The sequence below is a fragment of the Globicephala melas genome, chromosome 7 (assembly GCF_963455315.2).
Source record: "Globicephala melas chromosome 7, mGloMel1.2, whole genome shotgun sequence".
Lineage (NCBI taxonomy): Eukaryota > Metazoa > Chordata > Mammalia > Artiodactyla > Delphinidae > Globicephala > Globicephala melas.
Window position 1 is genome coordinate 101,817,727 of NC_083320.1, and position 144,179 is coordinate 101,961,905.

Here is a 144,179-nt window from a genome sequence, read left to right on the forward strand (position 1 = left end):
TCAGGGTATATGCCCAGTAGTGGGATTGCTGGGTCATATGGTAGTTCTATTTGTAGTTTTTAAAGGAACCTCCATACTGTTCTCCATAGCGGCTGTACCAATTCACATTCCCACCAGCAGTGCAAGAGTGTTTCTGTTTCTCCACACCCTCTCCAGCATTTATTGTTTCTAGACTTTTTGATGATGGCCATTCTGACTGGTGTGAGATGATATCTCATTGTAGTTTTGATTTGCATTTCTCTAATGATTAATGATGTTGAGCATTCTTTCATGTGTTTGTTGGCAGTCTGTATATCTTCTTTGGAGAAATGTCTATTTAGGTCTTCTGCTCATTTTTGGATCGGGTTGTTTGTTTTTTTGATATTGAGCTGCATGAGTTGCTTATAAATTTTGGAGATTAATCTTTTGTCAGTTACTTCATTTGCAAATATTTTCTCCCATTCTGAGGGTTGTCTTTTGGTCTTGTTTATGGTTTCCTTTGCTGTGCAAAAGCTTTGAAGTTTCATTAGGTCCCATTTGTTTATTTTTGTTTTTATTTCCATTTCTCTAGGAGGTGGGTCAAAAAGGATCTTGCTGTGATTTATGTCATAGAGTGTTCTGCCTGTATTTTCCTCTAAGAGTTTGATAGTTTCTGGCCATACATTTAGGTCTTTAATCCATTTTGAGTTTATTTTTGTGTATGGTGTTAGGGAGTGATCTAATCTCATACTTTTACATGTACCTGTCCAGGTTTCCCAGCACCACTTATTGAAGAGGCTGTCCTTTCTCCACTGTATATTTCTGCCTCCTTTATCAAAGATAAGGTGACCACATGTGCGTGGGTTTATCTCTGGGCTTTCTATCCTGTTCCATTGATCTATATTTCTGTTTTTGTGTCAGTACAATACTCTCTTGATTACTGTAGCTTTGTAGTATAGTCTGAAGTCAGGGAGCCTGATTCCTCCAGCTACATTTTTTGTTCTCAAGATTGCTTTGGCTATTCGTGGTCTTTTGTGTTTCCATAAAAATTGTGAAATATTTTGTTCTAGTTCTTTGAAAAATGCCAGTGGTAATTTGATAGGAATTGCATTGAATCTGTAGATTGCTTTGGGTAGTAGAGTCATTTTCACAGTGTTGATTCTTCCAATCCAAGAACATGGTATATCTCTCCATCTACTTGTATCATCTTTAATTTCTTTCATCAGTGTCTTATAATTTTCTGCATACAGGTCTTTTGTCTCCTTAGGTAGGTTTATTCCCAGATATTTTATTCTTTTTGTTGCAATCGTAAATGGGAGTGTTTTCTTGATTTCACTTTCAGATTTTTCATCATTAGTGTATAGGTATGCCAGAGATTTCTGTGCATTAATTTTGTATCCTTCTACTTTACCAAATTCATTGATTAGCTCTAGTAGTTTTCTGGTAGCATCTTTAGGATTCTCTGTGTATAGTATCATGTCATCTGCAAACTGTGATGGCTTTACTTCTTCTTTTCCAGTTTGGATTCCTTTTATTTCCTTTTCTTTGATTGCTGTGGCTAAAACTTCCAAAACTATGTTGAATAAGAGCAGTGAGAGTGGGCAACCTTGTCTTGTTCCTGATCTTAGTAGAAATGCTTTCAGTTTTTCACCATTGAGGACGATGTTGCCTGTGGGTTTGTCATATATGGCCTTTATTATGTTGAGGAAAGTTCCCTCTATGCCTATCTTCTAGAGGATTTTTATCATAAATGGGTGTTGAATTTTGTCAAAAGCTTTCTCTGCATCTATTGAGATGACCATATAGTTCTTCTTCAATTTGTTAATATGGTGTATCACATTGATTGATTTGTGTATATTGAAGAATCCTTGCATTCTTGGAATAAACCCCACTTGATCATGGTGTATGATCCTTTTAATATGCTGTTGGATTCTGTTAGCTAGTATTTTGTTGAGGATTTTTGCATCTATGTTCATCAGTGATATTGGCCTGTAGTTTTCTTTGTGACATCCTTGTCTGGTGTTGGTATCAGGGCGATGGTGGCCTCATAGAATGAGTTTGGGAGTGTTCCTCCCTCTGCTATATTTTGGAAGCGTGAGGAGGATATGTGTTAGCTCTTCTCTAAATGTTTGATAGAATTCGCCTGTGAAGCCATCTGGTCCTGGGCTTTTATTTCTTGGAAGGTTTTTAATCACAGTTTCAATTTCAGTGCTTGTGATTGGTCTGTTCATAATTTCTATTCCTTCCTGATTCAGTCTTGGCAGGTTGTGCATTTCTAAGAATTTGTCCATTTTTCCAGGTTGTCCATTTTATTGGCATAGAGTTGCTTGTAGTAATCTCTCATGATCTTTTTTATTTCTGCTGTGTCAGTTGTTACTTTTCCTTTTTCATTTCTAATTCTATTGATTTGAGTCTTCTCCCTTTTTTTCTTGATGAGTCTGGTTTATCAATTTGGTTTATCTACTCAGAGAACCAGCTTTTAGTTTTATTGATCTTTGCTATCATTTCCTTCATTTCTTTTTCATTTATTTCTGATCTGATTTTTATGATTTCTTTCCTTCTGCTACCTTTGGGGTTTGTCTGTTCTTCTTTCTCTAATTGCTTTAGGTGCAAGGTTAGGTTGTTTATTTGAGATATTTCCTGTTTCAAAACATCGGATTGTATTGCTATAAACTTCCCTCTTAGAACTGCTTTTACTACATCCCATAGGTTTTGGGTCATCGTGTCTCCATTGTCATTTGTTTCTAGGTAATTTTTTTATTTCCTCTTTGGTTTCTTCAGTGATCACTTCGTTATTAAGCAGTGTATTGTTTAGCCTCCATGTGTTTGTATTTTTTACAGATCTTTTCCTGTAATTGATATCTAGTCTCATGGCGTTGTGGTCAGAAAAGATACTTGATACAATTTCAATTTTCTTAAATTTACCAATGCTTGATTTGTGATCCAAGATATGATCTATCCAGAAGAATGTTCCATGAGCACTTGAGAAAAATGTGTATTCTGTTGTTTTTGGATGGAATGTCCTATAAATATCAATTAAGTCCACCTTGTTTAATGTATCATTTAAAGCTTGTGTTTCCTTATTTATCTTCATTTTGGATGATCTGTCCATTGGTGAAAGTGGGGTGTTAAAGTCCCTACTATGAATGTGTTACTGTCGATTTCCCCTTTTATGGTTGTTAGTATTTGCCTTATGTATTGAGGTGCTCCTATGTTGGGTGCATAAATATTTACAATTGTTATATCTTCTTCTTTGATCGATCCCTTGATCATTATGTAGTGTCCTTCTTTGTCTCTTTTAATAGTCTTTAAAGTCGATTTTGTCTGATGTGAGAATTGCTACTCCAGCTTTCTTTTGGTTTCCATTTGCATGGAATATCTTTTTCCATCCCCTTACTTTCAGTCTGTATGTGTCTCTAGGTCTGAAGTGGATCTCTTGTAGACAGCATATATATGGGTCTTGTTTTTTTATCCATTCAGCCAATCTGTATCTTTTGGTGGGAGCATTTAGTCCATTTACATTTAAGTTAATTATCGATATGTATGCTTCTACTTCCATTTTCTTAATTGTTTTGGGTTCGTTATTGTAGGTCTTTTCATTCTCTTGTGTTTCTTGCCTAGAGAAGTTCCTTTAGCATTTGTTGGAAAGCTGTTTTGGTGGTGCTACACTCTCTCAACTTTTGCTTGTCTGTAAAGGTTTTAATTTCTCCATCAAATCTGAATGAGATCCTTGCTGAGTAGAGTAGTCTTGGTTGCAGCATTTTCTCCTTCATCACTTTAAATATGTCCTGCCAGTCCCTTCTGGCTTGCAGAGTTTCTGCTGAGAGATCAGCTGTTAACCTTATGGGGATTCCCTTGTGTGTTATTTGCTGTTTTTCCCTTGCTTTTAATATGTTTTCTTTGTATATAATTTTTGACAGTTTGATTAATATGTGTCTTGGCATATTTATTCTTGGATTTATCCTGTATGGGACTCTCTGTGCTTCCTGGACTTGATTAACTATTTCCTTTCCCATATTAGGGAAGTTTTCAACTATAATCTCTTCAAATATTTTCTCAGTCCCTTTCTTTTTCTCTTCTTCTTCTGGAACCCCTGTAATTCGAATGTTGTCCCAGATGTCTCTGAGATTGTCCTCAGTTCTTTTCATTCTTTTTTGTTTATTCTGCTCTGCAGTAGTTATTTCCACTATTTTGTCTTCCAGGTCACTTATCCATTCTTCTGCCTCAGTTATTCTGCTATTGATCCCATCTAGAGTATTTTTAATTTCATTTATTGTGTTGTTCATCGTTGCTTGTTTCCTCTTTAGTTCTTCTAGGTCCTTGTTAAATGTTTCTTGCATTTTCTCTATTGTATTTCCAAGATTTTGGATCATCTTTACTATCATTTTTCTGAATTCTTTTTCAGGTAGACTGCCTATTTCCTCTTCATTTGTTAGGTCTGGTGGATTTTTATCTTGCTCCCTCATGTGCTGTGTGTTTTTCTGTCTTCTCATTTTGCTTATCTTACTGTGTTTGGGGTCTCCTTCTTGTAGGCTGCAGGTTCGTAGTTCCTATTGTTTTTGGTGTCTGTCCCCAGTGGCTAAAGTTGGTTCAGTGGGTTGTGTAGGCTTCCTTGTGGAGGGGACCAGTGCCTGTGTTCTTGTAGATTAGGCTGGATCTTGTCTTTCTGGTGGGCAGGTCCACGTCTGGTGGTGTGTTTTGGGGTGTCTGTAGCCTTATTATGATTTTAGGCAGCCTCTCTGCTAATGGGTGAGGTTGTGTTCCTGTCTTTCTAGTTGTTTGGCATAGGGTGTCCAGCACTGTAGCTTGCTGGTTGTTGAGTGAAGCTGGGTGCTGGTGTTGAGATGGAGATTTCTGGGAGATTTTCACCGTTCGATATTATGTGGAGCTGGGAGGTCTCTTGTGGACCACTGTCCTGAAGTTGGCTCTCCCACCTCAGAGGCACAGCACTGAGTCCTGGCTGCAGCACCAAGAGCCTTTCATCCACATGGCTTATAATAAAAGGGAGAAAAAGAAGAAAGAAAGAAAGAAAGAAAGAAAGAAAGAAAGAAAGAAAGAAAGAAAGAAAGAAAGAAAGAAAGAAAGAAAGAAAGAAAGAAAGAAAGAAAGAAAGAAAGGAAGAAAGAAAGAAAGGAAGAAAGAAAGAAAAAATAAAGAAAGAAAGGAAGGAGGGAGGGAGGGAGGAAAGAAAGAAAGAAGATAAAATAAAGATAAAATAAAGTTATTAAAATAAAAAATATTAAGGAAAAAAATTTTTTAAAGAAAAACAAAAAAAACGGATGGATAGAACCCTAGGACAAATGGTGGAAGCAAATGTATACAGACAAAATCTCACACAGAAGCATATACATACACGCTCACAAAAAGAGGAAAAGGGGAAAAAATCATAAATCTTGCTCTCAAAGTCCACCTCCTCAATTTGGGGTCATTCATTGTCTATTCATGTATTCCACAGATGCAGGGTATATCAAGTTGATTGTGGAGCTTTAATCTGCTGCTTCTGAGGCTGCTGGGAGAGATTTCCCTTTCTCTTCTTTGTTCTCACAGCTCCTGGAATTCAGCTTTGGGTTTGGCCCCGTCTCTGCGTGTAGGTTGCCGGAGTTCGTCTGTTCTTCGCTCAGACAGGACGGGGTTAAAGGAGCAGATGACTCAGGGACTCTGGCTCACTCAGGCCGGGGGGAGGGAGGGGTATGGAGTGCAGAGTGAGCCTGCGGTGGCAGAGGCCAGTGTGACGTTGCACCAGGCGGAGGTGCGCCATGCGTTCTCCCGGGGATGTTGTCCCTGGATCCCGGGACCCTGGCAGTGGTGGGCTGCACAGGCTCCCCGGAAGTGGGGTGTGGATAGTGACCTGTGCTCTTACATAGGCTTCTTGTTGGCGGCAGCAGCAGACTTAGCATCTCATGCCCGTCTCTGGGGTCCGTGCTTTTAGCCGTGGCTCGCGCCCGTCTCTGGAGCTCCTTTAAGCAGCGCTCTTAATCTCCTCTCCTCGTGCACCAGGAAGCAGAGGGAAGAAAATGTCTCTTGCCTCTTTGGCAGGTCCAGACTTTTCCCCGGACTCCCTCTCGGCTAGCCGTCATGCACTAACCCCTTCAGGCTGTGTTCACGCCGCCAACCCCAGTCCTCTCCCTGCGCTCCAACCGAAGCCCGAGCCTCAGCTCCCAGCCCCGCCCGCCCCGGCGGGTGAGCAGACAAGTCTCTCGGGCTGGTGAGTGCTGGGCGGCACCGATCCTCTGTGCGGGAATCTCTCCGCTTTGCCCTCTGCACCCCTGTTGCTGAGCTCTCCTCGGTGGCTCCAAAGCTTCCCCGCTCTGCCACCCGCAGTCTCTGGGGCTTCCTAGTGTGTGGAAACCTTTCCTTCTTCACAGCTCCCTCCCAGGGGTGCAGGTCCCGTCCCTATTCTTTTGTGTCTGTTTATTCTTTTTTATTTTGCCCTACCCAGGTACGTGGGGAGTTTCTTGCCTTTTGGGAAGTCTGAGGTCTTCTGCCAGCGTTCAGTAGGTGTTCTGTATCAGTTGTTCCCCGTGTAGATGTATTTCTGGTGTATCTGTGGGGAGGAAGGTGATCTCCGCGTCTTACGCTTCCTCCATCTTCCCCTCATCCCTGTTCTGTGAGTTCTTTAAAGGTAAGAATCATTCATGATTCATTTTTGTTTGTTTGTTTGTTTGTTTTTTGCGATACGCGGGCCTCTCACTGTTGTGGCCTCTCCCGTTGCGGAGCACAGGCTCCGGATGCGCAGGCTTGGCGGCCATGGCTCACAGGCCCAACCGCTCCGTGGCATGTGGGGTCTTCCCGGACCGGGGCACGAACCCGTGTCCCCTGCATCTGCAGGCGGACTCTCAACCACTGCGCCACCAGGGAAGCCCCATGATTCATTTTGATATTTTTCATGCATAGCATGTGGCTGGCAGGTGAAGGTGCTGGGACGAAAACTAACTGAGGATTGGCTCCTTCAGCATGCTATGTGCTCAGAGGGTGGCAGACGGTGTGGATTGCAGGCAGAGGGGCACTGTGTGTGTGGGGGTCCTGGCCAGGACTTTTGCCTCTTGCCCAATCCCACCACTGAAATTCCTGGGCTTTGTACCTCCACTCTTCCCATCATTTCTCAACCCTTCCCTGTGGTGGGCACGATAGCACCTCTGCTGAAGAGCTAGACACAGTCCCACCTTCCTGATCTCCGTAGAATGATCCTCAAGATCTGAGGTAGTTTCACTGTACAGATTCAAGAGTGGCTACCAATGCAAGTACTCAACCCCCCAGCTTTCTAAAAGAAAAAGCAAGGAAAGGAAAATCTGTTTTGCCCTTTGTAAGGGCTGTAAACCTGTGTATATTCTCAAACTCTATGGTATTTATTGATATAAGGTAAGAACAGTGCCTTGTATTCAGAATATTGCTTACTTTTTCTTCTCAAAGTCTAGTTTTCCATACAATAGCAGTCTCAATGACCTAAGCCAGGAGTTGTTCACTCTGTACAAACATGAAGACAATGTGTGGCAGGAATTTGGATCACTAATGAGGCACTGGTACTTTACTGAAATGGTTAGAGCACTTTAGCAATTGATACGGGTGTTAAGAGTTCAGATTCCAGGGTTATATAATGTAAAATGACAGATATTAATTGTTTGAGCCTTGATATCCTCATCTATAAAATCAAGATCTTGTTAATGTTTTGCAAAGTAATTGTAAACATAAAATGATGATAAATGCATATAGTTATTGTCCTCAAGGAACCTCTTTCCACCTAAACTGGGAGGTAAGTCTTTGGCAGACTAGGTGTGATTGGGGCCTAAGGTAGACTGTGTTAATTGTCCCCATTTGTTCCTCTGACCATATTCACACCTATTGCCATGCATCTCTGCAGTACTTTCCCACTCTGACTCTGGGCTCAACTTTGTGACTTGTTTTGTCCAATAGAATAAAAGAGAAGAAATAGTGTGCTAGTTCTGAGACCAGACCTCAAGAGCCTTTGCCGTTTGTTTTTTTTTTTTTTTTTTAATCTCTGGTATTCTTTCTATCATTATCAGGACATGCCTGAGCTAACCCCCTGATTCCAGAGGAGGATGAGAGACATATGGTGCATAGCTGAGTCACCTCAGCCAAGGCCAGCCTAGATCAGCCAACCCCTAACCAAGCTGAGATCATAGCTGAGATTTAGCAAAACTGTCCAATGAAGCCCAGTTTGGATCATCACTGAGCCTTGCAGACATGTGAGAAATAAATGTTTGTTGTTTTATCTTCTGAAGTTTTGTGAGATTTTGTTACACAACAATAGCTACCTGATACCTGATGCCATGTGCCTTATCACTTTGGAGAATAATGGGAGTGGGAACCCACAGGCTGGTTGGGGCATGTGTGGTCCAGAAGACCCATAGGGTCTTATAAACAGTTCACCATAAATGTTTTTCTAGGTTTAGCTCCTCTTGATATGAGATCTTGCTTGTATATAGACAGATTTTCAGATAAGTTTTGTGATTGCAGAAGTTTTCCTATATGATAAATAGTGGTAGAAAGGAAGTGCATGCAAAAGATTCCCTCTTTTTAATAAATTACCTCCTAATCAGGGATTTTCTTGTCTCTGTCCTCTCCTCTACTGTCCCTCCATTGATATTTGTATCTGGAGGATTATAACGTAATCAGTTTTTTTTAAATGTCAATGTTAACTAAGAAGATAAGGGATCAAATACTTCTCTTATGTAGTATGCACACATCATGTAACTCACTTTTCATTCAGGAGAAATTATTACAAATTATTTGGTTATTAGTTTTCAGCAAATGAAACTTCATATTCAATTAGTTACTGTCTTCCTTTGAAGTTTTGTGGAAATATTGCTGTGAGTGGAATCATACCATATCCCAATCTTTGGTTACATAATTCTCCGTTGGTTTACACATTTTTCTGGAATGCTCTTTAAGGCACCTAAAAGTTTATAAACCATGTTCACATTGAAGTTTTATCCTATTTCACCAGTGATTTCAATTCTACCTGTGTAACAACATAAATTTGGTCATCAGTCAGCCTAGATGTTAGACTGGCCTGGCTAAATGCTGAGTGAACTTCATCACATTAAACTCTCTAAACCTCTGTTGTCTAATTTCTAATGGGAGCAAAAAGTACTTAACCCATAGAATTGTTGTGACCATCAACTATGATGACAGATGTAGAGCACTCAGCACTGTATCTGGCACATAGTCACACTGAAGAAATATTAATTTCCTCCTTCTCAATGGAAAATTACCAATGGAAATTATTGAGTCTGAGGAGCAGAAAGAAAAAAGGTTGAACAGAGCCCAAGGGACATGTGGGACATCAACAAGCAGACCAATCAATATATGCATTGTGGGAATCCCAGAGGAGAAGAGAGAGGAGAAAGGGGCAGAGAGATAATTTTAGCTCCCCCCAATTTTTGATAGTTATACTAATATTTTTAACTTCCTCTACTAGTTATCATGTAGCTTTAAATAATATACATGTAAAGTTCTATTTCTTGTCCATTGCTTTCAACTGTGTCTCTTAACCTTTCATTTTGCAAAATGAATGTATTACCTTCCTAATCCTTCCCTCCCTTTTACTCCTCCCTTTTCATCTCCTTATTTCTGTCCAGCTAAGTCTTTATCTTTTATGTTATCAGTGTGGATAACATTTACATTCTGTTTTGTAACCACTCAGTTTTCTATGCTTTGTTTATGAATTTCTCTAAATATTGAAAGCCAGTAATCAATGTTTACATTATGGTGATATTCTTTAGTGCAGAACTAAGTAATGAGTATTTTCTTTTTCCCAGGTCCAATATTATAGGCCCTTTGGTTAGTCAAAAGAGAACATTCTTAACATCAGAGTCAAATGTTCTTTTTCCCTACACTCAAAATTGCTTAGATTTATGCCATATTTTGGTTTATTTTCTATTTTGGCCATAACTATTTTGTACACATTTTATTTCCTTGGGTTTTGATTTTTTTCATGTAGGGAGAAGAAAACTACATATATTCTTATTATATTACAAATAGCATTTAATTCTGCAGTCATTAATTTCTTGGAATTCTTTTTATTTTTCTTAAGATAATGTTCTTGAAACTCAACAACTTTTAATATTTTCTTTCAAGGCTTGTGGCTGACTAACTACTAGGGGCTTCTTTTCATTGGAATTCTCATGAGCTTTACAATTTTCTACATTCCATAGTTCTCCTTTTCTTGGTTTTTCCCACTGTCCCCTGCCCTACTCCCTCTTTTAGGAGTGTATCCCCAGTAAATTCTTTAGAAAATGCATAAGAGAAACAATATATTATGAACACTTGCATGTCTGAAAATGAAATTATCTTGTTCTTGTTCTTGTTCTTAAGCTAGATATAGAACTCCAGGTCCAAAATAATTTTACCTCCATATTTTGAACCCTTGAAACTTGTGTTTTCTAGCATCCTTCATTGCTGATGAGAAGTCTGATTCATTTTGATTCAAATTCCCTTATATCTACCTGTTTACACTTTTCCCCCCTGCACTCTCAAGAATGCTATCTTGGCTGATTTGATATTTTAGCATGATACATCAAGGTTTTAATCATCTTTTAATTAATTCTAATCAATATTTGTGTTTCTCTTCAGTCCTTAGAATTATTTTTATTGTTTCTTTCATAACTTCCTTCCCTAATTTCTCTCTTACCCTTTCTGAGCTTTTCTTAATTGGCTATTGAACCTCCTGGATTTATCCTTCACGCCTCTTTTGCAATATTTTATTATCCTTCCTTTGTTGTTTTGTTCAATGTTATAGGAAGTTTCCTTGATTATATTCTCTAATTTTTCTATTAAATTAAAAATTTTGAAATTTTTGACAATTTAATTTCCAAGGAATAATTACTATTCTCTTTTGTCATTAAAAAAAATCTGGGTTTTCTGATTTCACCTTATGGATATAAAGTCTTTTCAAGTCTCTGATTCTTTGAATTCTCTCTGTCTCTTATGGTGTGTTTTTCTATTTTTTTCCTCAAATATCTGTTCATCTTAGTTGTCCATTAATTTTTAAAGATGAATAAATAGAAATGACACTTTATAAGGTGTTTGTCTATCTGTTTTTCCTCAAATGTTGGTTCATGTTTAGCTGTCAGCTCATTTTTAAGAATGTGGAACAGAAATGCTATCAGTTTCTGTGTATGGGACAGGTCTACCAACTGGCAAGCTTCTCTCCAGGGTATCCCTAAACAAAAAGGCCTGACTCTGGGATGTACACATATACCTGCTCTCCTGTTCTTCCCAAAATACAATAATTAATTTCTTTAGAGGGAAAACTTGCTTTTGGGGGGTGGAGAGGGGCCGCAGTTAAGCCTGGAGTCCTGCCTGGAAGACGCATGCCTTATTCCATCATTACCCACACTGTGTACTTTGGGCTGTGGACACCTCTGCTTGGGTCCACCTATTTATGTACTGACATTTGCCATAAACGTTTTGTTTTCCTGAAATTTGTCAAAATTTCTTCTTCAAAGACAGCATCCCTATTATTCTCTTCATTATTATTTATTTTATGATTTAAAAAAATCTTCTCTTATTTTGAAAGGATCATAGGAAGGAAGGAAGTCCTATTCTTGAACTCAGTTCACTATCTTGAAATGGAAGCCTCTGAAATGTCAGTCTGGCAGTCTACAGTCCATACTCTGAGAGTGTCACCTTAAGGCTTTGCCTGTGATGCCTCTAAAACTTCTCCAGAGTCATTCATGAAAAAAAAAAAAAAAAAAAAAACAAAAAAGAGAAAACTCAGGTAATTTTTTTTTTTTTTTTTTGCAATACGTGGGCCTCTCACTGTTGTGGCCTCTCCTGTTGAGGAGCACAGACTCCGGATGCGCAGGCTCAGCGGCCATGGCTCATGGGCCCAGCCACTCCGAGGCATGTGGGATCTTCCTGGACCGGGGCATGAACCCATGTCCCCTGCATCGGCAGGCGGACCCTCAACCTCAACCACTAGAGATGGGGGAAGCCCGTCTCTAGGTATTTTTTTATTTCCTCTTTGATATCTTCAGTGATCTCTTAGTTATTTAGTAACATATTGTTTAGCTTCCATGTGTTTGTATTTTTAATGTTTTTTTCTCTGTAATTCATTTATAATCTCATAGTGTTGTGGTCAGAAAAGATGTTTGATATAATTTCAATTTTCTTAAATTTACTGAGGCTTGATTTGTGACCCAAGATTCGATCTATCCTGGAGAATGTTCTGTGCACACTTGAGAAGAAAGTGTACTCTGCTGTTTTTGGATGGAATGTCCTATAAATATCAGTTAAATCTATCTGGTCTATTGTGTCATTTAAAGCTTGTGTTTTCCTATTAATTTTCTGTTTGGATGATCTGTCCATTTTTGTAAGTGAGGTGTTAAAGTGCCCCACTATTATTGTGTTACTGTTGATTTCCTCTTTTAGAGCTGTTAGCAGTTGCCTTATGTATTGAAGTGCTCCTATGTTGGGTGCATATATATTTATAATTGATATATCTTCTTCTTGGATTGATCCCTTGATCATTAACATAGTGTCCTTCTGTGTCTCTTATAGCATTCTTTATTTTAAAGTCTGTTTTATCTGATATGAGTATTGCTACTCTAGCTTTCTTTTGATTTCCATTTGCATGGAATATCTTCTTCCATCCCCCCACTTTCAGTCTGTATGTGTCCCTAGGTCTGAAGTGGGTTTCTTTAGACAGCATATATATGGGTCTTGTTTTTGTATCCATTCCGCAAGCCTGTGTCTTTTGGTTGGAGCATTTAATCCATTCACGTTTAAGGTAATTATCGATGTGTATGTCCTATGACTATTTTCTTAACTGTTTTGAGTTTGTTTTTGTAGGTCCTTTTCTTCTCTTATGTTTCCCACTTAGAGAAGATTCTTTAGCATTTGTTGTAGAGCTGGTTTGGTGGTGCTGAATTCTCTTAGCTTTTGCTTGTCTGTAAAGCTTTTAATTTCTCCATGGAATCTGAATGAGATCCTTGCTGGGTAGAGTAATCTTGGTTGCAGATTCTTCCCTTTCATCACTTTAAGTATATCATGCCACTCCCTTCTGGCTTGTAGAGTTTCTGCTGAGAAATCAGCTGTTAACCTTATTGAGTTCCCTTGCATATTATTTGTCATTTTTTCCCTTGTTGTTTTCAATAATTTTTCTTTGTCTTTAATTTTTGCCAATTTGATTACTATTTGTCTTGGTGTGTTTCTCCTTGGGTTTATCCTGTAGGGGACTCTCTGTGCTTCCTGGACTTGCGTGGCTATCTCCTTTCCCATGTTAGGGAAGATTTCAACTATAATCTCTTCAAATATTTTCTTGGGTCCTTTCTCGCTCTCTTCTCCTTCTGGGACACCTGTAATGAGAATGTTGTTCCATTTAATGTTGTCCCAGAGGTCTCTTAGGCTGTCTTCATTTCTTTTCATTCTTTTTTCTTTATTCTCTTCCACAGCAGTGAATTTCACCATTCTGTCTTCCAGGTCACTTATCCGTTCTTCTGCCCAGTTATTCTGCTATTGATTCCTTCTAGTGCATTTTTCATTTCAGTTATTGTATTGTTCATCTCTGTTTGTTTGTTCTTTAATTCTTCCTGGTCTTTGTTAAACATTTCTTGCATCTTCTCGATCTTTACCTCCATTCTTTTTATGAGGTCCTGGATCATTTGCATTATCATTATTCTGAAATCTTTTTCTGGAAGGTTGCTTATCTCCGCTTCATTTAGTTGTTTTTCTGGGGTTTTATCTTGTTCCTTCATCTGGTACATAAGCCCTCTGCCTTTTCATCTTGTCTATCTTTCTGTTAATGTGGTTTTTGTTCCACAGGCTGCAGGTTGTTGTTATTCTTGTTTCTGCTATCTGCCCTCTGGTGGATGAGGCTATCTAAGAGAATTATGCAAGTTTCCTGATGGGTGGTACTGGTGGTGAGTAGAGCTGGCTGTTGCTCTGGTGGGCAGAGCTCAGTAAAACTTTAATCCACTTGACTGCTGATGGGTGGGACTGGGTTATTTCCCTTTGGCTCTTTTGCCTGAGGCAGCCCAACACTAGAGCCTACCTGGGCTCTTTGGTAGGGCTAATGGCAGACTCTGGGATGTCTCATGCAAGGAGTACTTCCAGAACTTCTGCTGCCTATGTGCTTGTCCTCACATTGAGACAGAGCCATTCCCCACTTCTGTAGGAGACCTTGCAACTCTAGGAGGTAGGTCTGGTTCAGTCTCCCCTGGGATCACTGCTCCTTCCCCTGGGTCCCAATGTGCACACTACTTTGTGTGTGCCCTCCAAGAAGGGAGTCTCTGTTTCCCCCAGTCCTGTCAAAATCCTGCAATCAAATCCCACTAGCCTTCAAAGTCTGATTCTCTAGGAAATTCTCCTCCTGTTGCCAGACCCCCAGCTTGGGAATCCTGACGTGGGGCTCAGAACCTTCACTCCAGTGGGTGGACTTCTGTGGTATAAGTGTTCTCTAGTTTGTGAGTCATCCACCCAGCAGTTATGGGATTTGATTTTATTGTGATTGCACCCCTCCTACTGCCTCATTGTGTATTCTCCTTTGTCTTTGGATGTGGGGTATCTTTTCTGGTGAGTTCCAGTGTCTTCCTGTCGATGATTGTTCAGCAGTTAGCTGTGATTCTGGTGTTCTCGCAAGTGGGAGTCTAATGTTAACTTTTGAAACAGTTGTCTTGAAATTTACAGTTATTCTGAGGATATTCACTAATGGATATTTTTGGTAGTTCTCTTTTGAATTTTCCTTTGGACACTGTGCACATTTTTTTTACTTTCCTCAGTGTGAACAAATCTTTAGTCGTTGAAGTCATATTTTATTTCTTAAAATACCTCAATATTAGTCTGAATATATTCTCTGAGGCAGAATGAATGATACATTATTTTTGTGGTCAAAACCATGTGATAAGGCAGATCTTAAATGGGGTTGTAAACTGATTATGAATAAAATCCCAAAAGAGGAAGACTTTTTTTTTCTGTGAGCAATAGCAGCAGCTTTTGAAGAAGTGTACACTTCTCCAAGGTGTCCACTATAAGAGGGTCACAAGTTGATGTCAAAATGGGACTACAGCTTTATAACCACCGCCATGCATGATCTTCCTTGCTGTTTATGGTAATTACTGTGAAGTCAATAATAGTGGTAGCTGTCATTAATAAGCCCCTACAGTTTAAAGCCAGAAACTTCATACATATGATTTATTGTGTTCGGTTATCACCCCCATTTTTGCAGATGAGGAAACTACAACTCAGAATTAAATGTCCAAGATATTCAGTTAGGAAATGGCAGAGCTCACTTGAAATATCAGGTCTGTCAAGCCCCAGTGCTGAGTCCTTCCATCTCACAAGCCTACCTGGACAAGTGTTGCTTCTCTTTTATATACGAGAAAATGAAGCCACTTGACCAGGGTGATTGACTAGGTGATTTCTTTCCTGGATCCTAGCCTACTAGCTTCTCCATAGCTCTCTCCTTCTCACCCTTGGTTGACAAATTCCTTCTAGGCCAAGTGGGGTGTCCCCAGCCAATGTCTGTATGGCAGGGTGCAGCTCTCATGCATGTCCTTAAAGTGGGGGGTGCAAAGTGAGTCTTCTTGTGTCTATGCCCTGCTGACACACCAGCCACTTGTAGGTAGGTGAGAAGTAGGGAACACCAAGGTCGTGTTTTCTTAGGAGGTTGATGGTTTCTAATGTCCTGACCTTTCTCATGTGGCTAGAATCCTTGGTCCTGTTCTACCTAGAGCTATCCATTAAGCCTTGACTCTAGCTTTTATTACTTTGGCTGCTGAATTAGACCTTCCCCCTTCCTACTGAGGCCCAACCAGTACAAAGTCTCTTGAGCTTTTTGTCTTTCTGGAGGTTTGGGTAACCCTTCAGGGTTGTCAAAACTTTGGGCAAGTGGGATGTGGAGGCAGAACTGTCTCCTGCCAGCTATGCACTGACAATCAAAGACCTTGGTTAAAGCAGTCTTGTTCCTGAAATGTGACGTATAATATCATACATAAGGGGATATATGATCAGTAAGGGGGATAACAGGCCAACAAAATGATTCCAGGCATTTCTGAACAGTGTGTCTGTGTGTGTGTGTAGGTGTTGGGAAAAATGTGTGTGTTTGTGGTTGCAATAGTTAGGAGCCTGAGGATTGAGACTAGCAAATAAATGCTAATCAAAGAGCCAAATTGTGTAATAGTCATTTCTATATCCTGGGCTAACCAGTACCTTCACAGCATGTCTGTGAGACTCAAGAAATTGGAAGGTGGAGGGCCTGGTTACTACCCGACATTACCAGGGAGGTCTGGTGCCTCGGGCCTTGGGCACAGGACAACCAAAATATATTTCAAAACCCTCCTGGTTTGTGCACTCAAAGCTCTTTATAGATTGACCCATTGCTTTCCATTGGTTCCAGAAGAGAGCTGAGGCAATCTTCAGATGTTTGGTGCTTATTCTGAACACTAGGGATAGTGCTGGCCCAGAAAGGGGTTGAAGCCAATTATCACTATCAAATTCCTGAGAAAGTCCAAACTACCCTATTCAGTGGTCAGCTAAGTGTTCAGCTAAAGTAGGTTATGCATAACTCTTTTTTAGATGGGAGAATGTAAATCTCTATAAATACTGAATATATTTTTCTGTGTGATCAGACGAGGAACTAAAGGAACTACAAATCAGTTGTAGACTTATAGATTTCTCTAATGGACTATGGATCCACTCTCTTTTCCAGAGAATCACATTCCTGCTCCCAGACTCAGCAAAAGTTCTCATTTAGGCTGCATTCTTCTATAAAAGGTCTATGTACTTGAGCTGTGTGTTTCTTGACTGTGGTTTTCATCTGGACTCTGGGCCGGTTGGTTTTCTTTCACTATACCCAAAAGGCTTCTTTTCTGAGGACCTCATAAAGTCAAAAGGTATTGAGTTGAGAAGAACCAAACTCACAGTGCAGAAGGAACCCTGGACAGGTTACCAACAATGAGCTTGAGACAGGTATGCACGTGCAGTAACTAGATGCAAATGTAACCAGAGCAGGCTCCTAGCATTCCATGATGGCTTACTAGATCCCGTGTAACTCTTCAGGAGTGTTCCTCTCCTGAATTTTCTTCTACATCCCACATGGATCCAGGTCAGTTCACAGTGGGCTGGTCACATCCTTCTGTAAAGGTTGATATGCTAACTGTGCAGGCTTCTCACTCTGGTTGCAATTGCTTGAGATTGGTATTGAGAGTGAATCTCAGTCAGCCATATTCTAGAGCTGTAGTTGTGATCACTCCAATTAGTCATGCACTTAGCTGAGCAAATTCTGTAACTGTAGTTGCCTGCTGCAACTGTCTAGAGGAGTCTTCTTGTGCATGGGTCTCCTGTAGAAAGACTTTGTGTAGACTTTTTTTAAAAAATATATATATATTTATTTATTTGGCTGTGTTGAGTCTTAGTTGTGGCACGCAGGATCTTTATGGTGGCACACGGGACCTTTGTTGCGGCATGCGAGATCTTTTGTTGTGGCATGCAGGCTTCTCTCTATTTGTGGTGTGTGGGCTCTAGACTGCGTGGGCTCAGTAGTTGCGGCACGCGGGCTTAGTTGACCCATGGCATGTGGGATCTCAGTTCCCCCGACCAGGGATCGACTCCATGTCCCCTGCATTGGAAGGCGGATTCTTAACCACTGGACCACCAGGGAAGTCCCTAGACTTTCTTAACTTTTGGTAGGAACAACTCCTATGTTAAGTGCCACCTTGAAAAAAAGATGACTTCCTGTATTTCATTGCTAAATATTACCTATGACTAAAGCCTTTCTGTGATGCCAAGTTCTTTTGTGACATTGACTATTTGGCCATATTGTGCCCAGCTGTGAATGAACTCCTTGGAGGAAATTACTGCCATGTAATTGTTCAAAAGTTGGCATTATTGCATTGTGCAATACATGCTTTGCCTCTTTCTAACTTCTGTGGTTGTTGGAAACCCTTGAAGTTTCTTGGCTTGCAGCTGAATCACTCTAACTTTTGTCTCTGTCTTCACTTGTCTAAAGTCTATCTCCCCACTGTGCTGTGGCTCTATGTCTGTGTCTTCACATGGCCTTCTTATAGGGGAACCAGTCACTGGATGAATCCACTCTAATCCAGATGAGTCCACTCATCTCAACTGCAGTTACATCTGCAAAGACCCTATTTCCAAATAAGTTCACATGATAAGGTTCTGAGGGGGACATAAATTTTAGGGGGACACTAGTCAACCCAGTATAATTACAGATCTCTGGACAATGGATCCATCCCTTTTTACAGGCACTCATATCTCTGCTCTCTAACTCATGCTTTTGTAAGAATAAAGCACCAGGGAAATACATGCAATTCCCCCAGTCTGAAATTTGGAGTTCAGAATTTGAGTGCAGTAACTGGGTTCTGTCCTGATACTGCTATAATTAGGTTACCTTTATTCCTTTATGTATAATTAACTTTGGAAACTGCTGGTTCAATCTGTGACAACCAGTGATACATTATCTTTAACCAGTCTGCACCATCATAAAAAAAATGCTGCTCAAGTACTAATTTATTGCTCTGTGACACAAATGGTGCATCTCAAACTCAGCCAATTTTGAGGATGGTTTCTGGGCTGTTTAAAAAGGCTTCTTCTGCCAGCTTTTGGAAAACGTTGCTTTAGAAATTATTATTTTCTGTTTCAGGACAAATCCATGAATTTGGTCCATTCATGTTAGCTATAGTGAGATGATGCATCTCTTGTCCATAAAACTTGAATAGTAGGGTGTCAGAAGTGATTTTTCTGAAGTTAACTTTTCCCATACTTGGAGTTATCAGTTTCTGTCGTGCTGGTGTGCATTTCAGTTGAGGTTTTATTACATTGTGTTGGCAGCACATTATGTTTTTTACACATGGATTTGATTGAGAAATGAAACTGGAATAAGAATGAGGTAGCAGCAGCATCTGCTGCAAGACTCAGCTATTGCTGTTGTCAATCAGCCTGATTGATTAAATATGGTGGTACACATTTTTATTAAAATGAAATACTTCTCTTGAAAAAGGACCATTACGCCAATAGACTATATGACTCTCCTGAAGAGTGTGCCTGAGGAAAAGTCCTCTTGGCAGAGTACAATAACTGTAGATTGCTGGAACCAATAGGGTAGTTCAGATTAGATCTGGCTGGTTTTATAAAGTGAATTTTTTTTGGCGTTTGGAAGATGTGAACCAGCATTTTGGGGGACGAAGCCCTGCAGAAGGGTTTGAATTTGGCTTGATTCCCAAACACTGTCCCTTCTTTTGCTGATGTCCCGTGGTCCACTTGGTTTTCAGGCATCTGGTATGACCCAGACCTTTTCAAAAATAAGAGCAAGCATCCTGCTCCACTGAAGTTCCATTTCTCTAATCTTCTATTCAAACCCCTTTTCAGCTTGCTGTTATTTTATAAATCTGAAAAGCAGACATCCAAACAGAGATGAGAACAGAGATTCTTAATAATGAGAGTAGACAGGTTATCCCATGGACTTGGATCAGAATCCAGCAAACAACACCCCTGTCTGCAAAACTCTGAAATTTGGAGGAACTTCAAAGAGGAAGTGGTGAGGGTTTGGGTATTAGATCCTTACAAAACCAAAGACGTGAAATAGGAAATCAGGACTGCTCCCTGGAGGACAAAGCAATGATTTGATTGGTCCTGTTCAATTTTCATGTGGCTGACTTTTTGTCTTGCTGTGGTCACTCAGGTCTCCTTTGCTGGGGCTGAGTATGCCTGGAGTGTTGATGCTTCATGCTGGCTCAGGTTAGCCTAAATTCCAGGGAGCCTGTTTAATCATGGCCTCCAGGAAAATGTTTCCTGTTGGAATCCATGTTGGACAATAACCCAAAGAGGCTTTGCATTAGTGTAAAACACAGAGTTTCAGAAGACGGCTTTTCAGAAAAATAAGTGGGAAATAAGAAAAGAAAAACCTTTGGAGTAATTCCTTTAACACACAGAATGCTTCTGCTGCAGGGCGTGTGTCAAGACTAATCTTGCAGGATTGAGATATTTTCAGCTGTATCCAATTTAGGTTTCAGCTTTTCATTTCAGAGGGATTGCTCCTGAAACAATCTTTCTCACTCCTCTCCCCACCCCCATCTTCTAAAGCCTGTTTGTAGATTTGCGGATTGCTAACAGATTTTAAGAACAAGAAATCTCTGAAATACCACATAGCTAAAAGCCAAAAAACAGGAATACTTGAGAACTTCCTTTAAAAAAAATATTTTATCAAGGGGTGGTCTCCGGCTTTCAGTCAGCTTTCTTCTCTGGACTCAGCTATGAAGGATGAAAATCCCACAGAGATTTGCAGACTTAAACTGGGAGCTTCCTATAGGCTCCAATCCTTGTTTTAAGGTATGGCCTCTTTCTATCTGGTTTCTTTCTTGGAATCTTGGATCTCATCAATGCCAGATCCATGAACAGAGGCCACCAGCTGGATGTCAGAAGCAGAATATACAGTACATTGTCTGAAAGCACTCAGGTGTCCTGGCTGTGCAGCCAGGAGCCTGGAATGCTGCCACTGCTGGAGGTCAGGAACAGGTAGGGTGTCAGTAACTAGCTAGGAAGCACACATGTTGAGGGACAGGCCAAAAAGCAAACCTAAGTCCAGAGATTCTGGAAGGCATGTAACAGCAACCCAAACACTGTGTTGTGCCCTCATTCAGAGACAAAAGATCAAATGATTAAGAGTATGGGTGTCAATCCTACCTCGAATCCAGGTACTAATCCATTATCTATACTTTTGGGCAAATGGCTTAATCTTTCTAAATATCACTTTCCTCATCTGTAAAGTAGGGATTAAGCACCTTTCTTATAGAATTTTTGGTAGATACAATAAAATAATGTTAACTTAATCTCTTGTCTAACACATGGTCAATGCTTAATATGTTGTAGTGACTATGTTTTCCAGTTTCTTAATTTGTTGTAGTGACTATGCTTTCCAACAATTCTAAATGTATGGCTCCTCACATGTATGGGTAAGGGGAATTTTTTGTCATTAAAAATTTCAGAGGCAGAGCAGACACGAGTCTGAGAGGGCCTGAGACCACAGAGCAGGTACAAAAGTGACCAGACTGGTAGTGGAACATGGTAAAAGAAAGATGGTCCATTGGGACCTAGCTCTAGGTGGGACAATGCTCTTATATAAAAAAATTGAGTGACTTGCACTAGCTATTTGTTTTGTCTCCTCAATTTCTGGTAGTTTTGAAGAAGTTTTGGCTGCCTTAGTTTTGTTGCTCTTGTTATTATTATGGTATATTTTATTTAACTTTTTGTTAAAGTATAACATATTAAAAAGTGCATCATCTTAAGTGGAGAATGCAGTACATTTTCACAACTTGAGCACACTCATGTAACCAGTAGCCAGTTCAAGACCAGAACACTTCCAGGACCCCCAGAGTCTTGCCCCCTTCTAGTCACCATTCCTACATCACAGGGAACCACTATTCTGATTTCTACCACCAGAAACCAGTTTCATCCAGTTTGGGACTGTATGTAAATAAAATCATATACTCTGTGCCTCTTTTATACCTGGCTTATTTTGATCGGCATTTGTTTGTCAGATCCATCCACACTGTGGCTTGCATTTGGAGTTCATTCATTCCAAATACATACTGTAATATTCCATAGTGTGAATGTATCACTCTATTCAATGTAGGTGAGTAATTGGGATGTTTCCAATTTAGGGACATTGTGGATAGTGTTTCTCTGAACATTCTTGGATGTGTCTTTTGGTGAACTTGTGCACTCATTTCTCTTGAGTGTATCACTAAGAATGCAATTACTGTGTCAGCTATAGTAGGTGCTGTCAAACAGTTTTCCAAAGTGACTGCACCAATTTACTCTCCCCAGTAATGTATGTCAATTCTGTGGTTCCGCATCTTCCCCATCACTTGGTATTGTCTCTTTGTCATTATAAACCTTCTGGTGGGTCTAGTATACTGCACTATGGCTTTAAACTTTCATTTTCCCAGTGACAAATGAATTTGGGCACATTTTTTGGACTGGAAATCTGTGACTTGGAGAAGCTAGAAGCTCCCTTCAAAGACGTATAACTAATAGGTGATTATAAATGACACTCTATGTCAACACTGCTTCTCCAAACCGAAGTGTGGATTTAGGCCATAGTGATAAGAAGAGGGGATGTCATGCTTCCTCACAGTCTGCATTGGCTCTTTGCATCTTGAGTGGTATATTCTGTTCCCGGTCCTCCACTTTAACAAGGATGTAGATGAATGAGGGTATGTTTAGAAGAGAGTGATTAGGTCAGCAGTCAGACCAGCAAGGGGAATAGTAAGAATAACTAGGATGGTTAAACCTATAGGGAGACATCGAAGGGGGAACAGAAAAATTGCCATTTAATTTATGGAAAGTATCTTCTGAAAGAGGGGGCGGGTTTGTTCCGTGGGACCCATGAGGCCAAACTATAAAAACTACAAGAATGAAGATTGCAGGATGGAAAAGTTCAGCCCCTTGTTATCTTGCTCTTTCTTCTGGTTTTGGCCTACACAGCAAGGTCAGGACAGTCTTCCTTGTGGGCCACAAAATATTCTCAGCTAATTTGTGTAGCTGAAATAGATTCTGTAAATAGGGAACACCTGAGATTACAAGTGCCCCTCCCACCCCTGCTGCACTTCATAATTTTATTTTTCCTGACAAATATTTATGGACTCCTCCAAGCTGTAGAGCCCATTCCTGAGTTCTTCACAAAGGACAGACATGATTACAACTGGAGGTCTCATATATTCACTGAGGAATTCTCAAAAAATACAAAACAGCCAATTAGGGCTGTAACAGACAAACAATCAAGCAAGGAAGACAGTGTGTGGAGACATTTGATGATGTTTAGTTGACTCAAGGTGAGTGAGAGATGCTGATGGCCAGGGGCCAAGTTTGCATGAGGCTAATAAGGTCTCCAAAAAGATGCAAGAAATAATTTGATTTCAAAGGAAGGAATGGCTAAACTAGGGCTTTTGGAAAGGAGCAGACAAGGCAAGCCAGGCAAAGGAAGGAGAAGGAATCAAGTTCAGAAGTAAGGAAGATGAGATCCTTGAGGGAAGAGTGCTGTGGAATGAAGGACGTGTGAGCGGAGGGGATGGAGGGAGAAAGGTCAGGGATCAAAGGGCAGGAGTTATTTCAATAGGTCTATAAATCCACATAAGTGTCAAATAGTGTCTGTATGCATAATGTATAATATCACACACACAGACATTTATGTTGACTTTGAAATATGCACAGATGTTGTATTGATTCAAATATACTTAAAAAACATACTGAACCCATAGTTGATTTTGTCATGTATTTTCTCAATCAACAATTCTAAATGTATGGCTTCTCATGTGTATGGGTAAGGGGAATGTTTTGTCATTAAAAAGGTGTCTTATACTTGCAATCATTGGTAACTATTAGTCTGGAATATGGCTGTTGGTATCAATCTACAGAAAACTGTAGAAATGCAGATTATTAAGTAGGAAAAAAACACGTGAAGTCTGAAAGGGAGTTTGGGTTACTCACTTATCACTCTCAGGGCTGAAAGGAATCCAGATAGCTCATATTATACATTCCTCTACTTCTGGCCACAGTCAGACCTCATCCACCTTAGACAGATGACAATCTATCTTATTTTCTGTCATTATTTGGATTTGTTTCCCAACATTTTTGAGTGGAAATCACTGCAGTGGGTACCGTGAGAAATGCAAAGGTAAGTAAATTGTGTTCCTTGCTTTCTGGAAAGAGAAATACAACTACTTGCTTGAATCTTTTATTTTGAAATTATATAGCTCTCTCTACCAGGATTTCTTTACTGAATCTAAGTTTGACCTTTGGGAGATTATCACGGAGTGATAGTTTTGATCCACATTTTCTTGCCACAAAAGGATGCTGGTGCTTAAAAGACAGGAAGAACAAGAGGCTAGATGCTCTCTACAACCTATTTCATTGATGTCCACAGCACTATTCCAACACCATTGGAGAAAATATAGTAAGGGCACTGAAGGAGCCTGGCTGGAGTTGCAATTATGAGAAAGACAATCTCCCTCCCATTTCTCTTGCTCCCTCCAGCACACCCACAACCACACCCACACACACCTTGTAAATGATGCATTCATAAAACAGCTAATCAGTGTTGGAACAGGCAAGCAACCAAACAAAAAAAGACATTTTAAGAAAGGCTCCTATTTTCTCACTGATAGGACACACGTTAACTAAACTTAGCAACAGCTACTCTGGTGGGAAGACATTTTTCTTTGGGCTGTCAGCAAGTTTTGATTCCCACCCCCCGCCCGTTCTCCCAACACATATCTAGAAAAATTCCAGTATGATAACACCATTTTAGCAGTTAGCTAAATAGCTAGTGTAGTGCAGGAAGTACTTTCCATCCCTTTCAAAGTGGAAGGATGGGGTCATTTCGCTTTTCCAACCAAGCTGTGAACTCTGGATAGTGGAGCACTACCATCCCCCAAAATAACAGATCTAGAAAGACCTTTGAGCTGAGCTTTGAATGACGAAATCTGACATACCTTCCATCACAGCTGTGCATATATTAGTAGCTCTGTACATGATTATTGACTGATTGAATTAATACACCCAAAAAAGCACATACACATGTATATTTAGCAGAAAGAGAACGTCATACATATGTGAAAACAGAAGGGGAAGCGTGAAGGCTATTCAAAGTTGGTAGCAGGATTAGAAATGCCTCATACTAATTAAGCTAAGGAAGGTGAGGTGTTAAATTGGCCTCAGAGGATCAAAAGGACAGATATGTTGGGATGGATCCAAAAGCTATTCCATGGGACTGGAAAGGGAGAAAGAGGACTATTGCTTAGAACAGTGAGAACTGCAGAGCAGTATGATATTCAAAATCATTTATTCAAGTACTTACAAGATGCAACAAAAAAGTGACAGGGTCCCTATCCATAAGAAAGCCACAGTCCAATGGAGGAGATAAGTGCAAAAGCACACAGATTAGAATATAATGGATTAAGTGATAAAGTTGGATAGACATGATGTTTATAGACTTATGTAGAAGGGTCACTGACTGCATATGTTCCATAGGTAAAGAAAGGCTTCCTCTAGTGATTAGCCAGGCAGAGTATGTGCAATGGAGTTCCTGGTACAGCAAACTACATGTGCATGAGAGAGTATGATAAGTTAGGACAGTGGTTCTTAACTATGACCACATATTAGAGCCACTGGGGGGATCTGAAAAACAACCAATCAACTTCCACTTCTGGCTATGATTGCATAAGAATATGCTTGTATGAGAATATATTTCCCAGTGAAGATAATAAAAGCTCTATAAAAGAAAAAAACAAACAATTCCTTGAAGACATTGGAGAATAACCAAATCAGCCAGGCATTGTGGGGCCAGGATCCTAGAAAAAAGTGATGCTCAATATTTTCTGATGCTTTTATTCTGGAAGTATTTACTGATTTATAAGCATAATGGGGCTGAGAGACTAAGCAGAAAACAGTGAATCAGAGCTTTTGGCAATCTCATGGGGCTATCAAGACAAAATCTGGAGTTCAGAGTTACCAAGGTGATGGGGACATGGCAGACATGGCAGACCAAGATTCCAGGGAAAAGAGAACCTCGGAGAAGTGAGCCCTATATTCTCTCTTGCTTTCATCTTGAGGCATTTGCCAATTTCTAAATTGCATGTGCCAGCATAGAGACTATAAAGCAATGCAGAACTTTCTGCAGTCTCAGAGGGCCTGGGTGGGGGAGGGGCAATTAATGGGGTGCAAAACACAATACAGAAGAGGGGCTTATAAACATTGAGGCTTTCAGTTGAAACCTATTGAGGCTATACACTGAGATTAAGGGAAGACCTAAAAAAGGTCAACTCTTATGAAAACCAAAATCAAGTCTTAAATTATCCCAGTTATTACTCAGACAAGGTGATCTTTTCTACTTTAATTGCCAGCCAGAAGGAAATTAAAATCCCTGTGGAGAAAGATAACGTTACCCAAATTCTCTACAATTTATTATACATAATGCCCAGCATTCATTTTAAAATTACTCATCATTCTAGAAGGAAAAACAAGAGAAGGAAACAGAAAATGGAAGCAGACCCATAGGTAATTCAGGTATCATAATTTGACACAGTCTTTAACTGTGATACATATGTGCAAAAAATAGATGACAAGATAGAGGAGTTCACCAGAGAGCTGAAATCTATAAATAAGAATTAAAAGGAATTTCTAAAACTGAAAACTACAATAATTGAAATAAGTAATTCAATAGATTAACTTCACAGAACAATAGCTAAATCAAAAGAAATGATCAGAAAACTTAAGTGTAGGCTAGCTGAAAATATCAGAATGAAGCACAAAGAAAAAGAAGGTTGGAAAACACCGGAAAGGGGTGTAAGAGACACTTGGAACATGGTGAAAAATTCTAACAACCTGTAAGCATAAACTCAGAAATAGAAGAGAAAGAGAATATGTTGGAAGCAATATTTGAAGAGATATTCTCTGAGAATTTTCCAGAACGGATGGAAATCATCCAGTTACAAATTCAGTATGCACTGTGAACACCAAATAGAGTAAATACAAATAAAACCTTACCTAGGAACATAATAGTCAAACTGCTTAAAATCAAAGATAAAGAGAAAATCTTAAAAGAGGCCGTATTAAAAAGACACATTAACCTTAAGGGAGCAGCAATGAGACTGACATTTGATGTCTCAACAGAAATGCTGGAAGCAAAAAAGACAATGGAAAGATATATTTATCAAGCTGAAAGAAAATCTCTCCCATTCTAGAGTTCTATACCCAGCAAAAATATCCCTCAAAAATGAAGATAAAATGAAGACATTTTAGACAAGCAAAAGTTGAGAGAATTTGCTAGCAATTGATACAATAAGATGAATACTAAAAAGAGTTCTTTAGACAAATGAAAAATAATCTCAGATAGAAATACAGAAATGCAAGAAGAAATGAACAGTACAAGAGGTATATGTACAAATTAATGAACATGTATAAATTAAATGAATGTTTATTATGTATAACTACCACAAAATCATATCTTGTGATTTTAAAAGAACATAGAATTAAAATGCATAATAGAGATAAGGGTAAATGTAGTTCAAGAATTCTGAGATTGTTGCATTATCTGGGAAATAATAAAAGTATCAATTTATAATAGATCCTAATAAAGAAAAGACATGTAATGTAATCTCTAGGGCAGTGTTTTTTGAAGTGTGATTCCTGGACCAACTGGATCAGCAGCACCTGAAAACTTGGTAGAAATGCAAATTCTTGGGTTTCCCCTAGACCTTCTGGAGAAGAAAAATCTGAGGTAAAGCCCAGAAACCTGTTTTTTCAAATGCTTTCCAGCTGTTTCTGATGCATGCTAAAGTTTGAGAATCACTACTTTAGAATAACCACTGAAAGAATAATAAAAGAATTTACAACTAACAAGCTAATATTGATATAAGGGGAGGATGGAATAATAGAAATTCTTGATTAGTCCAAAAAGAAGAAAGAAAGGGAAAATAACAGATGAGAGAAGAAATGGGACAATTAGAAAACAAAGTGGCGGATTTTAAAACCACATGCATCTGTAATTATTTTAAATATAAATGCATTAAACATTCAGTTAAAAAATATTGTCCAAATGGATAAAAATGCAAAATTCAACTAAATGATACTTAAATAAAATACACATTTTAAATGTAAGGGCACAGAGAAATTGGAAGCAAAATGATAGAACAAGCTATACAAGAAAACATTAGCCAAAATAACTGGTATAGCTATACTAAAATCAAACAAAGCAGACTTTAGGAAAAGAAGCAATTCAAAATGTTAGAACATTTCAAAACTTTAGAAGAGTCAACCTCTGAGGAAGATATAGTAATTATATATTTAAAATAGCCTCCAAATAAATAAAGCAAAAAATGACAGATTACAGAAAAAATAGAAAATTTTACTAACAAAGTGTGAGATTTTAACATAGCTCTTTCAGTAACTGATAAAGTAAATACATAAAATATCAGAATTACAGAAAATGTGAACAATACAATTAACAAACCACCTAATTGACATCCATAGAACTCTGCAACTTATAATTGCAGAATATATTTTCTTTTCACGTGCTCATAAAATAATTACCAGAATAAACTGTTAACTGAACAATAAAACAAATTTTAAGAAACTTCAGAGGATGGATATCATATTCCAGAATAGATTCTCTGATTATAATGAAGTTTAACTATATGTAAATTAAACCCATGACTCAGAAAAGAAATCAAAATAGACCCCAAAGATCTAAACAAATTCGAACCTAGTCATATACAACTAAAAGAATGCATCATGACCAAATGGAACTTATGCCAAGAATGGAAGGTTAACTTACATTTAGAGAATCAATCATTATAATTCACCACATTAACAGAATAAAGGAGGGAATATATAATCATCTCAAGAGATACAGAAAAAGTGCTTCATAAAATTAAAACTCTGTTCATTATTAAAACTCTCAACCATGTAAGATTAAAGGAATCTTAATTTGTAAAGGATATCTATTTAATTCTGAAATATTGAAAGCTTTCCCTTTGATATTGGAAGTGGGACAAGTATGCTCACTATTACCGTTTAGACACATCACGATTATGTATTTACAGTATCCAAAAACAATATATAGATAAATGATTAGAATTAAGAACTTAATTCAGCAAAGACACTGGCTACAAGAACAATATAAAATTACTCACAAATAATGCAAAAATAAAGTTTTAAAAATGGATTAAAATCCAAAATTTATAATGGATTAAAATTACCAAATACTTTGGACTATGTCTACAGAAATAGCTAGACCCCCACACTTTCAATTACACAACATTTTTGAGAGAAATTAAAGAAAACCTAAATAAATGGAAGGATACACAGTGTTTGTGGATCATAAGGTTTAATTTTGTAAAGATGTCCACTTTTTCAAAATTGATTTATGGGGTCAATACAATTCAATTCAAAATCGCATAATTTTTTTAAAAAGTGACAAGCTGATTCTAAAATACGTATAACATGGGTCAAAAGGAGTGAAGACAATATGGAAGAAGAACAAAGCTGGAGGACTTACACTATATAAAGACTTAATATAAAGCTATGTTGTTTAAGCAGGCGGAATGGGTGAAAAGATAGACAAACAGATGAATGGAACAGAATAAAGAATTCAGAAGCATACCTACACATATATGGTTGTTTGTCTTGTGAATAAGTTGCCGCTTCAGTGCAGTAAAAAGCATAGTCTTGTCAATAACTGGTTTGAGGTTAATTTGATATCCATTCAGAGGGGGAAAAATTAACTCCTATCTTACATCATACACAGAAATTCTTTTAATGTGGATTATAAATCCAAATATGGAAGGTAAACAATAAATATTCAAAATATTGCATAGGAGAATATCTTTATCAACTTGCGTGCTCAATATTTTTAAAATCATACATAAAATCATGACAAACAATTGATAAATTGGACTTTATTAGAATCATTAAGATTAAGAATGAAAAGACACCAGAGAGAGGGAGCAGACAAGCCACAGCATGAGAGAAGGTATCTGCAATACAATCATCCAACAAATAATTTATGTACAGAACATATATATATATATAAAGATCTCCAGCAAATCAATATATAAAAACAGACCATCACTTCTCAAAGGAAGGAATGGACCAAATGGCCATAAGTATTTGGAAAGATTTTCAAGTTCGTTTGTTATCAAGGAAGTTATAAACAAGATGCGATACAACTATACAGCCACCAGAATGGTTAAAATGTAAAACAAAACTCAAATACCAATTTTTGGAGAATGTGGAGCAAATGGTACTTTCACATACTGTTAGTGAGAGTATTAATTAGTACAACACTTTGGAAAACTATTTGACATTATTTACTAAAAGTGAACAAATCTGTATCTTATGATTCAACAATTTTACTCCTAGGTATAGATATGCAAACTCGTGGGCACCAAAAGAGATGTCAAGAAAGTTTGAAGCAGCATTATTCATACATAATATTCCTAAATGGAACAAGCCAAATGCCAATGAACAATAGAATGGGGAAATAAGCAATAACACATTCACAGAGTAGAATCCTCTATAGTAATGGGAATCAACAAGTTACAATAACAAACACAAAAATATGGATGAATCTCACAAATAAATTATTGAGTGAAAGAAGTGAGATATCAAAGAATACATGCTACATGATTCCATTTATATGTAGTTCAAAAACAGGCAAAATTTAATCTATGGTGATAGGAGCAAGAACAAAGTTTACCTGGAAATGTACCTATGACTTGGAGGAAGCACCAAGGAGATTCCTGGCATGTGAGAAATGTTCTCTGGCTTGATATGGTGGTAAAATGAAATGTTCGCTTTGTGGTTGGCAGACCTGAGCTTGAATCCTGGCTTATTAGGGGTATAACCCCAACGAATATCTTAACCTCTCCAAAATCTCAGGTTCTTCATTTGTAAAGTTCAGATACTAAGACCTAGTAAGGATTAGTGAGATGACATAGGTAAAATTCCTAGGTCAGAGCCTCCTCACCTGAGCTGAATGCCCCATAGATGTTAATTCCTTTCACCCCACTTTGTATGCACCTCCAACCCCTCATTTCCCCTACGCCCCATGTACATCAGTGAGGTATTCTTTATGAAAAGACTTATCATGTAATGGGACCAGCAGCCATCTCTGCAATAGGGATGCAGCCAATGGCTATTCAGCAGAGTAAAGATATCTGACTGGACTGGGGACCAAACCTATAACATTGACTTAATTGGGCTGGGGTGCAGGCTGTGGGTACAGCACCTATGCCTCAAGTGTAAGGGAGCATTTGTAGTTCCAAATCTTTGTGGGAAGAGCATGGCCTCTCTGATGCTGATAGATGCCTGTCATTCTCCTTCATTCAGTCTCTTGGCATAAGCAGTGACGTGGAGGGTACTTCGTGTATTTGGCCGAATCCCAATTGGCAGGATTGGATTTTACCTCCCTGGATTCTCCCCGCAATTCCTCTTGGATCGAGTGTCCTCGGCTTCCTGTCCTAAACTGCTGGAGGGCGAGCGGCAGGCAGCTGGGAAACATCTGCCACTGCATTCCACCTTCATTAGAGAGGTGGACAAAGTGATATATGTGTGAATTCTTCCAATCGTGTGTGTTTGTGTGCACTTGTATAAAATTTCACTTTTAAGGCCCTTCTTGGAGTCTTGGGGATGAAAGGCAGCATGGAGTTGAGCTGTCGTTATTACAGTGAGTCCCTCGTATTGCTTTGGCAGATATAATGTTTCCCAGGCATATAACATTTTTTTTTTTATTTAAAGAGGCAGCCTAGAGCACATTCCAGCTTGAAAGGTTTTCCTTTCTGGATGGTGGTTTCCTTCTCCGAGTCCTTGGGAAAATGTTGCCACATGTTTTACTGGAATGATTGACTTCCTAGAAAAGAGCGTGTAGAGACCTTGTAAAGATTTAATTTTTATGGGTTCTCTAATTCTTTCCGGAAAAACAGATCACTACTCAAAGTGACTCTGTGGGGTGTAGACCCTGATGGGAAGGCTGAGGCCGGGACCAAGGGTGCTGAGAGTTCCCATTTAGTGGTGATGCTGGTGGTACATTGCAGGCTGTGGAGCTCAGGGCCAGAGGAAAGAAGGTCTCCCATAAACTTGATTTGAGTTTTGACTCCATTTCTTCTTAGTTGTGTGTCCTTGGGCACTTAATCTCATCCCTGAAATCAGGACCACAATATCTGCACTGTGTGATTAAATGAGATAGTGTATAGCAGTGGTTCTCAAGTCAGACCACTTTGCCCCCCAGGGGACATTCAGTAATGTTTGAAGATGTTTTTGGTTGTCACAGATGAAGGGCGTGTGTGTGTGCTGCTGGCATCTAGTGAGTAGAAGCCAGGGTGCTGCTAACCATCCTACAGTGCACAGAACAACCCCCCACAAAGAACTAATAGGCCCAGAGTGCCAATAGTGCCGAGGTTGGGAGACCCTGGTGTACGTGACCACGTGGGGCAGAGCTTCCCTCCCTCTCCTCTTTCCTTTGGTCTATAATCTCCTCCCCAAGCTTTCTCCCTGCTGAGGATGCCCTTGGAATTTTAGATGTTTCCTTGACTGGTTTGCTCTCCCATTCTTCAGTGGTTATTTTGGAGATCTTCATTCCTGTAAGGCCTCATAACCTACCAAATCTTTCCTCTCACTCTTAGCAGGTGACAAACTGACAGAGAAAATAGACATTTGATGAGAGTTCATTCAACTTTCTGCTTCCAAACTCACTGACCAACCTTATCTACTTCTTCTTCTTTGCCTTTGGAGTCCTGATTTTCTTTGGGTGTTGGGTGGAGATGCCTTCATCTCAGAGAAGAGAGTCTAGCCTTGTTCCAGGGACGAAGCTTCAGTCCCAACTTTAGGTAATATGATGTATCAAGGAGTCTTCTAGAGGCCTCCTGGAAAATATTTTTCTCTCATTTAAGACGGAGATATATGTGGAGAAACTCTCTGCCCTGTGCCAACTCATGCTTCCTGACTATGAATTTGTCATCTAAGGTTTGATCCTCAGTGCTATTATAGCCATCTTGCAACCACGAGGCAAAAGTGAAGCAAATCACAGAGCTGTTAATTCTGAGACCAGCTAACACTAAGCTGCTTAACTAATGGTAGCAAAAAGCTACTCCCTGACTTCTAAGATCTGAGTTCATGTCACAGTCCTACAGGATTTGGGCCTGAAAGGATATCTAACAAATATACATCTTGTTTTATTCTTGCTCCAGGGAAATACCTTCTGGATCGTATCTCCATCCATCTCCCTCAGGATTCTCCTGTATCATTGTTTCCTTCCTCTCTTCTATACATTTTTAACCTTTCTTTCCTATTGGCTTCTTCTTATGACATGCTCAAATCTATGCCACCTTGAAAAACAACATCATTCCCCAAACTATTCCCAATCTCATCCCCTTCCAGGTACTTCCCTATCTTTCATCTTAACCGTCATAGTGAGTTCTTGGTGAGTTTTTTCTACACTTGCTGTCTCTTCCTCCCCAAATCCCACCTGCCTCTCAACACTGGCAATCTGGATTCCCCTGGAACTTGCCCAAGTCACCAAGACTCCCACTGCCTTATCCAATAAATACTTCTCAAATCTTATCTCATCCTGACAACACCCTCTCCTTCCTCGGCTTCTGTAACACTGTGTTCTCTGTGGGGTTTCCTCCCACCACTCCAGCTGACTTTCAGTCTCTTGTATTGAGTCCCTTTCTTCTGCCCACATCTTAGAGGGTTCTCTGCCAGCTCTCCTGTCTTCCCCTTTGCTCCTAGTCTCTGGAAAATCTCATCGAAAGCCCAGCAGTTGTTTATCATCCATATACTCCCAAACTTCTGTCTCTAGTCCAGAACGTTCCTGATTTGAAATCCACGTATTAATTTGCTCTTGCCCAACTCCACTTCGATATCTCCCAAGAACCTCAACCTTGACATACTCCAAGTTAATTTCGATGTCTTTCCTCAAAACCTCAGATCAGTCAATGGTGGAACATTTTTTCCTAGATGCGTAAGCCTGGGAACCACTGTTGACTTCTTCCTTTCCTCATCTTTACTCCAATGTTTCATGAATGCTGAGTCGTATTCTCTAAACATCTTTCTGTTTTCTCTGGTCCCCTATAATGTCTCCATTAACTAAGTTCTTACAGCTCTTTCCTAGCTTTTCTCCCTGTATCTATCTTGCCCTGCCACAGCTCATTTTGCTTTCTAAAATGCAAATCTGATGATGTGTGTCACTCTCTTGCTTAAAATTCTGCATTGGCTCATATGGTATGATCCAAGCTCATTACTGTGATTTATGAAGCTCTGTTGTCTGGTCACTTCTTCCCTTGCACTCTCTGAGACAGTGTAAGCATGAGCCTCAACCTTCTCCTAGACTCTTCCACTACCACTCCCTCTGCCCCGCCCCACCCCAGCCTGGACGACCACTTGTCTCTGGAAGCTGAGATGTCACCTGCTTTTCACAAGTCCTCCTCACTCACCTGCCTGGATTAGAAGCCACTCCCATGTCTCATGTCTCCTTCCCACCTTGGAGCAAATAACTCACTGAATTCAAGTCCTTTCTTTGTGTATCTGTATCCGTGGTAAACTGTAAGCTACATGAGGGCAGGCCTTGTGTCTAACTTATTCAGCATTCGTAGATGCTCACTGAATATTTGTGGAGTGACAAGAAAGACACGATAAATGAGCAGTTATGGAAGTGTCAAGTGTCCTCCGTCATACCACACAGATGACATATCCCTCTGCCAGTGGCCAAGTCCCTTCCTCCTTTTCCACGTCTCTCTTCTGTGTCCCACTTTCAACCCATCACCTTCTAAAGTCCACATGCATTTTCTGCCCACCTTCACTTATGCAATCTTTTCAAGTTTCATTTAATGCTTAGGACAATTGTGAGGCAGCATTATTACTTTTGTTGTAGAGATAAAGTTCAGAGAGGTAAGTAAACTTCCAGAGGTCACACAGCTGAGGAGAAGCAAAGCCAGGATTCAAATGTTTGTCTTTTAAGCCCTGTGTTTCTCCAGCCACAATAATGAATGTTTTATTAGAGGTGTTTTGTTTACAGTATTGTTTAGCTGTTTGTGTGAATTCATTGTATATCGCTATCTAGAGAGTTGAGACAATGGAACTGGTCTTTTCTTAACTAGTATGGTCTCAGGAAATGCTTGTTGGTAGGTTAACTGACAATTTCAACTTAAAGGTGTCTGCAAATTCTGGGCAGAGGGTTAGGAAAAAAGGGTGTTCTTTAGGGTTGATTTCAAGACTCCACCTGGTTTCCTGAAGTTTGCATGGCCTAGAAAGTTAGCATCCAGGTTTATGTTTCTGCAGCTTGGTCATGATTGGGTGCTTTGTTAACAGAGCTCCAGGGCTGCTAAACACAGCAAGTGGTAGCCCTGTCAGCACCCAGGGGCTCCTGGGGGAGTCCGTTTCTAGCATTTGGATTCTACAAGATCCCTTTGAAAAATTTAATACTAACCAATCTGTCATCACTGTTTCTCAAGAAAAAGCCACAGTTGGTCTCCCTCTTAGTATTATTCATTTGTCCTTTTATTTATTCACCAAATATATATATTCAAAAAACAACCGCAGGTTTTGCATTATCCACTGGGAACACAGATCACAAACAATTACAATGACTAAAAAAATTCGGGGGGTGGAGTGTTGGAGGAAGTAATGACGTAGGGATGAGGAAGATATATGAAAACATTATCCAGGTGTAGTCTGGAAAGCACTGTGGCAGGCACAGGAAGGGGATGCAAGAGAAGCCCAAGTCTTGGTCCCTGCCATTTGGAAACTCAAAATGAAGTTAAATGGGCAAGGCAGCCTCGTATGAAATGGTTAAGAAACTCAGACGAGCAGTAGCTATTAAGTATCCAAATGGATGGGATAGATTTTAAATTCTAAACAATACCTATAAGGTGAGATCACTGGTTTAAGGGATCTGGGAAACTGGAGATACTTCAGTTTGATGAAGAGTGGAAGGCTCAGGATGAGAGCCTCACCGCCTAAGGCTACCTCCTGGGGAAGTGAGTTCCCCGTCATTGGGGGTATTCAAGCAGGTCCAGAAGGCCACTTATGGATAAGGTTGGGTGGTCAGGGGAGGTGGCAGAATTCATATACATAGGAGAACAGTGTGTTCTGAGATTCAGTTGTTCAAATACCTCTCATGATTTTTGTTATACCTCAACCCCAACCGTGTTATGATTTAGTCACTGTTTTAAAGAGATATATTTTAAACGAAGGCCAGTGCAGATCAACATTTACAGTGTAAATTATCTCTAACATTTTAACATTTATTAAGCAAAAGAAAGTAATAAGGTGTAAAAGAGTGTGATGGATCCCATCACTTGTGTAAAAAGATATATATGCGTATATATACATATATATATGAATAGGTTTATATATATATTTTTTATTTATCACCTATTGCTAGAAATTTTCAAATTATAAAATAGCTGGTAATGCTGATTGCCTCTGGAATGGGATACTGACAGTTCAGTGCACATATTACCGACTCAAAACAATTGAAAGAATGAGAAATATTTTAAAAACTCAGTATCAGTCATGTGCCCTTTTGTATATTAGAATGTATGCTATATGTCTGCAGAAGGAAGACTTGAGAGGCTAACACCAAGAGGCTGCCTTTCTTTTTTTTTTTTTGGCGGTACGCGGGCCTCTCACTGTTGTGGCCTCTCCCACTGCGGAGCACAGGCTCCGGACGCGCAGGCTCAGCGGCCATGGCTCACAGGCCCAGCCGCTCCGCGGCATGTGGGATCTTCCCGGACCAGGCACGAACCCGCATCCCCTGCATCGGCAGGCGGACTCTCAACCACTGTGCCACCAGGGAAGCCCCTTGGCTGCCTTTCTTTATTTTTCTATATTTTCCAAAATTAGTCCAGGGGACATATACATGGTTTTTGATTTTAAAATTGTGTTCAGTGACATTATTGGATAATGGAGAATAAAGCAAACAGGTATAAGCGGTAGGAGGAAGTAGTGAGAGCTCCACACAGGCTGAGAGTAGAGATGGGAAGAACCATGGCCTCGAGGGACCTTTGTGATCCAAGAGGGAGTTTCAGCCTGGTTGGAAAAGGTTGGACCAGGGATTGGGGTGGCGGTTTCACACGTGGGATCAGAGACTGACCTCCATGTTCTACAGTGAAGGGTTGAGGGGTAGGGAATGGCTTTGGCTCGAGAAGGAGCCCTGGAGGCTGAGAGCAGAGCAGCGCCTGTGGAAAAAGAATGAGGAAGCTGGAGAGCAGGGGGCACGGGGAGGAGTTAAGCCTGAGGCAAGAGGGTGGTGATGGGACCCCACGCGGACGCCAGGGCCACTGAATTGCACGGTCCCGGGGGCAGCTTTCAGTTTGCAGTTATAGGCACAACCTCAGTAGCTGGACATGGCAGCCCTGTCTGGGTGGCAGGAGGGCTGCTAGGCAGGGTGAGGGCAGGCTTAAGGGGACCCAGAAGTGACAGTTGAGGATGGGCAGTGGGGAGGCAGGGCCTTAGGAAGGGTCCTGCACTGGGGTGAGCTGGGGCCCGATGACGAGGGGACAGGTGGCCAGTCTGGGAAAATCTGGCATGGGGGAGCTTGTGTCCCAACTGCAGAGGTGGCACAAGCTGTCCTCCTGAGGTGGAGTGTGACCTTGGTGCGTCTGCTGGTCAGCAATGGGCAGACGAAGTCGCTGTGTTATCCGCACGTGGTTCAATCATGCCCGTTCCAGGGGGTGTGGGCATGCCACACTTTAGGAAGTGCTGGCTGGATTGGAGGGGGGCACTGGATGACCTCAGAGGCCGTAGAACAACAGGAGGTGTACGATTCTAGGAAACTAAGAAAAGTCCTAGCTGACTTGAGTTGTTGAGGTGGCAGGGGGGCCTGTGGTTTCTGAAGACGGAGAAGACAAGCGGGAAGGAGATCTGTGAAAAGTAGGGCATCTCCTCAGACTTGATTTGTTGGATAAATGCACGATGCCCTGAGAGGAAGGGCCTCGGGCGGCAGAGAGGAAGAGAACATCACCCTTCCCTTTTTCTCGTGGTTGATGGAAGGGGTCCCGCCTCAGCGGGATTTAGTAAAAATCAACTTGGCCTTCCACCCTGATCCAAGCTATTGAAAATTCCGGTTCATGTAAGCCATCTCTCTCAGATGGCCTTACCAGTCTCCTTGGAAATAAACTTAAGGCCTCTCAGAAACCTTAAATTTGAGGCTCGAAGAACATTCTTTCCCACAGTTCTGAAACCTAACACTGTATTCCTTTCTCTGTTTGGGATTCCAGCAGAGATGGCTGCTTCCCTCTCTTTTCAGACGAGGCAACAAGATGACATACTTTCCTTTCTCCTAATTTCCCTTAGAAGAGAATGACATTTGCTTATACAGTTCTATTTTTTTCCTTTTGGTTTTTAATTATAAAAAGCTTCTAGCCGCTGATTTATTATATAGGGAACGAATTGTGTCTTTGAGACCCACTGCACTGTAATTACTTGAGTTAGCACTGCAGATATCTATGCAGGGGCCAGCAGTCAATTTTGACTCAGAATAGATAATACACGGACTGCTATTAAGTTTAATGTAGATTAATGTGAGTTGCTTCCCTTTGCATGTATGTACGCAGGTACCAATAATTAAGATTAATTTCCACTAGATAGAATGGCCTTCACTGTGCACAGTGCCAGAAAATGCTTCTTTAATAGCTGTTAATTGGATATATTTGCTTTGATGGTGAAATCCTGATTAGTCTTGTTACCCTGAAAACTCCCCTCCTTGCTACTCCCACCCCTGCCCACTCTTTAGGAGAAAAAGAGATTGATGATAGCAGAGTCAGAGCTTTGGAGGTGATGAGCTCTTCTGCACCCTTTCACTCAAACCCACCCCATTCACTCCAGTTCTGAGTGAATCAGCCCTCGCTGCTTCTACTGGCTGAAGGCCTACTGTGTGCTAGGTGCTTTATTTACAGGTTCATTCCTAATGACAACAGTGTGAGGTGGAAATGACCCCCCTGTTTATACAAATGAGGATCTGGAGGTTGAGCCAAGTTAAGACATTTGCCCAGATCACAAGCTAAAAGTTGGTGAGAGAATAGGAATCCCAGTGGGTTCATTCTCCGAGTAGATGCATAAGGATTTTAAAAATGGCCGAGATGGGCCATTATGCTATTGGCACTGTTGTTCTTTTTCTATTTTCTTGTTTCTCTAAAGGTCTTCAAGCCTGAACTGAAGCAACAGCTCCCTCATCTTCTCTGTGTCTCTCTTCACTATCACTCACCCCCTTCCCTGTATGGAATGGTTCAAGGCCAATGAGAAACAAAAGGCAAACCCTCAGTTAGTCAGAAGCACCAGGACAAAGCCCATTCATTTCTTTAATGGGTCTCAAAGGCTGGTTTATGTACGGCAAAGTTGTGAAATGGTAATAGTTCTAGAGAGAAGCTCTACTTCTCCTTAGCACTAATGCCCCTCTCTATCCCCATTCTGCAATGGGAGCTTCCTTCCTTATATTTGCACGTTTTTCTCATTGCACAGGTACTCTTATAAAAAGCAAAGTTCCCTGGCAACAGTAACTCATAACCGGCTTCTACTGGCTGACTCCGGTAGTGAAGGGATTTGGTTAAGGGAACCATATGAGAAGGAGAAAGGCACCAAGATGAACGTGGCTTTTCTCCACTTTTGCTCCAGGCTGGTGGAGCCTCCAGCATCCCTGAGGTACCAGAGAGAGGAATGATTCGGGGCACCCAGGTTGCTGCTCTCCTGCGGCTCCAGGGAAGGACTCTGCTGCCTGGAAGCGTTGAATCGGAATCTTGCCTCTGCCATGGATGACCCGTGTGACCTTGGTCAGCTTACTCAATGAGCTGATTACTAATTGAGCCTGAGTGTCCTTTCCTTCAATACCACCTGATTTCCAGGTTTTTTTTTTTTTCCTCAGAGAGGAAATGAGATAATCTGTGCTAAGTATCGCACTTCATGCAGGAGTGGCACATTCAATGAATATCACTTCCCTTCCCATTTCTAAGGACTGTGGCCCTACTGATGAGTTCAAGGAGAAGCAAATACCTACATGAAAGTTTTCTCCCAGGGAAGCTGAATATACACTGACACCAATGGGCAGAAACAAAAATTCTCTCTAGGTCTCACGAAAGTGAGGAATTTGGCCTCAGTCAGTGGAGTACCACTGGCATTTTGAAGGGGCAATTTCTCATCACTTGGGACTGTCTCATCTGTTAGAGCACATTTAGCAAAGCTTGTCCTGCCCACTAATTGCCCACAGCACTCTCAGCCATTGCAACAACTCACTGTCACACTTCTTTTTTTTTTTTTTTTGCGTTACGTGGGCCTCTCACTGCTGTGGCCTCTCCCGTTGTGGAGCACAAGCTCCGGACGTGCAGGCCCAGTGGCCATGGCTCACGGGCCCAGCCGCTCCGCGGCATGTGGGATCTTCCCGGACCGGGGCACGAACCTGCGTCCCCTGCATCGGCAGGCGGACTCTCAACCACTGAGCCACCAGGGGAGCCCGCTGTCACACTTCTGAGTGCCCCCAGGAGACACTGTGCTGCCACTCCGGTTGAGGACCCCTGTTGGGTTCCTAGTTCTAATATCGCTCATGGCTCCCTGTAGCCCTTTCCCCGGCATGGGGCACCAGGAGTCAGACTGCCTGCCTGCAAACAGCCTCTAAGATTGAAGCTCTGCTGTGGAGCTGACAGTCCATTGGCAGGTGCAAGCTTCTAGGACTGGTGCAGCCACCGCCTTCCTTTCTCACCACTGGTGGCCATTATCAGCCTGGCTCCCAAGTCCTCACCTGACACATTCTGGCCAAGGAGTCTTACGGTTGGGAAGAGATGAAATGCCCTGACTTCTCCTTGATACTCTGTCCCCATGTGGCTCCGAGTTGAAAGGAGCGATTTAAGTCTTGTGTCCCACCTATCTTTGGTCTTAGAGTTTCGTGGGCCCCTCTGAGCAGGAGTTGAAAGTGAAATCAGAAAACAAATATTATTGAAGTTTAGATACCAGGACATGATTTAGGAGACAAGAGATGCTGGATTCAGAGGTCTGCAGACAGACCAAGAACCTGGCAGCAATACTGGCATTTCAAGATGTTAACAGTTGGGGCATGATACATTAGCAAGGAGCGGGACCTGAGTGGGAAGCGCAGGATTAACCACAGTAATGCAAGTAATCATAGAACTGGGAGACCTGGCAGAGCAAAGCACTGGTGGCCTACGTGAGGTCTGCTCTGGCTTGAATGAGCCAGACAGACCCTGAGAGCTCAGCGTGACTTTCTTAGAAATGTGCAGTATAGAATCGTTGAATTTAATTCTGTGATTTTGCTGTTTGTAAATGGTGGGAAGAATTGAGAGACAGTGACATGCCCTGAGGCCCTGGCAGGGACGGTAGCCTGACCACCTGGGGCTTATGCCGATGCCTGCTATCATTGGTGAATGTGGGCAACAGCTGCTGCTTCAACAGCTCCTGAGGCTGGCACTGCTATTAGGGTTGGAGTTTCTTGTGTCCCATTATTAAGGGGCATTGTTCGGACCCACTCCTGCTTTGATTGGGATATTGGAGATGGAAGGATGGATGGATGGAAGGACAGGTAGATGGAGGAAAAGTGGATAGAACGAAGGAAGAAATGGATGGAGGAAACCTGAAGTATAAAATTGAATAGGAGCGTTCTGTGCAGTTCAGGGTTTCGTGCTCAAGAATGGAACTGCAGAGACAGAGGAAACCCGGAGATTGACAAGGACCTAGGAAGATTCATTAAAAGAAAAAGAAAAAAAAATCCCAACCCTTGACTACACTCAGTATGAGCTGGGATGTACTCAGAGCTAACACTGAAAGACACGCATAAAGCCAGCGTTAGCACAGTCACAAACCTCCTGCACTTCAGTCTGATAAACTGCTTCAAGAAGGTCGTTTTAACACAGATTAACAGGAACATTTCTTTTCATTCTATTAAATTATTATATGGAACATGAGGTAGTTACGGATTGGAATTATTACTGGGACTAATGGGTGGGATGTACATGGAGGCAGGTCTAGCAGGAAATTTATCATTAAAAGACTGTCCAGTGATGGGGTAGACTTCCTGGTGACCGCCTGAACTCCTGGTCATTGAAAACGAATTGTCAGGCAGGTGGTGAGAGTGATTCCTGCACTGGGTCAATGGTTGGACCAAAGACCTCTCCGTTCTCATTTTAATTCCTAGGTTTTATGTTTCTAGAATCAAGAAGGACTTAGATAAATTCTTATGTGGCAGATCCCATTATAAGTTCTTACTAGAGGCTGAAATATAGTGTAGTACAAATTTATGGAGTGACATCAAGGAGGAAGGAAGGGAAGGAGGAAGGAATAAAAGGCTGGTAACTAACATATCCTGTGCTGGGACCTTTGCTGGAGCTTACGTGGTCTCATTCAATCCCCACGATTACCCTGGGAGGTAGGTGTGATTGGGTGGCACTCTCAGATGAGGAAACAGATGCCTAGAGAGGTGAAGAGACTTATCTGAGGTGACACAGTTAATTAGCAGCACAGATGGGCTTTTTGCCTAGTCTTTCCGAAGCCTAAATCCAAGCTCTCTCTGCCGTGCCAAGTGCCTCCTAAAAGTGCACTTGTGGGCTTCCCTGGTGGCGCAGTGGTTGAGAGTCTGCCTGCCGATGCAGGGGACGTGGGTTCGTGCCCTGGTCCGGGAGGATCCCACATGCCGCGGAGCTGCTGGGCCCGTGAGCCATGGCCGCTGAGCCTGCGCGTCCGGAACCTGTGCTCCGCAACGGGAGAGGCCACAGCAGTGAGAGGCCCGCGTACCGCAAAAAAAAAAAAAAAAAAAAAGTGCACTTGCCTGGAAATTCCCCGGGTGATGCTGTCCACATGGCTCTAGCCAGGTGGTCTGGGGTCTGAAGTGATGCGACCTACCTGACCTTCTGCTGTTAGCACCTCGAGGCAGGAGGGCAGAGTGGCTAGTGCACTGAGCAGTTAGAGGTTTTCCCTGCTGCTCAACTGTAAAATAGGTACCACACTCTCTCCCAGTTGTCCCCTCAACAAATATATCACCAAAAAATTATAACTGAGTAACACTCTATTACTTATAATTTTTTGATATCATATTTTGACTTGGAAGTCAAGAAAAAAGCTTCCTGTCCCAGGGCCAGATTTTATCCTTTTTGAGACTGTTACTTTATATTAAAAGGAAAGGAGAGAAGGAAAAGTTAAATTATCTCTAAAGTCTTTAAAATTATATACATTTGTCATGCAATATATAATTAAATGTAAAATATATGTGTATATATCTGTACGTATACATATGTATATATACATCTGTTAATATTTAAATCAACGTCTGTTTATCTACACTAGTATCAGCTACAGTGATATAATTATCTAATAATCTAAAAACAGAAAATAGTTTAATATCAACTGTTCGGTTTTAGAGTGCATTATTTAGTGATCCTGCTACAGATTTATTTAAAATAACAATAAAATACAGTTTGTCCACACCCAGCCCTCAAGTGGTTCTTCTCTCGGGTTACATGCTCCACTGGGTGGCAGAGGGGCCCTTGCCAATCACGTGGGTCAAAGGCAGATCATCACGACTGTAGAAATGAAAGTGTCTGAAATGCAAACTCTGGAAAAGCCATTTCCATTACTTTTAGCCATGCCAGGGAGGGTATGGGGGTTTCCCTCGCCTCTGTAAATCAGCTTCCAGACACCAGCTCCACCCTCCTCCCTCTGTGGTGGGCCCTATTACCAGAGTGCCCACAGGCCAGCGCTCCAGCCAGGAGGGGGTTAAAACCAACATTTGCAGATAAAGAGGTAAACATATTTACATTCCTCTCTTCACACTTTATGCATATGTCATGCAGTGAATAGTTTTAGAGGTCTGTTTGTACTATCTCTCCAGAATTTTTACAGTCTAGAGGACACAAAATCTCTATAAAGTGACTTATTGAAATAGAAGCAGATTGGTAAAAACGTTTCCCTCTTATGAACTGTGAAGAATGATCCTCTAAATGAAATCAGGAAGGAACTGGACAGAATCTTGTTTAATGGTCTGACAAAATGAATCACAATGATTCCAGACATCCATCACTGCTAAAAGGGAACCACAAATGATCTGTGAACCACTATATATTGATTACCCATGTAGTACAAGTGTCGGATTTAATGTTCACACACCATAGAGAGGCGGCAGGGACAGATGGTGCCTTAACTCTTCTTTGATAGATTTTAATGGTGAAATATTGATTTCTATCTGGCCAAGGCCTGCTGTTAGGGGCCAAAGTCATTTGTTGGGTATTGCTGGACACCCAGTCGGACCGGCGTAATCAATCATTTTTGGCAAGGCAGGTGAAAATTCAGAGGGAAGCACCTTGGGACCCAAACTGGCACGTGATGTGTCTGGATCCAGCCACCTAGAGAGAGAGAGAGAGAGAGAGAGAGAGAGAGGACTCTTGGAGATTGTGCTTGTAAAGAATTATTAATGATAAGACATGTTTACTGAGGAGAGTCGCAGCGAATCAGAGCTGACATGAAATAGTCTGGGAGCCTCGTGGAGGAAATGAGCCTCTAGCTAAGAGGGACTATATTTTATTTAAACATCCTTCTAAGGCTGAGAACTCAGGTAATCTGTTGTGTTACAAGCCACTGGCTGTTCTTGCCATCCAGAGAGATAACACTGAGACGCTAATAGGAACACATCAATCACAATCAGGCTGCAATTCCAGTGGTGTCTCTCCTCCCAGCTCCTCTTTAAGCTCCTTAATAGCGGTGATAACATAGTTCGGGGGCTGTTGAGAGGGGCTCTCCCCTCTGAGGGTCATATTCATAAAGTGGAGAGCTTGCCAAGTCAGCACCCAGGGAAACAGGTCTGTGCCGGGGAATCCCGTGTGAGGAGAGAGGGAAGAGCATGGGCCATATGGGAGGGTTGGGATCCAACAGGAGAATTTTCTGTTATCTGTGGCCCTCCTGGGTTTTGTGATGTCAATTCTACCTCCTTCCCAAGAAAGGGGTGTGAGCGTGTGTGTTACATGTAATTATTAAGTAACAAGACTCATTTTCTTGGGCAGCTTGTAAAAACGTTTTAAAGGTGATCCCCAAATGGCGAACTCCACATGTTTGGAGTGATGGCAACCTCTTGGGAATCGGTGTGTGACTTCCCAAGAAGAACCTGGGACAGGGTCGTGTGAGGCAGATTGGGGCAGCCGGGGCAGGTCCTCTGAGCCTCTGCAGCTCTGTGCCCATCTCTAGCCTGTCGCCTGCAAGGCCAAGCATCTGTTCGCTGGTTTGACTTTCCCGTAGGCTATGAGCTACAGGAGGTGGCAGTTGTGTCTAATGAATTGTTGTATCATCAGTACTAATATACGATCCTGGGACTCACAAGATATTCAGTATGTGACTACGGCTGAATGCATACATGCAGGTGTTTGTGTTGAAAGGCAGTCAGTCATACTGCTTTAGTCATAATGCTTTGCAAATTTAAGTGTCCATCTAAACGTATGTATTGTGTGTGCAAATATACACATTCATGAAGGAATGCACTGACCTTAGAAAGACGTGTAACACATGTTTCATTTATTTGTGTGATTTACTTTCTAGGAGACAGCATAGTGCAAGATGACAGCCTGTACTCTAGGGCCAGACTGCTTGAATTCAAATCCTGGTTCTGTGCCACTTACTAGAAGATGACTTTGGACAAGTTGCTTCAACTACATGTGCCTCAGTTACCTCATCTCTGAAATGGGGATAATAGTACCTATGTTTCAAGGATTCAATGACTTAATAGATGCGAAACATTTATAATATTACCGTGCATACAGTAAGCATAAATGTTTTATATTACATATTTATGTTTAAAGTGTATAATTAGCCATGGCATTACATTCAAAATCTTTATATAAATATGTACATATGCATGGAAATAATCAGCCTTTAGATGGTTGACATTAGGAATCCCAGCCAATAGTTGCCTCACTCTCAGTGATACAACAACACCTGAACTGAGGGCAGTGAGTTTAATTTGGTGGTTGTTTGGAGGAGTGGCAGCTATTTTGATTCATTTGTAAATATGTATACTCTCAAGCTATCTCATATTGGGGCTTCAAGGAGCCTGTACTTGCCTGAGTATGTTTATCTCCCCAAACCTGTTTGCGGGGGTGAGTGTCTCTAGCTGAACAAGGGTATATGTGGGAGCACACATACAGAGCTCTGCAGAGCAGGATGAGGCCAGCTTTGCGGACTGCCCCGGCTGTGCAGCCTACCCCCAGATGCCAGCGTGCAGGAGGAAGATCCCGCTTAGATTATCTTGCTTACCTAATGATTTTTGCTTCACTGCCTTGCTCGATTGTGTTCACCAGGATGGCAGGCTATTAAAATGTCAAGGCACATTGAATTGTTGTTATCCAGGAGAGAGACCTTTCCAGTCAACCTGTGTTCTGGGGGTTGCATAAACTCCAAGAAGGCGATTGGAGAAAGGCTTTATGGCTTTTTTACATAGATGGGGGTGAGCAGGGAGGTTGGGAGAGGGCCCTGGGAGGAGGAGAGGTGGGACACTAGTCGGGGTTTATGGCAGCTGGAGTGTGTTAATTAAAATGCCAGCTCCTCAAACAGGTATTGGTGGCTCCTTGCCTTTGCATTTATGGGTAACCGCAAAAGGGCCTCGCTGTGCCATGCGATGCTGCTGTGGTTTAAAGAAGGGAGAGGGGCGGTGACTCCCGGTGGAAGGTGGAGTGAGGCTGAGAGGCTGCAGTGCAGCGAATCGGGGTACGAAGAGCAATTTTATACGGCAGAAATACCAAGGAGGTACATCGCCGGTTGGCAAGAAGGGCTAGAGAGAAAAACAAAGGTTTCCTTGGCGCTGCGCCTGTCCCAGCTCTGCGGAGGGCCACGTTCTCTGCGCCACGGGAGGTGGTGGGCGTTTGGGGGGGGGGGTGACAGTATTGAGCCACCGGCGACAATGTTATCCACGCGGCACCTCTGGCCCGGTCTCTCCAAAGCCAGCTGGGACAGTCTGGAGACGGTCTTCTTTTCGTGCCGTCAAGTCTCATTTGGCCAAGGATTTATTTTCCTTCCGGGGGAGAGGGAGAGAAGGGGCAAAGGACGTTCTCATAAAGTATTCAGCGATCAGAGCCGCCGAAAGCTCCAAGCAGACATTCAAACTTGCCTGGATTGACTTTTCCCCTTTGTTCACATCATCTCACAAACATTTGGCTTTCCCCGGCCACGTCTGTTTCGTTTTGTTTCAGAGAGACGGCTTTGTTTTTGCTTGGGTCTGGCTCTGCCCGGCGTCCCATTGGTCCCTCCCCCTCGCCTCGGGCACCATTGGCCGCGCCAGCTCGGTGGCCGCGGGGGACGCGAGGCGCCGTCGCCTTTGTCAGTTTTATCAGCTGGAGTTTTATGTGCGCGCATCTCTGTGCGCGCGCGCGCACACACACACGCACACACACGCCTGCGCTCATTCCCCGCCCACCCACCCCGCCAATTTCCCTGTCTCCATCCCCATAAGTCGCACCCACCGTCATTCTCAAATCCTCGCCCTTCCTCTCCAGCCGTGCCCTCCGGAGCTCTCCACTTTAGTTTCTGGTCCCTGGCGCAGCCCATTCTTCTGGCTTAAACCAAATCTCACTCACGTTTCCAGCTTCCCTTCCTGCTGGCTTCTCTCTCACCTGGCTGAACATGTCCAGAGTATCTTTGTAAGGCTACGGTCTGACTCCCCCATCCTTGGGTCCTCCTTCCAGAAGGCGGATGGAGGGCCCCGGGAGTGTCTCTGGCCCACCAGCCCTGCTTTGGTCTGTTTTCCCTAACTTCTCCCTCCCAGCCCACTGTTCCCAGGGCCCAGCCTAACGCTCCCTCGTTCCCCTCCCCAGCGGCTGAGATACCTTTCATGGAATTTCCAGGGCCCCTTTATCAATCCCCTAGCTTTATCATGCTTTATTGAAATATCTGTTTATTTGTTTTGAAGCCCTACAAACTTGGTAGTTCACTCATTCAATCAACAAATATTTGTTGAGTATGTACTCTAAGTATTAACTCCTGTTAAGTATTATTGGGATATAATGGGAAGAAAAACAGACACAGCACCTCCTCTCCTGGCATACGTATAAAAGGTTCTCTGCGTCAGGCTACCGTGTTCTATTCTGTAACCTGGGACATACAGAGGCTCAATCCATTTGGAATGGATGGATGCAAGGAAGAATACATCCTCTCCCTGCCCTCTTAAACAGCTTCACCAGTATTTTCTCTTTGCTGTTTCATTATGCAAAACACAAGCGCACTGTGACAAGCTTGTTAGCAGATCTTACTTTCTCAAACTCCTGTATATCCATGATCCCCCTGGGTCTCTGAAGCCACCCTGTGAGGTGGCTTTGGTCCATTTCTAGCGTTCCATTTTATTAAGGCTCAGTGAGTTCAATGCCGAAGGTCAAATGGCTCACTACTGATGGAGCCCAGCCCAGACTTGAATCCTGGGCCCCTGCACTCCTAGACCAGCGCTCTCTAGATGACACACAGGCCTGCGTGTCTCGTGCCCACCACATGCCTCCCAGCCATAACCCCAGGAAAATGGCAAAAGGGGGAAAAGACTGATCCTTCCTTCCATTTAATTCTCTTTCAGATGCCTCCTGGAATCTCCCTGGCACAAGAGGTATTGCTTAAGAGGGAGGTTGATTTAATGGATGTAAAGATAGGATTTCTTTTCTTAGCTTCTCCTTAGCTCCTATCCTTGCCCCCAGTGAACTTTCCGGAGAATGGCTGGCTCAGCTTTAATTGGATTTTCTGAAAGTCACCAGGAACTTGAGGCTGAGTGCTGTGCCCATCACCAGGGTCAGTTCATTTCCATGCTTAATTTAATTAATATAACTAGGTGGTCCCATGTGCCTGGGCTGAGAGGGACAGAGCTCCCCAGATGCTTTCTGGACGCTGCTGATGGCAGCTTTGGTTCCATGCTAGACACCTTAACCTCATCTGCTTGTGGCGTTTGAGGTCCCGGCTGTGTGGCCAGGCCAGAGCTTCTGGGACCCCGGGCTGCTGCCGCGTTGAGCCTATAGCTGCCACGGGGGGAAGGTGAAGAGGGGTTCACGGGCGGGACTGCGACCCCAGCCGTGAAGCACAGCTCTGCTTCTCCTATGCTGCCCTGCAGACAGCGTGGGCTCTGTGTATATCAACTGGGGTTACTTGGGGTTCATCTCTGTGAGTTCCAAGTTCCTTATCTGTCAAATGGGAATAACAAAGACCACCTTACAAGATTGCCACAAGAATTCAAGGAGACAGTGTCTGTAAAGTGACCATCTCAATGCCTCATACAGAGTGCACCAAACCCCTATGTGTTTCTCCCTGGTGTAAACACACACAAAGGCAGACACATGTATGCACACGCACGGTCACAGGCTTCTGCCTCCCAGCCAGGCTCTTTGTCTATTCACTTCCATCTCACGATTTTCTAATATGGCTTTAATTCCCTTCCTCCTACGCTCTCTTTCCCACGTCCTCTCTGCATTTAGCTGCGTGTTCTGCCCTTTTCACTAAGTTTTCTCATGTGGGTTCTGCCCGATGACAGGGAGTCGTGTGATCTGGGGTCAGTTCCTTACCTCTTTGGGCAGGTGCCCCTTCTCTCTGGTCAGGGGCAGCTTTCCTGGCCATGTCGTCCTGTTCTGTAGTCATTCACCTCCGTGTCTGTCCCCCATCAGATTCTGGGCCCCTTGAGGCAGGGACTCAGTGAGCGAGCAAATAAGGGAGACTTGGAAAGGGTTGGTGGAAGGAAGGAGAGCAGGAAGGCCTCGTTATGATACGAAGTTGGTCTTATGAACGTCACTGGATGTAGGTGGCCACCACTGGCCCCTACACAGCTGGATGCAAATTCAGCTGGATGCCTTCCTCCAGTCAGCGGACGGGCTTGCCCAGTGGAGGGCAGGGCTGGCTTTCAGACCTCATTTCTCTCCTTGGCTCTGGTGCAGGGCACACTGCACAGCGTGTGTGTTATGCTGTAAAAGGAGGCCAGGATGCAGTGCAGGCTGCCCGGGCACTGGTCTGACTCCCTTTGCCTGTTGAAGTCGCCCAGGCTCCTCCTGTTAAAGAAGTCCTTGCCCTTGGCCTGCTCCACGGCCATAGAGCTGCAGTGAGGCATGCATAGCTCCTCTCCAGTGTGACAGTGCCACCTGCACCCCGGTAGACATGCTGTCCTCTGACAGTGGCCTCCACCTTCACAGTAGTGGGAGGAAAGAGTACCTCCTAACCTCATGTCCCTTGAAGGCTACCCTCATTGGACGACCTTTCTGCTTTAATATTATTGTAGAGGATGGCAATCATACGTATAGCTTCTTTTATTAAGTGCCTGGTTAATACTAATTAAAACTAATGCCTAGTTAAAACACTGTGTAATGTTTTTTGCTCCCCACAAAACTCCATGGAGGGGAAAAAGTCTCCCCATTTCACAGATATGGAAGTTAAGGCTCAGAGAAGTAAGAGTGAGTGAAAGACACCTCCTGGCACCCTGTGGTCTGCTGTCCTCTGGGATGGAGCCTGAGCTCTGGGGTCACTGATCTGGGGATTCTCTTTAGTGTTTGCCAGATGTCTGGGTAGGACCTAGCGGTTAGGTGGGAAAGTGCATCTCTGAGTCGGGGGGCAGATATGGTTTGAGGAACAGGCTGGGTTACAGCTTTGTTTAGGCAAGGCCTGGCCCAGATCAAAACCATATGGACACTCCTGTCCTAAAACAGCATCTCTTTTCTTCTTGCCAAAGAAGAAAAAAGAGATTGAAACTTTGAGCTCCCAGGAGGCAGCACACACTTGGAGGTACTTTTCCTAATATAGCTTGTAGGAATATGAAACACTTTTGTCACTTTTTAGAAGCGGGGGAGGCAGAAAAAGGTCATATTTTCATCTCTTCAAGTTTCCAGTAATAAAATGAAATTGCTTTTTTCTTAATCTTCTGCCCTTTCAGTAAGTCTCAATGCTCTCAAGTTACTAATTTTTCCATGATTTCCTGAAATTTCAAGTCGCTTTCCTCTGCTGAGGGCTGGCGTTTGCCATAGCCTCAGGCTGAATCTACCAGCAAGTGACTTTTTAGATAACTTAAAATAAAAATCCATTAAGAATGGCAGCATTGTAGGGACTGGGGTTGGGGGGGGCGGTAAGCCTATCTCTACAAATCTACATAGAAAACACAGACAGACCTGAGTTCAAAAGACCGTCCACCCAATTCCTGAATCTCCGTGAGCCTCAGTCTTTGCATCTGTAAAATGGTGGCAACTATAAAGGCATCAAAGGGACACCTTGGGGAGTGAATGAAATGACATGTGTGAAGGAGTGGGACAAGATCTGGCCCACATCGGGCTCTCCTAGATGTTTACCTCTCTCCTTCCCGGTCATTCTCGCCACCTCGATCCCCGATATAGGCTGCTCCCGGGTGACACCTGTTTGATTTAACTCCTTGCAGCTGTTATGGGTTCCATGCCTAATTACTACATTTTCACTTAGATTAGTGAAAATAATCTAGTTCATCTCATAAAAATAATTAGTTCGTCTCATACTCCCCACTACAAGTGGGGTTCCATCAAGGATAAATTTGCTGTGCATCTCTTCTGCTAACTTGGCTATCTTGGGTGATGCACTGTTTTTGTTTGTTTGTTTGTTTTTTTGGCCAACATTGAGTTTTATTGTTTTGGTTCACTTCTGATAACACAATATGTGTTAGCAGATTTTTAAGATGCTTTATTTTACATGCATTTAATCATTAACAAAGTTGATCATTTGCAGAGCTAAAATATTAAATATAAAGTTGGTCTATACATTTTTTTAACCCCATCGTACTCCATTTTCCCTTTTTATAGCAAATACTTTTTTTTTAACATCTTTATTGGAGTATAATTGCTTTACAATGGTGTGTTAGTTTCTGCAACATAACAAAGTGAATCAGTTATACATAAACATATGAGTGGCATGGACATATATATACCACCAAACGTAAAATAGATAGCTAGGGGGAAGCAGCCGCATAGCACAGGGAGATCAGCTTGGTGCTTTGTGACCACCTAGAGGGGTGGGATAGGGAAGGTGGGAGGGAGGGAGCTGCTTTGGGATAGGGAAGGTGGGAGGGAGATCAGCTTGGTGCTTTGTGACCACCTAGAGGGGTGGGATAGGGAAGGTGGGAGGGAGGGAGCTGCTTTGGTTTAAAGCTGGCAGCTCACAGAGAATGGAGGCTCTGTTACACTTTCTTTGCATCTCATGCCATGTGGCCACTTGACACTTGTCTTTGAACACCTGACCACTGTAAACATTTGACAGAGGCAGTCTTGCTTAGTGGTTATGAGCATGGAAAGAAGCCTCCGACACTGAACGGGAACCCACGGATGAATCCCTCTGAGCCTCAGTATTCCCGTTGGTTCAATGGGGATAATGGAGACTATCTCCCAGGGTTAGTGTGGGGAAATCACAGATGTGGAGAGTGAGCCCTATGCCTGGTACTGAGTAAATGCCTAATAAACTATAAATAAACTATATAAACTATAAACTATAGCTATTATTTTTGTGGTTGTTATTTTTATTCTTAATGCTGTGTGAAATCATCAGCATTATCTATCTGTCTGTCTACCTATCTCTAGTGAAATATCCCTAGTGATTTCCATTATAATTTCCGAGTAAATCATTCTTCACAAAACAATGGCTCCAAGACAGAATAAAAATGTGCCGCAGACACTTCAAGGAGCATTTTCCCCTGTGCAGATTATGAACGAAATACATTTAATTTGCTCACTGCCTCTTTAAAGACTTGTTTAAGCCCAGTCAGCATTTAGAATTTTTACCTGAACTTTGCAAAGCAAATGACACAGTCAAATATATTAATATAAGCAAACATCTTATTAGCCTTGAAAAGTTAGTTTACACACGTAGCAATGATTTGTATTAACAGCAAAGGAGCTATTCTTCCTTCTAGAAATTCTATTAACTGTCCACCTTCATGTGTCAAAGAATTCTTCAGAGAGGTTCTCATCTGTTCATTCTATCATAAATATTTGCTGAGCCACAGAGGATGTGGAGATTAGCAAGATACAGTTGGTCCCTGCCGTCCAAAAAGTCTTGGTCTGGTGGGGACGCAAACCTGGATCAATACACCTATGCTCTGGTAGAAGTACACAGAGGGTGTTATGGAGTCAGAGGGAAGGGGCTTTGTATCAGGCTTGAGGAGTGGTAGAAGAAGAAAAGAGAGGTCAGGGAAGGCTTTGTTGAAGAACAGAGATAACTGCACCACAGAGAGGAGGGAGAAACACCCTGGGTGTATTGGGGAAGAGTAAGTAGTATGATGGAGTAAATGAAGGGAGGTGAGGCAAAGATACAGGTTGAGCTCCGAGATGAGCTCCAGGACTAGAGTCAGGCCAAGGAGTGTGGACAGGATCCCATGAGCTTCCAGGAGGAAAGTGATGAGATCACCTTTGTGTGTTCGATTACTGGGAGGATAGAGGATGGACTTGGGAGTGTGGGGAGGGGTTCTGCTGAAGCTCGGAGAAAGGTAGAAAATTGCTTCTCACATGTGGTCCAGGGACCAGAAGCATCTATATAACCTGAGAGCTTGTTAGAAATACAGACTCTTTATCTCCTCTATAGACCAACTGAATCAGAGTCAGCATTTTAACAAGGTTCTTGGGTGATGTGTAACCACACTGCATTGGGAGACTCTTGGAAAGGTCGGGACTGAACTAGCATGGGGCAGTGGCATTGCAGATAGAAGGGGATGGATTTAAATCCTGTCTAAGTCTCTGTTTCCACTGAAAAGTGAAATGATTTAGCAGGTAGTAACTGAAGACTTTGGGGGTAAGTTATCTCTAGAAGCTGCTGTGTAAATGTGCATTTTGGGACATCAGATATGTAAGTTCATTAACTGCCCAGAGTTTATTAAGAAGTCCTAAAATGTGCTAAAAGGAAATGTGAAAGATGAATTGCTTATGCAGGGCTAGAGAGAGTGCTAGGTAAATACCATTTGAGGAGATAATTTTAAATGAGTGGGTCTTCCTTAGCTTGTTCTAATAGGCTTATGGGTATGTAATGTGCTTGGGGGTAGGAGGTTGGGGCCGTGGATGGATAAGCAGTATTGAACCAGTGAATGACTGGTAAGGCCTGGGGTTATGGGTGACCTTTCTTTTAGAACATCTCCATTTATTCAGACATTCACATACTGAATATTATGCGAGACACTGGGAATACAGAGATGAACTAGACAGAAGTGTCACAAACTGAAGGTGTTTTAACAGCCACGTGTGTGGACATGGGTGTACAGCAAGAACAGCACCTTGCCAAGCTTTTCAGGCTTGGCACATGTTCTTAAACACATGGGTTCTGGGCCAGAGACACCCACACTCCAAACTTTTCTTCTTGGCATCCTTGGGCAAATGCTATAAACTCTTTGTGCCTAAGCTTTCACATTGCAAAATTAGAAAGATAACACTCCTCAGAGTAGTTATCAGGAAAAGATGAGCATGTGTGTGTAAAATGCTCAGCAAAGGGTATCAACCATCATCACCATCACCATCACCATCATCACCATCATCATTATCATCATCACCATCACCATAATCATCATCATCACCATCACCATCTTCATCACCATCGTCATCACCATCATCATCATCACCATCACCATCACCATAATCATCACCAGCATCATCATCACCATCACCATCACCATCACCATAATCATCACCACCATCATCATCACCATCATCATCATCATCACCATTATCATCACTATCATCTTCGTCATCTTTGTTGTTATATTATCTCTCATTTTGCTTTTAGTCTTGTGAGAGGTACCACAGAAATATAAAGCCCACATTCTCAGCTCTCAAGAAATCTCCTACCTAGTTGGAGAAAGAGTACACACCCATGGGAGATGGATCACCAACAACAGAAACTAAATATAGGTTCAGGCCCATAGAGGGGCAGGCCATCAGTGTGAGGGGCTCTGAGGAAGGAAGGTGCACTCCATGGGCTGGGATACCCAGGAAAGGCTTCTGAGGAGAGCTGCTGTTGAGGCAGGAGCGTGAGTGAGAGGGCTGAAGCCCCCTCCAGTCCCACTGGAAGTAGGACAACAGCAGTGGACCCCTGCAGATTTGGGGAGAGAAGGATTGATTGACAGCAGCCTTTTGACATAAGGCTCTCGTCCACAAAGGGAGCAGTCCAGAGGGTGGTGCCAGCTACTTCTTGCTCAAGATCCCTCAGCAGGTGAGTGGTTGTGCTGGGATAGGATCCCAGTGCTCCGGCACCTGAGTTAGTGCTCTTTCCACCTCAGCAGTTACGTGTCTGCATATAACCCCCAGCATATAAGGAGCTCCCCAGTGCCCGGGGGGGAGGGGTGGGGTTACATGCACAAGGTGGATAGAAAAGGGCACCGGCCTCTGAGGATGATCAGGCATGAGATCCAACCTTTGTCACTATCCACTGGGTCCCCTGCAACATGACTCTCTTAATGGCTCCTCCTGTCTCTTCTGTCCCTCTCTTCCTCAAATGTGTCCCAAGGACCTACTGTATGCAAGGTCTCGTTAAATGTTGGAAATGCAGAACTGAGTGTAACCTGCAGCCCCTGTCTTCAAAGAGCAGGTGTGGAGAAGGTTTTCAAGATAAGAATGAAACTCCACTTGGTTGGCTCAGAGATCTGAGGTTCCATCATAAGCCTTGAGAAAGCACACAGTGATTGATTAGCAATGTCTGCCAGGGATGTGAGAAGAGACGAGTGGTTGCTCCAGACCTGTGCATCTTTCTCCAAAAACAAGTTCTGGACCTTGAGAATGTTTACATTCGTGACTCACAGCCCTAAAAGCTCATGTGCACTAGTTAGTGCAATGATGAGATCTTAGCACTAGAGATAAGAAAAAACAAAACTCATCCACTAACCAAACAAAACCACAAACAGAAAACATCCCATCCAACAAACAAACAAATGAACAAAACACCAATCTTTCTTCCCCCTTAAGAATCCCTAGCATCATAAGAAGCTTAGACTTTCCAAAGGTAGCTGTGTTTAAAATATTTTCTAAGGGAGCCTAGGGAAGGTTTTCTTCTCCTGAATCCTCCAGATTTTACCATTGGATTTATATATTTTCTCTGAAAAAAATCCCCAATTTCATAGAATTTGTACATAAAAAACCCTCTGCATTGCACTTGCCGTGGCCCCCACTTCCTGATCCAGCCCTTGGAAGCCTCTGATCTAGCCCTGCCTCCTGTCCAAAGCCTCTGCTTCTCTTCATCCCCTGCAGGAAACCACTGAGTCAGTCTGCCCTTCGAGAAGAGGACATCGTGAGTAATGCTGCATGTACAGGGTAAGATGACCATGACAAGTGGTTGCCCCTGGTCTGTGCATATTAAGGCAGAGCGGCAGTACTCTTAGAAAACCGTCGATAGTAGGAGGAAGGCCGGGGTTTACTTTGCTGGAAGTGGGATGGCTTTCACAGATCCATACACACTCTCTGAGCCTGGTTTCCCTTTGTGACCACAAGCATACTTCTGAGGCTCCTGGCTGCTGGCAGCTGTCCAGCCTTGACCCTGGATTGGAGCTAAGGCATCTGGCTTTTGTAAACCAGTCTGAGGCCTTACTGACCTGGTATGTGAACCACATCAGGAAATTGCCCAAAGCTGTACAACTTCACAATGTTCACAGTGTCCTGGAAATTCCCAAGTGCGGAGGCGTCCTTGATACAGGAGGAAAGACAAACGATATGAAGGCAGACAGATCTGAGTTCATATCTTATAAGCAGCGTGACACTGGGTGAGTTGCTCCCTTGGCCTTAGCTACTTCATTCATAAACTGGGATATACAGCCTACCTCATTTGTTGGCCAATGTATGTGAGCCAACATATGTGTGACAGTAGTATTAGGTTTGCTATGAGTAACTGAGACCCCAAATGGCAGTGCTTAAAGAGATAGCAGATAATTCTCCCGCTTAAAAGTCTATAGTTGTGCGGCCTGGGCTGGCCTGGAAGCTCTTCTCTGCAAGGTTCTCAGAATCCACTTTCTTTCTGTTCACTTCTCCACCATTCCTAAAGTTTGTCCTTGTCTTCATGGTCTACTATGATTGCATCCACATCCACGTTCCAGCAGAAGGCTGGAGAAAGGTGTGAAAAATCAAGGACAAGAGACATGGACAAACCATCCTTTAAGGAAGGTCCCCTGACCCTTTCACACTCTTCTGCTTATATCCTATTAGCCAGAACTGAGTCACATGGCCACATCAGCTACAAGGGAGCCTGAGAAATATACTATTTATCCAGGTGGCCATGTGACCTGCTGAACATTCCTTATTTATGGAAGAAGGGAGAGAATCGATTCTGGGGCAAACGATGTGGTCCCTGACCTCAAGGTGTGCCCATGAGATTGATGGGCTGAGCAGACAGGAGGAACACAAGTGATTGAAATGCAGGGATGCCTACGCCACCTGCACGCAGGAGACGTGCTTAAGCACAGACCTGCGGGAGCAGGAGAAGGACTGAATAAAAGGCAACAATTAGTCCTGCTGGGAGAATCTGGAAAGACTGGAGGAGGTGGCAGAGGGGCATACCATAGTCTGGAGAAGAGGATGGTCCGGAGTGGTCCGAGAAGGGAGAAGTTAAGTATTTGTGCTAGAGCTCAAAGTCTGATTAGGGAGCCAAAGTTGGGGATGCGGAGAAGAGTCCTGAAGCCCACACCAAGGAGAACGGACAATGAAGTTGCTCTCATTCACTTTGCTGCCCAAGTGAATTTCCTTTATCCTCTAAATCTCATCTGCCTTCCACATGAGTCCAGCCAATCAATGCAAACCTTCTCTAACCTGTGTAGAACCTTGGTGCAAATGAGAAAAATACATGCCCTGCCCTGCAGGCACACAGTTTGGCCAGCAGATGGCGCCTCTGTGTGAATTGGGAAAGCCATGGCAGAAGGCTTGGTCAGCCCAGCACTGAGTGAATTAGATTCCCTTCGTGACTTCAGCAGAGGGCCCTTGTTCCAGGCGGGGATGGGGGGAGCGGAGGGCGGGCTGTTTAACGAGCAAAATTGTACAGGGCAGCCTTATCTACGCCCCCTGAGCCCCATCCCCATTCTATGGACATATCAACCCCTTTCACAGCTCTATAACCTTGACACGTGTTGTTTCACCTGCCTAGAGTTCCTGTCTCCTTTGCAAATTCCAACTCATCTCTCTCGACTCAGGCTGTGTCCTGCCATTGGTGACACTTTTTGACTTTCCGAGGCAGAGGGGGTGAGCTGTTCTTTGAGTTCCTGCGTGCACCACAGGACTGGGCACTGCTCATTCATCAACGTATTCCAGACGGGCCCTGGCCACCCAGCAGGGCTCAGGAAAGTCTGTTGCGTGAGTGGGTGAACTGGGCAATATTCTTCAATGCATCTTCCCATTTCTTCTCTCTTTCAGTATTTTGTGCCACTAGAAAGGTGAGTAGGGTAAGTACCATTAACTTCATTGGGTAGTGAAGAAACTGACGGTTAAGGAGTGTCAGTGCCCGATGGAGGTCCCAATCTATTTTGCAGTGTTACCTCCTGCAGAAGCCCTACCTACCCTTATTCATAATGTGCTCAATCAAAAAAGATTACTTCCTGATTCTTGGAGAAGCCCTGTACTTTCCTGCCCCTCTTCCTGAATGCCTTTCACACATCTCACTTAATTAAAAACAAACTCAACTGTAACGGACAGCTCAAGTACCACTCTCCCCATTAGGGCATCTACAATTTCTGGGCTGGAAAGTCTTCAAGGCACCTGTTCAGTGTTTGTACTGCATTTCTTGCCCAGAATCAGTAGTAAGTGTGCTCACCTCTTCTGAGAGCTGGAAGCACTGAGTTCTGAGTTTTGTTTGATATTGTGTCTTTTGGACCACCGAGGACAGTGCCATCTGCACAGCAAGATGCACAGCATGGACTTACTGGGCTGTTTGTGTAAGCTCAGTTAGGTTCACTAGTTATCTCAGTTCAGTATGTATTACCACCCCTCGCCCACCTTTTTCCATAAAAGAGTTAAGGCAGTGAATCTCATTTTGAAGTAATTAAATCAGTGACTTTCAAACTATTTCATACAAGCCCCATAGTAACAAAGCCATTTTGCATCATGATCCTGTATACAGATATATAATATTTTCTTCTGAAACTAAACTTTTCCAAATTAGCATCTCCACCGACAGTGTGCAGTAAACGCTAATGTTTCCTATTCAATTCTATCCTGCTTTAAAAAAACGCTGGTTTTGACCTATTAATTTGATCTCAAACACACTAATGGGTCATGGCCCCAGTTGGAAAAACACTGATTGGAACCCCCAAGAGGCAGGATTCTGAGAAAGCACAGGCCAGTGGATTAACCTGAGGGTTCTGTCCTTGGGTAGATAATAGTGGTGGAGGCCAGGGTCCGTGCGAAGGTGTCTGGGCCTGGAGTCAGATTTGTTGCCCAACTGTGGCCGTGGGCAGTGACGTGGGCAAATGCCCTGGAATATTTCCACCTCCCATTCTGTTCCCTGTCTGGCACCCAAGACTGTGGAGGGGAGGGATGCGCTCTGTGCAGTCGTACAGCCCCAGGACTTGCAGAGTGCCCGGCTACAGGCACTCCATGAACAGCAGCTGAATGAACAGTGAATAAATGAATGGGTGGCGATGGCATCAGAGTCCTGCTGAGTGAGGGATTCCAGGGGTTGCCACCTCAGCTGCCCTCAGGAATCAGGCAGGTAACATTACTGCATGGAGCAGACCATGTGGGAAGCAGCAGGCACCATTCCCATGAAACCCTTGGAAGGCACGTGTCTACGTGTGCACTCCTTTCCTGTTGCCACTGTAGCAGATCACCACAAACTTAGTGGCTTTAAACAACAGAAATGTGTCCTCTTAGAGTTTTGGCAGCCAGATGTCTGAGCAGAGACTTCAGGACTAACATCAGAGTGTCGGCAGGGCTGGCTTCTCCTTGAGGCTCTGGTGTAGAATGTGTTCCTTCCCTCTTCCAGCCTGTTGGCTTGTGGCCCCATCACTCCCGTCTCTGGCTTGTGATCACACAGCTTTCTCCTCTTTTGTGTCAAATCTCTCTTAGTCTCCCTCTATAATGACCCTTGTGATTACAATTAAGGCCCAGGATCATTGCCCCATCTCAATATCATTAATTATATCTTCAAAGCCCTTTTTTGCTATATAAAGTAACATTCTCAGGTTCTGGGTTTTAGTCCAGGATATTTGGGGGATCATACTCCAGTCTACCATCCCATGATTGGGCAGAGTCAGAGGGAGGTTGGAATTAGGAGGAACCCAAGATTCTTCTGGTCCAATCTTCTTACTGTAGACACAGTACATGAAGTCCACAGAGAGGAAGTGACTTGCCTATGGCACTGGCTGGTTAAGAGCAAGGTCAGGATTGATTGCATTTCAAGTCTCTGCCATTTCCACAACAGCTGCTTCTCTGAGGTGCCCTGCAGCTCTGGTGTGTTTTTCTGCAATGCGTCCTTAACAGTGGTATCTAAAATGCCAAAGATTCAGCACTTGTATTTTCCACCCTAAAAGTCAGACACGTTGTCAGTTATTTCGGGACTTCTGGAGTTGAACTAATACATGAAAAGCTGGTGTTACTTTCCACAGAGATGGTGCATCCTTAAAGTCCTGAGGATTTTTAAAGCCCCCAGGAGCTCCCAGAGGCACCTTGAAATAAATGTAGGTACTCCTTTTTCTTAATCCCATTAATTATTCATGTCTTATTTTCCATTCAAACTATTCATCTCCCAAGTACTCCATACACTTAGTTCTCCCTGGTTGTAATCATGCAGTTCAATAAATCCAAAGAAGGTAACAGCCCTTATGTTCAGGGAGCCCAAATCCCTTCTGTTCTGCATAGGGAGAGAGTAGGAGGTTTAACACTTTTCTTCTAAGTTGAGCCAGTGTCAGGAAAGAAATATAAGAACTAACTTGGGGAAAAGCACCAGGGAAGATGTGATCCGTCAGTCCCATGGGAGCCCCAGCCCAGTGTGTCACTGGATATTAATGAGGGGCAGGTCCTCTCTAATTGGTGTTTCTGAACATGCCCCAGTACATTAATCTACTCTTACGAAACCAACATGGCTTTGTCAATTTATTTAGGGAGATAGACAGATGCATCAATAGATAGGACTGTTTATACATACATATGTACATCTATATAAATACACACATATGTATATAGATCTGCATGTGTGTGTACATGTGTGTGTTCTTGTATGACCCTTTTAGAAATAATGCATTACATAACTTTACCCTAATCACTACTGTGTAAAGTAGAATTTAATGATACTGGTTTCCAATACTTGAAGGACAGTGATACAAGTGGGAAGAGTTCATGGTAATATTCTGGATGCAAGGAACTGTCCTTGCTTACCTTTGTGATTCTTATTCTTAGGTCCATCCATTGTCAAGGCAGATGAAGGCTGCATACATCTGCAAAAAGTCTGGACAGTAAAGAGAACATCCTCACCGAGAGCTATGGGTTTAAACAGGTGGCCAGGCCTCCTATAGATGTGTCACCCAAAGGAGGACTTAAGATGTTTGGGCTACATTCCCACAGAAGCAGGACAGTCATGCCTGCAATGGTGTGGTTATTCCTTTGTGTATCTCTCTTGTAACCCTGAACACTTTGAACACTTATGGCGATTATTTACGCACTTAACTTTTCTTTCCTTCTAAACTGGAAGCTCCACCCCTGCCATCCATCTATTTCTCCAGTCGGAGCACCCGGCAACCAGCACTCAACTGATGCTTGCTAAATGCATACTTCGGATGGGATTTTCTTATTCTGAGGTTTTTTTATCTTTTACATTAGCCAAATTTTGGGGCTTTCTGTAGCGGAAACTGCTAAATAAATATCCACAAGAGCCAGTAGGGTGGTAGTAGGACCTCATTGAGGGCAGACAGCTGGGAACATTAGGCTTGGGGGCATAGAGCTCGCTCATCAAGGTCACGGGCAGTGCTACTTAGCTCCAGCCAATTGCGGACGTTTATGAATATGGAGTCAGTATTTCTAGATCTTTCCATCTTTTCAAAACAAGCTGGAAAATACCAATTTTAATGTGAAACTGTGTGAATGGACTCGGTCTGCAGGCCACCAGCTTAACTTTCTTGTCTAGAGCTACTCTCTGACTAACCAGAGTCAAGTTCATACGTGGAATAGGCTAGGGTAACAGGCAGCTGGATTGCTCTCTATCTTTGTCTCTCTGTCCCTCTCCTTAAAAAAACAGTTTATTTTGCTCTAGGAATATTACGTTATCAAATACTTACCTTCTGTTGTGCTACATTCATGAGTAACTCCAGAATGATTCACTTTCTTGCACAAGGATCATGTGGGAGACTAAATTAAAATGGAATTAGAAAGAACTTGTATTGATTTGCAATTAACTTTGTCATATTGAACAAATGTTAATCACTTGCTAAATGGATAGTGGATTCTACACCAGACCCAAAGATGAGTTAAAGCGTCGTTCTCATCTAGGATGAGTCCTGCCCTCAGACCCAGGGAAGAGGACCTTGCCCTTGTCCCATGCTTAGACCAGCATTGCTTAGACTTTATGTGCTCACAGATGTCCCAGGGAATCTTGCTAAGGTGCTGACTCTGATTCAGGAGGTCTGGGGTCAGACCTGAGATCCTGCATTTCTGACAAGCTCCAGAGTGATGCTGAGACTACTGGGTTGGCCTACTTTTTGAGTAGCAAAGCTTAGAGACCCTGTGCTGGCTTTCTGGCTATACCTCTCCCAACTCGTGAGGAGTCTTGGGGGGTCCTTAGACCATGTAGAGGCCATGCCACCCATCTTCTTGGCCATACTCTAGGTGCTCAGACCCAGAGATTCCCTTCTTGAATGGCTCTAAGCCCTCATTCAAGACCTGCGTGGCCCTCTTTTCTAAATCATCCTTCCAAGGGTATACTGTGCCACCCAGATATTCACCTCCAGGCCTTGAACCTTGGCTGAGGTGATTATGGGAAGCACAGACGGAGCTGACGTGAGGCCTGGGGTATCCACATACATGGTCACGTGGTCCAGCGCTCTGTCTGCCAAGCCCTTCAAGTGATTCTTCTACACATTGAGGCTGAGAATCACTGCTCTAGATGAAGCAGGACCGAGACAAATCCAAGCTGCTTGGAAATCCTCCAAAATAATATGAGATCACAACCCAGGGACCATGTCATTCCTCTCCCTCTGGCAACATTGTGAGGAAGCCTCCTCTCTGTTTTCCTCTTAGCTGGCCCACTAGCTTTTGATTTTGGACAAGATAGTTCCCCCATCTCAGCTTCCAAGATTTAGCCACAAAATAAGAGAATTTAGATCTTCTAGATCTAAAAGAGAGTGAATCTGAAAATAACTCTCTTAAAATCTATGAAATATCTTCAGTTTCACTTATTCACATTAAAATCTCATTGATCAGTTTTATGAACCTTTCTCTTTATTTTATTTTATTTTTATTGGGCTATAGTTGTTTTATAATGTTATGTTAGTTTCTACTGTACAGCGAAGTGGAGTTCCCTGTGCTATATAGCAGGTTCTCATTAGTTATCTATTTTATACATATTAATGTGTATATGTCAATCCCCATCTCCCAATTCATCCTGCCCCCTCTTTCCCCTTGGTATCCATACATTTGTTCTCTATGTCTGTGTCTCTATTTCTGCCTTGCAAACAGGTTCATCTATACCACTTTTCTAGATTCCACATACATGCGTTAATATATGATATTTGTTTTTCTTTTTCTGACTTAACTTCACTCTCTATGACAGTCTCTATGTCCATCCACATCCCTACAAATGACCCCATTTTGTTCCTTTTATGGCTTAATAATATTCCATTGTATATATTACCACATTTTCTTTATCCATTCGTCCATTGATGGGCATTTAGATTGCTTCTATGACCTGGCTATTGTAAATAGTGCTGCAATGAACATTGGGGTGCATGCGTCTTTGTGAGTTATGGTTTTCTCTGGATATATGCCCGGTAGTGGGATTGCTGGATCATATGGTAATTCTATTTTTAATTTTTTAAGGACCCTCCATACTGTTCTCCATAGTGGCTGCACCAATTTACATTCCCACCAGCAGAGTGGGAGGGTTCCCTTTTCTCCACACCCTCTCCAGCATTTACTGTTTGTAGATTTTTTGATAATTGCCATTCTTACTGGTGTGAGGTGATACCTCATTGTAGTTCTGATTTGCATTTCTCTAATAATTAGTGATGTTGAGTAGCTTTTCATGTGCATCTTGTCCATCTGCATGTCTTCTTTGGAGAAATGTCTGTTTAGGTCTTCTGCCCATTTTTGGATTGGGTTGTTTGTTTTTTTGATATTGAGCTGCATGAGCTGCTTGTAAATTTTGGAGATTAATCCTTTGTCAGTTGCTCCATTTGCAAATATTTTCTCCTATTCTGAGGGTTGTCTTTTTGTCTTGTTTATGGTTTCCTTTGCTGTGCAGAAGCTTTTAGGTTTCATTAGGTCCCATTTGTTTATTTTTGTTTTTATTTCCATTACTTTAGCAGGTGGGTCAAAAGAGATCTTGCTGTGATTTATATCAAAGAGTGTTCTTCCTATGTTTTCCTCTAAGAGTTTTATAGTGTCCAGTCTTACATTTAGGTCTTTAATCCATAACTCCTGGGTGAGATGGACGGGCAAAGGGCACCATGGGATGATTACTCTATAGCAACACATCTTAAACTTCAATGTGCTGTTGAATGACCCAGGGATGTTATCAAAAATGCAAATTCTGATTAAGTAAGTCTGGGGTGGATCCTGGAATTCTGCATTTATAGCAGGCTTCCAGGTAATGCTCACATTGCTCGTCTGGGGAGCACAGTTCAATAGCAAGTTTCTGTAGTGTCAGTATGTTTAATCAGATTGCTTACCTCTGAAGACCTGGGGTCAGTCTGAAAAAGAAATGGTGATTTATAGAGGCAGAGAATAGAGGGAGAATAAGTTATAGCAGGGTACACAAAATCATGCTGTTTGGTAGGGAATGTAATCAGTGAACTGTAACTAGTCATAAACTGGAGAAAATGTGTCCGCATTAAAATTAGACTCAGCTCTAGCCTGTTGGTCTATGGAGCAATGTGGCCCAATATTGCCAGATTTTCCAACTTTTTAAGAGAGTCCGGAAAATGAGTTCTTTGAAATCTTTTGATTTTCAAATGTTGACAGTTAAACTAGTTGATATTAAACTAGCTAGCCTACTAAAGCCCAACTATTTAACGAAGACCATGTAAGCCAAACAAAACGTGGGTGGAGACCAAATGGTCTGTGCGAAGACAAGTTCAGGAAGGGGGAAGAAATCTGTCTTAGGTTCTGGGGGGGGGGGGAGGCAGAGTAGGGAGAGGACACCAGACAATCCAAAGCCTGCCTGAGTCTAATCAGTGAGGCAAAAGGGGACACAAACTAAGTGGGTAGGGCTTCCCTGGTGGCACAGTGGTTGAGAGTCCGCCTGCCGATGCAGGGGACGCGGGTTCGTGCCCCGGTCCGGGAGGATCCCACATGCCGTGGAGTGGCTGGGCCTGTGAGCCATGGCCCCTGAGCCTGCGCATCTGGAGCCTGTGCTCTGCAACGGGAGAGGCCACAACAGTGAGAGGCCCGCGTACCACAAAAAAAAAAAAAAAAAAAAATGAGTGGGTAAAAAAAAGGAAGTGGGAGAACTCAGAAGACCAACTTGACTACTTCCAAAGATGTATGTACTTATTCCAGCTCTTCCTTTTAAGACTGACTTTGCAGAATTTCTCCTGCTGAAGCTTGGGATGGGGAAAAATGGAGAGGAAGGGGGCTCATGGCTGAATCTGAATCCTGAGTGACATGTTTTCACTCATAGGTGGGGAGGGGTCCCAGACCCCAGACCCCTCTCTTCCCCCTAATAGCTATCCAGTGATCCTTGGAGGATGTTTTCTATATCTATCTGCTGAGTTTGCTTTGTCTTCACTCAGGGAGGGGCCACAGGTTGTCCAAGTCCCTGTGTATAGCCTTTTGGATGGAAAGTTTCCAGAGGGCATCACCAAACAGAGTTGGGCAAAATAAGTTGGAGAGACACTATCTGGTTCAGATTCTCATTTTGTGACATCTCACATCTCATGGAGGGCACAGACTAAAATCAAATCTTGCAAAGTCAAGTTTCAGTGCCCTTTTCAACTTCACCTCTGGGTTACTGAAAAGATTAAATGCGAGTCTGTTTCTGTTTTGTAGATATGTTGATTTGTGTCGTATTTTAGATTCCACATATCATGTGGTAGTTGTCTTTCTCTTTCTGACTTACTTCAATTAGTATGATCATCTCTAGGTCCAACCACGTTGCTGCATATGGCATGATTTCATTCTTTTTGATGGCTGAGTAATATTCCATTGAGGGAGGGTAGGGGAGGAAAGGAATGGGAGTCTGTGATTAGCAGAGACAAACTATTATATATAGGATGGATAAACAACAAGGCCCTACTGTATAGCACAGGGAACTATATTCAGTATCCTGTAACAAACCATAATGGAAGATAATAAGAAAAAGAATATATAAATATATGTATCACTGAGTCACTTTGCTGTACAGAAGAAATTAACACAACATTGTAAATCAACTATACTTCAATGAAATTAAAAAGAAAATGTTAAATGGGAACACATGTGAAAAGTGCTTTGTAAACCATTATGCATGACAAATATGTCAGTGATTTTTGTGAGGTGGTAGGAAACTGGTTAATCCTAAGTTAGCATCCTAGCTTTTACTAGCTTTGTAAACACAATCAAGTGACTTAACCTCTCTGAACCTGTCTCCTGACCTGTAAGATGCGTGCAGGTAAAGCCTACCTCATAGAGGTCAGGATTAAGTATGATAGTGCAGGGGTGGGATAGGGAGGGTGGGAGGGAAGAAGATGCAAGAGAGAAGAGATATGGGAACGTATGTATATGTATAACTGATTCACTTTGTTATAAAGCAGAAACTAACACACCATTGTAAAGCAATTATACCCCAATAAAGATGTTAAAAAAAATAAAGTATGATAGTGCATATAAAGCACCTAGTGTTTTATCTGACACATAATAGCTGCTGCTCAATTAATAGTAGCTAATATTATAATAATTATTCCTAATACATTCAAATGCCTCAAAATTCCTATTTATGCTTTCAAATTCTTTATCAGTTTAAGTAATTATCGTGTTAAAAATCAGATAAATAAAAAGAAAAACTCAGTGATGATACCTACATATGGAGGTAAATCATTGATAACAAATTGGGACACTCTGCTAGACTTTTGCTACATATTCTATTTGTAAAAATATAAAGATCATGTTTTCAACTTGCTTTTTCATTGACTCAACAACATATTATGAGGAAATTTCCATCAGTAATTACATTCTTATATTATTTGAAAGGACTGCAGAGCTCTTCTACTTTTGGGAAGATGGGGTAGTAAGCTTTTTTAAAGAAGCAGGACAGATTCTTCTGGATCTATGGTTAGGCAAGGTGTTCTTAGACTTGACATCAAAAGCATGATACCTGAAAATATAGGTAAATTGTACTTCATCAAAATTTAAAACTTCTGTTCTCTGAAAGATCTTAAGAGAATGAAAAGACAGGCTACAGAGTAAGAGAAAACATTTGCAAACCACAAATCCAAAAGTATGTAGGATATATAAAGGATTCTCAAAACTCAACAGTAAAAACACAAATAATCCAATTAGAAATGGGCAAAAGACCTGAAAAGGCATCTCACCAAAGAAAACATACAGATGGCAAATAAGCGTATAAAAAATTGCTCCACATCCTATGTCATTGAGGAAATGCAATTTAAAACAACAGTGAGATACCGCTTCACACCAATTAGAACGGCCAAAATCTAAAACACCGACAACATCAAATGCTGGTGAAGATGTGGAGCAACAAGAACTCTCATTGCTGGTGGGAATGCAAAATGGTACAGCTACTTTGGAAGACAGTTTGCCAGTTTCTTACAAGACTAAACATACTCTTAATATATGATTCAGTAATCAAGCTCCTCGGTGTTTACCCAAAGGAGTTGAAAACTTATTCCATAAAAAACCCTGAACACGTCTGTTTATAGCAGCTTTATTCTAATTGCCCCAAATTGGAAGCAACCAGGATGTCCTTCAGTAGGTGGATGGATAAATAAACTGTGATATATCCAGACAATAGAATAATATTCAGTGCTTTAAAAAAAGAACTATTAAGCCATGAAAAGATATGGAGGAACCTGAAATGCATGTTGCGAAGTGAAAGAAGCCAATCTGAAAAGGCTATATACTGTATGATTCCAACTCAATGACCTGGAAAATGCAAAACTATGCAGATGGTCAAAAGATCGATGTTTTCCAGGACTTAGTGGGGAGAGGGAGAATAGGCAGAGCACAGAGAATGTTTAGGGCAGTGAAACTATTCTGTATGATACTGTAATTCGTGGCTACATGTCATTATGTATTTGTCAAAACCCATAGAATGTACAATACTAAGCATGATCTATGGGCTTTGGGTGTAAATCATGTAATGTGAACTATGGGCTTTAGGTGGTGATGTGCCAATGTAGGTCCATAGATTGTAACGAATGTACCATTCTGGTGTAAGATGCCATATGCCTGCGGGCAGGGGGCATATAGAAATTCTGTACTTTCTTCTCAATTTTTCTGTGAATCTAAAATGCTCTAAAAAATAAAGACTCTTTAAAGTTAAATAATATATATTCAAGATCTAAATTAGCCACTGGGGAATGCAAATTAAAACTACAATGACGGGGGCTCCCCTGGTGGCACAGTGGTTGAGAGTCCGCCTGCCGATATAGGGGACACGGGTTCGTGCCCCGGTCCGGGAGGACCCCACATGCCGCGGTGCAGCTGGGCCCGTGAGCCATGGCCGCTGAGACTGCGCGTCCGGAGCCTGTGCTCCGCAATGGAAGAGGCCACACCAGTGACAGGCCCGCGTACCACAGAAAAAAAAAAAAAAAACTACAATGACGTATCACTATACTCCTATCAGAAGTCCATTGCTGGTGGGAACATAAAATGGTAGAGACACTTTGGAAAACAGGGTGACAGTTCTTTAAAAACTAAACGTGAAACTACCATATAGTCCAACAATTCACTCCTGGGCATTTATTCCGGAGAAATGAAGACTTATATGTTCATACAAAATCCCATAGAAAAATGATTTATAGCAGCTTTACTTCTAATAGCCCCTAACTGGTTATGACCCAGCTGTCCTTCAGTGGGTGAGTGGGTAAATAAATTGTGGTACATCTGTACCATTGAATACTCTTCAGCAATAAAAAGGAACAAACTCCTGATACATGCAACAGCTTAGATGAACCTCCAGAGTATTAAGCTGAGTGAAAAAAAAGCCAGTAAAGCCCAATAGCTTGTATACTGTATAGTTCCGTTTACATAACATTCTTGAAATGACAAAATTACAGAAAGGGAGTGGTTAGTGGTTGCCAAAGATTAAGGAGGAAAAAATGTGGGAGGGTAGCAGGTGTGGCTGTCAAAGGGCAACAGGAACATCCTCGTGGTGTTGGAAATGTTCTGTCTTGCGATATTGTTCTATGGTTTTGCAAGATGTGCCATGGAGAGAAACTGGATAAAGGGTGTATGGGTTGTCTCTGTATTACTTTTTACAACTTCCTGTGAATCGACAATTATCTCAAAATAAAAAAGTTTAATTAAAAACAATTTGATAGGTTAAAAAAACTGCAGAATATTGCAACCTATGAATATACTGCAATTTATTCAGCCAATTTCTTAGTGTCTTGCATTCAGGTTATTATAATTTTCTTATTTCAGAAAGCACTGGTATGAATTCCCTTGCAGCTAAATTTTAGCACTTATCTTTATGCATTTTCTTATAGTATATCCCTAGAAAGGAATTGCTGGTCAAAGGCTATGTCTTTTCTTTCACACCTTCAGAACCTCATTGCATCCAAAGTATAGAAAGATTCAATATTGGGAAGCACTGAACTTATGTGAGCATTCAAGATGTGAACAGAAAAAAAAAATGTTAAAAAGAGACCAGTCCTCTCTATTTTAATCTTGAGCGATTTAAGCTTAAGGAGGTTGCTAATACAGCACACTAAGCACATTTTAAAGACTTTTGATACATATTTCAAGACTTTTTCATTTAAAAAAATGTGGATAGGGCTTCCCTGGTGGCGCAGTGGTTGAGAGTCTGCCTGCCGGTTCAGGGGACACGGGTTCGTGCCCTGGTCCGGGAGAATCCCGCGTGCCACGGAGCGGCTGGGCCCATGAGCCATGGCCGCTGAGACTGCGTGTCCAGAGCCTGTGCTCCGCGACAGGAGAGGCCATAGCAGTGAGAGGCCCGCGTACCGCAAAAAAAAAAAAAAAAAAAAAAAAAAAATGTGGATAATAATAGTACCTATCTTCTGGGATGTTTGTGGGAATTAAACACATGGAAAGCACTTGATAGAGTGTTTGGCATATAATAAAGGCTCAATAAATGTTAGTTGCCATTTTGATTATGATGTCTGGAATCCACAAATGATGCAACGATTTACACCTGCCTGTACGAGAAGCCAGAACCAGGCATTACCAACCACATCCATCTTTGCCATGTTTCATTGTTATTTTAATTTGCATTTCTTAGATTACTAATGATCTGGAACACGTTTTTTGTGAATTTATTGGCCATTTGTATATATTCTTCTGTGTTTTGACTGTTTATATCCCTTGTCCTTTTCTCAATTTGGATATATCTTTGTTGCTTTGAAGGAATTTTCATATAGTAAGGTTATTAACTCATTTTCATATGTGGTGAAATATCTTTACTAACTTGTTCAGCTTTTAACACTCTAAATTATGTTTCTTTTTGTGTTTTTTTTTTCTTCCGGTTTTATTGAGATATAATTAACTATAGCACTAAGTTTAAGATATATAGCACAATGATTTGATTTATATACATCATGAAGTGATTACCACAGTAAGTTTAGTGAACATCTATCATCTCATATAGATACAAGATTAAGGAAAAAATTCTTGTGATGAGAATTCTTGAGATTTACTCTCTTAACTTTCATGTATAACATTCAGCAGCGTTAATTAGATTTCTCATGTTGCACATTACATCCCTAGTACTTATCTTATAACTGGAAGTTTATGCCTTTTGACCACCTTTGTCCAATTCCCTTTTCCCTATCCCCACCTCTGGTAACCACAAATCTAATTTCTTTTCTATGAATTTGTTTGTTTCCTTATACAAAATTTTAAAAGGTAGTCATATTTACCAGTAATTTCTTTATGGATTTTGGTGTCAGTGTTATGTCTGGAAGAACTTTTCTCATAAGAAAATTGTACAAACACCTTTATTTTTTCCTGTTTTATTTGCTTTAATTTTTATTGAACCTTGAGTGAAAATAATTGCTTGTTCATGATACACTCTTATCATGGCTGAGTGCATGATCCTCTAATATGCCTTCATTCCTTTGATTTTAAGACTGTAAGAAGCACCCATGAGCCCACCACACAATATTATAACTAGAATATTGAAACAACTTACATTCTTCCTTGTGATCTGTCTTCACTCTATCCTCCTTCCTCCTTCTGCTTTAGAAAACCTAGAAGTCTGTGCTGAGCCTTTCTTTTTTCATAACTTCATCCTATCTACATGACTTCGGAAGACATATATATTGTATTTGAATTGTTTTAATTCTAATAAAAAAGAGTATTATTCCACATGTAATCTTCTGGCACTATTTTTTTCTCTTTTAACATTACACTGCTCAAATTGATCATTGTAACTGTGTCTCCCTGTATACACTTTGACGGCTGTACACACTCAGTTGTGTTCCTACACCACTGTGTTTTTCCTACACTCCTCCATTTATAAACATTTACATCACTATTATGCCTAGCAGTGTTCTGAATACACGTATGTATTTTTTTGGTCAGTTTTTTAATGTTTACTTTTTATTTATTTATTCTTTATTAGTCATCCATTTTATACACATCAGTGTATACATGTCAATCCCAATCTCCCAATACATCACACCACCACCCCCATCCCCCTGCCGCTTTCCCCCATTGGTGTCCATACATTTGTTCTATACTTCTGTGTCTCAATCTCTGCTCTGAAAACCAGTTCATTTGTACCATTTACTAGGTTCCACATATATGCGTTAATATATGATATTTGTTTTTCTCTTTCTGACTTACTTCACTCTGTATGACAGTCTCTAGATGCATCCATGTCTCTACAAATGACCCAAGTTCGTTCCTTTTTATGGCTGAGTAATATTCCATTGTATATATGTACTACATCTTCTTTATCCATTCATCTGTCGATGGTCATCTAGGCTGCTTCCATGACCTGGCTATTGTAAATAGTGCTACAATGAACATTGGGGTGCATGTGTCTTTTTGAATTATGGTTTTCTCTGAGTATATGCCCAGTGGTGGGATTGCTGGGTCATATGGTAGTTCTATTTTTAGATTTTTAAGGAACTTCCATACTGTTCTCCATAGTGGTTGTATCAATTTACATTCACACCAACAGTGCAAGAGGGTTCCTTTCCTCCACACTCTCTCCAGCATTTGTTGTTTGTAGATTTTCTGGTGATGCCCATTCTAACTGGTGTGAGGTGATACCTCATTGTAGTTTTGATTTGCATTTCTCTAAAAATTAGTGATGTTGAGCAGCCTTTCATGTGCTTCTTGACCATCTGTATGTCTTCATTTGAGAAATGTCTATTTAGGTCTTCTGCCCATTTTTGGATTGGGTTGGATAATATTAAAAAAATATTGAGCTGCATGAGCTGTTTACATATTTTGGAGATTAATCCTTTGTCCGATGATTCCTTTGCAAATATTTTCTCCCATTCTGAGGGTTGTCTTTTTGTCTTGTTTATGGTTTCCTTTGCTGTGCAAAAGCTTTTAAGTTTCAGGTCCCATTTGTTTATTTTTGTTTTTATTTCCATTACTCTAGGAGGTGGATCAAAAAAGATCTTGCTGTGATTTATGTCAATGGGTGTTCTTCCTATGTTTTCCTCTAAGAGTTTTATAGTGCCTGGTATTAAATTTAGGTCTCTAATCCATTTTGAGTTTATTTTTGTGTATGGTGTTAGGGAGTGTTCTAATTTCATTCTTTTACATGTAGCTGTCCAGTTTTCCCAGCACCACTTATTGAAGAGACTGTCTTTTCTCCATTGTATATCCTTGCCTCCTTTGTCATAGATTAATTGACCATATGTGTGTGGGTTTAACTCTGGGCTTTCTGTCCTGTTCCATTGATTTATGTTTCTGTTTTTGTGCCAGTACCATATTGTCTTGATTACTGTAGCTTTGTAGTGTAGTCTGAAGTCAGGGAGTCTGATTCCTCCAGCTCCTTTTTTTTCCCTCAAGACTGCTTTTGCTATTTGGGTCTTTTGTGTGTCCATACAAATTTTAAGATTATTTGTTCTAGTTCTGTAAAAAATGCCATTGGTAATTTGATAGGCATTGCATTGAGTCTGTAGATTGTTTTGGGTAATATAGTCATTTTCACAACATTGATTCTTTCAATCCAAGAAGTTGGTATATCTCTCCATCTGTTGGTGTCATCTTTAATTTCTTTCATCAGTGTCTTATAGTTTTCTGCATACAGGTCTTTTGTCTCCCTAGGTAGGTTTATTCCTAGGTATTTTATTCTTTTTGTTGCAATGTTAAATGGGAGTGTTTCCTTAATTTCTCTTTCAGATTTTTCATCATTTGTGTATAAGAATGCAAGAGATTTCTGTGCATTAATTTTGTATCCAGCAACCTTACCAAATTCATTGATTAGCTCTAGTAGTTTTCTGGTGGCATCTTTAGGATTCTCTATGTAAAGTATCATGCCATCTGCAAAGAGTGACAGTTTTACTTCTTCTTTTCCAATTTGTGTTCCTTTTATTTCTTTTTCTTCTCTGATGGCCATGGCTAGGACTTCCAAAAGTATGTTGAATAATAGTGGTGAGAGTGGACATCCTTGTCTTGTTCCTGATCTTAGAGGAAATGCTTTCAGTTTTTCACCATTGGAAATAATGTTCTCTGTGGGTTTTGTTGTATATGGTCTTTATTATGTTGAAGTAGGTTCCCTCTATGCCCACTTTCTGGAGAGTTTTTATCATAAATTGGTGTTGAATTTTGTCAGAAGCTTTTTCTGCATCTATTGAGATGATCATATGCTTTTTATTCTTTAATTTGTTAATATGATATATCACATTGATTGATTCACGTATATTGAGGAATCCTTGCATCTCTGGGATAAATCCCACTTGATCATGCTGTGTGATCCTTCTAATGTGCTGTTGTTTTCTGTTTGCTAGTATTTTGTTGAGGATTTTTGCATTTATATTCATCAGTGATATTGGTCTGTAATTTTCTCTTTTTGTAGTATCTTTCATTTTGGTATCACGGTGATGGTGGCCTCACAGAATGAGTTTGGGAGTTTTCCTTCCCCTGTAATTTTTTGGAAGAATTTGAGAAGGATGGGTGTTAGCTCTTCTCTAAATGTTTGATAGAATTCACCTGTGAAGCCATCTGGTCCTGGACATTTGTTTGTTGGAAGATTTTTAAGCAAAGTTTCAATTTCATTACTTGTGATTGGTCTGTTCATATTTTCTATTTCTTCCTGGTTCAGTGTTGGAAGTTTATACCTTTCTAAGAATTTGTCCATTTCTTCCTGGTTGTCCATTTTATTGGCATAGAGTTGCTTGTAGTAGTCTCTTAGGATTCTTTGTATTTCTGTGGTGTATGTTGTAACTTCTCTTTTTTCATTTCTAATTTTATTGGTTTGAGTCCTCTCCCTGTTTTTCTTGATGAGCATGGTTAATGGTTTATCAATTTTGTTTATCTTCTCAAAGAATCACGTTTTAGTTTTATTGCTCTTTGCTATTGTTTTCTTTGTTTCTATTTCATTTATTTCTGCTCTGATCTTTATGATTTCTTTCCTTCTGTTAACTTTGGGTTTTGTTTGTTCTTCTTTCTCTAGTTTCTTTAGGTGTAAGGTTAGATTGTTTATTTGAGATTTTTCTTGTTTCTTGAGGTAGGTTTGTATAGCTATAAACTTCCCTATTAAAACTACTTTTACTGCATCCTATAGGTTATGGATCGTCGTGTTTTCCTTGGCATTTGTCTCTAGGTATTTTATGATTTCCTCTTTGATTTCTTCAGTGATCTCTTGGCTATTTAGTAATGTATTGTTTAGCCTCCATGTGTTTGTGCTTTTTATGTTTTTTCCCCTATAATTGATATCTAGTCTCATAGCGTTGAGATCAGAAAAGATGCTTGATATGATTTCAATTTTCTTAAATTTACTGAGGCTTGATTTGTGACCCAAGATGGAATCTATCCTGGAGAATGTTCCGTGCACACTTGGGAAGAAAGTGTACTCTGCTGTTTTTGGATGGAATGTCCAATAAATATCAATTAAATCTATCTGATCTATTGTGTCATTTAAAGCTTGTGTTCCCTTATTAATTTTCTGTTTGGATGATCTGTCCATTGGTGTAAGTGAGGTGTTAAAGTGCCCCACTATTATTGTGTTACTGTCAATTTCTTCTTTTTATAGCTGTTAGCAGTTTCCTTATGTATTGAGGTGCTCCTATGTTGGGTGCATATATATTTATAATTGTTATAGCTTCCTCTTGGATTGATCCCTTGATCATTATGTAGTCTCCTTCTTTGTCTCTTATAACATTCTTTATTTTAAAGTCTATTTTATCTGATATGAGTATTGCTACTCAGCTTTCTTTTGATTTCCATTTGCATGGAATATCTTTTTCCATCTCCTCCCTTTCAGTCTGTATGTGTCCCTAGGTCTGAAGTGGGTTTCTTTTAGACAGCATATATATGGGTCTTGTTTTTGTATCCATTCAGCAAGCCTGTGTCTTTTGGTTGGAGCATTTGATCCATTCACGTTTAAGGTAATTACGATATGTATGTTCCTATAACCATTTTCTTAATTGTTTTGGGTTTGTTTTTGTAGATCCTTTTCTTCTCTTGTGTTTCCCACTTAGAGAAGTTCCTTTGGCATTTGTTGTAGAGCTGGTTTGGTGGTGCTGAGTTCTCTTAGCTTTTGCTTGTCTGTAAAACTTTTGATTTCTCCATTGAATCTGAATGAGATCCTTGCTGGGTAGATTAATCTTGGTTGTACATTCTTCCCTTTCATCACTTTAAGTATATCATGCCACTCCCTTCTGGCTTGTAGAGTTTCTGCTGAGAAATCAGCTGTTAACATTATGGGAGTTCCCTTGTATGTTATTTGTCGTTTTTCCCTTGCTGCTTTCAATAATTTTTCTTTGTCTTTAATTTTTGCCAATTTGATTACTATGTGTCTCAGAGTGTTTCTCCTTGGGTTTATCCTGTATGGGACTCTCTGCACTTCCTGGACTTGGGTGGCTATTTTCTTTCCCTTATTAGGGAAGTTTTTTACTATAATCTCCTCAAATATTTTTTCAGGTCCCCTCTCTCTGTCTTCTTCTCCTGGGAGCCCTATAATGCAAATGTTGTTCCATTTAATGTTGTCCCAGAGGTCTCTTAGGCTGTCTTCATTTCTTTTCAGTCTTTTTTCTTTATTCTGTTTCACAGCAGTGAATTCCCCCATTCTGTCTTCCAGGTCACTTATCTGTTCTTCTGCCTCAGTTATTCTGCTATTGATTCCTTCTAGTGTATTTTTCATTTCAGTTATTGCATCATTCATCTCTGGTTTTTTGTTCTTTAATTCTTCTAGATCTTTGTTAAACATTTCTTGCATTTTCTGGTCTTTTCCTCCATTCTTTTTCTGAGGTCCTGGATCATCTTCAGTGTCATTTTTCTGAATTCTTTTTCTGGAAGATTGCCTATCTCCATTTCATTTAATTGTTTTTCTTGGGTTTTATCTTGTTCCTTCATCTGGTACATAGCCCTCTGCCTTTTCATCTTGTCTATCTTTCTGTGAATATGAGTTTTGTTCCACAGTCTGCAGGATTGTAGTTCTTCTTGCTTTTGCTGTCTGCCTTCCACTTTTACATTTTTTTTCCCTAGTGTACAGGTTAAAAGGTTTCTGTTGGATATACACGAAGAAGTAGAATTGTTGAGTTATATGTATTATGTGCCAAAATGTTTTCCAATGTGGTTATATATCTTTTCCTTCAAGAAGTATTGTTTAAAAGATTGTGTAACTACATCTTCTCCAGCACTTGGTGTCACTAGACTTTTAAACTTTTTTGTCACATGAATAGTGTTATGGTATCTATAATATAGCATCAGGATAGGTATTGGATATAAAATGGTATCTCATTATGTAATTGCTTTGCGTGGCCTGGTCTATTCTTGTATTATTGGCTCGTGTGTTTCCTCTGCTGTAAGGTGGCTGTTTGTGTCTTTTTCTCATTTTATTTTTTTGATTTAATCTTTGCATATAAATCTTTAGCAATATGCAGTTTATTTTTTGCTAAACCTTTTTGACAAATGGATAGCATATTTTCCCAACAACAATCCTATTTTGGAATATCCCTCAAGAAAGTTTGTAGTTTTCTCTGTATACCTTCTTTGAAAACTTTTTAACTTTGTAGTAAAGATATTATGCTGATGACAAAAAAATTTTTGGTCTCCCTTGATGGGGTTGTCTTAATGCTGTGCAAATAACAAAACAGCCTTGTCTGGGTAGACACCTCAAACACAGTTTTGCAGGAAAGCCCCTGCTAATCCAGGTGAAGACAGTATTACCTGCTGGGTAACTAGCCTGTGACAGCCAGCCACGGCTGTTTCAGCTCACAGACCTGGCACATGCCAGGGGCTCGGGAATACTTACAGGTTAACATAAGATGAACCATTCACCAATGATTTCGCTAATTTCATCCAATTGCACAGCTCTCTCTCTATGAACTCAGTTATGCAGGCAAAACATTTCAGCACTTCCCTACTGGAACAGGGTCTTAATTTTCTCAACACTCTTTAAAGCGCATCATAAAGTTCATTTTCTTTTTGAATAAGAGACTCTCACATGAGAAGATGGATATAACACCCAGATATACACATATGCATAGAATTGAACAGACATTCTATTTTCAAAAATATAGCTTAGATTTGAGGAAAGAGTATCAACCTTTGGACTGCGTGGCCGTTTTCACCAGGCAGGAAGGCCATGAACAAAATGCTCCCTATATGAAGGCCACAAAACCCTTGGCACGCTAGGGCTGACCAGCACTTTTGAGAGAAAGAGCAGACCCCGGGAGCTGGTAATGTGTACTAACAAGCTTTTTATTCTGAAATCCATATTGCAGAAGGGATTGAAATCAACAGCAAAAGCCACATCTGTGTGCTCCTCGCCAGACCCCAGCAAGAAGCCTGAATACGGCATGTCATTATGATTAATTGTGGGTAATGAGGGTCTTATGAACCCAAGAAAGAGAAGCGTTTGTTTCTCTGCTGTTACAGTTATAGCCTCCGATTTGTTTTCAAGCACTCTACTGCGGAAAGCCAAAATAGAATAGGACTCTTCTATAGCCATCCTTTACTTCCCTGCCAGGCATTTCAGTAAATTAACATGCAGGGGCCAGTAAGGGAATTTGTGAGCTCTTTTAAGAACGTGATAAAGAAATGGTTTCCTGGTTCAAAGAATCTTTATAAAATCAGGCTGTAGGAGATCTGCTGCGAATTCTCACAGAAGCTCACTGGTGCTGTGAGTCCAGATACAAAAAGGACAATGTTCACAGAAGCAGGGGGAATAAAAGCATTCTTTTATGGAAGCAGCAGTGTTTTCGTCTTTCTCTAACCTACCAGAAGGTGGCGCAGATTCACTGCCAATACAGTAAAGGAGGACGTGGCTTTCTTTTCTTTTACAGCCCTGCTCTGTACAAGTACAGTAAAACGGGGGGGTGGAGGGGTGGGGAGTCCCATATTTAATAATAAATTAAACAGGCTTAAAATTTCATCCTTAAAAAAAAACCAAATAACTCGTATAACATCTGTCAACTAATTTGTTGCCAAACTCAGTTTGATGTGAGTCAAACTACGAAACAAAACAAAACAAACATGGGATGAAGATTTGAGGAAGATAATTTTTAATATCTTAATGTAAGAAAATTAACAAGATGGAGTTTGTAATGGCTTCAGACAAACACTACATGAAGGAAACGTGTAGGAGATTCTAACAAACAGCAAAGAAGTCGGGCATACATTTCATTCCGTTTGAAAATATTCCTTATCATATTTTAATATTTGGACATTTAACAATATCTTTAGGAAGAAGCACTGTGATTTCCTTTTTGTGTGGCAGCTTGTGCATTTTTGAAATGAAAATTAAACTTTCCCCTGGGAAGATAACATAGGATGAAGAAAACACAAAAAGAGTGTTTAACAAACACACAAAAACAAAAATGAAAACAAAAAATCCATCATTGATGGCAGAAATAATAAAATCCTGCTCATTTGGTGCGAGGGGAGCCGCTGGAAGCCAGCCCTAGTTTAGAACAACTTATCAGATGTACGGCTGGTGCCCACTTTTCCAGTAGTCAAGAGCATTTTTAGAGATGTGACATCCACCTGGAAGGGAAAAAAAAATTTTTTTTTATTTCAGTAAAATATCAATTGGGGCACTTTCAAAAAATCCTTTCCTAAATCTTCCCAGCTTCCAAGACCACTCGTTCTAAACAGAAAGGGAGTATTTTGAATCAAAACAAACAAAACAAAAAAACCCCAAACCGTTCCATATAGAAACCAAAACAAAGACCCAAAAGAAAAGCTTGAACATTTTCAAATTAGAATTTCTAAAGACTACGTACTCAGAGAATGACCTCAGAGTTCTGGGTTAGTACTGATTTTTCAGCCCCAAATCGAGTCTAGTTTTAACAAATGTTACCAGGGAGAACAATGTATTTTCCTTTTCCTAACTAAAATCTATTTTTTAAAAAATTAATTTGCTCTCTGTGTTGCCGGATTACATTTTCATTTAACTTCGGTGCCGTATCTTGTAATTAGTTTTTCTTGATCTGTTTCTCGGAAGGGAAAAAAAAAAAAAAAAGTAGAAAAAGGGTGGGGGGAAAACAAAGAATTAAAAACAAGCTTCTCGGATGCAGTTAAAATATTTTCCTTTAACCCGCCTGGCGGAAAAGGAACCGACAACACTGTACCCAGGGCAGCGGCGTGTCCCACGTCCCGCTTTCCCCATTTCCAAACCTCAACATCTTTTCTTAAAAATCTTCGGTGCTTATTGTGAAGTCAAGGGATCTTGGCGTAGGAAGACGGTCGCTTGTAATTTATTTGGGAGAGGGACGGGGTCTTGGAAAGGAAACTGGGGGGTTTACGAGGAGGAAGAGTTTATTCCCCAACTTCTTCCCGGGCGTTCGCCTGGACCGGACGGGAGCTGCGAGCCCTTCTCCGGCTCACCTGGGAAGGCCCCCTCCTGGCACCCGCTTTGTTTGGCGTTCCTTTAAAAGCCTCTTGTTGGCAGAGAGACCCACAATGAAACAAATTTTCATTTTATGACGTCCTTCCCCCTCTAGGAGTCCGAACAATGTTTGGGGGGCTCGGCACGCCTGAAGATAAAAGAGTTTTATTTTAAATGCGATACGTGTCAGGATTAGACAGCGTTTCCTTTCAGCTAAACTACAGAGCGGATCTTCATTTCCTATTGCACTGCTTCCCCCGAAAGAAACTTTTCTTTTTCTTTTTTTCTCTTTTCCTTTTCTCCCTCCTCTCCCCCATCAGAGAGTCGGGGAGACGAGGACTGAGCACAAAGCTTCTCCCTCTCCCCCCACGGAAAGCATCTTGGACTCCTAATCGGTGTACATTTCAGGGCAACCCGGGGCCTCGGCGACGGTTCTGGGTTTAGTTTTCCTGGATGAGGCTGCAAACTGGTTGCGGCTGGAGGGAGCGGCCGAGCGGACCCGGGGCTGGCGGCGGAGCCGAGCGAGGCGAGCGTGCCGGCGGGACGCGGCCGCGGAGCCGGCGCCTGGGCTACGGGGGCATACGGGGCCGGACCCCGGCCGGGCCGCGTCGGGCCCGGGCACCCGGACCTATAGTGCGGAACAGGCCGGACGCCGATGCCTTCGCTTCTGGGGTCAGCTGGCTTCCCTTCTGCCACCGCGGGCACCGATGGGACCGGGCGGCGGGCAGGGCCTTTGTCCGCGCGGTCTCGGGGCCACGGGCCGGACGCCCGCCCCCTCCAGGCGCAGGCCGCGGAGAAAACGGGCGCAGACGGCCTTTTGCACTTCTCCACTTGAGAGGGAATCGGACGGAGGAACCGGGCTAGAAACCCCGAAAAGGGAGGCTGTGATTTATGGCCGGCGAGCCGGAGTCTGGCACCATATGGTGGGATTTATCAGGCCCGGGCTGCCTCCAGCCCCCGAGCCGCCACCAACCCCCCCCCCCCCGCCCCAAAGTAGGGCAAAGAGTGCCCGGCTGACAATGTCACCGGCCTAGCCCTGGGCTGGGAACGCCTCATCCGCTGCTGTCCTCGCTTCCAGAAGAAGTTGATAGAAGACGGGCTTTTATGTATATATATTTTTTACCTTACGGTATTACTCGCGATTACACAAAAACGTTAACTCGTGATCTTTGGTCCTCAGCACTCAACATTAGGTCGGTGGTCCCCCCCTCCCTCCGCCCGCCTTCCCTTTGGAAGAGGCGGGCTGGCGTGGGTGTCACTTTGGTCCAGGTGGAAGGTGGTGTAGGGTTAAGAAGCCGCAGACCTCGGAGAAGGGCCTCACTTCCTCTTCATTTTGTCGCCCTTTGTGTTACATACGGGGGCAAGCAAGGTCTGCCAATCACTACCATTTCTCTTTCTTGTTCTATAAAGAAGGGGTCGTCACAGCAACAGGGACATGACAGGCTGGTATCTCTCTGGAGCTCCAGGGGGCCCTTAATAGGATTGAAGCAAAAGATCAAGCGAATGGTTTCCTATTTTAGGCCTTTAATGACTGCCAACTGCTTGCATATACATGGGCCTTACAGTATTATGAGGCAATTTTTAATCCCAGAAAAGAGTAACCTGTTTTCTAGCCGAGGCTGTTTCAGAGAACCCTATGGGATCCACCCTCCCTCACCAGCCTCCATCCTCATCTGCCCATCTCCCCCTTTATGTGAGGGGAGGGAAGGACCTCTCCCCTCCTTCCTGATTTCACTTACCGCCCCTCCCCCAGAAGCTGAAGGTGTCATTTCCTTTCATTAATTCATTTTACCAGCCTAAAGTAAATACTCCGTTTCAAGGGAACAAAGACACCCCTTTTTGGTATTCAGTTGAAGTCCCTAGTGGGATCAGAAGTTTGCACATCTTTGGAGAAACTGGCCTTGGGTGAGGGTTAGCCAGACATGCCCTCCCCCACACCATCCCCCACCAACCCAAACACCTACCAAAACACAAAGCGACCTAAGGAGGAGTGAAAAGGTTTCTCTCCCCCAGGCCACTGCTCATGTTCAAAACGAAGTCACGTGGGCACGGGGAACGCTCATGGTGGGTGGATGTCCCTTATCTGTGTGCTTGTGGAGTAGAGAGAGGAAACAAATGCAATGCATGGGGCAAAGGGGTGGTTTGTTTCCACCCCCAGACCTGGGGAAACCCGTCAAAGGAGACTGACTTCAAAAAACCGAGACTGCCTGGGAAATCTGAATGCAAACAACCCTGGAATAATCAGCGCCACCAACATCTGTCACCACAGCTGTTTCCTTTCTGGTTGGTGAGAGGACCTCTGTGGGCTGGCACTGAACTCCAGGCAATGGGCCCAGGGTCTTTCTCTTCCAAACAGAGCCCTCCAGGTCTCTGTGTACTAAGCCTGTTTAAAAAGAAAACAGAACACAAAACAAAACAAGCGTGACATTGCCACCTTTTGGGTGAAAATAAATAGCCTGGTTGAAGTAGGTTAGGAAGAAATGTTTTTGTCATGTGGTCACAGATGGGGAAACTGAGGCACAGGGCAGCCAGTGAACTTTCAAATTCATATCCAGAGAAGAAATCGGAATTGGTGAATTTAATTCTCAGCCTATTGAATTCTGCTGGGTGTCTTAGAAGGCAATGAGTTTAAAGAGTGAGGGTTTTTATTGTTTGTTTTCCCTTTTGTTCAATCGAAAGATAATTATTGAGCACCTAGGATGTGGAAGACAAAGTGCTTTGCGTTGTGAGGGGTCAACAATGGAATGTGGTCCTAAGTCTGGGAGAATACGTCTCTTATTCTCCCGGCACTTCGACAAACAAGGGCATGGGCGCGGGGGCACGGGTGCAGGGGCATGGTGGCTTGGGCTGAGGCTGCAGGAAGAGCAGCTCTGACAAGGGAACATGGGATGTCTGGCCAGAGTAACCAGCAGAGACTTCCTGGAAGAAGTAGCACTGGGATTCCTAGGAGCTGGAAGCTGAGTGAGATTTTGGTAAGTAGAGGTGGGAGAGGACACAGAAGATGCAGAGAACAGCAGGCTTTTGCCATCACAAGGCAACAGCCGGTTAGTTTTTCAAGGGATGGAAGGAGATAAGGCAGGAATGAAAGAGGAGACAGCTGCTGCCTGGCTGGGACTTTTGGACTTGAGCCTGTGGACAAGGGGAGCTCTGAAGTGACAGATCCAGGGGTGAATCTAGGGCTGATGCAGGTAGGGTTTGGGACTGTGGGAAGACGTGGGCTCTGAGATCCCAGTGCGCAGGCTGTGGGAGGCATGAGGGGTGAGGGCTGCTGCCGGCCAGTGGCATGAGCATGGAAAGAAGAAATGACTGTGTAAGAATTGGACGGATGTAGAGCTCAAAACAGGGAGATAGGTCAGAGGTGACAGGACCTTCAAGCCTGGATGACCAGGGAAAAAAGGCAGCCTCGTTATGTGCAAGGAATTAAAATAACATTTAAAGCCAGCATTACAAACAGAGTGTTTAAAATATTGAGAGCTTCAGGACCACAGAGGAACCCAGATACCGACACTGATGAGTTTTTTCCAACATTGAAGAACTCTCTTTGTCAAAGCCAAACACTTGGCCTCAAGGCTGAATGTCAGTGCGACCTAAAGCCAGGATCTCAGAGCTCGGCGTCTTTGTGGGGCGGACAGAGAAGCAGCTTGTAGAAAGCATATTTTCCCCAAGACGCATTATTCTTTTTTAGCACTCATTTCAATTTTTATACCATTACTGAGAAAGGAAGTTAGAGAACGATATCCCAGAGGTATATTCTCTGCAACTCCCCGTCAGGAGGAAATAAATGTTCTGGTGTTAAAACTGATCTGCATTTATTTACTTATTTTTCAGTTGCATCCAATGTTTGCTTCAAAATATTCCAGAGGACAGATATCAGGATAATCATGCAGCCAATGCAAGCCAGACGGATGGAAAATAGTGAAAGGGCACTGGACTAGGCATCTGGGTCCAGAATTCCCTTCCTGGTTATGCCAAGCAGGTTGTGTGAGCTCGGCCGCATGGTGGCACTATCTGGGCCTGGTTTCCCAACCTGAAAAATGTGGTACGTAGAATGATCTCGAAGGTCCTTTTCAGCTCCAGACCAATGGATGCGACTCCTTCTCCAGCACTTTCTTCCTTATATACTGTACTCCGCTTTGCATGTGCAAACAGAAAGGATATTTATATTGGATGATTTAGACTTTATTCTGGATTTTAATAACTTCATTTGCATTGAACTTTATAAATATTTTGAAAGCATCATGCCATCTAGTCTCCCTTGATCCACAGAACTGCCATGTCAAGTGAGTAAGCCAGGGATTTTATCCCCAAAGGTACAGCTAATGATAATCATTTCTTTTCATGGAGCCTACACATGCCAACATATGCCTTACATGAAATGTCTCATTTAATCACCACAGTGCCTTGTAGGTATTGTTAGACCCACTTTACAGATCAGAAAGCTGAGACTAGCAGGGCTGGAGACTCCCTGAATGCTTCCTGCTTGCTGATGGCTGAGTCAGGATTTGAACCCATGTCTGTCAACTCCAACTCCATGTTCTCTAAGGCCTGGGGAAGTCACACAAATGTTGCCCACTGTCTCCCCTCCTTGCACAACATCTCTTGTATGCTTTTACCATCTATATTGTCAAAGGACACTTCTTTTTTTTTTTTTTTTTTGCAGTACGCGGGCCTCTCACTGCTGTGGCCTCTCCTATTGCGGAGCACAGGCTCTGGACGCGCAGGCTCAGCGGCCATGGCTCATGGGCCCAGCCGCTCTGCGGCACGTGGGATCTTCCCGGACCAGGGCACGAACCCGTGTCCCCTGCATCGGCAGGCGGACTCTCAACCACTGCGCCACCAGGGAAGCCCTCAAAGGACACTTTTGGCCTGTGTGGCCTTCCATGGTCTTTGTGGCCTTCCATGGTCTTGCCATGTGAAATATAAAGGCTGAGATTTAAACCAGGCAAGCTGTCGACTTACCAGGTTTCAATGTTAACCACGCACCCAACACATGTCTCATACACTACCACAGGCTTTGGGACCCTGACGAAATATTAGAAATGTCTCATTCTGTGAGGATTTCACAATCTGAGATGAAGAAACCGACTAAACCAGTAAAGCATCAGTGAGCGAGCAGTGTTCTAGAACATAATGGAAACAGCCAAACTTTATAGGATGTTCACTTTCTTCCCCCTGCAGCCTGGACTATTGGGCTTAACTCTCACGACCAGCCTGTGCAAGGGGCACTCTCTGTACCTCTTTAGGGAGGACGATGTTGATCCAGAAAGAGCGCTGCAGTCACTGCCTGGAAGTCCCACAGCTGGCAAGTGGCAAAGCCAGGATTTTAATCAGGGCGTCTGATCACAAGGCCTTGCTGTTCTTCCCGGTACCACACAGCTTCCTGTGTTTAACAGCATGATGCATGGGTCAGAGTGGGATACACAGACCTCTGAAAATAGGAAAGCACAGCGTCTGCAGGTGTGATGAGACCTCCTGTGACATGCTGAACAGAAAAGGAGTCTCATTGTTTTCTAGTTTTGCCTCAAAGTGGAAAGTGCTGATAATGTGGGGAATGTTTAAAGTACCCAGGAAAGAGAAGAAATCACTGGACAGACAGCTTGGAATTCTGGGAAGATGGGCGTTGGGTTCAAGTCTTGGCTCCATCATTTACCAGCTGTGCTTAATCTCTTTACACCTCAGTTTTCTTCTCTCTAAATAGGGTAATGATATGTCTCTGTTCAGACTTCATTGACAGCATTTGAATTGCCTGACACGACTGGCCCCATGACAGATGCTTAAGCAAATGACAGTTACCCAAGGCTGAGAGCCCGTTGACAAAACCTACAAATACCATGTTTGTTCAAAGTGAAGCCAGTTGGAGAACTTGTTGTCTGTCCAGTGGTTTCCTTGTCCTGAGTTTTGATTCATTTCCCGGTGTTTTTAGCCCTGGAATTAATAGGTAAGCCAAGCAGACCTGTTCTGTCTGCCTATTATTATATAATAAACCACCAAAAACTGTGGCTTAAAGCAACACTCATTCATTTTGCTTATGAATCTGAGGGTTGACTGGGCTTAGCTAGGTATTTCTTGCTTGGGGTTCCTTACATGATCGTTGTCAGAAGGTTCTGGGGCTGGGGTCATCTTCACTCACGCGTCTGGAGTTTGGGCTGGGAAAATTAAGGGCTGGGGCTCCTTGGACATCTCTGTCTAGGTGGTCTCCCCACGTGTTCTTTTTCTAAAACTAGCAGAAGCCTGGGGGGGAGCTATCAGTGGCCTGCTTGGGTCCTGTGCCCATTCTTCAACCAATCACTGTGGCCAGAGGGAGGCTGTGCTCTCATGAGCCAGACGTGGATCATGTGCTTCTCCTGGGTCAGCTCCACCCAAGCGGCTTAAACTGAGTGTGGAAAATTGATGGATCTCAAGGGAAAGTTGAAATGGGGCTAGATGATGGGAAAGCAAGGCTGTCAATGTCCACTGGAGTTCCTTGCTTCTCACTGGTGCTCGGGAGACATGTATTGGTGATAATGATGGGTGGGAGTAGGTCTAACACTCCTACACTGAGATGCCCAGGCCATTGCTTCTCTGCCTGGACCAGAAGCTACGTACAGTGCTGTGGCCTTGAGGGGGAGTGTTCGGCAACTTAAAGGTTTTATGGACCCTATGTTTTGGCCAAACTTGCATCTTCCTACATCTGTGCCTTTACTTCCTTCCTTCATTTCTTTCACTTGGAATGGCGTTCCTACCCATTCCCACTATTTGGAATGATATTGCCCAATTTGGAAGACCCAATTTATGGTCACTTCAGTCAAAGGTGAACTTTTCTTCCTCTGATTTGTATGGCCTTGCTGCTCAAAGTGTGGTCCAAGTGCTGCAGCATCAGTGTCACCTTGGGACTTGTCAGCAACGATGCAGAGTCTTGGGCTCCACCTCAGACCTATCCATCAGAATCTTCAGTATATATCCCAGTGTTCGTGGTAGCAATATTTACAATAGCCAAGACATGGAAGAAACCTAAGGGTCCATCAACAGAAGAATGGATAAAGAAGATGTGGTATATATACATACATTGGAATATTAGTCATAAAAAAGAGTGAAATAATGCCATTTACAGCAACATGGATGAACCTAGAGATTATCATATTAAGTGAAATAAGTCAGACAGGGAAAGACAAATATCATATGATATCACTTCCTTGTGGAATCTAAAAAAAAATGATACAAATGAACTTATTTACAAAACAGAAACAGACTCACAGACATAGAAAACAATCTCACCGTTACCAAAGGGGAAAGGCGAAGGAGGGATAAATGAGGAGTTTGGGATTAACATATACACACTACTATATATAAAATAGATAACCAACAAGGACCTACTGTATAGCTCAGGAAACTATTGGGTTGGGCAAAAGCCCGAAGGAACTTTTTGGCCAACCCAATACATTCACTCTCGTAATAAATTATAATGGAAAAGTATATATATGTATGTATGTATAATTGCAGAATCTGCAATTTAACATGATTCCAGGGTGGTGTGTAGGCACATTTGAGCCACACCACCCCCAGAGCAGTGGCCCTTAGAGTGTGGTCCAGGGAATTGGGAGATCCCCCACATTCCTCCAGGGGGTCTGAGAAGTTAAAACGATTTCCATACTAATACTAAAACTGTATTTCCTTTTTCACTCCCATTCTCCCACGAGTGTATGGGGGAACTTTCCAGAAGCTCCATGACCTGTGAGGATGGAATCCCTCTGATGGGTGTTGAAACGTGTGCTTGTGTGTTCTTGTGTTTTAAATACTTGTTTTAACTTATGATGTGATAAATATAAATAGCCGTAAGCACATTATAATTTTTAAGCATGTAAAGGGAGCCTGAGACCAGGAAGTCTGAGAAGTTCATGCAGCTCTTGGTCCTTCTGCCTCTGGATAAGAAAAGTGTTGACTTTACCTCTGCATCTCCAGCTTCTGGCACTGAGTTGAGCTCGCTGCTGGCGCTGGGTCAGTGAGTGTCCTGTGAGGACTGCCTGTAATTTCTTGTCTTCGGGGCAAGGAGGGAGGCCTGAGGTTACTCTCTGGGCATCTGGCTCCATAGAGGTCCTTTGTTAGACTATAAATATTCGCTAAAAACTTTGAAAAATAGGAAGTCATTTTGAGTAACTAAAAAAAAGTTTGTTTCTAACTCTCCTGCATCATTCATTCATTTATGGCACTTTTCACTCTTTAGTTCACACTATTCAACTCCTCATAGAGTCAGGAGGAATTCTTGTTCCCATTTAAAGAAAAGCAACACAGAAATAAGAGAAAGCATATGACTTTTCAATATCACAGAACAAGCCAGTATCATCCAAGACTTGAATCTCAAATGCCCAGACCAGACTCCTTGTCCCAAGACTGTGGGTCTAGGACAATCCATAAATGAGCCCAGTGGTGTCCTGGATGCCTTCCTACCATCAACAGCTGAAACACCACGGGGTGATGGAGCTGGCCACACACTCAGGTGCCAGGAACAGGATGTGAGTGTTGAGGATGTGGGCATCTCTGTAAGGACTGAGGCTCACGCCCCTTCTGGAACTCCAGTGCTTTCCACGTGTCCCCTATTGGGCTGGTACCTGCACTTAGGCATCTCAGTTTTTCTCCCAGCAGTATGAAGGAATTACACTCATATTATCCTTAATGGTCACATGTGGAAATTGACGCTTCGAGGGTAACTCACCCAAAGACACAGTGGCTAAGTGGCAGATCCGGCCTCTGAAGACCTCCCTCTCTGCTTCTGCCAAATCCCTCTAGCCCTCTCTCCTGGCTCGACTTTGTGGAGGGGCTGGGTTTACAATCCCCATGGCTCCTGTTCATCAGTCTGATCTGATCACTGAGAAGGTTTTGTTCTAGGACTTTTGGAATCAAAACCCCTCCAGGCTGGACTGCAGTTTCTCCTACCCCTCCCCTCCACCACATGCCTTCTTCCCTTACCTCCATCCTTCTCTCTTTATTTCTTTCTCTTCTTCCTCCTCCCTCCTCCTTTTTTTCCTCCCTCCTTCTCTTTCTCTCTCCCCTCCCACCCTCCTTGGGAAGTTTTGGAATCCTAGAAAGTGCTTTGTAAGAGGATGAACGCTCCCCCTTCTAGGGTTAAAAGCAGTGCTGTTCTGGTGCAGAAATGTCCTGTATAAAAGCCAACAACCCCATCTCCCCATGCCTGCCCTGAAACGGGGAGGAACCTGATGCTCTGATGATCGCCTTGTAAAGGGCAGCTTCGCAGCCCTGCCCCCCAGGGCACTTGAAATATCACTTTCAGAATCCACTGGGCCATTTCCATGCTCCACCCCATCCAAGGTAAACTATCCATTATCCAGAGTTAGGCGCTCAGGTGGGGGGCCAGGGAGCTATGGAGAAACCAGCTCATTGAAATCCGGATAATCCCTAAACCTCATTTTCCCCCTTGCCTATGACTGCCTCTCTGCCCTGCCCCCTTTTACGGGACCCGCCAAGAAGCCACTGGACCGCTTTGCCTGGCACTCCTTTTATCTTCCTGGCCCGAGGGGGGCCATGGGCTAATGATCAGTGAAATCAGGAAAGGCCAAGAGGCCCAGCTAATCCACAAATTGGATCAACCACCCCTGAATAATCAAGAGCTGCTGGCACAAAAGTTGGTTTCTCTCTTTGATCACCAGCAGGCTCAGAGCACACCTACGTTTTCTTCCTGTGGGAGTCCTCTTGAGAATTAAAGGCTGCTTCTGTTTGGCCAAATAAAATTCAGTTATAGCACTAACAGAATCCAGTGTCCCAGTGTCTCAGGGCGACTATGTTAATATGACAGTGAGGAGAGGATTAGAATTCTAAAGAGGAGGTGTACATTCCCTAGACCTGATGGGCCAGTTCCAGTGAGTGTAGAGCCTTCACCAAGAGGAGAGGGGGCTTAATCACACGTAAACTTCAGCACGCTGTGTCTAATGTTATAGATCTTAGTAACGGTGATACAGTGCAGTGGTACTGGCACTAATAACTCAACCATCTGAGTTAATAACTGCTTTAAGAAAACCCCATGTACAGAAACCATAATTCAGGGAAGAAAGGAGATAGGAAGTCATAATTTGTATTACAAGATGATTCTCTTTTTCTTAACTAAGGCTTTTTCTCAAGTTCTTTTAAATAGCAAGAATATCAGTGGTTTTCAACTGGTTTAATGGACAAAAACTGTACTTACCCATGAGTTGTCATGAATGACTTCATGTGAACACGCTCCTGTGTTAGTAATTTTTTTTAATTGATGTATAGTTGATTTACAATACTGTGTTAGTTTCAGGTGTACAGCAAAGTGATTTGGTTATACACATATATACGTATATATCTATATTTTATTTTTGATTCTTTTCCATTATAGTTTATTGCAAGATATTGAACATAGTTCCCTGTGCTATACAGTAAATCCTTGTTCCTTATCTATTTTATATACGGTAGTGTGCATCTGTTAATCCCATACTCCCAACTTATCCCTCCCTTCCCCTTTGGTAACCATAAGATTGTTTTCTATGTCTGTGAGTTACTTGTTTTGTAAATAAGTTTATTTGTGCTACTTTTTAGATTCCACATATAAGTGATATCACACGATATTTGTCTTTCTCTGTCTGACTTACCTCACTTAGTATGATAATCTCTAGGTCCATCTATGTTGCTGCAAATGGCATTATTTCATTCTTTTTTATGGCTGAGTAGTATTCCAGTGTGTGTGTGTGTGTGTGTGTGTGTGTGTGTGTGTATCTCACATCTTCTTTATCCATTCATTTGTCGATGGACACAAGTTGCTTCAGTGTCTGGGCTATTATTAATAGTGTGTTGCTAATTTTTAATGATCATTAAGCAGTATCTACCTACACTTGATCTTGACCAAGAAGCCAAATGTAACAGTTGCCCCTTTCTCAGACTAGGAAGCTTCCATGAACTGTGAGTTTATGAGGGTGGGTCCCAGAGCAAAGGGAAACTGAGAGTTTTGTTGGGTTTTCAGTTCTCTGAGAGCTTTCAAAGAAAGAAACATTCCCTTTGCAATGGCATGGACCCTGGACTCTATCTGGAATCAGATAGACATGGGTTTGAAATCTGCCTCTGCTATTTATGGGCAATGTTATTTATTGTCTCTGACCCTCAAGTTCCACCTCTGGGTCTACATCCTGGTTAAAACACTCCAGGATTTTCCTATCTCACCCAGCATAACATCCAAAGGTCCTTCTATCGACCCTCATAATGCAGGTACTGCTGACCTTTTTGGCCTCTTGCTTACCAAGCTCTAACAACTCAAACAAACCAAGCTCACATCTGCTTCAGGACTTTGGCACATGCTCTTTCTGATCCTGGGAAGCTATTCCCCAGTCCCAAGCCTGCAAGCTCCCACTTGTACCTCATTCAGCCACTTGCTCAAATATTATGTCCTCAGAGAAGTCCTTTCTGGTTACACATCTTCAAGTCCCTCCCTCTCTGGCCCTTCCTCTGGCTTGATTTTATTTCACAGTACTTATTATTGCCTGATACATACAATATTTATTCATCTGTTGACTAATTTGTTGTCTGTCTTTACTGATAAAAATGTAAGGTGACGCAAGCAGGAGCCTTGTCTTATTTGCCCCCAGGTTTCCACTGCCTAGGACTTTGCCTGCATGTGGTCTAGATGCCCAGCAGTCACAGAACAAATGACCTTGGAAATGGCAATTATAAGATCTACCTTGCAGGTGTTATCAGTATTAGGAATGATGTAGGTAAAGCCTGGAACAGAGCAAGTAGATGGTAAGTATTACCACTGTTTGTTAATATTATTAGCACAAATCTAGTAACTCTAAGTTCTTTGTAAATATTTGCTGAATCTGTTGGACTCGAAGAGCCTGAAGGAAATTTAATGCACAGCGAGTCAGTGCCTTTTAATGAACACGCCTCAGGAACCTGTGTTTCTGAGGCACCTGTCAAAACCCCCTCTTTCTACTCTAGAGTGTAAAACTCAAATGCTTTCAGAGGCCGGCCAGAAAGTATCACACTAAGCACGTGAGGCTGTCTTGGTGGGAGCTGTAGAATTGGAGAGGCCATGCTCAACTCCTGGCAAAGATCCAGGGTTGTTGGGTTTTGTGCTGTTTCAGGAGAAACTGGAAACCCCAACTTTTATGTAAAATCTCCTGATTTTAAAATGATAGTTACTTATACCTGAAGTGTAAACAGCCAAGTTCCCAGATGCCAATCAAGGGCCTTCCTAAGTATAGCAGTTTCAGATTAACATTGTGAATCAATTATATTTCAATAAAAATGTTTAAAAAAGACTAATAAAATAAACTGTGTCGGGAGTCTCCAAGGCTACCCCCATGTTTGGAGACTCACTGGAGGGACTCACAGGACTCAGCAGATAGTCGTGCTCACAGCTAAGTTTTACTGCAGTCAGGTTGCAGGAAATGCAGATGGATCCTAACAGGAAAAGACAGAGGTGGCACCCAGGCTTCTTTTGCTCCGACTTCCTTCTGCTTCCTCCCTCCCAGGAGGGGTCACATGGAACCCACTCTTCCCCCTGCACCAAAGGGCAGTGATGTGTGTGTGTGATGCTCCTGCGCAGGGAAGCCCATTAGGGACGCGGCACCCAAGTTTTTACTGGGAGCTGGTCACTCTGCTGAGCACGTACTAAAATTCCAGACTCCAGGGGGAAAGCAAGTGTCCAGCATAAACCATGTTGTTTCCCAATCTAGGTATAGCGAGTGGCTCTTCTCAGTTGGGGAATGTTTTCTATCCATGTAGGGAACTGTTTACCAGCCAGGTTCCCAGATGCCGGTCAAGGGCCTTTCTAAGAATACCAGTTTCAGACATGCTAAGTTAACTCTTGCACAATTACTAAGTAAAAACGTTAAGCTTTCGATTCTGGAACGTTCCAAACACACAGGCACAAAAAGAAAATCATATAATAAACCTCCATGTACCATGTATCTCTCTACCCACTTCCCATCGTGCCCCGAATTATTTTGAAGCAAATCCCAGATATTGTATTCCATCAGGAAGACTTCAGTAGGTATCTCTAAGTGATAAGAACTCTTCAAAAATGATCTGGAGTTCAAGCTGCCGGTCTGCAATCTCCACCCTACCCCTGTGCCAGGAATCATCTTCCAAATGATGAGTCTCAGTTGACGGGCTGCTGTGCCAGACCCTCCCCCTGCCAACATCACTACCTCGAGGACTTGGGCCTGAGGGGAGGGTAAGAGAGCATATTGATGGAGTCAGGGCCATGCAGCCTGGCACTGAATTCTAACACGATGTCTGTTTTGCCAGAATGACTGCAGTGGCTGTCAGTGTGCGTGACATGGGCTTCTTTGGCTTGATTGTGAGCTGTCCAAGGGCGGGAGCTGGACCTGCTCTTAGTCTAGCTGTCTTCAGGGAGACCCACGAGAGGTTCTGTGTTTGCAGAAACCAGAGGAGAAGTGACTCTGAGCCTCAGCGGAGCAAGGGAGAACAGGAGGGTAAAAGCGCTTCCTGTGTGCCAAGGGAGTTGATTTCTGAACAGTCCCACTGTCGGTGCTGCAGGAGATGGCAAAGAGAAAGAAGCGCCCTGGGCAGGGAGTCAGGATTCCTGGGACACTCTTCCCTGGTTCAGTCACTGACTAGCTGGGTGTCCCTGGCCAGGTCATATCACTCCTCCAGCCTTAGTTTTATTGTTTGTGAAAGTGTTGGGGTTTTCATTCATTCACTTTCGGTTAAGCAACAAAAATTTATTTCTTCAGAGTCTGGAGGCTAGAAGTCCAAGATCAAGGTGTTGGCAGGTTTTTTTTGTCCCCTGAGGTGTCTCTCCTTGGCTTGCAGATGGCCTCCTTCTCCCTGTGGCTTCCTGTGGTCTTCTGCCTGTATGTGTGTCTGTGTCCTAATCTCCTCTTCTTATAAGGACACCAGTCATATTGGATTAGGGCACACCCATATGACCTCATTTTACTTTAATTACCTCTTTTCAGGCTCTCTTTCAAAATATAGTCACATTCTGAGGCACTGGGGGTTAGGACTGCAACACAGTAATTTTAGGGTGACCCAGGTCAGCTCATAACACTACCCTGTTCCCACAAATTGTAGATTGGACAGTTGAATCTCAGAGTTTGGTAATCTTCCTAAGGTGACATAGCTAGCAAGTGTCTAAGCCCCATTTCACACCCAAATCTATTGGGTTCAGAGGTCTTTTTCCATCAGACCCCTCAGTATTTGGTGATATTCTCCCTGCAGGGACAAACTTGGGTGCTCTCCTGATTCCAATGACTCAAGATTCTGAATCTTTCTATGGCAGACAGGAGTTAGCAAGTGTCTTGGGCTGGGTTCCCAAGAAGCAGACCCTGAGATGAGCATTTGTATATTAGTAATTTGCTAAAGAGGTGCTCCCAGGAGAATCTGGAAAGGGAAGAATTAAGTAAGAATATGGTTTCAGGAAAAGTTCTGCACATGACAGCTGTATCCTGATCCCACAGGAGACCTCTGGAGTGTGTTAAGACTTCCAAACAGAGGCAGGAGCACTGGGCTTTCATATACCACACCCATCCGTCACTGGCTCAGGGTTACCCCAGCGGGGGAACGCTTCCAGCTTTCTGGGTATTCAGGCAACATGACTCTGTTCCCTGGGATAGTTCCCAACAGTACAGGCTGTTTGAGAAGCACACTGAAGCTCAGGGGAGGTGTGCACAGAAAAGGAGCTCAAGGTGATCTGGGCAGAGCACCGACAGTGTCCACCACAAAGATGGAGAAGCTTCCTGCACCATCAGAGAATACAGGAGAGTTATTGCAAATACGGCTTAGGTCAGACATTGGCTAATTTTGCTTTTGCTCTATCAATGTTCAGCTTCTTTGTAGTATTTCTAAGAGGTATAGACAGTCTTAAAGAAATGGAGAGAGGAATTTCAGACTTTCTTCCTGGCTGGCTGGAATCTCCAAAGGAACCCGGGGCTGAGAGTTCTGGGTCCAGTGCTGGCTGTCACTCTTGTGGTGGGTGTCACCCTGCGCAAGTCACATTATGCCTCCCATGTGAACAGTCAGTATAATAAGCCTGCCTCTTCTTTCCTAGGTACATAGTGAGGGTAAAATGAGGTCACAGGTAGAAGAATTTTCTGAGAAGTAAAAAGGATTAAATAACACAAAGTGATATTTTAATAACATGACAACTGTGCTGTGAAGGGAAATGTACAAATGCAGGTATTTATGATCTCAACGGACATTGTCAGCAGTGTTATCATTAGCACCAGCCCTAAGCCCCACAGTCAGTGCTGGAGAACTCTCACAGACCCAGCTGGCTGCGACTTTGATGGGTGAGGAGTCCCCCTTCTCTATGGAAGTACTAAGCAGGGGCTTGCATGGTTTTCCTTATACCTTCTACCTGGAGTTAGCCAAACTGCAAGGTTATAGACACAGTCCTCTGCCCAAGACTTCTGATCCCAAATGCAAGGATTCAACCTACAAATTTAGAAGGAAAATTCCTCACAAGACCACCCTCACTTCTTTTGTTTGAATTTTATTTTATTTATTTTTTTTTAATACAACAGGTTCTTACTAGTCATCAATTTTACACATATCAGTGTATACATGTCAATCCCAATCTCCCAATTTATCACACCACCACTATCACCACCCCCCGCCACTTTCCCCTCTTGGTGTCCATACGTTTGTTCTCTACATCTGTGTCTCTATTTCTGCTCTGCAAACTGGTTCATCTGTACCATTTTTCTAGGTTCCACATATATGCGTTAATATATGATATTTGTTTTTCTCTTTCTGACTTACTTCACTCTGTTATGACAGTCTCTAGATCCATCCACATCTCTTCAAAAGACCCAATATCGTTCCTTTTTTGACTGAGTAATATTCCATTGTATATATGTACCACATCTTCTTTATCCATTCATCTGTTGATGGGAATTTAGGTTGCTTCCATGACCAGGCTATTGTAAACAGTGCTTCAATGAGCATTGGGGTGCATGTGTCTTTTTGAATTATAAGACCACCCTCACTTCTGACATCAACTGCAAACTCAGCAATTTCCCAAAACCATCTCAGGTTTGTTTCACTAGAGAGACTCACAGAACTCACAGAACCTATTATATTCATGGCTACTGTATATTACAGGGAAAAGATACAATGAAAATCAGCAGAGCCTAGGAGGCTTCCAAATGTGAAAATTCCACATCTTCAGAACTTTACTCTCCCAGCATCAATCACCTGGGGAACTTGTTAACAATATAGACATCAGGGCCTGCCCCAACTGACTGACCGAGTTTACAGGGATGGGACCCAATCATCTGTTTTTGTTTTTTGGGGTTTTTTTGGTTTGTTTTTTGAGCTTCTCTGACTCTTACAGGTATTTGTGTTTTTGAGGCTAGCAGGGAATACCAAATTTTGTTTTGATACTTAATTAGTTGGGGCTATCATAACAATGTATCATAGACTGGGATGCTTATAGACATTTATTTCTCTCAGTTCTGGAGGCTGGAAGTGCAAGACCAGGTACCAGCACAGTCACATTCTGGGGCAGGCTCTTCTGGGCTGCAGACCGCCGACTTCCAGCTGTGTCATCACACGGCAGAGAGTGGAGAAGGAAGCAAGTGCTCTTGTGACTGATACGAGGGCTCCACCCTCAGGACCTCGTTTATTCCCAGTTACTTCCCAAAGGCCCCACCTCCTAACACCGTCACTTCAGAGGGTAGGGTTTCAGCACGTGAATTTTGGGGAGACGCAAACATTCAGTCTATAACATTACTTGTTAGAGAACAAATTACTGGTTTTAGCAAGCTCATCTCATTATTTAAAAATATTTGGCAAATTTAAATGAGGAATTAAACTTCTGTAAGAGTTTTTGACATGTTGTATGAGCGATTAGTGGCCACAGACATACATGTAGAGAATATGACCTGGCACATTCTGAAGCCAAGCATGAAAACTAAGACAAAGAACATGACTCCTGCCAGAGAAAGATGCTCAACCACCGTTTCTCTAGGCACTGAGAAGGTGCCAGAGGCTCGTGTTCAAGGCTAACACCCAGGGAGCCCAATGATACCCATAGCAGGGTAGCTGGCATAGTCAATGTAAAGAAGCCATACTTGGAGAGGGCAGTGATGTGACTTGTGCTGGACGTAGTGTGCACCATAGAAAGGTATGTTGTAATTGAGGACACCAAACACCTTTGGATTAAAATCCTGCAGGGAAGAGATAGGTGCAGGATGTTTCCGACCACTTCCTGAACGAGTGGTCCTCCATTTCTGTCACTGGAGTTAAGAAGATGGGTAACAAGTTAATAAAAGCCAAGTGAGAATCAAGATTTAATAATAGAGGCTTTATGATATGACTTTAGAAATGTCAAGGATTGCTAGGGATCATCTAGCCCACTGTTCTCGAAGCTCTGTTCTGTGGGGCCTGGGGGGGTCCCTTGGAGCTGCCTTAAGGCTTATCTGGCTGAGCAGGGTAGAATTTCAGGCCTCTCTCAGAGCCCGGGGATCCTTTCAACCAGTGGAGCTCTGCTATTTGCTGTATTTGTTTATCCTTCTTGGCATTGTTTTCTTTTTTTTTTTTTTTCTTATCCGCCATCTTGGACCCATTTGTTTCTAATCAATTTTTTTTAAACATCTTTATTGGAGTCTAATTGCTTTACAATGGTGTGTTAGTTTCTGCTTTATAACAAAGTGAATCACCTAAACATGTACATATATCTCCATATCTCTTCCCTCTTGTGTCTCCCTCCCATCCTCCCTTTGGCATTGTTTTCTCTTGAAGAAAGGGTTCTGAAACTAAAAGAACAGTTTGTTAGGCTCTGATCTCATTGAACCCCTTCCTGTTGGAAATAGGCACAGTGAGACTCAGAGGAGGAGTCATTCAGCTCCTGCTGCCTGAGTCTGCGGGGAACCCAGGTCTGATGTGGCTCCGGCTGCAGTTCTGTGGAGCCTCAGTTCCAACCCAGAATGACCCAGAGAGGGCACCACTCAGGCTCTGCAGACACGAGTGTGAAGGATGGAAGGATCCCTGGTCTGCATATGCTTGTGAGTCACCATATCCTCAACCTGGTACCCAAATTGTAAAAATCCTATGCTTTTGCTTCCTGGAGAAATAGTCATGAAATTCTTTATGGTTGTCTTCCTGTGGGGACAGGACATTTAACAGAGGTTCCCTAAGCATCACAGGAACCCAAGCTCACTCAGCAAGGAATTCTCTCAGGTACCACAATCCGTGATCCTGGAATGCTGGGTTGACAACGAACATGGCCACCAAAGGATCTGAGACAATGGTGGAGCTGACAAGATTCTGGGCCTCAAAGAAAGAAGGCACACTCCTGACTGGGTGATGTGGGTCCTGAGGCTGTGGACGGGTGGTGGTGATTGATTAGGTTTTGGATCATGTTCTACAGTGGCTGTTGCTTAAAGTAAACAGAGCGAGGAATTAGAAGACGAGGACTCGAGTCTGGCTTGTCTCTTGCTAACCTCATAATCTGGAACAAATGTCTTAACCTCTGAGCTGAGACAGCAAACTCCACAAGGCAAGGACTGAATTTTATCCAGAGCAGGGAGCACAGTGCCCAGCACGTTGAACATTCAGAGTGCCAAAGGGAGCCAGGTGCAGGGGTGTTCTTGGGCCACCTGCTCTTCCCCTTGGAGGATGGTCTTTCCCAGTCACTAGTACTGTTGCTTCACCCTTTCCTCAGTAACTCCCCTTCTTTCTTTTTATCCCTTCATTCAAAACACACCTTCTCTCCCCCCTTCTCTCCCCTGAGGGTGTGATTGCTTTGGGAACGAGAGAAGCATGGGGTATGGGAGGCAAGAGGAGAGCTGTGTGGGTTTCCTCCAGTTAAGGGGATGCTGATGGAAGAACATGGTGGGGTGGTCTGCTGGGTGTGTCTTGCATGACCACTGGTGGGTTGTGGCTGGATGAAGGTGCCACACAATCACTCAACGAACACATCTGCTGATGTACTAGACACCCTGAGGCAGGGGACAGCAAAGCGTTACATACCTTCTCCTCGTAAAGAATTCCAGCACAAACAGTGAAATGCACTAGAAGAGCCCTCTATCATAGAAAGCAACAGCACAAGAGGTGCCTTTGGCAGAGCATAAATAATTAGGAACGCAGAGGATCTGAGATGGAAGGGTCTGAGACAGAAGATACTGGCAGGGACTTCCCTGGTGGCACAGTGGTTAAGAATCCGCCTGCCAATGCGCGGGACACGGGTTCAAGCCCTGGTCCGGGAAGATCTCACATGCCGTGGAGCAACTAAGCCCCTGTTCCACAACTACTGAAGCCCGCATGCCTAGAGTCCGTGTTCCACAACAAGAGAAGCCACGGCAATGAGAAGCCCGTGCACCACAAAGAAGAGTAGCCCCCGCTTGCTGCAACTAGAGAAAGCCCGCGTGTACCAACAAAGACCCAACGCAACCAAAACAATAAACAAATAAATAAATTTCTTAAAAAAAAAAAAGAAGATACTGGCAGTACCTTCCAGGCAGTGTCATCCCGAAAGAGGAGATGCATCCTCGCTTCGGTTAGATTGGAAGTGAACGGCAGCTTCCGAGGGCTACTGTGTACAGTGGAGCAGGTTGTTCATTGCACGGAGTGTCCAGCTGAGGGGATAATGAAGGTGGAAATTCAGCCCATAATGCTTTCCCAGAGCTGTGCACTGTGCACACTAGCGGGGGTACGTGAATGCGGTGTGGGCTCCCAAGACGCTGGCCGTCAGCCACACTCCTTATCCAGTCTTCTGCGACCTCAGTAGGCAAAGCTGTCTGTAGCCTTTCATCCTCCCCACCCCCACCCCTAACTCCTGGGCATATCTTAGGGCCCACCACCTTTCCAGTCACTCACGTTTCCATGTAGGGTGGCTCTACAATATTTTGGGCTCAGGAATCCTTTTGAGAATCTGATGAAAGCTTTGGACCCTTTCCTTCAAAAGAGGTATGTTCACACTTGAATGAAATATCAGAGGATTTATCCACATGAAGCCCATCAGTTGAGCCTTCTCCAGAGACCACTCCCCACGGTTCAAAAGCCCTGTACCACAGTGATAGTCGTGGCCTCATGCTGTGCCCCATGGAGGAGGAATGCGTTCCTGACTAATGGATGACACTCAGTGATCTACATTTCTCCTTGAGTGGAGCTGCTTTTTTCAAAGGCTGGAAGCATCGGGGATTTGACCTCTTCTTCTCTCTTCACACTGGGTAGTTTGAGGCAACAATTCTGAGTGTGTGTGTCTCTTCTGCAGTTCCAGACTCTCCCTCTGGCCAGCTGTTCCTCAAAACTCAGAGAGTGGAAGTAGGGTGAACAGGGAGGCTTAGCATAGATGTAGAATCATGTAGCTAATCTCGTTATGGGTAGTCACGTGTGGTTGAGGATGTAGTGATGAGAAGCAGATAGGCATGGTGTTGTCAGTGTCAGTTCCTATACAGGTGTAGGTTACTGTGAAAACAAATAAAAACAGAAAAAGGTCACATGTAGAACAATGCTGAGACTGTGATATAATAAACCTATTGTGTATCGTGGCTGGACAAGGGGCAGGGTCTAGGTCATGGAGAGCCAGCCCCTAGGGATATATAAAGGAATATGGCCTTGAAAAGAGTAGAGGAGTCAATTGTAAACTGGGGAGTGACGTGTTGGATTTGCCTGTTCTTCCTTCATAGTAGGCTCTAAACTAATGTGGTGACAGTAAAGATAGAAGGAGGGAGACACACTGAGTCTTAAACCCGGGGATTATTGGCAAGGTTTGGGCTTTGTAATTGATTGGATATGAGAAGTCAAGGGGAGGGTAGAGTTCAAGGCTGACTTCTAGTTTGTTCTTTTTTTTTTTTTTTAATTGCTCCTTGAGATTTTATTCACTGTCCTAGTAGGAATTATTAAAAAATAAAGGCTCTAATTTTATTTAAACAATGTTGACGAAAAAGACCTCATTTCTCTAGGGGGCAGGGAAAGCATAAAAGTCTGAATTTTCACTTTTAATATGGCCTGAATTCCTGGAAGGAACTTAAGACTTCCTGGGTAACTGAGAGCTCTGGGGAAAGACCAGAACTTCCTGTTTTACACCAGCTCCAGGGTTTTATGGTGATTTGGACTTCTTTTTCTGCCGTGAAAAGCCACCTTTCCCCTGATGGAAAAAGAAAGCCTAGGGTCTTTGTGCTCTAGGCCAGGGACCCAGATACAGGCTGTCTGCTCCCAGGTGAGGCTTCCTGGGGTGCCGGTCCCAGCCAGAGCCATCACTGTGTGCCCCTGGAAAGAAGCCCAGTCCCCAAGGTTGTCCTGGGGACCATGAAGGCCCTTGCCTGAGTCTGTGGTCTGGGGAGCTGGGAAGAAGGTAGAGATGCGGCTGTAAGAGGCCCAGACCGAGAACAGGTAGGGTATGTCATGCCAGCCATGGATGGACAGGCAGGTGACTGGGCAGCTGCAAGACCCTGGCACACGGAGGACCCCTCAAGCTCCTTGGAAATAGACTGGCCTCCCAGAAGTCGCTTGGCAAAGGCAGAACCTCTTCATGACATCTCAGCCAATTCGTCCACCACTAGGAGTCAAGCCCAAGCTTGGGTGAAGGGGTAGATTTTAAGGCCACCGACCGAGCTAGGAAAAGAGGAGGAAGAAGACAGATTAATCTTAATAGATACCACTTATCGAGCACTAACTCTATGCCAGACACTGTACTGAGAACTCAATAGTTATGATTATATTTAATTCTCAGGAGAATGCTTTGCTATCTTATTGCCATTTTACAAATGGGAAAACTGCAGCTCGGAAAATTGTTACTTGTTCGAGACCACGAAGATTATACATGGTTGTGGTGACTTCAAAATGTTTCAACTTGGCTAGGCTCAGGGAATTTCTTGAAATTCTCTTTCTTAGGTATTTTGGGTTAAGGTGGGTCATGAGAGGGATTCTTGTGGGAGACCTAGAGGGCAGACAGAGCAGCCCTTCTGTAGCTCGCACACATTGTCACTGACCTACTGGTCCGCCTTGCTGGTATGGAGGTAGTTGGACCAGCAACCTTCCCCTGAATGCTTTTTCAGTTTCCAAACTCCAGGGCAGGTGTGTGTTTAGGTCTGTCATAAAGGACTCGGGCTTCTGTGAGACACCCACCCTCTAGGACTGCACTAAAAGGGGAACTGACATGGGCTTTAGTCCGTCCTGTGGGCACTCGCTATACTTGTGAGATGCACCTTATTGCTCTTGTCGACTGAAAAAGATGCACAATGTGAGAGTTGTGAGTTAAGTTCTATTGGGGGTAAAATGAGGACTGTAGCCCTGGAGACAGCCTCTCAGATAGCTCTGAGAAACTGCTCCGAAGAGGTGCGGGGGAGGCCAGTATAGATGTGATTTAGGTGAAGGGGGATAAGTGTAATCAATTGCACATTTTGGCAGAAGGTTGCTGCCAGTCACGAGGAGCAGATGTCTCCATTAATGATTTTAGTGCTTTTCTAGATATGAGAAGATGCAAGAAATTGGGTTCATAAAATCTTCTCCTGAAAACGATTATCTGAAGTCCTGTTCTGCCAGTTTTTCCCAGAGCACAGAGTGCCTCATTTCCGATCTCCGCCCTGAACTCCTTTCAGGGTGTGTTGAAGGTCAGCAGCTGCAGTGGCTAGTGACCTCATCCTTGTAGAGGCAGATGGTGACAGTTTTTAGTTGGCACCCTTCATCTTCCCTTCCCAGCTGCCTGCCCTGCCGATTTTAAGCTCCAGCATCAGATACAAAGACACATCTTAGAGAGACCAGCTCCCACAATTGTGTAAGGTCAAACCTCTGTAAAAAAAAGCTTTACATAAATATAGGGATGCATATACATATATGGACGCACATATCACATACATGCACACAGACACGCACAGACACACACACAGACGCACACACAGACACATACACACACACAGACACTGGGTTGGCCAAAAATTCGTTCGGATTTTCCTGTAACATCTTATGGAAAAATCCAAAAGAAAGCTTTGGCCAACACAATAGATTCATCCCCATGGATCTGCTTCTTTGATTGAACCCTGACCAATGATCAATGCCAACACAGTGGCAGGGCCAGGATCTGATCTCTGTCTCTGGTAGTTTCATCACAGCACCTGCACACGCACACACACACACACACACCGACTCAGATTACCTGGCAGTTGGAGGGGGAGGTTCCACTCTGTACATGCTGAAATGGAGGCCCCCATGGGATGTTTGGGTGGGTGAGTCATGGGCTGTCGGAGGTCCCTGAGGAGCCTCTTGTGCAGTGGATGATCAGGGAAGGGGAAATCAATGTGGGCTGGCTGGAACTGGAAACAAGTTTTATGGTGGTGAGACTTGATTTAAGTCTCAAAGGCTGGTAGGAGCTGGTTAAATGGATGGGAAGGGAGTGGGCGTTGTGGATGGCAGAGTAGCATGAGAAAGGCCTGCAGCAGGAATGAGCATGGTCTGGAGTGATCAGCATGAGTGGTCTAGTAGGGGAGTATTGATTACATGGCCATTGCGATCTATTCAGGTTTGTGAATTATATCTCCCCAAGGATGTGGTGGGCTCTGGGTGTTGGATATTGCATCTGGTAGAGTAAGTTTCTAGTTTAATTGAATTCAACTTGCCTCAAACATTTTGTGAGCACCTACTATAACGGCAGCCTTGTGCTGGATATAAATATCAATAAAGCACAAACCGTATCCCAGAAAAATTTGCATTCATGTTATAGATATTCAATATATTTTTGCTAAGTTCGACTGAATGGAAATCTTGGTTCAATAACAGGGCTGACTCTGGACTCCTGATTCCATTTCGGGTTAACTGTGTGAATGAAATGATGAAACTCAGTTCAGTCTATCCACCCACCCCTCACCTCCATCCGTTCACCCAAAGCTTAATCAACTTACCTAATCCTTTTCATGTCTCTCTGTCTATCAATCATCTATTATTTCTTCTTTTCTTAAATGGGGGGCAGGATTTGAGCAGCCAAAATTAGCTATACATAAAATGACCATTAAGAGATAAAAGCAAATAAAAAGAAAGGAGAGAGAAACAGACGTGGGCAGACAGGGATGGGATCAGTTACTGAAGTTGAGGATTGAGTTCAGTGCCAGTTTAATATAAATGAAGGGAAAAAGAAAAAGAGAAAAGGAATGCACCCTTGGTTATCCAGTCAGTAATATCTGAAGAGAGAAGGAATACAAGTTGGGAGAGATAGACTTTCCCCGGCATTGTGTGGAAGGAGGATTTATTGATCAGGGTTGCGCGGGACACCAGGTAGCACGATGGACACCATCTTCCACTGCAGTTCTACAAAGGCAGAGATACGCTCCCCAAATGTTGCTGCTATCAACCCTCTATAAAGGCTAAGGGCATAACATTAAATCTTATTTCAGCACAGACTTTTCTGTGGGAAACTAAGATAGTAACGTTCAGCTACATTACATTCTGATGATCAGCCATGAGAACTGAGAGGAAGGGCTAGGGAGCTGCCTGTGAGGCTCTGCCTTTCAAATTGCTTTGGTTCCAGAGAATCTTTGGCTTAGGGACTTGTCACCATACCAGAAAAGTCTCTTCTAAAATGCATTGTCGTCAATTCTGATCTTGCTCTGTTCCAGGGGTAAGAGAGCTGGACGCTTGGCCAGCGTGCTGTCCTTCCTCTCCCAAAGCCAGGAGTGAATACATTGTGCAAGAGGCCACCTCGGCTTTAAAAGAATTTGGACACCCTGGCCGTAGAATAACTTGGGAGCCCCTTGGAGAGTGGTGCCTCGAGGTACAGTGTGCAGGGCTGACATGTTCCCCACCACCAGTAGCTTGTTTGCAGTGGAGCTGGTTCAGGGCACAGCTACTGACCAGGGTGGCATCTTCCTCATTTTGGCCAGCAGCTCCATCATGTCCAGTGTGTCACAGCATTAGCTGTGCTGGTCCCTAGAATCCATCCCTCACTCAGGGCAAACCCTTGGGGATATGAAGTCAGCCCTGAGGGCCAGCTGAAGTTGTGAATGGTGAAGAAAGTGCCCCAGCAGGAAGGCCATTCGGTCCATGGTTCCATGAGGATTCATTGAGCACCTGCAAGATCAAGCATCCAGAGGGGCCTCCAGTGTTTCAAGGAGGGGAACAGGGGGGAGAAGGGACTTGAAAGTTGCAAAAGAAACAAAAGAGATGGACCTGGGCCTTCAGGATTATTCAAAGGGGTCTAGAGAAAGACTAGATACCATCCAAAATGGCACAACCCAACAAGAAGACTCCCTAATTACGAGGGCACAGCAGTGTGCCTCAGGTGCCTACGTGGCTTTGCACAGATCCTAGAATATTTGCTCTCAGGTTTCTCATCTTTATAAAGTAGGAAAAGTAATACATCTGCAGCTTTACTGCATTGAGGTGAGGGAACAAGGAAGACCGTGGCATCAGGGTGCATCAAGAATGTTGAAAAGGGCCACGTGAAGATGCAAGCCGATGTTAGCATCAACATAACAATTATTGATTTAAAATAGCGCCTGTGACATCAGCCTGCTTTGGTTTCCTGGTCAGGCTTACCGTGGAAGTCTCTCCGAATTATACTAGCATTTACCTACGCTTCCTTCTCAGCAGGCTCCGTCAGATAATCCCTGTCTGTTGTTGCCCTTCACTTCAAGCTTCTCTAGACTTTCATGCACCATTTGTCTGACCCTGATGCTGAGGCACGTACAGACAGGTGGTTTCCCCTCTGCCTGCCTTCTTGCCAGGTGACTGCAGCTCCTGCACGTATTGTGCAGGTTAAGCTCCTTCCCTCCCTTCTTCTCCTGCCCCATGGAGGCCGCCCAGCCCCTGCTGCTGCCTGCCAGAGAAATCTCAATTGTCTCAGCTCTGCCCGGCCCTCCTCTTCATTTCAGTATACAAGATAGTCTCTTCATACTCCAACTAAAGTTATATCATAACAATATGTTAATAATATAGTATAATATGCTATGTTTATACTATATGTCATGCTATATATACATACACATACTGCGTAAGCTATGTACTGCCAGTATATATATTATATATCAAAATACTATGCCTTATATTACAATATGATTTCTTATTCAGCTTGCCAAAAACCCTGCTTAGGTAAGTATTTATTACTATTACCTTCATTTTGTAGATGAAAAAACTGAGGGTCAAAGTGGTCTGAGTAATTTGCCCAAAGCTATTCGCCTAGTAAATTGTGAAGCCATGACCCTGACTTGGAGACTTCTCCTTTAGCCATTGTCTTCTTTACTGCTTTCCCACTGATTCTCATAATTCTGTAATCATAGATTATGTACTTCTGTGGTAATATTTTTGCAGTGGTATTGCTGCTGTTTGGTGGTGAGATGCTTGGAGTGAGGCATGTGGACTGCGTATGTGGTGTGCGTGCGTTGACTTCTTTTTTTATTTTTTGACGGTACTTTTATTCTTTTGATGTGGACCATTTTTAAAGTCTTTATTGAACTTGTTACAACACTGCTTCTGTTTTATGTTTTGGGTTTTTTTTGTCCGTGAGGCATGTGGGGCCTTAGCTCCCCAACCAGGGATGGAACCTGCACCCCCAGTATTGGAAGGTGAAGTCTTAACCACTGGACCACCAGTGGAAGTCCCCGTGCATTGACTTCTCAAGCTGATTATCTGTCATTTTCTCAAAGGCAAGAACTGAGTCTCGGGACATTAGGTTGGGGACTCCCTAAAGGCCACGTGTGTACCATTGAGCTGGACATGTGGGTAGATAGTACACAATGAAACAATGTAAAGGAGCCTGCAGGAGCGGCCACGGTAAAATTCACTGACCACCCTGAGTCTTCAGCTCTCTGTTGTCCTACCCACCGATCCTCTGGGTCTTTCTGCAGCTTTTTAAAAGTTTGGCAGTTTGCTCTATTGAAGGCAAATATGAAACATGCAGAATTTAAAGAAAAACAGTAAAATACACGTTAGCATCTAATTGAAAACGTTGCCTGTTGTGACATACTAACTGAATGCTAATTGAAAATCAGGTGAGTTGGGGCGTGTGTGTGTGTGTGAATATGGACAACATCTAAAACTTGGATTTTTTATCAACAGTGATTTTCCAATGTTTTAGTTGAGTTTGATTTCCTGTGTCTCTCTGGGCCAAATCTTGCATGTCTGTGTATCTTAGCTTTCTCCAGTGAAGATGCAGAAGTAACATTTCTTTCCCCTTGTGGTTATTGCATCTGAAAAATTAAAAGCACTTTATAGGCAGTAGATATTCTGTGGACCATACCTCCAAGAAATAGATGTTAGAAAGCTCCCTCTTCCCATCCTTGCCAACCAAGGAACACACAGCTATGGGTGGACGTGCATCTGCCCCCTCCTTTCCTTGCAACTCCTCTTGTGCTCATCTCCCTGACCCCCACCTCATCGACCCTGGGCAGGTCAGGGCCGCCTCCCTGAAGGCTCAGGGTATCCTGTGGAGCCCACCTAGCCTAGCGCTCAGGTCCTGGTTCTCCCTGTTCCAATCCATCTTTCACTCCCGGGTCAAAGTGCTCTTCTCGAAGGGCAGCTCCATTCACATCCTTTCCTACCCCATCACCTTTCTGCTCTCCATCACATGCTGCATAAGGCACAAGCTCCTAACCCCAGACACCAAGGCCCTCCCCAGATAGGCCCCAAACTCCCTTTGAAGACTTCTCTTGATGATTTATTTTCAGTGATCCAAACTGAGCCCTTGACACATTTAACAAATATTTGGGGGAAACTTACCATGGGTCAGGCATTGTGCTGGGGTTACACACAAAACAGTGTAAAAAGTGATCTGAAGTGACTTCGAGTTGTTTAGGGTCTGATGGGGGCAAATCTGTGACACAGTGTTCTGGCTAATGCGATGGTGGAAGTGTGCCTGGGGTGCTGAGGGAGCACTGGAGGGTGTACTTAACCAGCCCAGAACAATCAGGGAGTGCTTCCTGGAGGGGAAGACATATCAGTTGGCCTTGAAGAAATCATCATTCATGGCCTCTCGAACAGTGCTCTCTGCCTTCCTCTTCATGTATGTGTTTTCTTTTATTTATTTTTATTGAAGTATAGTTGATTTATAGTGTTGTGTTAGTTTCAGGTGTCAGTATGTGTTTTCTTTCCGATTGAATGTCCTTGCCTTATCTACACCTCCTGAAGTGTATGCTTCCTTCAAGACTCATGCAAAAGCCACTTTCCCACCCATGAATCATTTCTGGATTCCCCAACTTGAACAGACCTCTCTCTTTTGACCCTGGTGGTGTTTTGTATGTTACCTCTCATGACTCTTTATCTTGTCTGACTCTACTTTTATGAAAGTTACTTGACATTATTATCTCAAACCCTCAATTCTATGTTTGACTCATTATTCTTTGCCCGGCATAGACTGTCCTGATGATGTCTGAATTAATTGCTTTGCCTTTATGTCCCCCAGGAGAGGGTCAGGAGCCTCCCAGGATGGATTTGAATGAAAGGTGAAACTAGGTTTCCCGAATCTGTGAAGACTGTGTACAGTTAGCTCAGAACCTGGGCCTCATTGGGCTGAGGTCATGGATGGTCACTGTGTGGCCCAGTGACCTTGGACATGTGCTGTGGTCTCAGTCTGAGTTGTAACTTCCAACATCCACCTTTCAAGTATGAGCCCTTGGTCACCAAGCCATCCATCTGAAGGAGAATGAGGAAGCTGGGGAAGTAGTTAATGGAGAGGGGAAGGATCATTGTCAGGAAACTGGGTTCCAGTGCCACATTGTCACTTACAATTGAATGACTAAAAGCAAGTCATGTCCCAGATCTGTGCCCTGGTTTCCTCAGGTGCAAAAAATCAGCATTGGATGTAGGGATTTTTCCAACTCAGAATGGCAAAATATGATGGAAACAGAGCTGAAATCACGGTTTTGGTATGGGGTAAAGAGTATAAACGCTAATTTGAAAAGTGCCTGCTCCTGTGGTGACCTGGCATAGCCCAGCTTTCTCCATCCTTTGATCCAAACTGGAAGTATCTTCTCAGCTGTTGATGGGAAGTGGCGCTCTTTGGTCAGAAGCTGAGAGAACGTCAATATGAAATGCCACACTTTACAGCCTCGACGACTTTCCTGAAAGCTCATCCCTGCTCACTGATCATCTGGCACTGAGACTAGGCTGTAAAGGTCTTCAGTTTGATATATTTCAGGCTACTTTACCCAGGAAGAGTTTGTAAGCAGGGCAGACATACGTTTTGAAGAGCATTAAGAGCTTCTGAAATTGTCATTATCAGTTCTCTGTGGTGCTCCCTTTAATGACATGAGTGGCAGTGACATAAGAAAAAAATAACAGCCCGACCTTTGTGTTTTGTAATGAATAATAAAGTATTTTAACCTCTTTAGGGACTTAACACCACGTTAATCCTTTAATCCCTAGAAAAACCAATTTTTTTGACATGAAAGGGGATATTTAACCTCATCCAATTAATTTTCTACCTTAGAGATGCAATGATTATGAAGAGTAGATTGAATAGGAGCTACCATGTTGGGTATCAAGTAGCGGCTTTGACACCAAAAAATAGCATCAAAGAGAAATCCTATGCCACAATTTTGTTTAAATTTACCCACTTTGAAATACCAGGTCTTGGAGGCCTTCACATCCTAGCACTGCTGCTTGCCCTGAAGTGCTCACATCTGCAACTACTCAGCCACCGCACAGCCATTAAACCAGGAGCTTGGCTGACATTCCTGCAATACCAGCTCCCTCTCTCTGTTTGAGCTCCAAATTAGAACTGTTCTTGTGAGGAGGCTGAAATGCCTGCTACAGAAACATTCCTAACAGTAAAAAGTTAGCTAAGTGTGAACTCAATTTTAAATTACACAGCAGGGGAAGCACACCATTCAAATCATTCTCAGAACAATGGATTAGAATTGGAGATAAAAGATAAATGGTTGGAGATTTAATTATTTTTGCATTGGACTTCCACATGCAGACATGGAAAGGTTTTAATTCCACCCACACCCTACCCCCAGCCAGAACTGGAATTTACAGGGATGAAAGAAAAGAGATGATGAAAAGTGAGGGTTATGGCAGTGCCACAAATATCTGAATGGTGCAATGAAAAGCCCCCGGGTTCTTCTGGATGAAGATGGTTGTTTTAGGAATAAAAAATAGGACATGGGAAATGTCAGGGTGAACTCTCACTCTGATCCCCGAAGCCACTTTCAGTAGATGTCATTTACCAGAAGCCTGTCACCCAAGCCAGAGGGCAGGAGCACAGATTCTATGTGCTGGCATCCCCTCTGTGTCCTGCTTGGTTCTTGGCATGCAAATAGTGTTGTCTGGCACAGGGCTTTCTCCTGAGGACTGACAAGGCAGGACTACAAAGAAATGACACTGGCCTTCTTTATGTGGCTTGTGAGGGAGCACGGGCCCCATGGAGGAATGGGAAGTTGTGGAAACAGAGTCTGAGTCTTCGTCCTACCACCCTCCATCTCGTAGCCTGGGACACACTGATTCACTGATTTAAGACTTGGCGATGTCATCAGTTAAGTGGGGAGAGTAGTGCCAATCTCTTAGAGTTGTTGCAGGTTTACATAAGGCAAAGTCAGGAAAACCCCAGCATGGGTGCCAGGGAGACATTAGTTTCCTTCTCTCCAACCATGTGGAAATTAATCTCATTATTTGATTGACTGTGGTAGAAATAATAGAAATTTAAGGGAATGCTGAGGTCACCTAGTTTTTTTTTTTTTAACATCTTTATTGGAGTATAATTGCTTTACAATGGTGTGTTAGTTTCTGCTTTATAACAAAGTGAATCAGCTATACGTATACATATATCCCCATATCTCCTCTCTTTTGCATCTCCCTCCCTCCCACCCTCCCTATCCCACCCCTCTACATGGTCACAAAGCACTGAGGTGATCTCCCTGTGCTATGTGGCTGCTTCCCACTAGCTATCTATTTTACATTTGGTAATATATATAAGTCCGTGCCACTCTCTCACTTTGTCCCAGCTTACCCTTCCCCCTCCCCGTGTCCTCAGGTCCATTCTCTACGTCTCCATCTTTATTCCTGTCCTGCCCCAAGGTTCTTCAGAACTTTTTTTTTAGATTCCATGTATATGTGTTAGCATACGGTATTTGTTTTTCTCTTTCTGACATACTTCACTCTGCATGACAGACTCTAGGTCCATCCACCTCACTACAAATAACTCAATTTCGTTTCTTTTAATGGCTGAGTAATATTCCATTGTATATATGTGCCACATCTTCTTTATCTATTCATCTGTCAATGGACACTTAGGTTGCTTCCATGTCCTGGCTATTATAAATGGGCTGCAATGAACATTGTGGTACATGACTCTTTTTGAATTATGGTTTTCTCAGGTTATATGCTCAGTAGTGGGATGGCTGAGTTGTATGGTATTTCTATTTTTAATTTTTTAAGGAACTTCCATACTGTTCTCCATAGTGGCACTATCAATTTACATTCCCACCAACAGTGCAAGAGGGTTCCCTTTTCTCTACACCTTCTCCAGCATTTATTGTTTGTAGATTTTTTGATGATGTCCATTCTGACTAGTGTGAAGTGATACCTCACTGTACTTTTGATTTGCATTTCTCTAATGATTAGTGATGTTGAGCATCCTTTCATGTGTTTGTTGGTAATCTGTATATCTTCTTTGGAGAAATATCTATTTAGTTCTTCTGCCCATTTGTGGATTGGGTTGCTTGTTTTTTGATATTGAGCTGCATGAGCTACTTGTAAATTTTGGAGATTAATCCTTCATCAGTTGCTTCATTTGAAAATATATTCTCCCATTCTGAGGGTTGACTTTTTGTGTTGTTTATTGTTTCCTTTGCTGTGCAAAAGCTTTTAAGTTTCATTAGGTCCATATATTTATTTTTCTTTTTATTTCCATTTCTCTAGGAAGTGGGTCAAAGAGGATCTTGCTGTGATTAATGTCATAGAGTGCTCTGCCTATGTTTTCCTCTAAGAGTTTGATAGTGTCTGGCCTTACATGTAGGTCTTTAATCCATTTTGAGTTTAGTTTTGTGTATGGTGCTAGGGAGTGTTCTAATTTCATTCTTTTACATGTAGCTGTCCAGTTTTCCCAGCACCATTTATTGAAGTGGCTGTCTTTTCTCCGTTTTATATTCTTGCCTCCTTTATCAAAAATAAGGTGACCACATGTGCGTGGGTTTATCTCTGGGCTTTCTGTCCTGTTCCATTCATCTATATTTCTGTTTTTGTGCCAGTACCATACTGTCTTGATTACTGTAGCTTTGTAGTATACTCTGAAGTCTGGAGCCTGATTCCTCCAGCCATGTTTTTCTTTCTCAAGATTGCTTTGGTTATTCGGAGTCTTTTGTGTTTCCATACAAATTGTGAAATATTTTGTTCTAGTTCTGTGAAAAGTGCCATTGGTAGTTTGATAGGGATTGCATTGAATCTGTAGATTGCTTTAGGTAGTATAGTCATTTTCACAATGTTGATTCTTCCAATCCAAGAATATGGTATATCTCTCCATCTGTTGGTGTCATCTTTAATTTCTTTCATCAGTGTCTTATAGATTTCTGCATAAGGTTTTTGTCTCCATAAGTAAGTTTATTCCTAGGTATTTTATTCTTTCGTTGCAATGGTAAATGGGAGCATTTCATTAATTTCTCTTTCATATTTTTCATCATTAGTGTATAGGAATGCAAGAGATTTCTGTGCATTAATTTTGTATCCTGCTATGCTACCAAATTCATTGATTAGCTCTAGTAGCTTTCTGGTGGCATCTTTAGGATTCTCTATGTATAGAATCATGTCATCTGCGAACAGTGACAGCTTTACTTCATGTTTTCTGATTTGGATTCCTTTTATTTCTTTTTCCTTTCTGATTGCTGCAGCTAAAACTTCCAAAAATATGTTGAATAATAGTGGTGAGAGTGAGCAACCTTGTCTTGTTCCTGATCTTAGTGGAAATGCTTTCAGTTTTTCACAATTGAGAACTATGTTGGCTCTGGGTTTGTCATATATGGCCTTTATTATGTTGAGGTAAATTCCTTCTATGCCTACTTCCTGGAGGGTTTTTATCATAAATGGTCTTGAATTTTGTCAATAGCTTTTTCTGCATCTAGTGAGATGATCATATGGTTTTTCTCCTTTATTTGTTAATATGGTGTATCACATTGATTGTTTTACGTATATTGAAGAATCCTTGTATTCCTGGGATAAATCCCACTTGATCACGGTGTATGATCCTTTCAATATGCTGTTGGATTCTGTTTGCTATTATTTTGTTGAGGATTTTTGCATCTATGTTCATTAGTGATATTGGCCTGTAGTTTTCTTTCTTTGTGACATCTTTGTCTGGTTTTGGTATCAGGGTGATGGTGGCCTCATAGAATGAGTTTGGGAGTGTTCCTACTTCTGCTATATTTTGGAAGAGTTTGAGATGGACAGGTGTTAGCTCTGCTCTAAATGTTTGATAGAATTCACCTGTGAAGCCATCTGGTCCTGGGCTTTTGTTTGTTGGAAGGTTTTTAATCACAGTCTCAATTTCAGTACCTGTGATTGGTCTGTTTATATTTTCTATTTCTTCCTGGTTCAGTCTCAGAAGGTTGTGCTTTTCTAAGCATTTGTTCATTTCTTCCAGGTTGTCCATTTTATTAGCATATAGTTGCTTGTAGTAATCTCTCATGATCTTTTTTATTTCTGCTGTGTCAGTTGTTACTTCTTTTTCATTTCTAATTCTATTGATTTGAGTCTTCTCCCTTTTTTTCTTGTTGAGTCTGGCTAATGGTTTATCAATTTTGTTTATCTTCTCAAAGAACCAGCTTTTAGTTTAATTGATCTTTGCTATCGTTTCCTTCATTTCTTTTTCATTTATTTCTGATCTGACTTTTATGATTTCTTTCCTTCTGCTAACTTTGGGGTTTTTTGTTCTTCTTTCTCTAATTGCTTTTGGTGTAAGGTTTGGTTGTTTATTTGAGATGTTTCTTGTTTCTTGAGGTAGGATTCTATTGCTATAAACTTCCCTCTTAGAACTGCTTTTGCTGCATCTCATAGGTTTTGAGTCTTCGTGTTTTCATTGTCATTGTTTCTAGGTATTTTTTGATTTCCTCTTTGATTTCTTCAGTGTTCTCTTCATTATTAAGTAGTGTATTGTTTAGCCTCCATCTGTTTGTATTTTTTGCAGATTTTTTCCTGTAATTGATATCTAGTCTCATAGCATTGTGATCAGAAAAGATACTTGATACAATTTCAATTTTCTTAAATTTACCAAGGTTTGTTTTGTGACCAAAGATATCATCTATCCTGGAGAATGTTCCTTGAGCATGTGAGGAGAAAGTGTGTTCTGTTATTTTTGGATGGAATGTTCTGTAAATATCAATTAAGTCCACCTTATTTAATATATCATTTAAAGCTTGTGTTTCCTTATTTATTTTCTGTTTGTATGATCTGTCTATTGGTGACAGCATTGTGTTAAAGTACTCTACTATGATTGTGTTCCTGTCAATTTCTTCTTTATGGCTATTCACATTTGCCTTATGTGTTGAGGTGCTCCTATGTTGGGTACATAAATATTTACAGTTGTTATATGTTCTTCTTGGATTGATCCCTTGAACATTATGTAGTGTCCTTCTTTGTCTCTTGCAATAGTCTTTATTGTAAAGTCTCTTTTGTTTGATTTGAGAATTGCTACTTCAGCTTTCTTTTGATTTCCATTTGCATGGATCATCTTTTTCCATCCCCTCACTTTCAGTCTGTATATGTCCCTAGGTCTGAAGTGGGTGTCTTGTAGCCAGCCTAGGTATACATCTTGTTTTGGTATCCATTCAGCCAGTCTATGTCTTTCGTTTAGAGCATTTAATCCATTTACATTTAAGGTAATTATCGATATGTATGTTCCTATTACCATTTTCTTAATTGTTTTGGGTTTGTTATTGTAGGTCTTTTCCTTCTCTTGTGTTTCCTGCCTAGAGAAATTCATTTAACATTGGTTGTAAACCTGGTTTGGTGGCTTGAATTCTCTTTTTTTCTTTTTAACATCTTTATTGGAGTATAATTGCTTTACAGTTGTGTGTTAGTTTCTGCTTTATAACAAAGTGAATCAGTTATACATATACATATGTTCCCAAACCTCTTCCCTCTTGCATCTCCCTCCCTCCCACCCTCCCTATCCCACCCCTCTAGGTGGTCACAAACCACCAGGCTGATCTCCCTGTGCTATGCGGCTGCTTCCCACTAGCTATCTAGAGTAATCTTGTTTGTAGGTTTTTCCCTTTCATCACTTTGAATATGTCCTGCCACTCTCTTCTGACTTGCAGAGTTTCTGCTGAAAAAAGAGCTGTTAATTTTATGGGGATTCCCTTGTATGTTATTTGTTTTTTTCCCTTGAAGCTTTTAATATTTTTTCTTTGTATTTACTTTTTGATAGGTTGATTAATATGTGCCTTGGCGTGTTTCTCCTTGGATTTATCCTGTATGGGACCCTCTGCGCTTCTTGGACTTTATTAACTATTTCCTTTCCCATATTAGGGAAGTTTTCAACTATAAATTCTTCAAATATTTTCTTAGTCCCTTTCTTTTTCTCTTCTTCTGCGACCACATATAATTCATATGTTGGTGTGTTTAATGTTGTCCCAGAGGTCTCTGAGACTGTCCTCAATTCTTTTCATTCTTTTTTCCTTTATTCTGCTCTGCAATACTTATTTCATTATTTTATCTTTCAGGTCATTTATCCGTTCTTCTGCCTCAGTTATTCTGCTATTGATTCCTTCTATAGAATTTTATATTTCATTTATTGCATTGTTCATCATTGTTTGTTTGCTCTTTAGTTCTTCTAGGTCCTTGTTAAACATTTCTTGTACTTTCTCCATTCTATTTTCAAGATTTTGGATCATCTTTACTATCATTACTCTGAATTATTTTTCAGGTAGACTGCCTATTTCTTCTTCCTTTATTTGGTCTGGTGGATTTTTACCTGGTTCTTCACCTGCTGTGTATTTCTCTATCTTCTTATTTTGCTTAACCTACTGTGTTTGGGGTCTCCTTTTCTCAGGCTAGAGGTTCGTAGTTCCCGTTGTTTTTGGTGTTTGCCCCCAGTGGCTAAGGTTTGTTCAGTGGGTTGTGTAGGCTTCCTGATGGAGGGGACTGGTGCCTGTGTTGTGCTGGATGAGGTTGGATCTTTATGTTCTAGTGCCAGGCCCACATCTGGTGTTGTGTTTTGGGGTTTCTGTGACCTTATTATGATTTTAGGCAGCCTTTCTGATAATGGGTGGGGTTGTGTTCCTGTATTGTTAGTTGTTTGGCATAGGGTGTCCAGCACTGTAGCTTGCCAGTTGTTGAGTGGAACTGGGTCTTAGCATTGAGATGAAGATCTCTGGGAGAGGTTTTGCTGTTTGATATTATGTGGAGCTGGGAGGTCTCTGGTGGACCAGTGTCCTGAACTCTGCTCTCCCACCTCATAGGCATAGGCCTGACACCTGGCTGGAGCACCAAGACCCTGTCAGCCACACGGCTCAGAAGATAAGGGAGATAAAAAGAAAGAATCAAAGAAAGCAAGAAAAAATAAAATAAAATAAAATAAAAGGGTTATTAAAATAAAAACTAATTTTAAAAATAAAAATATTTAAAAGTAATAGAAAAAGGAAAAAAGAAAAGAGAAGGAAAGCAAGAAAGAAGAGAGCAACCAAACCAAAAAGAAGCACTAAAAAAATAAAATAAATAAATAAATAAAAAATAAAACAAACAAACAAAAAAACCGGACAGACAGAACCCTAGGAGAAATGGTAAAAGCAAAGCTCTACAGACAAAATCACACAGAGAAGCATACCCATACACACTCACAAAAAGAGAAAAAGGAAAAAAATATATATATCATTTCTCCCAATGTCCACCACTCAGTTTTGGGATGATTTGTGGTCTATTCAGGTATTCCACAGATGCAGCGTACATCAAGTTGATTGTGGGGATTTAATCCACTGCTCCTGAGGCTGTATGGAGAGATTTCTCTTCTCTTCTTTGTTCGCACAGCTGCTGTGGTTCAGCTTTGGATTTGGCCCTGCCTCTGTGTGTAGGTCACCTGATGGCATCTGTTTCCGCTCAGAGAGGACGGTGTTAAAGTAGCAGCTGATTAGGGGGCTCTGGCTCACTGAGGTCGGGGGAAGGGAAGGGTACAGAATGTGGGGAGAGCCTGCAGCAGCAGAGGCTGGTGTGACGTTGCACCAGCCTGGGGCGCTCAGTGTGTTCTCCCTGGGAAGTTATCCTTAGATCAAAGGACACTGCCAGTGGCGAGCTGCAAAGGCTCCTGAGAGGGGAGGTGTGGATAGTGACCTGTGCTTGCACACAGGCTTCTAGGTGGCTGCAGCAGCCTTAGAATTTCATGCCCGTCTCTGTTGTCTGCGCTATAGTCATGGCTTGTGCCTGTCTCTGGAGCTCGATCAGGCGGTGCTCAGTATCCCCTCTCCTCGAGCACCCCAAAACAATGGTGTCTTGCCTCTTAGGCAGTTCCAGACTGTTTCCTGGACTCCCTCCTGTCTAGCTGTGGTGCACTAACCCCCTTCAGTCTGTGTTAACACAGCCAACCCCAGTCCTCTCCCTGGGATCTGAACTCTGAAGCCCGAGCCTCAGCTCCCACCCCCCACCCGCCCCAGCAGGTGAGCAGATAAGCCTCTCAGGCTGGTGAGTGCTTGTTGGCACTGATCCTCTGTGTGGGAATCTCTCTGCTTTTCTCTCTGCACCCCTGTTGCTGCGCTCTCCTGTATGGCTCTGAGGCTTCCCCCACACCCATCCCACGTCTCCACCAATGAAGGGGCTTCCTAGTGTGTGGAAACCTTTCCTCCTTCACAGCTCCCTCCCACTGGTGCAGGTCCCATCCCTATTCTTTTATCTCTGTTTTTTCTTTTTCTTTTCCCTACCCAAGTATGTGGGGAGTTTCTTGCCTTTTGGGAAATCTGAGGTCTTGCCAGCGTCCAATAGGTGTTCTGTAGGAGTTGTTCCATATGTAGATGTATTTCTGATGTATTTGTTGGGAGGAAGGTGATCTCCATGTCTTACTCTTCTGCCATCTTGAAGGTCTCTCCAGTCATTACATTTTAATTTCTAATTTCAAATATAGGCTCAGCTGCCTTGTTGGATTTGTTGTTTAAACCTGACCTATAGCCCTAATATCTACACACATATGGTAGACCAGTAGCTTGGCAGGGCTCCCCATGACTCACCTGACCTAGTTTTTCTCATTAATTTCACATATAAGAAGTAAAGTGGGATTCTTGGAACCAAGAGGGGGGAGGAGAAGGATGTGCTCTTACTCCCTCTTGCAAGAATACCAGAATCAAAATTAACTGCTGAACAATCATCTACAGAAAGATACTGCAACTCACCAAAAAAGATACCCCACATCCAAAGATAAAGATGAAGCCACAATGAGATAGTAGCAGGGGCACAATCACAATAAAATCAAATCCCATAACTGCTGGGTGGATGACTCACAAACAGGAGAACACTTATACCACAGAAGCCCACCCACTGGAGTGAAGGTTCTGAACCCCATGTCAGGCTTCCAAACCTGGGGGTCTGGCAACAGGAGGAGGAATTCTTAGAGAATCAGACTTTGAAGGCTAGTGGGATTTGATTGCAGGACTCAGAAAGGACTGGGGGAAACAGAGACTCCACTCTTGGAGGGCACACACAAAGTAGTGTGCACATCGGGACCCAGGGGAAGGAGCAGTGACCCCAGGGGAGACTGAACCAGACCTACCTGCTAGTGAGGGCGGGTCTCCTGGAGAGGTGATGGGTGACTGTGGCTCACCATGAGGACAAGGACAGTGACAGCAGAAGTTCTGGGAAATACTCCTTGGTGTGAGCCCTCCCAGAGTCTGCCATTAACCCCACCTAAGCGCCCAGGTAGGCTCCAGTGTTGGGTTGCCTCAGGCCAAACAACCAACAGGGAGGGAACCCAGCCCCACCCATCAGCTGACAAGTGGATTAAAGTTTTACTGAGCTATACTCATCACAGCAACAGCCAGCTCTACACACCACCAGTCCCTCCCATCAGGAAACTTGCACAAACCTACTAGATACACTCATCCACCAGAGGGCAGACAGCAGAAGCAAGAAGAACTACAATCCTGCAGTCTGTGGAACAAAAACCACATTCACAGAAAGATAGATAAGATGAAAAGGCAGAGGGCTATGTACCAGATGAAGGAACAAGATAAAACCCCAGAAAAACAACTAAATGAAGTGGAGATAGGCAACCTTTCAGAAAAAGAATTCAGAATAATGATAGTGAAGATGACCCAGGACCTTGAAAAAAGAATGGAGGCAAATATCAAGAAGAAGTAAGAGGTGTTTAGCAAAGACCTAGAAGAATTAAAGAACAAACAAACAGAGATGAACAATACAATAACTGAAATGAAAACTACACTAGAAGGAATCAATAGCAGAATAACTGAGGCAGAAGAATGGATAAGTGACCTTAAAGACAGAATGGTGGAATTCATTGCTGTGGAACAAAATAATGAAAAAATAATAAAAAGAAATGAAGACAGCCTAAGAGACCTCTGGGACAATATTAAATGCAACACATTTGCATTATAAGGGGTCCCAGAAGGAGAAGAGAGAGAGAAAGTACCCAAGAAAATACTTGAAGAGATTAGAGTTGAAAACTTCTCTAACATGGGAAAGGAAATAGACACTCAAGTCCAGGAAGTGCAGAGAGTCCCATACAGGATAAACCCAAGGAGAAGCACACTGAGACACATAGTAATGAAACTGGCAAAAATTAAAGACAAAGAAAAATTATTGAAAGCAGCAAGGAAAAAACGACAAATAACATACAAGGGAACTCCCATAAGGTTAACAGCTGATTTCTCAGCAGAAACTCTACAAGCCAGAAGGGAGTGGCATGATATACTTAAAGTGATGAAAGGGAAAAACCTACAACCAAGATTACTCTACCTGGCAAGGATCTCATTCAGATTCGATGCAGAAATCAAAAGCTTTACAGACAAGCAAAAGCTAAGAGAACTCAGCACCACCAAACCAGCTCTACAACAAATGCTAAGGGAACTTCTCTGAGTGGGAAATACAAGAGAAGAAAAGGACCTACAAAAACAAACCCAAAACAATTAAGAAAATGGTCATAGGAACATACATATCGATAATTACCTTAAACGTGAATGAATTAAATGCTCCAACCAAAAGACACAGGCTTGCTGAATGGATACAAAAACAAGACCCATATATATACTGTCTACAAGAGACCCACCTCAGACCTAGGGACATATGCAGACTGAAAGGGAGGGGATGGAAAAAGACATCCATGCAAATAGAAATCAAAAGAAAGCTGGAGTAGCAATACTCATATCAGATAAAATAGACATTAAAAGAAAGAATGTTACAAGAGACAAGGAAGGACACTACACAATGAGCAAGGGATCAATCCAAGAAGAAGATATAACAATTATAAATATATATGCACCCAACATAGGAGCACCTCAATACATAAGGCAATTGCTAACAGCTCTAAAAGAGGAAATTGACAGTAACACAGAAATAATGGGAGACTTTAACGCCTCACTTACACCAATAGACAGACCATCCAAAATGAAAATACATAAGGAAACAGAAGTTTTAAATGCCACAATAGACCAGAGAGATTTAATTGATATTTATAGGACATTCCATCCAAAAACAGCAGAGTACACTTTCTTCTCAATGTGCATGGAACATTCTCCAGGATAGATCATGTCTTGGTTCACAAATCAAGCCTCAGTAAATTTAAGAAAATTGAAATCATATCAAGCATCTTTTCTGCTCTCAACGCTATGAGACTAGATATCAATTATAGGGGGAAAAAACATAAAAAGCACAAACACATGGAGGCTAAACAATACATTACTAAATAGCCAAGAGATCACTGAAGAAATCAAAGAGGAAATCATAAAATACCTAGAGACAAATGCCAAGGAAAACACGACGATCCATAACCTATAGGATGCAGTAAAAGTAGTTTTAAGAGGGAAGTTTATAGCTATATAAGCCTACCTCAAGAAACAAGAAAAATCTCAAATAAACAATCTAACTTTACACCTAAAGAAACTAGAGAAAGAAGAACAAACAAAACCCAAAGTTAGCAGAAGGAAAGAAATCATAAAGATCAGAGCAGAAATAAATGAAATAGAAACAAAGAAAACAATAGCAAAGAGCAATAAAACTAAAAGCTGTTTCTGTGAGAAGATAAACAAAATTGATAAGCCATTAGCCATACTCATTGAGAAAAAAAGGGAGAGGACTCAAATCACTAAAATTAGAAATGAAAAAAGAGAAGTTACAACAGACACCATAGAAATACAAAGCATCCTAAGGGACTACTACAAACAACTCTATGCCAATAAAATGCACAACATGGAAGAAAAGGACAAATTCTTAGAAAGGTATAACCTTCCAAGACTGAACCAGGAAAAAGTAGAAACTATGAACAGGCCAATCACAAGTAATGAAATTGAAACTGTGCTTAAAAATCTTTCAACAAAGAGAAGTCCAGGACCAGATGGCGTCACAGGTGAATTCTATCAAACATTTAGAGAAGAGCTAACACCTATCCTTCTCAAATTCTTCCAAAAAATTGCAAAGGAAGGAATGCTCCGAAACTCATCCTATGAGGCCACCATCACCTTGATATCAAAACCAGACAAAGATACTACAAAAAAAGAAAATTACAGACTAATATCACTGATGAATATAGATGAAAAATTCCTCAACAAAATACTAGCAAACAGTATCTAACAACACATTAAAAGCATCATACATCATGATCAAGTGGATTTATCCCAGGGATGCAAGGTTTTCTTCAATATATGCAAATCAATCAATGTGATACACCATATTAACAAACTGAAGAATAAATACCATATGATCATCTCAATAGATGTAGAAAAAGCTTTTGACAAAATTCAAGACCAATTTATGATAAACACTCTCCAGAAAGCGGGTATAGAGGGAACCTACCTCAACATAATAAAGGCCATATATAACAAACCCACAGCAGACAGCATTCTCAATGGTGAAAAACTGAAAGCACTTCCTCTAAGATCAGGAACAAGACAAGGATGTCCACTCCCACCACAATTATTCAACATAGTTTTGGAAGTCCTAGCCACGGCAATCAGAGAAGAAAAACAAATAAAAGGAATACAAATTGGAAAAGAAGAAGTAAAACTGTCACTGTTTGCAGATGACATGATACTATACATAGAAAATCCTAAAGATGCCAGCAGAGAACTACTAGAGCTAATCAATGAGTTTGGTAAACTTGCAGGATGCAAAATTAGTAAACAGAAATCTCTTGCATTCCTATATACTAATGATGAATAATCTGAAAGAGAAATTAAGGAAACACTCCCATTTACCATTGCAACAAAAATAATAAAATATCTAGGAATAAACCTACCTAGGGAGACAAAAGACCTGTATGCAGAAAACTATAAGACACTGATGAAAGAAATTAAAGATGATACCAACAGATGGAGAGATATATCATGTTCTTGGATTGGAAGAATCAATATTGTGAAAATGACTATACTACCCAAAGCAATCTACAGATTCAATGCAATCCCTATCAAATTACCAATGGCATTTTTTACAGAACTAGAACAAAATCTTAAAATTTGTATGGAGACACAAAAGACCCCAAATAGCCAAAGCAGTCTTGAGGGAAAAAAACGGTGCTGGAGGAATCAGACTTCCTGACTTCAGACTATACTACAAAGCTACAGTAATCAAGACAATATGGTACTGGCACAAAAACAGAAACATAGATCAATGGAACAAGATAGAAAGCCCAGAGATAAACCCACACACCTATGGTCAACTAATCTATGACAAAGGAGGCAAGGATATACAATGGAGAAAAGACAGTCTCTTCTTCCCAGTGGTGCTGGGAAATCTGGACAGCTACACGTAAAAGAATGAAATTAGAACACTCCCTAACACCATACACAAAAATAAACTCAAAATGGATTACAGACCTAAATGTAAGACTGGACACTGTAAAACTCTTAAGCTAAGACATAGGAAGAGCACTCTTTGACATAAAACACAGCAAGATCTTTTTTGATTCGCCTCCTAGAGTAATGGAAATAAAAACAAAAATAAACAAATGGGACCTAATGAAACTTAAAAGCTTTTGTACAGCAAAGGAAACCATAAACAAGACTAAAAGACAACCCTTCAGAATGGGAGAAAATATTTGCAAATGATACAATGGACAAAGGATTAATCTCCATATTATATAAGCAGCTCATGCAGCTCAATATTATAAAAGCAAACAACCCAATCCAAAAATGGGCAGAAGAGCTAAATAGACATTTCTCCAAAAAAGACATACAGATGGCCGAGAGGCACATGAAAAGGTGCTCAGCATCACTAAATTTTTTTTCATTTTTGAGTGTTTTATTTATATCAAATTGGATAAAATGTGTGTATTTCTCAGACAGAAAAGACATATTGTGGTAGAAATGTACCTTTCAACTATTCATGGGTACACAAGTACACTGGGGAGATTGTAAAAGTGCAGATTGTGATTCAGTAGGTCCAGTAGGCCTGAGTTCTATTATTTTTGTGGAGGTGGGTTGAGTAATTTTTATTTAAAATTTTTATTTCCGTGTATCTTTATTTTTACTTCTTTATTAGAGTATAATTGCTTTACAATGGTGTGTTAGTTTCTGTTTTATAACAAAGTGAATCAGTTATACATATACATATGTTCCCTTATCTCTTCCCTCTTGCATCTCCCTTCCTCCCACCCCTCCAGGCAGTCACAAAGCACTCAGCTGATCTCCCTGTGCTATGCAGCTGCTTCCTACTAGCTATCTACCTTACATTTGGTAGTGTATATATGTCCATGCCTCTCTCTCACTTAACATCATTAATTTTTAGAGAAATGCAAATCAAAACTACAATGAGGTATCACCTCACACCAGTTAGAATGGGCATCATCAGAAAATCTACAAACAACAAATGCTGGAGAGGGTGTGGAGAAAAGGGAACCCTCTTGCAGTGTTTGTGGGATGTAAATTGATACAGCCACTATGGAGAACAGTATGGCGGTTCCTTAAAAAAACAATAATAGAACTACCATACGACCCAGCAATCCCACTACTGGGCATATACCCAGAGAAAACCATAATTCAAAAAGAGTCATGGGAGCTTCCCTGGTGGCACAGTGGTTGAGAGTCTGCCTGCCGATGCAGGGGATGTGGGTTCGTGCCCCGGTCTGGGAAGATCCCGCGTTCCTCGGAGAGGCTGGGCCTGTGAGCCACGGCCGCTGAGCCTGTGTGTCCAGAGCTTGTGCTCCACAGCAGGAGAGGCCACAACAGTGAGAGGCCCGTGTACCGCAAAAAAAAAAAAAAAAAGAGTCATGTACCACAATGTTCATTGCAGCACTGTTTACAATAGCCAGGTCATGGAAGCAACCTAAATGCCCATCGACAGATGAATGGATAAAGAAGATGTGGTACATATATACAGTGGAATATTACTCAGCCATTAAAAGGAATGAAATTGAGTCATTTGTTGAGACGTGGTTGGATGTACAGACAGTCACACAGAATGAAGTAAGTCAGAAAGAGAAAAACACATATCGTATATTAACACATATATGTGGAACCTAGAAAAATGGTACATATGAACCGGTTTGCAGGGCAGAAATTGAGACATAGATGTAGAGAACAAACGTATGGACACCATTCCGGGGAAAGCCGCAGGGGGCTGGGAGTGTGGTGGGATGAATTGGGCAATTGGGATTGACATGTATAAACTGATGTGTATAAAATGGATGACTAATAAGAACATGCTGTATAAAAATAAAATAAAATAAAATTCAAAATTTCAAAAAAAAAAAAAAAAAAGAAGTGAAGTGAGTTGCTCAATGTTAGGAGGCTAATTAATTACAGAATGGACCAGAACCATGCAACCTGACTCCTGCAACAGAGCTGTTCCACGACCTCTTGTAGCTTGGTGTGACTGACTGACTTACTCTTGCTGTTCAGTCTTCCATTTAGTTTCAGGGAAGATATTGGTTTTCTCTTAGAAGTTGTTCTTTGTTGAATTTTTGCCCCTAGTGCCATAGCCTGGCAACCTGATACGTGCTTTTGGGAGTTTCTCAGTCCTGAATAAGAACATGCCCTTCTTTCAACTTCTAGGCCTCCTACACAGCCTGGCCTGAGCTGGAGACCAGGCATCACTTGAGTTCCTGGAAGTGAATCTTGGAGGTGGGTTCGAATCCCTGCTTTTAAGATTCCCTGACCATTTCTAGGATTTGAGTGGTAAGAATGAAATGGGATCCCTTTAGCTCTGGTATAGCAGACAGGGAGGGAGGCCAAAGCAGGGACTTGGTGAACACATGGTTCAGACAAGGGCTATAGTCACCAAACTCTATTATTGAATACGTTTCCTGTTAGAGTACTGGATTTGTTCCTACCAAAGACCAACCTCTGAGCTTGTCTTCTGTCTTCCTGAATCTCTAGAGTTCAGAAATGGTGGCAATTTAAAGGAACCATTTGTTTGAATGGAAATTTCCAGAAAGATTCTGGCAGCAGGCAAATCTGCAGGGACTCAATGTGGCCTAAAAGGCTCAGGGAAAGAAAAAAAGAAACATTTGGCACCAAAGACATCAAATAGGAAGACAGTCCACATACCGTGGGCCAGTTGCTTCTTCTGCTGACTTTATTCATTCATTCAGCAAATATTTTATTGTGCACTGTTTCCTCTACCAGACACTAAGGATACTGCAGGGAACAAATCAGAAATGGGACCTGCCTTTACAGAGCCTCTACTGTCCTTCCCTTTTCCTAAATGTATCAGTTAGAACCTCAAGGCTGCACAGTGAGAAAGTTCCTTACTGTTTGTAAAACACTTTATAAGTTCTTAACCATGCATAAGCTGCCTTGTTGACAAGCTCATGAATATATTCTAATTCTCAGTCTATTGTAGAGAAAACTAGAGTCTAGTGAGATTAAATGCCTTGCCCTGAATTATATAATAGTTGATTCTCAGATCCCATCTTTCAAGAGTAACTTTGTCCTGAACTAGACAATTAGTCCAGGAGCCCCTAGCTTGTCATAAGAACGAAAGCTGGCATATTGGTTCCTCACTAGCAACCTTAAGAGAGTTACACAGTTCAGCAAAGACCTCCTTGCAGTCTAACATGCTCCCAGTTGCATATAGCTGGAGCAATCTCTATCCTTGGTCTTTCCAAGTAAGCATAACTTTTCAACAAGACCCTCTTTGGCCACTGCATTATCTCCTCAGGGTAATTAAAGCTTGCAGTCTCTCACTGGCAAATTGGCTAACACAAAGCCTGGTCATACAGTAGACTGTTTTAGATGCCAGTGTTCTTTGAAAGTTGATTTTAACTCTGTTTTTTTCTTTTTTTCCTGCGGTATGCGGGCCTCTCACTGCTGGGGCCTCTCCCGCTGCGGAGCACAGGCTCCGGACGCGCAGGCTCAGTGGCCATGGCTCATGGGCCCAGCTGCTCCGCGGCATGTGGGATCTTCCCGGACCGGGGCACGAACCCATGACCCCTGCATCGGCAGGCGGACTCTCAACCACTGCGCCACCAGGGAAGACCGAACTCTGTATTTTAAAAGGGTCGAAGTGATTTATTTGCTGGGATGCTCCAACTCTTGAATGCCTGGCCATCTTGATGTACTTGAGAAGGACTTGAACTCCACCACTCGGTTCATTCCCATCAAACCAGAGGATTCTTGGTCTCTAGCTCTGGTCTAGCTGCCTGGGAAGCCTGCAGATTGAAATAGGGGCACACTGTTATTCAAGGACTGAGATGTTCTTCAACATGGTCACCCTTGATGCAATTAGACTGCTTCCTCCCATACCCCACAGCACACATACACGGAGTCAGGACCTGCTGCCCCTACAAGAAAAAAGACCCAGCGGAACAGCCCACTGCCTTACCTGGCCTGGGCTGTTGTTGTATTGCAGGGTCCCTCTGATGGCTGTGCTGCCCTTCCTCTGCTGGCTGTGAAAGGACCACTCTCCCTAAGAACCAGCCTGGCAGGTAGCACGAGGCGTGCTCTGCCTGCAGTGAGGAAGAACTCTAGCCCTTAAGTGCCTCCCTTGTCTGGGCTTGTCTGCTTTCTTGCCCCCTGGGTCTTAAGAGGAAGGGAGACAGCTTTCAAGCTTATTTATGTTTTACTCCATCTCTGTGTGATGATGCATCTAGGTGGAAGACAAAGAATCCACTTCGTTGACTACTGGAATGAGAAGAATAGTCTCACAGGAGAAATAACAGCTCCGGTGGACCTGCTAAGCTATTTTCTGAGGCACAGAGAGTTTCCCATCTCTTTCCACATGCAGTTTAGAAACAGGAGAAAGATCTGAGACTTAACTAAAAAGCATCCTAAGCAAAGAGGCAAACAAAGGCTAGGCTGTGGGTCTTTAAATAAAGAATTACACAGAATTGATTCTCCCTCAGTCCTCGCGTTCACTTGTACATGTGACACATTATCCCATCAGTCCTTCCTCTTCGGAGTTTGCATCTGAGACTGGTACCCGGAGTTGCTCTGAGGCAAGTTCTCCTCTACCCATCACTAAGTGGGGTTCCTCTCTGTGCCTCTTCCTTCAGAATCTGCCTCCCCCTCTTCCTTGCTCTTGCCTGGTTCTCAGAGCCAGGCCAGTGGGGCTAACTGCAGTAGGGCTAGCCTCCCCCAGCAAGATTCCAGGGAAGCCACACAGCAGGTGTGGAAAATCCAAAAGGCCAAAAGGAAAATCTATTTGTAATCCCTCACCTTCTCCTGAGCTTCACCATGTTAAAATTAGTAATTATAATGCCCATGGTTAGATTTCCTCTCCTCCACCCCTTCTTCTCCCTCCCATCCTGCCCATTTAGAGTAGAATTTAAGATGTAAAAGGCTGAGAGCATAGGCTGGAGGCATGAGAGCAGCATGGGCTGGAGACCTGAGGATGGGGCTAGGAGGAGTGTGGAGGTACTGAGCCTTGAAAGGACTGGACCAGTGGGGTAGGAGGCCATGGGCTGTCCTCAGGCTGTTTCTCCTGGGCCTGACCCAGTGCCTGATAAGGGCTTTGGAAGAGCCAGGATACTCCACCCTGTCTATCATTTGCAGATTAAATCTTCCTAAATGTGCCCTCACACTGCAGGCTAAGCACTCACCCCTGCTCACTCTGTCAATAATCCATCAATTAAGGGCTGCTAATAGTATGCACGGACACAACAGATTAACCAGATGCAGAGGCCCAGTTGTGGGCTCTTCTAGTCAATGGCTGTAGGATTATCAACCCTGCCATTGACATTGGCTTCATTCTTCTCTCTCCGGTCCCTTGTGAGATGTGAGAGAGCTCCATTCAAACCCAAAGGCTCAAAAAACAGGAGTAATCTCAGCGAGAGGGCCTGCAAAAGCAATTCAGATGAAGGGAAATCAGAGGCAGCCCATCACTTTCCTGTCTCTCACCACTGCCTTCTATCTTCCTTGTGCTAAAATGGTCATCTGTGGAGAGTTTAGCTCAGAGGACAGGAACATCAGAACCCTCTAATCCTTTAAACCCGTGGGGCACAGGCAGCAGGGCAGGCTGCTATCCGCCACGTCCTTGTTTTCCAGGTGTCACACTGCATTCTCCCTGTCTGGGGAGTAAACACGTTGCTGCAGATAGGGAACAAAGGCTCGCCATAGATCTGGGCTTCGGAGAACAGGGGACACTGTCAAGGGGGAGAGTTGAGAGCCCATCAGGCCTTGTCCTCTTGGCCCTTTCTTCTGTAGGGGCAGCTTTGGCGTTGTTGGGTTGCGATGATTTCAGCAGAATGGCGAATCCACAGCTACGCTAATTGGAGGAGGAACAAATCCAGTGTGTGAGACTGATGTTGGAACCAAGGCTCTGTGGTGACGCCATCCGGGGACAGAAAGGATAGGCATGCCTAAAACCTAATTTTGCATGCCTGAGGGTGGAGTGGGGAGGAGAGAAAGTGAGAACTTTGGGATCAAGTACCTGGAGACAAGAGGCTTTAGCCTCAGGGAACAAGAGGCTAAAGGAGGTAAGAGGACAGCTAGGGCCAGAGGGGCTTCAATGCCCTCTTGCTTCATCTCCTTATCCTGACCGTGGGGTGCCTGTTATTGTGTGCATATTCCATCTGGCAGGTGAGGCAGGAGGGGCAAGGATGCCCCCTCTGCAGAGTCCCAATAATCATTGTATTAGTTTGCTGGGGCTGCCATAACAGATACCACAGACTGGGGGGCTTCTGTAACAGAATTGTATTTCTCACAGTTCTGGAGGCTGAAGGTCCAAGATCAAGGTGTCAGCAGGGTTGGTTCCTTCTGAGACCTCTGTCCTTGGCTTGCAGTTGGCTGCCTTCTGGCTGTGTCCTTACACTGTCTTTTCTTTATATGCGTGAACACCCTCGTCTGCCCAAATTTTCTTTTTTTATTAGTCAGATTGGGTTAGGACTCACCCTAATGACCTCATTTCAGCTTAATCACCACTTTACAGGCCCTACCTCCAAATACGGTCGTACTCTGAGGTACTGGGGGTTAGGACTTCAACATATGAATTTGCGAGGGGACACGATTTAGGCTATAATAATCTCCAAGGATAGCTCTACTGTGAGCTGGAGAATTTAGGCCTCAAAGGATGGCTCAGACAGCAAATATTTTTCTGTGGTAGCTACCATAAACAACAAGGAACTCATTTCCCCCAAGAGGTGAAAGAAGTTTCGGTGGATTTAGGTTCTGGAGGTACACCATACAGAGACTAATTTTCCTAGACACCAACTATCCTGACATTTCCAGTAGTTGCCACCAGACTGACAGTGGTGGAGAGGCCAGTTCCAGGAAGGTCTGCTCGGCCCCGTGGTGTAGACTGGACCCCTCTCTATGAGAGCCCCATGGACAGTATCCATGATTTTATGATCTGCTCCCAATTTGTTACTCCCTCCCTGTTACAGAATGACATACCCAGGCCCATGGCCGCTGGGCTTGGTGAGCCCTCCCAATGGAGTTTGTGGAGTACGTTTCCCTGTTCTATTGATATTGGTTTAGGCCAAGTGACATGCTGGAGGAGCAGGCATGATGCTGCAGACCCCTGATGTGGCCAGCCCTTCTGTTCGCCACGGTCTGCTGAGAGAAGAGCATGGTTCCAGAGTGCAGACACGTAGGGCATATTTGTACCTGACCAGCAGCCTGACACAGGCAGGGTCCAGCTGATCTACAGACCAATGTGAAAGAGAATAAGTGTGTGCTGTTGTAAGCCATTGAGATTTTGCAGTTGTTCATTACTCAGCTAAAATAGACTACCACTGACGGTGAAGATGGGAACTGGCCCTGCCCTACAAGGCTCAGCCCTTCCTGGAAGGCTGATCCACTCTCCCAGCTTCTTGCATCTGGAGATCACTTCCCTTCCCCGTTGGCCATTACCACAGCTGCTCTCCCCTGTCACTCCCAGGTTGGTCCAGCTCCCTCTCCCACTACACGACAAGAAGAACAGCTTGGCATTTATCACTGGGATTCCACTTGTGATTCCTTGTGAGAAGAGGGTTTTTCTGCTAAGTGAGTTTGAAAATCACCAATCCAGTTTAATCATCCTGATACTGGGACCTAGAGAGGTGCCTGGTAATAGTGGTTGAGTCAGAACTGAAAATCCCAGTCTCAGCCTCTCTCCCTTCCTACCCAGCTATCCTGCCCAAAAAACACATGAAAAGATGCTCAGCATCACTAATTATTAGAGAAATGCAAATCAAAACTACAATGAGGTATCACCTCACATGGGTCAGAATGGCCATCATCAAAAAACCTACAAACAATAAAATGTTGGAGAGGGGGTGGAGAAAAGGGAACCCTCCCACTCTGCTGGTGGGAATGTAAATTGGTGCAGGCACTATGGAGAACAGTATGGAGTGTCCTTAAAAAACTAAAAATAGAGCCACCTTATGATACAGCAATCCCAATCCTGGGCATATATCTGGAGAAAACCATAATTTGAAAAGTTACATGCACCCAATGTTCATTGCAGCACTATTTATAAAAGCCAGGACATGGAAACTACCTAAATGTCCATGGAAGGATGAATGGATAAAGATGTGGTACATATATACAACGGAATATTACTCAGCCATAAAAAAGAATGAAATAATGCCATTTGCAGTGACATGGATGGACCTAGAGATTATCATACTGAGTGAAGTCAGACAGAGAAAAACAACTATCATATGATATCTTATATGTGGAATTTTAAAAAAATGGTACAAATGAACTTATTTACAAAACAGAAGTAGTCACAGATATAGAAAACAAACTTACGGTTACCAGGGGGAAAGCAGGGAAGGGATAAATTGGGAGATTGGGATTGACATATACCTACTATTATATATAAAATAGATAACTAATAAGAATCTACTGTATAGCACAGGGAACTCTACTCAATACCCTGTAATGACCTATATGGGAAAAGAATCTAAAAAAGGGTGGATATATGTATATGTATAACAGATTCACTTTACTGTACACCTGAAACTAACACAACATTGTAAATCAACTATACTACAATAAAAATTAATTAAAAAATAAATATGAAAATGTTAAAAGATTATTTTTGGACTTTAGAATTGGACCCCCATAATCCTTGGTATATAACACCCTGTCATCTTTGATCCCTTTGAGGCTTTCTTTTATTTATGTGTATAATTTCTCAATATAATGATTATTGTATTTATTTCCTATTGCTGCTGTAGTCACTACCACAAACTTAGTGGCTTAAAGAACAGATATTTTTTATCTTATGGTTTGGGAGGTCAGAATTTGAAATTTGAAATGAGTCTCACTGAGCAAAAGTCAAGGTGTTGGCAGGGCCGCATTCCTTTCTGGAGGCTCTATGAAATAATCTGCTTCTTTGGCTTTTCCATGTTCTAGAGCCTGTGCACATTCCTTGGCTCATGGCCTCTTCCATCTTCAAAGCCACAAAGCTGGTTTTGTTACATCATTCTGACTCCGACCCTGCTCCCTCCTTCTTTCACACTTAAGGATCCCTGTGATTAGTTTGGGTCCACCTGGATCATTCAGGATCACCTACCCAATGTCATGTCCTTAATTTAATCAAACATGCAAAGTCCCTTTTTGCCCTATAAGATAGCAAATCCACAGGTTCTGGGGATTAGGACACGGATATCTTCAGGGAACCATTATTCTGCCTACCTCTACAACCCAAGAAATAGAACATCCCTTAGATTCTCATCCCTCTGTGCTCATCCTTCTGTGCTCATCCCCTCTGTGCTCATCCTTCTGTGCTCGTCCCTCTGTGCTCGTCCCTCTGTGCTCATCCCTCTGTGCTCATCCCCCCTGTGCTCATCCTTCTGTGCTCATCCCCTCTGTGCTCATCCCTCTGTGCTCATCCCCTCTGTGCTCATCCTTCTGTGCTCATCCCCTCTGTACTCATCCCTCTGTGCTCACCCCTCAATGTTCATCCCTCTGTGCTCATCCCCTCTGTGCTCATCCCTCTGTGCTCATCCCCTCTGTGCTCATCCCTCTGTGCTCACCCCTCTGTGCTCATCAACCTCTGTGCTCATCCCCTCTGTGCTCATCCCTCTGTGCTCACCCCTCTGTGCTCATCCCTCTGTGCTCATCCTTTTGTGCTCATCCCTCTGTGCTCATCCCCTCTATGCTCATCCCCTCTGTGCTCATCTCTCTGTGCTCACCCCTCTGTGCTCATCCCCTCTGTGCTCATCCCTCTGTGCTCATCCCTCTGTGCTCATCCTTCTGTGCTCATCCCCTGCCTCCTCTAGTCAAGGTAACCATTACTGTGAATAACTCTGTCATCCCCTTGCTTTATTTTATACAGTTTTATCATATATGTGTGTATATACACATATACATGCATATACACATCAACACATATGTGTATATATGTATCTCATATACATATATGTATAGACTTATACATACATCAACACATATGTATGTAGATATGTATATATATGTGTGTGTGTGTATACATCACATATCTATGTATGCTGAACAAAAAGTTGTTTCGTTATGCTTGTTTTTGCAGTTTCTGAATAAAGGGTATTTTATTCTTGTATTTTTAGACTTGCTTTTATCACTCAATATCGGTTGAAATATTCATCCATTTTATCACATGTAGCTGGAGTTCATTCATTTCTCTTGCTATATCACATGCAATTGTGTGAATATACAATTATTATTTGGTTTGTTTTCAGTTTTTTACTACTATGAACAGGTACTGCTATGAACATTACTACACTTTTTTTGTGTGTGTGCACATGTGCAAATTTTTCTCTTATATGCCCAGGAAAGGAACTACTGGTTCATGAGGTATGTGAATATTCAATTTTACAAGACAATGCCAGCTCCCACTCCCCTCTGCAGTGCTCCAAGAGCCTGTGCATCCACCCTCTGTAGTTTCAGCCTTCTTTTTTTGTCAATTGTGGTATTGATTTGTATCTCCCAGGTTGCCAAAGAGGTTGACTATCTCTTCAGATGTTGATTGTCCACTTGTATTATTTTTCCGTGAAATATTTGTGTATTGCCCATTTTCCATTGGATTATTTGTCTTTTTCTTAATATATTTGTAAGTTCTGGGCAGTAACCCTTAGCTAGCTAAATATGTTACAAATATCCTCTCTGGTGAATTTTCTTTTCACTTAAACAAATTTTTTTTTTGTAAATTGAAATGTTTTACCTGAAAGTGATCTATATTTCCTTTTAAAGTTTATGATTTTTCTGTCTTGCCTGAGAAATCCTTCTTCTACTCCCAAAGTCAGGAAGCTATTGACCTATCTAAAACTTTAAAATTTCGCTTTTGACATTTAAGTCCTTCAATCATCTGGAGCCAATTTTTGTGAGTGCTGTGGGGTAAGGATTAAATTTCTTTTTTCCACAACATGGATGACCACTTTTCCCATTTATTGAACAGTCCCTCCATTCCCTCCTGATCTGTGCTGCCACTCCATCATATATCAAAGTCCCATATATGCATGGAACTGTTCCAGGGCTCTGTTTTTGTCCCATTGGTCAACTAGTTTATCCTCTGCCAATACCACACTGTTTTGATTAACCTGGCTTCACAAGAAGTCTTGATATTTGTTATGGTAAGTACCTCCTCTCTCTTATTCTTTTGCTTGTCCTATTGTACTACCATTTTAACGTAACTTTATAAAAACTTCTCTTGGAATTTTGATTGCAATTACATATAATTATTAATCAATTTGGGAAGATTAGACATTTTCATAGTGTTAGTCTTTTTATTCAAAAACATGGCATTACACTCCATTTATTTAGATCTTTAAGGTCATCCTGCTGTAACGTTTGAAAGTTTTTTGTGTACAGGTCTTGCACATCTTTGGTTAAGATAATTCTCAGGTACTTTAAAGGTCATATTGCTGTTAAAAAAGATCTTTTTTAAAAAAGTATTTTTCCAGTTATTTGTTGCTATTGTATAGAAATGGAGTTATCTTTTGAAAAGTTGTTCTAATATCCACTCATCTTGCTAATATTTTCTTTTATTTCTAATTATGTGCCAACAGATTTTTTATAACATTTTCAAATAATGGCAGTATTTTTCCTACTTTCCAGTATATTTTTATTCAACAGTTTTTGAGTTATAATTTACATACAATAAAATGTACATATTTTAGGTGTATAGTTTTGACAAATGAAGGTACCTGTGTAATCACCACTCCAATCAAAATAAAGAATATTCCTATCATCCCAGAAAGTTCCCAGCCCATTTGCATCTACTATCCCTTGCTCCTGCCCCAGGCACCCCCTCATCTGATTTCTATAACCATAAATCTTTTGCCGCTTCTAAAACTTCATATAAAGAGAATCATATCATATGTACTCTTTTGTGTTTTGCTTCTTTCACTCAATATTGTATCTATGAGATTAATTCATGATTCTGTGTATTTGCTACTGGTCCATTTTTATTCTGAGTAGTATTTCATTGAATGAATATATCACTATTTGCTTATCCATTCATCTGTTGATGAACTTTGGTGTGGTTGCTAATTTGGAGCAAGTATTTTTGAAGACATCTATTTTCAACTCTTGTAGATAAATACCTGGGAGTGGTATTTCTGGGTCAGAGAGTACTTTTAAGTTTAGTTTTATCCAAAGCAGTTGTGCCATTTTACACTTCCACCAACAAAGTATGAGTGTTTCAGTTATTTTACATCCAACACTTGCTATAGTCAATTTGGTATTTTTTTATGCAACTTTAATGCAGTGTATTATATACAATGAAATGCATCCATTTAGGTGGATAGTTTTGATGAGTTTTCATAAATGTATACAGCCATGTAACCACCACCATAATAAAGATACAGAGCATTTTTATCACCCCAAAAAGTTAAAAACACATGTCCCTTTACACATGTCAATCCCTCACCCCCAGCTCTAAGCAATAACTATTTTGCTTTCTGTCACTATAGATTAGTTTTGCCTTTTATCAGTCTTTTTGCCTTTAGTCATTCTAGTGAATGTAAAATCATATCTAATTTGTATATTTTCCTGATGACTAATGATGTGACCATCTTTTTTTTTTTTTTTTTTTTGCACTTATTGGATATTTGTATCTCTTCTCTGGAAGTGTCTGTTCAAATATATTACCCATTAAAAAAATGGAATGTTTGTCTTCTTTTTCAAAATAGTTTTGACTATTCTAGATCCTTTGTATTTTTACATAAATTTTATAATTAGTTTATTGATTTCTAAAAAAATATCCTGCTGGAATTTTGATTTGGATTGTGAATTGTAGATCAGTTGAGGGAGAATTGACACATTAACAATATTGAGCCTTCTGATCCATGAATATAGTATATTCTCCTTTTACTTTTCTCATCAATATTTTATAGATTTTAGTCTAGAGTCTTTTAGTCTTATACATGTTTTATAAATTTTATTTCTAGAAAGTATATGTTGTGCTAGTGTAAATGGTATTATTTTAAAATCTTTATTAGTACATAGAAATGTAATTGTTTTTGTGTATTGGATTTATATCCTACAACCTTGCTAAATTAACTTGTTAATTCTATATTTTTCATTGATCCCTTAGGATTTTCTATGTTGTTAATCATGTCTTCAAATAAAAGCAGTTTTATATTTTTCTTCACAATATTAATGTCTTTTGAGCCCTGTAATATGCTAGCTCTCTGTCTTGCAAAACTATTGAATAGAATTGAGAGTGGGCACACTGGTCTTGTTCTTGATATTAAAGGGTGATGTTTCTAATGTCTTCCCATGAAGCATGATGCTTGTTGTATAGTTATCCTTTTGCAGATATACTTTACCTATTTAATGATGCTTAGTTGTGTTCTTAATTCACTGAGAGTTTTACCAATGATGGGAATTATTTTCAATGCTTTCCTGGATCAAAGGTTGTTAATATATTTTTTCCCTCCTTTTGGTCTGTCGATGAAATGAATGATATTATAGATTTTAAAATGCTAAGCCAATTTTTCATTTAAGCAATAAATCCAATTTGATCATAATGCACTGTCATTTTTATACAGTGTTGGATTTGGTCTGTTAATAGTTAATCTATGGGGGCATAGATTTTTACTCAACATAACACCTGGAACTACCCAAGAGAACATGAGCTGTTTTATAGGTAATTAGTTCATTGTCACTGGAATTATTTAAGCAGAGACTTGAGAACCGGTCATCAGATTTACTTATTAATTCTCTAAACATTTATTGAGGATCTACCATGTGCCTGGCATGTTGCTAGGTACTGGGAATATAAAGATTCACAAGAGATTCTTCCTGTTCTGGGGTGTCCTTGAGCTACACTGCTCATGGGCAATGAGAGTCATAAGCTCTAGAAATGATGTGGTCTAAGTTCTCAATGAATTTACGGCTTGGTTCACAGGAGCTGGTTAAATATATACTACTGTATGATCTATCTATGTATTTTTTCATGTGATATACCTATATACATGTGCATATATCTGCTTATATCAGGAAGTGTCAGGATCTGGTTTGATCTGAGAGTCAGGAAGAAAGATGGATAATTGGTAAGAATATTGGATTGAAACTCAGAGACCTGAGTTCAGACCTGAGACCTGATACTATCTATCCTTGTGACCTTGAGCAAGGAAATTACCTTCTCTGTGTTTATGCTTTCCTATCTATAAAAATAGAACACTGGACAGTAATAGTGCATTTCAAACTGCAACATATATTCATTACTATTTTTCTAATCTCAGCTATAGAGCCCTTTTTCAAGTGAAATTTTATGAAAGAAGCTCAACATTTAAAGTGTAAATATGTAACAAGTACCTATGAAATGCTACAGCATTGTGTGGAGGTCTGAATCCCCAACCCCTAGGTACCTCTTCACTCATTCATACCCCCAGTGACTCCTAAGGACACTTAGTAGAACCTCGAGGACTCCTCAAAACATAATTGAAAACCGGTGAATAAGATGACGTATAAGGTTTGTAAGAGTGCTGACATTTTAATTCTATGAGTCTATTCTTTTGTTCTGTCTAGTCCAGGAAGCCTTCCTGGAAGTGGAGGGTTCTGAGCTGAACTCTGACAGATGAAATAAATACTAGTCACCTGGCGACCGAATGCAAGACTCTCATTCTAGCCATACGATATGTGGTATTTGTCTTTGTGCTGTAAGTATGTGCCTTCCAGCAGGTGGTGGAAAATGCTGTGCTTGGGAATCACATGTGGGTTTGCATCTCAGCCTTTACCACTTAGTAATTATGTGACTCTCAGTAGACTCTCTGAGTCTCAGTTTCTTTTTCTATAAAATAGAGCCATTGATACCATGATAGATTGTTGGGAGTGTGAGGAGGGTGAGGGGATATATTACTTATCAAATCTCACAGTACAGTTCCAATGAGTCAAGAGCCCAGAATACAATAACTGATAATATATATCAGTTTTTCCTGAGAACTCTCTTGAAGGCCTCTTTCCACCCCTTCCCTCTGATATTTCACAATTAGAGAATCTCTTCCAGCATTTCCACAGTCTTTGAAATTCCCATACTAGCTGTTGTCTGCCCTTTGCTTGTGCCATATTTGATAAACACGCATACTTACGCCATGTGCCTTCTGCTTTAATGTATAAACACTTCTACATTATTCATCAAAAGTAGCATCTTGCAAGATCAGCCATAGAAAGTTCTTCACATACATTCAGACAAACAGGTTTTTGAACCATTTCCAGAAATAGAAATTGCAGAAGCAGGGGCAAAGGCATGTTATTGTTTGTAGGCCTTTAAATATTGCCTCACAAAACCACTTTTCATCTTGTTCTCAAAGGGATTAACTTCTGAGCAGTGGGGATTAACTGATGTCAGGTTAGAAAAGCAGTCAACACCAGGGTCGACCAGCCTGACAAGATTAGTCCCCAAATAAAGAATTTACAATCTGTTTTAAGACTGTAACTCTAACTTCCTCCAAAAGCTTTCAGTACCTTGAGAAAGGAAGAAAGTTCCCGAGGCTGGGGGACATATGGCTCACAGACAGGCCTTAGTGAGGGAGGAAAGGCAATAGGATGGGTGGGTCTTCCTGCCCATGGGTGCCAAAAGGAGGGGGCCACAGTTGGGTACCACATCCATGGATGGAAAAGGAAGTGGTGAATCCTTTCCCTGTAAAGGAGCCCCGGCAAGATGCAAAAGCCACCATCCATAGGAGGTCTGGAACACCCAACAAGCAGTCCTGGAAGCATCCAGTGGGACCCGATAAGCTCTGTCATGATGTAACCATCCATATCTCCTGTCCTTCCATCCTAACACTTAACCACACTTTCCATCTTCCATTTTCAATTTTCTTCTTCTGGATGCCCAGTTTCAGAAAATTCCTTGTCTATAGTGCAGTGCTTCCTCCTAAGCCCCTCTTATGGACCATTCTGGGATGGTGACCAGACCTTGGTCAGAGGGCTCCCTGATGGTCCCCTGGATCTTGCCTCTATATGTCCCACTGCCATGTTGGGCTTGGCAAGGCTAGGCATGGGGCTCAGCATGGAGGTCCTGGGGTCTGACTGTCTGGGCTTGGATTCCCACCTGTCTAAGCCTCATACTTAAATGAGATAATGCATGTCACACACAAAATCAATGTTCAATTAAGAAAAGAAAAACTAGGCAATCATCACACACCAGGCACATAGTAGATACTAAATAAATGTATGTCAGGTATATGTATGAATTAAAGGTCCCTGTAATGGGTTGAATTGTTTCCCCTCCAAAAAGATATGTTGACGTCTTAATTCCCAGTATCTCAGAATGTGACCTTATTTGGAAATAGGGTCATTGTAGATGTAATGAGTTAAGACGACGGAATACTGGAGTAGGGTGAGTCCTTAGTACAATGACTGAAGTCTTTATGAAAAGAGCTCCATAGGAAGAGACAGAAACATAGGGAGAATGCCATATGAAGACAGAGACAGAGATTGGCGTTATGCACCTGCAGCCAAGGAAGCCAAACATGGCCAGCAAACCACCAGAAGACAGGAAGAGGCAAGGAAGCATTCTTCCCTGGAGCCTTCAGAGGGAGCGTGGCTCTGCCAATGCCTCGGTTTTGAACTTGGGGTTCCAGAATAGTGCGACAGTAAGTTTCTGTTCCAAGCCACCCAGTTTGTGGCACTTCGTTGGGGCAGCCCTAGGAAAACAGTATAGCCCCCCACCAAGCTACACAGACAGCATTTCTTGCCAAGGCCTCCTCCCATGTCTGTTCATCCCATTCTTCTCTGTCTTCCTTGCCTGGCTCCTCTGTAAGGCCCAGAGCCAGTCTTACGTCCACCATGAAAGGACCACAGTAGGAGCAACAATACATTGTTGTTTGATAGGTCTGAATCAAATGGGAACATATTTACAGAAGTTTGTATGTTGCTGTCGCAGGTATGGGCCAGAGTACAGGAGAGGCTGGCGGGTGAGAGGATTTATGAGAGCTGGTCTCTCTTCACCCTCCAGGTGCTCACACTCTGCCGACATCTGTCTCCTCTACTCCCTCTTCTGACTTGCCCTTGTAGTCAGTCCTTCTCTTGGCCAATCCAGAGTCAGTGTTGAAGACGGCAGGCTCCAAATCTTGATGGACCAATGAGCGTGCGTTTTGTCATCTTAGCAGATGGTAGCAGAGCTGAGGGCCCTCTCTAAGCCCCCCAACTCGTCACCTCACAGTTGGGGAGAATGCATTTCTTCTTGTATTCTTTGTGTGTATATTTTCCTCCTGAACACAAAAAACAATCCAGTTGCCCCATAATTAGATTGGATTACGGAATAATTACAACCTTGTTTGCTCTCGGCAGATTACATGGTAATTATACTTGGCATTACCATGAAGAACCAAGAAATTCCAACGATGTTATTACATGGTTATTTGTACAGTACAATGCAGCAGTGTAATTATACATGCAACATTTGTTCTCCAATAGGAGAATGATTAAAACAATGCTAATACTTAAAGTGTTGATTAGGAGCCAACATGATGACATTGACAACATGAGGGGAGTCTGTTTCTTAATTTTTTTTTTGAACACATCAATATCTACCTTCCCCTAGACTTGCCAGCAAACTCTTTAGGGCTGTGCTGTGGTCAGGAAGGTTTGTGTGACCATACACTGTGCTCTCTGCCCTCATAGGTCATGCATGCCCACAGCAGCTAGGGGACCAGAGTCCCCAGTAAAAATCAGGGGTAGTTGGCCATTTATTCCCCAGCATGAGACCAGCTTAGTCATTTTTCACCACTTTGTGAGGCTGAATTTCTTAAAGTCTTGATGGCAGAGAGACCATGGGACGTGGGGCATGGAGAGAGCATGAAGTGTCAGACACTCTGCGTTCATTGGACAAGCCCTTTCTCACACTGGACGCCAAGCTCTTCATCTTTAAAACCAGGGCATTGGAGATGACGTCTAAGAGTCCTTGTGGGTCTAGGAATGTGCGACAAGAGGTGGTATACAGTGTTTCTTATTTAATTTTTCATATATTTTAAGGTTGTCAATGAAAATGACCTCTCTGTGGCAGGGGACTTCACTTTTTCTTTTTTTTTTTAAATTCCCAGAGTGCCCAACACATACTGATTGAAAGCATGAAGGAGTGTCTTTTCTCTCTGGTGCAGATACCACTGAGAGTCCTTCATGTGATTGGCAGGTTGGATTCCAGTGTTGTCATTTGGGAGAAGGTGTACATGGTGTCCTGGGGAGAATGGGATTTCAGAGCCTGATCACCTAGATACGAATCCTACCTTCACGACCTTGAGTACTTCTTCTTTTACCCTCTTTGAGCCTCAGTTTCCTCACTACTAATATGATATGAAGACAGTATGCTTACCCTAGAGTGCTGTAAATCTTAGAGATAAAAATATACAGGTACATATAGTTGCTGGCACCTTGCCCTGCACAACGTAGGTAACACTCAGTCAGTGGTGGCTGTTTGTATGAGCAGCAGGCATTAAAGGGGCTTTGAGGATGTGGACCGTGGAGCTCCAGTCACTGAGATCTTGTTCCAGCATGAATAGGGGTTGTCTTGTGTAACACGACCCCCCAGACAAGTCAGACTTAGGGTCCAGAGCCTGCTTGCAATGTTGTGGGCTGCAGGAGCTCTATGCAGTGCCTGTGTGCCAGCTGCTTCCCACCTGGTCCTGCATCCATCCCTCCAAACAACTTTCTAAGGATCCCCACACATGTTCTTGCCAGTGAGAAACACAGCTGTGCTAGCCAAGACCTTGACTCTGGTTAAAAAAATTCTGTCCTCCTCTAGTCTATGTTGGGCTTGAAAAAAGAGATGAAGGTAAGGGGACTGAAAATCAGACACCTACCTTCCAGTAAATGAATGCGGTCCGTGCTCTTCTCCATCTGTCTGGATTGGCATGGAAAACACTGTGTGTGTGTGTGTGTGTGTGTGTGTGTGTGTGAGAGAGAGAGAGAGAGAGAGAGAGAGAAAACTCTGCCAACTCATGCAGAAAAAGACCCATTCTTCAGACTGATGCTGGGTGTCACTGGGTCTAGTGAAGGAGAAGGGGTGGAGGAAAGGACTCTGGGAAATGCAACCAGTTGTATGAACAGTTTACGGGACAAATGATATTTTTGCAACCTAGTGCTCGCTGAAAGCTATTTGGAAGCCTGCCAAAATCCCAGTCCTGGCAGATGCAAGCATCATTTATCGAAAATCTGGGAAACCAGAGAAGCTGGATCAGTCGGGAGTGCAGAAGGTTGGATGAGGAGGTTGGCATGCCTTGTTTTACTGTGCTTCACTTTATTGCATTTTGCAGATATTGCATTTTTTACAAATTGAAGGTTTGTGGTAACCTTGCATCAAGCAAGTCTATTGGCACCATTTTCCCAAAAGCACCTGCTCAACTTGTGTCTCTGTATCACATTTGGTAATTCTCACAATATTTCAGACTTTTTCATTGTTATTATATTTATTATGTGATCTGTGATCAGCAATCTTTGGTGTGACTATTGCAAAAAGATTTCAACTTGCGACTTGCAGAAGGCTCAGGTGATGGTGAGCATTTTTTAGCAAAAGTATTTTTTAACTAAGGTATGTACATACATTATTTCTTTAGACATAAAAGGACTGCACACTTCATAGACTACAGTATAGCATAAACATAACTTTTATATGCACGGGGAAACCAAAAAATTTGTGTGACTCTCTTTATTGCTATACTCACTTTATTGCACTGATTTGGAACCGAATCTGCAATATCTCTGAGATCTGCTGTACTGGGTATGTGGGGAGCCCACAGGAGAGGGGCTATTGCCCAAGGGAGGAAAGCTTTCAGGACAACAAGCCTATGGTTCTAGAGAAGACAAAACTTCCATTTGACTCAAGCACACTCTGTTGTAGGAAACCAAAAATCATGGTGGAAAGAGAGCAAACCCTTCTCCACACTACAGATATTTTAGAAAAAAATTTTTTCTGGACAACATTGGGAAAAAATATATATTTTATTCTGCGCCCTCACTCTCCCTGCCCAGGCACTATGCTATGCACTGTACGGTAGGAAATGAAAATGACAGTCCTGTTTTTCATCCAGGTAGCATGAAGGATGTGAAGGGAGGACGTGGGTGGGAGGTATAGAGGTCTAGATGGTTTCCAGGGCTGGGGAGTTACTGAGTATAAATTCCATGTGAACATTTCGTCTCGACATTTCACACGAACTTTGTGGTCGGCCTGGGCTGGGTGGAGCTGTAAATGGTATAGACCCACCAGGTTTGGCGAAAAAAGAGCAGGCAGCAAGGAGAGGCAGCTTTTAGAGCCCACCCACCCTGGGGAGCAGAAGCGCAGACATAAGTCAGCATCACCAAATAGGACACCTCACCAAAGGACACATCTTCTAGTCCTGTCATCTCCTGGGTGACTCTGTGTCTGTCCTTTGTGTCTCACTTTATTCTCAAGTTTTCTCTTGGAGAGGCTGTGTCCGTGTGGCAAGGTGGATATCCGGCCCTGGAACCTGATGGACCAGAGTTCAAATCCCATGTCCGTCACTTTGTTTGTGTGTTCTCGTCTAAGTTACTTACCCTCTCTGAGCTCTAGTATCCTTGGCTGCAAAACAGAGCAAAATATACTTACTTTTCAGGGTTGTGGTTAGAACTATGTGGAATAACTTAGGTGAAGTGCTTGCCACAGTTTCTGGAACACACTCCAGTGCTCATGAAATGGTGACCATAATCATTTTACATGTGGGTTTCCAGTGGGGTTAAGCTAGATTTAGATGGACTCTGGGAAATGCCTAGAGAAGAGGAACTTGGATGAGCAGCTGTGTGGCCGCCGAATGTCCTGCTGGCCATTGGGGATGGAACCCTTATACGGCCAGGTCCTGAGGTCACTCATGAAGTGTCCATTAAAGTCTATCGCTTGGGCCAGTGGGTAAGTGAATATTGGCCTCATATTTTCATTTCCTTTTGCCTACAGATAAAGTCCTAAACACTGAAAAAGCCTCAAGGGCACTGGAGTGGGGATCTGGAGAACAGCCCGACTCTGTAACAAGAAGCTGTTGGAGCAGGGGCAAGTTTCTTGTCTGTTCTGGCCTCAGTTTCTCCAACCGTAAAATCAGGGATTTAAATTGGAGAGTTCCTAAGGTCCCTTCCAGCTATAAAATTTTATAATCCTGAGAAGGATTCTTTTTTCCCTTTCAGGATATGTGCCCACACTGTATATTTGAGATCACTTTTTAGTTTTACTGAGCCAAGCTTCATTCTACACATACATATGTGTACTGCAAATATGCACATAAAGATGCGTCTACACAGGTATTGAAAGAGGAAGTTGTCCCTACACCTCAGTGCTTTCAATTGAGCCACCAAGTTACTCAGGTATTTATGATGGAGAGAAAAACATGTGCACTCTTTTCCTCTCTCTGGAGGACCCTGCCAGGATGTAAGACTCAGGTTGAGAGAAAGAAATAAGACTTTAATGAGTGAGTGATGGCTGTACAGAAAATGATAGAAATTGCTTCCTCTCTGGTCCTATCTTTCCATGGACCAACAGGGCTTGTCCTCTTGGAATATTTTATGGGCTTAACTAAAGGACACCCCTCTTCTCTCAAGTACAGCTTCCCTTAAAAGCTCTCAATATTTGAATTGGTTTTACCCTCCCATGCCTGCATTCCCCAATCCTATCTGTTT